Raw genomic sequence first — 144179 nt, 5'->3', positions numbered from 1 at the left:
AAAGAACAGCGTTGAAAACAGCGCTGTGTTCATCTCTGTCGAGCAAATGTACTCTTTAGCGATCAATCTACATCAATAAACGAACAATGATCGGTCATCCGGTTACCAGCAGATGAGCCAAATCTGATCGTCGCTGAAAGAAAGAGGCGAAACTTACGATTTTTGACATGTGAGTGAACTGATCTACATTCAAACAAGACGCAGCTAACATCATCATTGTAAATATATGTTCAATTAACTCGCATGGTGATGTTAGTACCTCATATTATATGTCTCTAGGTTATATTTTGACCATTTTAAGGGTTCTGGGATTGAGTTTGAATGTGAAATCAAGCTATTTTTGTTGTGTTTTGTTCAGGGGTGTTGCCCTGTGTGTAGGCCTCAGTCTGAGCTGATCAGAAATCTCATCTTTGAACATCTTTAAAAGCCAAATAAATGTAATTTTAAAACTGTATATAGTTAGGTAATGTGCTTAAATATTGGCTACATGTAAACAGAACACTTTGCTGGCTCTTGTTTGTGTTGTTAAGAGATTTGGGCCTGAATTGGTACTTAAAAACACAAACATCCACATTAAATCAGCATTTAATCTAACTTAGACTTTATGAGAAATAGATATATTTATATTCAAACAAATATCTAAATATAAACTTATATTGTATTTAAATATAATAATATTTAACAATTACATTGTCTTAAATTATTAGTCATATTACTTCTGTTAACTCATTCTGATTGGGAATTATATACACTGGCGGCCAAAAGTTTGGAATAATGTACAGATTTTGCTGTTTCGGAAGGAAATTGGTACTTTAATTCTCCAAAGTGGCATTCAACTGATCACAAAGTATAGTCAGGACATTACTGATGTAAAAAACAGCACCATCACTATTTGAAAAAAGTCCTTTTTGATCAAATCTAGACAGGCCCCATTTCCAGCAGCCATCACTCCAACGCCTTATCCTTGAGTAATCGTGCTAAATTGATCATTTAGTTCTAGAAAATCACTTGCCATTATATTAAACACAGATGAAAGCTATTTGGTTCATTAAATGAGGCTTAACATTGTCTTTGTGTTTGTTTTTGAGTTGCCACAGTATGCAATAGACTGGCATGTCTTAAGGTCAATATCAGGTCAGAAATGGCAAAAAAGAAACAGCTTTCTCTAGAAACTCATCAGTCAATCATTGTTTTGAGGAATGAAGGCTATACAATGCTTGAAATTGCCAAAAACTGAAGATTTCATACAAAGGTGTACACTACAGTCTTCAAAGACAAAGGACAACTGGCTCTAACAAGGACAGAAAGAGATGTGGAAGGCCAGATGTACAACTAAACAAGAGGATAAGTACATCAGAGTCTCTAGTTTGAGAAATAGATGCCTCACATGTCCTCAGCTGACAGCTTCATTGAATTCTACCCGCTCAACACCAGTTTCATGTACAACAGTAAAGAGAAGACTCAGGGGTGCAGATCTTACGGGAAGAACTGCAAAGAAAAAGCCACTTTTGAAACAGAAAACCAAAAAGAAAAGGTTAGAGTGGGCAAAGAAACACAGACATAGGACAACAGATAATTGGAAAAGAGTGTTATGGCTCTTAACCCCATTGAGCTTTTGTGGGATCAGCTAGACTGTAAGGTGCGTGAGAAGTGCCCGACAAGACAGCCACATCTATGGCAAGTGCTACAGGAAGTGTGGGGTGAAATGTCACCTGAGTATCTGGACAAACTGACAGCTAGAATGCCAAGGATCTGCAAAGCTGTCATTGCTGCATTTGATGAGAACTCTATGAAGTAGTTTAAGAAGTTCTGAACATATGGGGGGGGGGGCCTGGGTAGCTCAGTGAGTATTGATGCTAACTATCACCCCTGGAGTCACGTGTTCAAATCCAGGGTGTGCTGAGTGACTCCAGCCAGGTCTCCTAAGCAACCAAACTGGCCCAGTTGCAGGGAGGGTATAGTCACATGGGTAACTTCCTCGTGGTCGCAATAATGTGTGGTGGTTCTCTCATCAACAAGGCATTTCTGTCCACAGAAAGGCCCAGGGCTGGCCCGTGGGTTTGTGGGGCCCTAGGTGAAATCATGAAAATGGGCCCACCGAATGTGCAAATGTGATGAGCAGATTTTTTTAATAGAAAGCACTAAAAAAGAAACACTATACTGTATAGCTCGGTAGATGACAAATAACGTGTCCAATAGCTTTTGTTAGGTTAACATGCATGCATAAAGGAATATGTGTATTTTAGGTGCCATGACAAGTCACCATTTTATCGTCTTATTTTGATGGCCTTCCAACTTTTTTCTAGAAGTACAAATAAACCAGTGTCTCAATTAATATGAGGTCATGGAAACTGCAAGTATGATAATTACTGGGTAACATTGTACAATAAGGTTTGCATTAGGTATTATTTACAGTGTATAATACAGTTTTCCAGCATTTATTAATCTTGGCTAATGTCAGTTTATAAAAATACAATTGTTTATTGTTTGTTCATACTGTATTAACTAATGTTAACTTTTACAAATGTTAGTGTTACCCATTAAAGTTACACAAAATAAGAAAATGCAGTTTTAAATAGTTTTAATTGTATAGGATACTGCTGACAATGCTTGAAATTCCATTTCAACCCACATAACTATGCGTAAACGTTTATTTAGAGCAACAAAATCAATGAAAACTAAGTTGGCCAGAATGTGTGCAAAACTGAATAAAAGTTGAAACAATTATATATTTTAAATGGGGCCTATAAACACAACATTTCGAAATATATATTTGTAAACAAATGTAAAGAATAAACACATACCTTAGAGCAGAGATCTTTGCAGATAGGATGGTTTTGTTATTTTCCAGATTAATTGCTCATATGTTTATTCTGTTATTTTTTTTTTTTGCGTGTTTATATCCATAGTGTCTGAATTTCTTCCCCAGTAGATTATTCTTGAGAAAATGTGAAAAGCCCTAATGATTCATCAAGCGCTGTTTCTGTTATCCTTTACACAAAATTAGCTTCAAAGACTCAAATAGCCACAAAGCAATATTTTTCATAACTTATTTTCTGTGTTTCTGTGAGACTTGAGCATTATTCAACAAGGTGCAATCTGTGTCTAATAATACTTTGATGAGAAGCCGCGCTCCAGTTCCCAGCAATGCTTTGCGTTATGAATAAATTATGCATTTTAGTGTGAACTGCTTGGCTTTACTTGCCGATTTTAACTTTGTCATTTTATACTTTGTTGTTTTTAGTTTTCACCGTCATTGTGAATTGTATGTTAAATGATCAGGTCCTCGTGTTGGTCGCGCCTCAGTGTGTGCGCTTTAGAAGCAATTGAACTGCGGAGAATTTCAAAATAAAAGTCATTAATGTTCCCGAATTTTATGACTTGTTCATTTACTTTGCTTATGTTCGTGGGGCCCCCCAGGTACGTTGGGCCCCTAGGCGGCTGCCTGTATCGCCTGATACAGGCCAGACCTGGAACTGCCCCTCACGGGATGTTTTTTGTTTTTGGCACCGTTCTGAGTAAATTCTAGAGACTGCTGTGTGTGAAAATCCCAGGAGATCAGCAGTTACAGAAATACTCAAACCAGCCCATCTGACACCAACAATCATGCCATGATCGAAATCACTGTGATCTAATTTTTTCCCCATTCTGATGGTTGATGTGAACATTAACTGAAGCTCCTGACCCGTATCTGTATGATTTTATGCACTGCACTGCTGCCACACGATTGGCTGATTAGATAATCGCATGGATGATTGTTGGTGCCAGACGGGCTGGATTGAGTATTTCTGTAACTGCTGATCTCCTGGGATTTTCACGCACAGCAGTCTCTAGAATTTACTCCGAATGGTGCCAAAAACAAAAAACATCCAGTGAGTGGCAGTTCTGTGGATGAAAATGCCTTGTTGATGAGAGAGGTCAACAGAGAATGGCCAGACTGGTTTGAACTGGTACCGAAGTCTACGGTAACTCGGGGTACGTTTGCACGACAAGGATGTACTAAAAACGGAAACGTTTTTCCTTTGCCTTTTTGAAAAGTTTTGCGTACAGATGACAACGTTGTCAAAATGATGCCCGTTCACACGGATCTGCGAAAATGACTAAAAATGCTGTATTATGCATGCCAGGCCAGTAGTTGGCGATGTCACTTTGTAAAGAAGCAATACGCGCCTGGACACACAAGCATTCTTCCACAGAGCGGTGAATACAAACAATGAAGATGGCGAAAGCATCAAGCAATTTTGTCTGGACGGACGATGAGGTTGCTTTATTACTACGTTTACTTTGCTGCAGAAGCGTCAATAAACTCAAAATCTTGAGCAGCACAAACACAGTCCTGTAGTCCGCCATTGTAGTTTTGAATGTCTCGCGTGTTGTTTTGAAGTACTCGCGTGCATGCTTATAGACTGAACTCTCTAGATTATTCAATAAACTCTGCTCATTTTTACCATCACTTTATCTCCTGCCTTCTTCTGTATTCCCCCTGCTGACTCTTGGGCTGGTAGGAGAGTAAGTTAACATAAGCTGTTGATATTAACTGGTTTTGGATATCAGACAGAACTCTGATATATGGATATCTTCTGACGGAGAGAGAGGTCTTGTGTACATTGGATCTAACATGCATTTTCACTGCCTCATGTTTTCATATTCTAAGCATATCATTTAACACTGTACATGGCATCACATATCTGTCTATAGGCTATATACATAAGTGGTGGGTGAATGAATTGCAGGGTAAAGGTACATCAAATAAAATTAAGTAAATAAATACATTTTTCCCATCTGAATCCATACATTAATTTCAAGATTTTCAAATTGCAGGTTCTGCCTACTGTACAATGTTCACACTCTATACAAAACACTCCAAATAAATAAATAGTTAATTATTGTTATTTGCACAGACACCAGTATTCATTGATAATTATACATCTCAAATTGATGCCTATCAATCCACCATTCTTTATATAACACGTAATACGCGTGCGCATGACGTCATCGTTTTCACAAATTCGCGTTTTTGTATGCTTACACAGAGACGATAACGGCATCGTTTTCAAAAACGTGCACTTTGAAACCCGTTTTCAAAAGTTCGCGTTTTCAGGCCCCAAAACACCATTGTCGTGTAAATGAACAGCCAAAATGCATAACAAGTTTTCCATTTTTAGTTGAAAATGTTGTCGTGTAAACGGCCGCTCAGATAACCGCTCTGTACAATTGTGGTGAGAAGAATATCATCTCAGAATGCTGTTCTGAGATGCGGGTTGGCGCTGTTTTGGCGGCACGAGGGGGTCATACACAATATTAGGCAGGTAGGTTTAATGTTGTGGCTGATCTGTGTATATATAGAACTTATCAGTGGTCATGATATATTTAGCTTGTAATTTCTGCCTCTGATTTGAGCTGGTTGCTATTATGAGCATGTTATAAGGGCTGTCCTGTAAAACAAGTAGGTTTTTATTGCCTAGTTTCTATATGTATATGTGTTTTTATACTTTATGATAGTTTTTGTATGATTTTTATAGGTACACAAAGAATTTAGTGTAAAAAAATGAAATCAACATGAAAAAAGCCTATACAGTGTTGTCGTTGTTCTACCTCGCATCTGATTTCACTTTGTCGTGTGCTTTGAAATGTTAACAGTAAATAAATTACAAGCCTCTATTTTCAATATTTCACAAATAGCACTCTTTCTTGTAAAAGTGGATTCATTCTTATCTGATGAGAGACCAGAAATGTAAGAGCTTTAATCAGAACAACAGTGAACAAAGATCTCACGCAACTGCTGTTTACTCGTGACTTTTTTTCGACTTGGGCAACATGGTTTGGTAAACAGTGTCCCATTTGTTATATCTGCATATTTACAACTGACTTAAAGGGATAGTTCACCCAAAAATGACAATTCTGTCATCATTTAGGCTACTCAACGTGCTGTTGTTCCACCCAAACCCAGACTTTTTTTTTTTTTTACATGGCTAGGGCTGCTCGATCATGGCAAAAATCATAATCATGATTATTTTGGTCAATATTGAGATCACGATTATTTAACACGATTACACATTGACTTTGGAAACATCTTGCGTTTGCTATTGTCTATTGATAATTATTTTATGTTACGTATGGTAGTCAAATAAAGGAAAGCCGCCATCATTTACAGCAGGGGTTCTCACACTTCTATGGAATGAGATCTACTTTTTCTTCATGTTATTGCAGCAAGATCTACCATGTGCAATAAAGTTTATACATTATCACAATATCAAAATTTCAGTGGTCTGTAGTGAAATTTGACTATTCTCAATACCAGCTTCAAAACCGCAACAAATAATAACACTAACTAATATTAATTATGAAAGAATGGTTTCAAGTTCTTATTCAAGACTAGTAAACGGTCAGTAATAAAATGACAAATAAAAACAGCAATGAATAGAAATAGATAAAAAATAATAGAAGAAAAAAATACAACTTAAGAAAAAAAATTTTTTTAACAGCTTTAAAAGGTTTTAACAGCATTTGGCTGTCAAGTATTCATGTAAACATTCAGAATAAAATGCAACATAAAAATACTACTGGTCTTCACTGTATGATTATAATACATTAATACTTTTTAAAGCTACTAAAGTTACCCAATCAAGAGCAGTGAGTGTTTTCTTGTTATGGTTGTTTGATTATTAAAATGACACACTACACTAGAAGGCAGCAGGTCTATAAGCTTATATTTACACTTACAAGTCCATCATTTTAATACAAATCCGCTTTTTCTCCACTGTTTACGTTCACTTTAGACATCACTCTCTGTGTTTACATGAATACCTCACCAAGACGGGCATTTTGGCGGAATTTTGAAACGTATTTGACCGTTCAGATGCGCATTAGCATGAGCATTCTCGGAACACGAGCATTTTCTGCACACACACATACGCCGCATGTCAATCAAATGGTGCAGCTGTTACTAGATTGCTAGCGAATTATACAAAATTATAAGAATATTTGATTAATCGCCCAGCCCTACTCAAGGCCCAAATATACTTCCGGAGAAGTTCCTCGTCGTTCAGGGTTAAAAAGAAGTTCTAAACAGCTGAGCAACGATATACTGTTTGCAAACATTTAGACACCAGTCACACTGCTGTGGGAGGTGTTAAGAGCAGCATTTAAATATGAGGACGTTACATGTAAAACCTTAAAAATGTATTATCAATGACTTTATGCCTCATTCTATGAGTAGAATTCACATGAGGTCAGTAAAAGATGCTGTTTTAACCACTCGATGATGATTTAAAATAATATATGCGGTTGAAAATTTTTAATTTGTCATTTTTACTTTCTGAATTCATACCGCTAATGCGCCAACACACTATACATTGCCATAATATGCTCCAGTTATACTCTGTTATTGTAATGACACTGATACTAATGCAAAGATGGATGTATAGAAGAGTGTTAATGTTCAGAATACATACAGTATTTGAGTAGATTTGATTCCTTTTGTAGACTAATAAAACAAAACAAAAATCACATGACATGGTTTTGGAAAATGTCTTAAAGGAATAGTTCTCCCAAAAATCAAAATTCTCATTATTCACTTACCCTGATGCCATCCCAGATGTGTATGACCGCCTTTCTTCAGCAGAACATAAATGAAGATTTTTAGAAGAAGATAGAGCTCTTATCCAGACATTCATTGATCGACTGGAGTCTTGAATTACTTTTAAGCTGCCTAAATGTGACTTTTGGACCATCAAAGTGCTGGCACCCATGTACTTTTATTATAAGGACCTGACAGAGCTCTATCTTCTAAAAATCTTCATTTATGTTCTGCTGAAGAAAGGCGGTCATACACATCTGGGATGGCATCAGGGTAAGTGAATAATGAGAATTTTCATTTTTGGTGAACTATTCCTTTAATTTGCATCAGCTTGTTAATAATCCTTCACCTCAGTGTGTTCACATTGACTGATTTTGACTCACTTAACAACATAATCAGATTTCAGCCTCAAGGAAGGTGGAGCTTTAGGTCCCACCTACCTATGACATGGACCAATGGCAGTAAGGAGTTTAGAAACCGGTAAGAATTTTTCCTAAAAGTTTGCCCCAGCGAACTGTTACGAACCACCGAAATGAATGCAAAAACACCTACTTTTTGCCCAGATTTTGTTCTAAATGACGTTACACCCATTCGTTCTTCAATTTCATAGGAAGTATATCGGGATCTCTTTATGTTTTCTCTCCATGTTTTCTCCATGTAAAGTCATTGTATTTTTGTTTTCTTCACAGCATGGCTAGCTGCAGTGAGGTAAATGTTTCCGTGGACACCCTGACTTCAGGCAAGAAGGTGAGTGCGGATTCTGTGACGGATGGAAGTCCTTCGCCTTCGTCTCCTTCGCTGCCTGTTCCAGAATGTGCTATCTGCCTGCAGAGCTGCGTTCACCCAGTACGCCTGCCGTGCCACCATATTTTCTGCTTCCTCTGCGTCAAGGGAGCTTCCTGGCACAGCAAACGCTGCGCCCTCTGTAGACAGGAAGTACCCGAGGATTTCCTGGAAAGGCCCACTTTGCTTTCGCCCGAAGAACTGAAGGCTTCGGCAACAGGTGGACGTGGTGCAGGGGCGGGCGGCCATGCATGGTACTATGAAGGACGTAATGGCTGGTGGCAATATGACGAGCGGACTAGCCGAGAACTGGAGGATGCATTTAACAAGGGCAAGAAGAGTGCGGAGATGCTCATCGCCGGGTTCCTCTACGTTGCCGACCTGGAGAACATGGTGCAGTACAGGAGGAATGAGCATGGACGTAGGCGAAGGATGAAGAGAGATGTGGTGGACATTCCTAAGAAAGGTGTGGCAGGACTTAGACTCGATCCAGATCCCAGCCCAGGGGTAGGGTCGGGATCGGTAACAGTAACTGTCGGAGTTGCTGCAGTTGCAGATTTAAGTGCAAGTGTGGACGGAGCAGCTGTTGAACGAGAAAGCTCGGCGGATGGAGCGGATACTAGCACCAACGGTGGGCGTCCTCAAGGCGTCTTTGCGCCTCCTCCCATTAGACCGTCAACTGTTTTGGGGGGTCACCTGACCGGCCCTGCAGGGTCCTCTAGCGGCATTCAGCTTGTTCAGGCACTCGCACAACTGAATATCAACCCCGTTGAACCTGGACTAGATGAGGAAGACGTCGATGACGAAGATGACTCTGTCGTTCCGGATGCCTCGGGTTATGAGTCCGAATCCGGCACAAGCGAGGATGAAGATGAATCCACTGGTGACGAAGGTGCACTCGAGGGAGCTGAAAGCTCCCGGGGAAGGCATAGACTGCAGCAGTTGGACAGACCGCCCCCTGGTGGTGGCCCTGCACATAGCAGTGATCGTTCTGGGTGCCCCGATGGTCAGTGCACCGTTACGAAGGTCTGACCACCACAAGGTTGGGTAGGAGTCCAGTCTAACCACTGGACTCCTTCCCAACAACTGCTGGGTATTTCAAAACCAATCTCTGAAATGCAAAAAATTAATTCACAGACTTGGATAGGGCAGATACTTGGTACAGAGGGTTTTAGTGTAAAAATAGTGCTTGTATTTCTCAGTCTTAGAAGACTGTACCAGGGCTGTGCTCTTTGAGTGGAAATAACAGGCAAAACTACAATAAAACTTGCTTTTTATCATATTAATCCCGATAATTAGTCCAGACAGTCCATTTTCAAAGTTTGCTTCAAAAACTAAGTAAATATTGGCAATAAAAGCTGGTAGTTTGATAGCACTGCCTGATGGTAAAACATGTACTCGATTGTCATCACAATGTACACCAACCAGTGTGCTATGCACTTTATAACAATGAGTGCGCCAAACATTAATGAAGACAAACGTATTTGAATTTCATGAAAACGTGTACAGTTCACATTTCACCCCAAAATCAAGATAATATATGTTGCCTTTTTTTTTTTTTAGGATCATTTTAAATAAAGCCTAGTTTTACAGTCATTAAGATATTTTGTTTTGACATTATTTTCGTGACAATTAAACACATTACCGTAATGCACCCGTTTTTATGTAATTCACATTCTTATTGTTGTTCTTAAGATTCACACTATGTTACTGTAATACTGTAATACTTAATTTACAATTCTTTATGTAAAAATTATGTATTGGGTTACAACAAATTAAGGTAATACAATGATTTTTTTTAAAATCAAGCAAACATTCAAGGCCATTATGTAAGTGTATTACCCCAATGTATCAATGCTTAATTTGAATAATATATCATTATTATTATATTGCAATACAGTAACAAGAATTTGACAATTCATTTTGTCATGAAAATAATATCATAATGCAAAACATTATAATGATACAAAACATTTCAGGATCATGTACCATTTTAATAGTCCTAAAATATAAGTTATTTTATTCCTTTTGATTTTGGGGTGAAATATGACCCAGGTGTGTTCTTGACAGGTTTCATGAAATTCATGAGATTTTTTTAAAAATATATTTATATTAGATTTCATTATGTCTAGCATGATTCAACACCATCATTCATGTGGTCATAGAGTAAAAACAAATAAATTTTTTTTTTACAGTGGCGTACTGAACTTAAAATCCCTTCATAAAATATTCCATATTAGTTTTTACCATGAGGATTCTGCCATGGCATCAGAAAATAATAAGCCACTTTCACTAGTATGATAAAATGAAACTGTGTTGTACACATTGAATTTGGTTTCAAAATACTCAACTTTATATTTTAGTTCTTTGCGATTCACAATTTTAATTTGGTTGTAAAATTAAATTTCTATGTCTAGAATTGGTGAGATCTTAAGTCCTTAAGAACCAAGGATTTATTGTAGTTTTGCCAAAGATTCCTCTTTAACCCATTCTTGTCATCAGAAAACGACCCTTCATTTACTACTAGTGTTTCATGATGTGAGGTTTAAAAACAAACCACTTAACGATGTGTGCATTTGCGTTTATTTTAAGCAATTTGTCTTCATTCTATCTGTTTCATCTTGGAGTGCTTTTCTGCTTCATGATTTCGCATGTGTTGCTGTGAGCAATGGAAGGAGCCCTGGACTATGACAAACTCTGGGAAGGGGCGAGTTTTTTCTGATGTTGTAATTGTGGTGTAGTCCTCGGACTGCTGCAAATGGAGTGCGAGAGTAGTTTTCAAGCAGAATGTATGATTTGAATTTTTTATTTTTTCATTTTGTTAATTTCATCCATGCTAATTGTCATCTTCATTTGTTCAGGTTCTTTGTTGTTAATAAAACAAATTGAAAACTAAAATAGAGAAATAACTTCTTTTGGTGTATTTTTGTTTTAATGTGTTGTTTTGTTACCAGGTTAATCTGAAAAATAAAGTGTTGTCTGTTACCTGTCTCAGATGAAACTGTCCTTGTGCATATTTGAATTTCAGAAGATTCAATTGAAGTCAAAATGAAATCAAAATTGAACCCATTTACTTTCTATAAGCGATTAACCTGTGCATGTTTTCCCAAAGAATAAACATGTTTATCTTTGTCCCCTCCAAAAACCATGTCATATTTAGACCACTTTTCTCAATCCAGTCAAGTCCTGATGAATAAAATCGAATTCTGCCCTACATTAATTTTTTCGTACTAAATAATTTGGTTCACTCAGAAATATGTCACATTATGGAAATAAAATGGGTTGTGAACGCCATTTCATGTTGACTTTAAAGAATGTTGTTTATCAGTATTTTGCACCCACCGATATTTCAACCCAAGTCGTAATAATAGTACAAGATGGCGAAATTTTATGAGTTGGCTCAAATACAAAATGTATGAAAATAAATGAACAATATGAACTTTATCACAATTTTTCCTAAGTTTAACCCCTAAACCTAACCATAAAGCTTAACCCTTACCCAAACCCTTTACCTAACCATGATTTTAACAGGAAATTAACTTTTGTTTACCATGGAAGAAAGAAAACAGACAAGACAAGGAAAACGTATTACAGTTTATTGACAACCAAATTTGTGTTTGGATAGGAGGCTGGCTAAAATTTTATTCCTGTATAGTATTGATTTGACATTCTGTTTGTTAATTGGTTGGTGTCTGAATCGAAGTAGTACCTTTTTTTTTATATGAGCCAAGTCATTTGATATTTTACGATTTCGTCATCTTGTATGATATTTTGTGTAATTGACATGTAAGTCATGAGTGAATGTGATAGACTAGACAATTATTGCAGTTGTGTTTCTTAGAAGAATATTCTGGGTTAAATACAACTTCTGCTGAATTGACTGCATTAGATGACTAACCATAGAAAATAATTTCAACATATCTCTCAGTTTTTAATGCACTTGCTGTTAGGGCTGGGTATTGATAACGATTTTTCAAGTTGATTCCGATTCGCAAGCTCTCGATTCAGTTCCGATTTTGATTCAATATCTATTCATATGGGTACATTTCTGTTACAGTGCCCAATTTGCTTGCATATAAAAGACATTCTCTCTCAGCTAATGCTCTTAATTATAAAGGAACCTTCTAGGCAACCCTACTAGGTACAGTTCGAAAATATAAATATGTATGTGCAATTTCAAGACATTCATTGATGGAATAGACTGAATTTGAAAATTTTTAAAAAGATAAAATGTGATGAATCTGATGAAAAACAAATTATAAAATATAATTTGTAACATTTATATTTTCGAATTGTACCTAGTTCATGTGTGTGTGTATATATATATACACACACACACACTCACAGTTGTGCTCAAAAGTTTGCATACCCTTGGAGAATTGGTAATATATGTACCATTTTTAAAGAAAATATGAGTGAGCAGGCAAAACATTTCTTTTATTTCTTATGGGTTTCATATTCAACTGTAGGTTATAAAAGAATGGCACAATCATAAAACAAAACATGGAAACAAAGAAAAAAAAGAAATGACCCCTGTTCAAAAGTCTGCATACCCTTAGTTCTTAATACTGTGTATTGCCCCCTTTAGCATCAATGACAGTGTGCAGTCTTTTGTGATAGTTGTCTATGAGGCCCAAAATTCTTGCGGGTGGTATAGCTGCCCATTCGTCTTGGCAAAATGCCTCCAGGTCATGCAGTCTTTGGTCGTCTTGCATGAACCACACGTTTGAGATCTCCCCAGAGTGGCTTGATGATATTAAGGTCAGGAGACTGTGATGGCCACTCCAGAACCTTCACCTTTTTCTGCTGTAACCACTGGAGGGTCAACTTGACCTTGTGCTTAGGGTCATTGTCATGCTGGAAAGTCCAAGAGCGTCCCATGCGCAGCTTTAATGCAGAAGAATGCAAATTGTCTGCAAGTATTTTCTGATAACATGCTGCATTCATCTTGCTATACACTTTCATGAGATTCCCCATGACTTTAGAGCTCAAACACCCCCAAAACATCAGTGAGCCACCACCATGCTTCACAGTGGGGATGGTATTCTTTTCACTATAGGCCTTGTTGACCCCTCTACGTAGCGCTTATGGTTGTGACCATAAAGCTCTATTTTGGTCTCATCACTCCAAATTACAGTGTGCCAGAAGCTGTGATGTGTGTCAAGGTGTTGTCGGGCATATTGTAACCAGGCTTTTTTGTGGCATTGGCGCAGTAAAGGCTTCTTTCTGGCAACTTGACCATGCAGCTCATTTTTGTTCAAGTATTGTCATATTGTGCTCCTTGAAACAATCACACTGTCTTTTTCCAGAGCAGCCTGTATTTCTCCTGAGGTTACCTGTGGGTTTTTCTTTGTATCCTGAACAATTCTTCTGGCAGTTGTGGCTGAAATCTTTCTTGGTCTAACTGACCTTGGCTTGATATCAAGAGATCCCGAATTTTCCACTTCTTAATAAGTGATGGAACAGTACTGACTGGCATTTTCAAGGCTTTGGATATCTTTTTATATCCTTTTCCATCTTTATAAAGTTCCATTACCTTGTTATGCAGGTCTTTTGACAGTTCTTTTCTGCTCCCCATGGCTCAGTATCTAGCCTGCTCAGTGCATCCACGTGAGAGCTAACAAACTCATAGACTATTTATACACAGACACTAATTGCAATTTAAAAAGCCACAGGTGTGGGAAATTAAACTTTAATTTCCATTTAAACCTGTGTGTGTCACCTTGTGTGTCTGTAACAAGGCCCAACATTCAAGGGTATGCAAACTTTTGATCAGGGCCATTTGGGTGATTTCTGTTATCATTATGATTTAAAAAGGAGACAAACAACTATGTGATAATAAATGGCTTCATATGATCACTATCCTTAAATAAAAGATCCCAAAATTTCACAGTTTCTGCCAGGGTATGCAAACTTTTGAGCACAACTGTATATATGTTACATTTTATTGTTTACCAGCATAATTTGTACTATTTACAAGAATTTTCATTGATATGAACAGTAGAACATGTGCTTAATTGGTACTGTCTCTTTAAGACTAGCAGCATCAGCCAATAAGCACATATTAATGAGAGAAGATATGCCTAATTTTTTTGTATTGTTTTTAATCAACAACTGTCTATAAAAAACAGAAAGGGTATTAAAAGAGACATTGTTCAATGACATGGATCCATGGATATCATCTTTGGACACATAAAATTAATTTTTACTGCCATCACGGAGTGAAAGGATCTCTGTGCTAATAACTTCTCAACTATACTACTCAATCACACATTTTAAGTCACTTACCGTGAGATTTGGTTGCACATGTGAGCAATTTACTTGCATTATAGAGGGTTCCCACATAAAGTGAAAGATCGATCCTGGGATTTAAGAATCGATATTGAGATCATTCAAACGAAGATTGCGATGCATTGGAAAATCTATATTTTTACCCAGCAGTGTTAACCCAGAATATTTCCACAACCCAGAAGAAGTTACATGGCTTGCATTTAATCGTTAAGCCCAGTAATGTAATGTCCGTAATTATTATTTATATGAAGCCACAGGAATGCTGATGTCTCCAAGGTGATTATTTTCTGAGTTTAAATACTTTCTCCAGTCCCAGCTTAATATGTATAAAATAGTAGGTAAACAGTTCATAGGTTAATTTCCCGAAAAAGTGTGATCACTGTGGCTCTCTTTGCAAGATTCTTAAGACTGTTTGGGCATCTCAACCAGTCCAACATATTGACATTATGTGTGTTTACATGCACGGCAATACGCTGATAACTTCCAAAAATTGGAATATTCAAAAAAATTACAAAGCAAGAAAAGCACATTTACATGAGACTTGAAATCTTCAGGTTATTCTCTGATTTTGGCATCAAAACATGAACTAGTATGCGTACAACACTTGCGCACATTGGATAAGACGGTAAGAATGCCAGGAAAGGTGTTTACTTGCAACGTGAAATCAGGGTAATGGGCAAAAATCTACCTGTGTTGATCGGTTTCTGCCTGAACTGTTTATGACATTACCCAGTTAAAGAAAAGCCATTTATGGCATTTGCTTGACTTTACACATGGTTTGCTTAATAAGCATTATTGGTGTAAGATCATGCATGTAAACGTGCATGCTGCCTCAGCCAGTGGTGTGAGTTTGTGGCAGGAATGGATCTGACTGTCGGGTCAATGATGGACAGGGTGAGTATTTGGGAAACATGTTCGAAGACATTATTTCATTTATCAACATTTTAGCATTCCGTTTGGTGACGCAAGTGGCACAGACATTAGACACATCAGCCTGAAGTAAACCAGTCCAAATTTGAATGTTCAGTGCAATAAGAATTCACATTCGCTGTGCATGTCTGTCCATACAGTGTGAAAGAGAAAGACTGTGACAAATATAGTGACATTGAATATAGCAGAGACTATTGGGGGTTACACAACCTCGGTTGTGGGTGTATTATGGCAAGGTTTTCATGCTAGATTACAGACAGCAAGGAGTCTGAGTTCATGACCCGGGCATCTACCCTTGGCACTCCAGTAAACACGTTAAATTAAATTCCCCCTTGACTCAAATGTCATACCCTTCCTCTCTTTTACCATATAGATATCACCACATCTCTATCCCTCCACTACAGGGGTGCATAGATTTGGGGATCTACGATAGCATCTAACTCTTGGAAATGCTTTGGGAATGTTTGTATAGCTGCTGTCCACCTTCCTAGCCTCAGCCAAATTTGTCGTCCTGATATTTCAGAACATATTTTGCACCTATATGGTCCTACTGTGAAGATCGAATATGTATTTACTGTGTATGTGTATTTCAGGACAATGACAGGTCTCGGGCTGATGCGGTTTGACAAACATGCTATCGCTGCGGCCAAGATGACCTCATTCTGTGACACTTTGTATTAATGTCCGTGTAATCATTAATAACTTTCATATGACACCTCACTCCACCGATGACATCTCAGCTCATTTTCTGCTGTGCTCTAGTCAAGGCGCCGGCTAGTATGCATGGGTCATTCCCCAGGATCAAATCACAGTCTGGTTTTTATCCAGTCAACGTTTTGAAAGGCATGATTCACAGAGACATCTGTTTCATTGCTTGCGTTTACATGCATGATCTTACAATGATTGTTCTTAAGCTGACAACGTGTAATGTAGATGGCTTAAACTGTGTTCTCTTATTGTTTGAAAGGTCATGGACAGTTTAAAGGTTATATAATTGTTTTGCCATTAAAACTTTCTCCTGTCCCAGCATAATATGCAGTGACAGCTATAAATAAGCTATTCGTAGGTTGAACAATTCTCTTAGCATCCCAATGACCAGGACCGGCATTGCCCCCCCCCATCCTTCATAGTTTTAATTAATTTAATGTATATCGAAAATGATTCAAATAAACTTAAGTATTGAAAAATTAATGTAATTTAACTAAATAAAATGAAAAATACTAAGTTGGTCTGCATTCAAAATTATCTAAATCACACTAAATCAAGCTTGTGTGATTGGTTGCTTGTGGAAAATCAGCTGCCTTTATGGGGGAAATTAGATGCTTTTGACGACATGGCGGAGGGAGGCAGATGCCTTTTCCTTTCTTTGCTGAACTATACAATCAAAAAGGATCCCTGGTTGGCCGATGCAGTGAAAAGAATCCCTTGAAATGCCACTTATACCTGTCACGATATTCAAAATGAGCTCATAAGTGTATTAAGCCGTGTGGTGACAGAGGCTATAGTGGAAGAAGTGGGGAACTCATATTACACATTAAAGGCAGACGGAACCCGTGACCCTACAGGCTGCGAAAATATATCAATTGTCATTTGATTTGTGAACGAATCCTACAGAGCGCCTGTTAACCGTAGCCACTACTGAAATGGGAGATGCCCGGACACTGACAGATACCATTTTAGCAGAGCTAAACAAAGCTGGTATTGACCCATCAAAGATCCTTAGCAAAGTATATGATGGTGCATCTCTGATGTCAGGAAAGCATGGTGGTGTCCAGAAACTGTTACAGGAAAAACTTAATAAGGAGATTCCTTATGTTCACTGTCTTAATCATTAGTTACATTTAGTCATAGTCCACGCTATGTCAGCTGAGGCATCTGTGATGGATTTTTTAGTGTGTGTAATGCCTTGTACAAATATTGTAAGAAGCCCACAATATCTGTGCACCACAAAGGTGAGCGCCTCAAACGCCTTCTTGAACAAAGATGGACAGGCCATTTAGCTACCGTGTCTGTCATTCTGAAATATTTTAATGGCATTACATCTCTTCTGACTGAAATCGATTCTGTAAGAGCCCATGGTCCAGAGCTGCAAATGGAGGCTGTTGGCCTGCTGAGAGAGGTTACCCACCTAACTTCTTGTTCATTGCAAATGTTGTGCACGAAGTGCTTGTATTGTTGGATCGACCAAATAAGCTTCTGCAGAGAGAGGACACTGACCTTTGGACAGGTTTGGGTATTGTGGCTTGTGCAAAAGTGTGTGTGCAGAAACTTCGTTGTGATGAGGATTTTACCAGAATGTGGGAGAAAGCCACAGCTGCTGGTGCATTGCCGAGAAACGTGATACCAAAGCGAAGATGCACAGCAAACAAGAATATGGATGATTACTTGGTGGAAGAAACTATAGGTCAAAGAGAGGATGACATAGAAACAGAACTCAAGAGACTGTATTACAGCACTTTGGATTCACTGGTTGGAGAAATGGATCAGAGATTTGGCAAACGTAACTCAAATCAATGGCTGCACTTGATCTGGAGAGTGATTCATTTCTGGATACTAAGACTGTGAAGCATATCATGGACCTGACACAATCGCCTATTGTTGATGCAGAGTTTGACATTGCAAAACACTTTTTGAGGTTGCAAAAGCAATCAGGTACCGATGGGGAAAACTGGACCAAAAGTTGCATCCTCTCCAAGTACCCCAAAGTACTCCAAACAATGCCTAGTGTACTGATTGCGTTCAAACATGCTCTGACTTAAGGCGCTTCTATGGCAACCTGTGAGAATTCTTTCTCTTCTCTATGCAATGTTTTTACGGACCATAGATGCTCAATGCTTCACAAATGGAAGGCCCAGTTAGTTCAGCTGGCTTTTCAGATCTTACTCGAAAATGTACCACCAAATGGAAGGACACCGTTTTAAGGAGATTCAATGTTTGCATGCACCACCTTCAACTTTTTAAAGCTAAGTTATGTGGTTTAATTAATTTATGCAAGCCTAAAGGTTAATAAAATATGGCTCCGCAGATGGCTGCTTCTGTGTGGAGCTCTCTAGCATTTTTGTTACTTTTGTTTGTTTGTCATGTTTTTTTATCACTCTTTCCCAATCAGTTTCACCAGGGATGAAGTGCTGAATATTCGGCAGAGCATACCTGATATTTTTTTGCCGGTGTTTGATTATTCAAATGTTTTATTAGACATCTTAGTTGGAGGCACAGTGGTGCTCTACAAGCAATCCAAAAGATGCATGCGAGGGAAGCGATCCGGCACGCTTGTGAAGCTTCATCAATGCGGCTTTAGGACTCCGCTGCTGAGTATTCATCTGGCGAATGTCCGCTCCCTCGCCAACAAAACAGATGAACTGCTTCTGCTCACTTAAACAAATAAGGATTTTTCTAACTCCACTGCTCTGTGTTTCATGGAAACCTGGCTAAGTGAAGCCATCCCGGACAGCACATTACATCTGCCGGGCTTTCAGCTGTTCAGAGCGGATCGCATTGCGGGGTTATTGGGTAAAACAAGAGGCGGTGGAACATGCTTTTACATCAACGTTGGTGTGCAGATGTAACAGTGTGGAAGAAGATGTGCTGTCGCAGCGGGACTTTTCCTTTTTTATTCTGATGAGTGTTTATATCCTGCCACAAGCATGCATGAATGCAGCATTGCAACAGCTGGCTGATGACATAACAGACACGGAGCAACAAAACCCGGACTCTCTTATCATTATTCTGGGAGATTCTAATAAAGCTAACCTCACCTGTGAACTGCCAAAATACAAACAACACATCACATGCCTCACCAGAGAAAGAAATATATTGGACCACTGCTACACTGTAAAGGATGCATATCGCTCTGTCTCACATGCAGCTTTAGGACTCTCTGATCGCTGTCTGGTTCATCTTCTCCCAACCTACAAGCAGAATCTAAAATCAGCTAAGCCTGTAGTAAGGACTGTAATGAGATGGACCAATGAAACAGAACTGGAACTACAAACCTGCTTTGACTGCACTGATTGGAGTGTTTTTGAGGCTGCAGCCACCAACCTGGACGAGCTCACAGATACTGTGGCATCATATACAGTATCAGTTTCTGTGAGGATATGTGCATCCCTATTAGGACACTTTTATCATTCAATAATGATAAACCATGGTTTACAGGAAAACTCAGACAGCTTTGTCATGCCAAAGATGATGCTTACTGAAGTGGGGATAAAACATTGTACAACCAGGCCAGGTACACACTTACCAAGGAAATCAGAGTGGCTAAAAGAAGCTACTCTGAAAAGCTGAAAAATAGTTTTCAGCCAATGATCCTGCATCTGTGTGGAAAGGCCTAAAAAGCATCACCAAGTACAAGATACCTCCCCCTCGCTCTGTAGAGAGTTAAATAATGGCTGATGAACTGAATGTGTTTTACTGCAGGTTTGAAAAGCCCAGTCTCACACCCCTCCCCACTCTGATCTTCAATTCACACACACACCAACACCCCCTGGAACCCCCCTCCTGTAACTCAATCTGCACCTATGATCTGTGAGGAGGATGTGTGCCGGGTCTTTCGGAAACAAAAGACTATGAAAGCTTCAGGCACAGACAGTGTTTCACCTGCCTGTCTGAAGGTCTGCGCTGACCAACTGGCCCCCATCTTCACACAAATCTTCAGTAGATCACTGGAGCGGTGTGAATTTCCCTGCTGCTTCAAATGCTCCACCATCATTCTGGTCCCCCCCCCCCCCTCAAAAAAAATCTCAGGACTTAATGATGAAAGACCAGTCGCTCTCACGTCTGTGTTCATGAAGTAGTTTGAGAGACTGGTTTTGGCCTACCTGAAGGACATCACTGGACCCCTGCTGGACCCCCTTCAGTTTGCTTACCGAGCAAACAGGTCTGTGGATGATGCTGTCAATATGGGACTGCATTATATCCTGCCACACCTCGACAGACCTGGGACTTTTGCAAGGATCCTATTTGTGGACTTCAGTTCAATGTTCAATACCATCATGCCTGATCTTCTCTCAACCAAACTGACCCAGCTCTCCGTGCCCACCCCAATCTGTCGATGGATCACCAGCTTTCTGACAGATAGGCAGCAGCTAGTTAGACTGGGGAAACTCACATCCGGGACCCTCACTATTAGCACTGGTGCTCCTCAGGGATGCGTTCTCTCTCCACTGCTCTTCTCCCTGTACACGAATGACTGCACTACAAAGACCCCACTATCAAGCTCCTGAAGTTTACAGATGACACCACAGTCATCGTCTTCAGTGCGACAGTGACGAGTCTGCATACAGACGGTAGGTTGATCAGCTGCCTGTCTGGTGTGGTCACAACAACCGTGAGCTGAACACACTCAAAACAGTGGAGATGATAGTGGACTTCAGGAGAAATACTCCCGCACTCCCCCACTCCCCATCCTGAACAGCCTGTGGTAGCAGTGGAGTCATTCGGGTTACTGGGTCTACCATCTCTCAGGACATGAAGTGGAACACCCACATAGACTACATTGTGAAGAAGGCTCAGCAGAGGTTGTACTTCCTTCGCCAGCTGAGGAAGTTCAACCTGCCACAGGAGCTGCTGACACAGTTCTACTCAGCCATAATTGAGTCTGTCCTGTGTACATCTATAACTGTCTGGTTTGGTTCAGCCACCAAATCAGAAAGAAGGAAACTACAATGGACAGTCAGGACCGCTGAGAGGATTATTGGTGCCCCCTGAACACCCTCCAAGACCTCTACGTCTCCAGGGTGAAGAAACGTGCGGGTAGAGTCACTCTAGACCCCACACACCCTGCCCACTCCCTCTTTGAGCTGTTGCCCTCTGGCCGGCGCTACAGAGCACTGAGCACCAGGACATCCAGACACAAGAACAGTTTTTACCCTCAGGCCATTTTCCTCTTGAACAATTAAACTGCCTCAGGACTCCCCCATAGTACAATAATGTAAATACGTATCTCATGTACATATGTAAATTCACATATTTAATTCAGTAACTGTAACCTTGCACATACATTACCATTTGCACATGTACATATGCCATTCTGTTATATGTCCTATTATTTGTATGTTTATTTATAGCCTTACCTTGTATTATATTCTGTGTCTCACTGTAATGTGTAATGTGCACTTGTTTCTACTATCACCAAAAAAAAAATTCCTTGTGTATGTGAGAACACTTGGCAATAAAGCTCATTCTGATTCTGATTCTAAATGCCAACTTTACTCTTGGTTATTGGTAAGGTATTACATTAATTTATATTGGGTCTTTAAACATATCTTGGCAGCCTGTTGTTGTGACTGTGGTAATATTGGTTATTTTTGGAAATAATTGCACTGTACTAGTCTGTTAAACTCAAACTTGTACGGAAAATTATGGCAACCAGTGTGTAAGAGAGTGCTTGCACTGATGTGTTGTGAGAAGGGGTCTTTAAACCTTGTTTTCGCAAGTTACATTGCTGATTGTGTGTCGTAATCAGACGAGGCTTTTAAAGTGAATATTAGATGGAGGTTTTAATGAGTTAAACAATAGTGTCATAAATCAAATGAGAGGTAAACAAAACAGATATCCTTACCCAAAACCAACACCTAAACCTAACCGATATTGTGGAAAAAGCAAACGCAACACGAAAAGCACATTTTCTAAAGCAACCACATCATTTCGTGTTACTTCTATGACACTTTCGTCTCAAGTGTCAGCTTGCCTGTTTGGCTAGACTCGAGCCTCGGTCCTCGAGTCCAAAGTCCAACACTCTATCAGATGAGCTACATTGAAATACATGTGTAAATGTATTTTGGTCTGTAATACAAGTGTTAAAATGTATCGTTTTTCAAATTGTGCATTATAGTAAAAGTGTTTCGATATCATAACATAGCAGTGTGCGAGTAATAGTGTGAAAAATAAATGTTTATAATCAGCTGTTATAGCCATGATTTATGTGAAAGTGAATAAAACACAGTTGTTGTAGCGCCTCTAGTGTTTATTTCACCAGGAGACTGCAGCAAAACGTGGGATGTGGCACATAAATAAATCAGTCTGCAAAAATGTAGTTATATTAATGTTCATTCTATGAGTCTAGGTTGAATAATAACTTGTGTAAACTAACTTACCTTAGTAGCAACTTGATTCAAAAATGCGAAACACTTAAGGACGTCTTGTAGTTTATGCATAAGAATGTATTTTTTTATTTCCCCATATAAAACTTCAGTTCCAAAATGTGAATGTACTTCTGAGTGTGCAGCATTAAGTCAGTTTGCTACTGTAAGGAAGTTGTGCTAATCATTGGTGCTGATATTACGCTGGTCTCAGGGACAGTGTGGAGATCAGGTGATAATCTGCTGTTTGACAGCAGCTGTTGGTGGAGTTCATGTTCTTCAGTCTCAGACTGACTGTTCTTGCGATTTTCTCATGTGAGCGCCTCTGTTCTTCACTGTCTCTTTACACACATGCCGGCTGCTTGCTTAGGCGGCTGGCAGAAAGACCATGACTGCAGTTATACTCAATAGAGATTTAGTCTTTTAAAGGAATGTTCCGGGTTCAATATAAACTAAACTTAATCGACAGAATTTGAGGCATAATGTTGATTACCACAAAAATAATAATTGTGACTTATCCCTCTTTAATTAAAAATAAATAAATAAATAAATAAAATCATGGTTACAGTAAAACACTTACAGTGGAAGTGAATGGGGCCAGTCCATAAACATTAAATTACTATACACACTGTTTCAAATGATAACATTATATATGATTTTAGTGTGATAAAATTGCTTACTAAACATATCTGTAAAATTACAGTAAAATTATATCAATATTACAAATTCATGGTCACAATGAGTCAACGGAACGCTGGTAAACACTGTAAAACTGTAAATCTCCCATTTTTTCACACTAAAATCATGTAAACGCATATAATGTTCTTTTCTTATGGTTATACTTTTGAAACATCGTGTATTTTAACATTTATGGACTGGCCCTAATTCACTACCATTGTTACTGTAACCTTGATTTTTGCCTTTTTGTTTGTTTCAAATAATTGCTATACTTCCATTTGTATTACTTCATAGTTTTGATGACTTGTGTGTATATTGGCTATTTTACAGCAGCTTTGAATATGGTTTATCCAATCAGATTTTAGATCTGTTTTATAGTTTAGGATATGCAATATGTAGAATAAGAGAATTTGTTAAGGGTCTGAATTCGTTTTTTTTTTTTTTTTTTTTGTAGCACAGCATGACATAAACATTATGTTGCCATTATTTATTATGTGATTTCTCTCACAGTGTTCTGAGATTAGTTAAAATCTCATTTTAGACATTTAAAAATTAAAAAATAACTCTCTTAATATTTCACAACTATAAAAATAAAACAAACAAAGCTCTAAAGTTTCCTAGCATCCTCCTCCAAAATCCATTGCATTCAAAAGATGTGTCCAAATGAAGTGAGACATGCTTAATCTGAATCACCATAGCAACAGACGATATTCTAAATCAGAGGCTGTCATTTCAGTAATGCAGTTGTCAACACATTCGACCAGCAGGAGTGTGTCAGATTGGTATTCTACACATAACCGAGCTATATCTGTTGTGAGGACAGTTTTCTTGATATAACCGCACCATAAGCAACCTCTTTTAACCTGTCTGTGGTGAAGCACTAAATGAAAGTGCCTAGAGCGTCTGTCTAAAGAGATAGAGAGGGTGTTTTTTAACTGCCAGCTGTGTTTCTCAATGCTCAAGGTCGAGCCGTGTTATTTATTTTATTTATTTTTTTGGTATGTGCAATGTTACCCTTAAAACTGACATCACATGCTTTGTATGGTCAACATAGTCTGCAATGCTTGTTTAAAACCCCTATTCCTTCCCAATGTTTTCTTTCTTCCGTAATATACAAAAGTGATTTTCCTATTAAAATCATGGTTAGGTTTAGGTTTGGGTCAGGGGTTAAACTTAAATCGTAATAACATTGTTTGTTGGTTCTTTAATTTTTCTCTATTGGAATAACAGTTGTGTGTTTTTGTACGAGCAAACTACTTCTTATGCTTTTACCATCTCGTGCTAATTATTGTCATAAGACCAGGTTGGTATGGCCATTTTTGTTGTTTAAGAAATATTCTGGGTTTAATTCAAGTAAGTTCTATCGAAAACGTCTGTGGCATGTTGTTCTGTTACAACAGAAACATAATTTATGGGAATCCCTCAGTTTGTAAAGTCAAATTTGTATTTGTATAGCGCTTTTCACAATGCAGTAGTTTCTGTAATGTCTTAAATGGATTTCATTGAGCAGTTTCATTGAAAAATGTTATCAAATCATGCCTTACATTTTTTTGTCTTTAGACCTCCTTTGAGCAAGTCAAAGGCGACTGTGGCAAGAAACAAAAAACTCAATAAGATGTAAGATGTTAAATGTTAGTTAGTGGAGAGAAAGAAAAAAAAAAACCTTGGGAGATAGGATTTTTTAGGGGAGCCAATTCTCCTCTGGCTATACAGCATGAATATAATGCCAATATTAGTTAGCTATGTGTACTTCAAGCCATGTATTTATTGAGTAAATCATAATATAGTAAAATAACTAAGTGTCAGTTCCATAAAGAGGATGATGAGGTCAAAGAGTAAAAGAGATGACAGGATGAAGTGGGGGAGTCCAAAACATGGAATTACCATGGTCCATGTCTAAACACATTGAAATACCATGGTGGTTTTTGTGAGAAAAATGAAAGCAATGTCACAAGAACAATAGTGCTGTTATGGCGGTATACCAGCACGGCGCGTGTGTGTGCCGCGGTTAATCACAGCCTTGCTGATATATGGATGATACAGCACCATTGTGAGTGTGGTATTGCTTATAAACAACAGTTCAATGGACAAGTAAATAAATAAGGGAAAAACTAAGAAGCGCTCCAAAAACCTTCTTGTATGTGGAACTACTTTCTTACACCACGGATTCTAGATCCAATGTTGATGGTTCGAAAGATGCCCAAGCCTCTGTTACTAATTTGAAAGCATCACTTTAGAACTAGTAATGAAGGCTTGGGCAGTTTCTTACAGGTTATTTGATTAATAAGTACGTGTGTGATTGTGTGAGAGAGAGAGAGAGCAAAAGTGAGCAACTGAGAGAGCGATTGAGCGTGTTTGATTACCTGTGTCTGTTACAGTAATGAACAGTAACACTGAAGCTGTTAGTTTAACTCTATTCCTTAGCTGTAGTGTGGTAGTAATCTGCTCCGAGCTATCGTGGAGTGATGCTGCCATCAGAATTATCCTACTTCCCAATTCTGAAGCTGCAATTACGAGTATGTTACATTCATGTTGAACATTTATGTCTCCTCCCAACTCGCAAACTCAAGTGTCTAAACTATCTCTGCATTTTCCAGTTGTACATTATTACTTAAAGGGGCATTTATTTGTACAGCATCTTCCAAGTAAACATGTATGATAATTTCGATAGCATTTAAAGGCAGTATGATAGACAACTCCAATGTTCTAATTGAGTACAAAGTCCCTTTCAAGGCAAGTCAGTCTACTCGGCGACCATCTTTGGAACGCTCCAGGGCAGCTATTTTCTATGGATATAAGTGGCATTAAAGTACAGCTTCTACTTGAATGGGAAAATATTATTTTTTACTATTTTTCCGACTGGTCCAACTAATGCACATGCACGTTCTTGAGTTGACTGACAGGTGTCTGTATTTAGAAGGTGATTGACTCTTTCACTTGTAAGACAGGACTTCCTTTTCTACATCCGCCACATTGGGCATTTCAGTTTCTTCCATTCATTTAATACCAGTGCTCCATCTCGGGCTAAATAGTCTCTACTAAAATTATCCGCTCATCTAATCAAGAAAACATTGGGAAGGAATTGGGGTTTTGAACTAGCATTACGTTTTTTCCTAACACAAAAAACGATCATTGGTCGGCATCTCTTTCACAAGGATGAATCAAAATCTCTCTCATTTCTCTGGTTTAGAATGTCACAAACTCAAGCTGAGTTATACAAACAGTAAATCATCCCTTAGCTGTTATGACTCCTTTTTTAGCACTCTTGAACGCCTCTCGTCCAATCAGATTCAAGGACTGGAACTAACTGTTGTATAAAACAGAATAGGTTATGGGATGAAGGAAATAATGTAAATATTTTGATATTGATTTAATAAAAGAAAAATGCTTAATCCTAAAACAAGCAATGTGCATCAACAGATATATACTCTTTAGTTTCTCATACGGGGTATGAGAAAGAGTTTCTCACCCAGTCTTGTTATCATTTATAATAGTTGGGTCTGTTTTGAGTTTGTGGGTCACATGACTTGGTTAAAATGTTCTGTGATCATTAAGTCAGCCTGACCTAAAACCAACATGGCCGCACATGGTGCAGGACATGCTGACTTTGTGATAATTAATTATATAATAATCTTACTTTTCTTCCATTAAATAAAACAATACAACTTCGAATATTAGTTGAGAACATTGTCTTAAGATGCGGCAGAAGAAAATTAAGTCATATGTTGTTCATGCTTTTATTTAGCACATTTTGAAGTGTGCGTATCCCCTGAGATACGTTGCCAGATTCAGGGAATTAAGAGGGTTAATCCACAACGTTACACATACACATTTATTACACTTACACGTCATACATGCAACCTTAAAGCTAAACTTTTCTCAGTTTTGTTACACACAGTGCTGGGTAGTAACGGATTACATGTAATCTGGATTCTGTAATCAGATTAAAAAAATCAAGTACTTGTAATTGGATTAAATACATTTTTTTAATATTTGTAATCAGACTACAGTTATTTTTTATGGATTACACGATTATATATTAAGAAGGCAATGGCAGTAAATTGTTAATCATTTTAACAAATGATTAACCCCCCCCCCCCCCCCCCAAAAAAACAGTTTGCAAATACTGATTGCATTTTTTTTTTTTTTTTTTTTTTCATGGAATTTGTATTCAGTATGAGATTACAATTCACAAGTAATCTGCCCAGCACTGGTTATACACACACACACACACACACACACTCTCTCTCTCTCTCTCTCTCTCTCTCACACACACACTTACACACACTCTCTCTCACATACACTAACACACACACTCTGTCTCACACGCACACACACTCTCTCTCTCACACACACTCTCACACACACAGACACACACACAAACACACACACATGTTGGTGCGGCTAGCCTTATGAGGACTCTCCATAGACATAATGATTTTTATACTGTATGAACTATAGATTCTATCCCCTAACCCTAACCCTACCCCTACCCCTAAACCTAACTCTCACAAAAACTTTCTGCATTTTTACATTTTCAAAAAACATCATTTAAAATTATGGGGGACACTAGAAATGTCCTCATAAACCACATTTATAGCATAATACCCTTGTAATTACCAGTTCGTAACCTAAAACAATTTCCTCGTAAACCACCAAAACCTGCCCACACACACACACACACACACACAAACACTCAAACACACACAAACACTCTCTCTCACACACACAGACTCTCTCTCGCAAACACACACACACGTATGATATGTTTTCGAATAAGAGGGGAAGTCAGAAATTCATTATTTTTTGCACCAAATAAAACAGAAATATTGATGACTTTGACTTTTTTGCCTGATTTAGGGTTAAATAATCTAAAAGCAAAAATATTAGTTATGCATGTTCTACTCATTAAAAAATTTAATATGTATCAGTGCCTTTTTTTTATCCTGCCGCCCCTGCCTCTGCTGAGGTCTGTACACGCCACTGCCTCATAGCCTCGTTGCCATTGTCCCATTACTAATTAAAGATGGCACTACTGTGAAAAGGTTCCATAGACATCCATTGTAAGTTCATTACTGTCAGTGTGATTTTAGCTCTTTTTATGAAACCGAAGGACAAAATTATTGTCCATGGTAATCAAGAGCATTGAAAAATGCATTATAATAAAATTATGCATTATTCTGCATGAAGGTAAAAGAGTAAATGATGACAGAATATCCCATTAACTCACTCAAGCATGCATGTGAAAATGTACGGATACCATTTTGTCATCATGATTTAATTGTAAGTTTGGATCTTGTTTAGTTTGGCTCTTGGTGTGCAAGGCATAGATTAATTTAAAGTCAAAGTCCGAATTGCGCCAAGTTATGTGAAATTGGTCCAGCAAACTGTCTCTATCTCATTAATCATCTACATCGCTCCCATTTCGATCTGTCATCCCCTTGTGTCCTGAAAACATCATGTGGCAGTCTCAACACTGACCATCTATCACAGCTGTCAGTTAAACACAAACTAATTCTATTAGATACCAGGACAGCAAGCCATTTTTTGTGTGATGTACTTTGTCTTGATGTATTCTTAGAACTTACATGTTGCATGGCATCAGTGTTTCCTAACCTATTTTTGTGTTATGGACCCCCACAGGCTCAAGTACCCCCTCAATGACACCAAACTAGTATTGTGTTCTTTTGTACCCAAAATATACTGGATATAAATTAGCATTATCATTATATTATTGATGTGTATTTTATTATGATTATTCCTTTTTAAACTAAAAACAATAAATACTGATTGTTTTACTTTCTTTTTTAATTTGAAATGAAATCCAGTTGAGACATAAACAAAAGTAAAGTCATTTGTGGTCTTTATGTGGTGGAATTTAAATGCCATAGAAGCTCAACATGTTTGAAATCCCACCCACAAGCAAAACACACTCTGATTTGTACAAATTTTAATGAGAAGTTATGTCTTAGGCTTATAACAGGTAACAAAGATTTACAGGTGTTACAAAGCAAAAGCAAAATCTTTCCAAGTGCCCCAGCATTACACATAACCCAGGAAAGTTTTTTGACCTTTCTCTATTTCAGAAAACAGGGCAGAAATTCAAACATGATCCCTCAGGACCTGGTATCTCACTCACAAACACTCATCTATATCAACACCTTCCCCTAACTGAGTGTGTGGAGGTCACAGAGGTTGATGTGTCCATGCTGCTTCCTTCAAGTTAGTCATCTCAAGTTGTTTTGCTACGTATGCAGAGCAGAAGGTGCTCCACACACAACTTCCCCTTAAAACATTAAAACCACTTGCCTAATATTATGTAAGTCCCCTTGATGCTGCCAAAACAGCACCAACCCGCATCTCAGAATAGCTTTCTGGGATGCTATTCTTCTCACCACAATTTTACAAAGTGGTTATCTGAGTTACCGTAGACTTTGTCAGTTTGAGCCAGTCTGGCCATTCTCTGTTGACCTCTCTCATCAACAAGGCGTTTCCATCCGCAGAACTGCCGCTCACTGGATGTTTTTTGTTTTTGGCACCATTCTGAGTAAATTCTAGAGACTGTTGTGTGTGAAAATCCCAGGAGATCAGCAGTTACAGAAATACTCTAACCAGCCCATCTGGCACCAACAATCATCCATGTGATTATCTAATCAGCCAATCGTGTGGCAGCAGTGCATAAAATAATGCAGATACGGGTCAGGAGCTTCAGTTAATGCTCACATGAACCATCAGAATGGGGGAAAAAACTGATCTCAGTGATTTGGACCGTGGCATGATTGTTGGTGCCAGACAGGCTGGTTTGAGTATTTCTGTAACTGCTGATCTCCTGGGATTTTCACGCACAACAGTCTCTAGAATTTACTCTGAATGGTGCCAAAAACAAAAAAACATCCAGTGAGCAGCAGTTCTGTGGATGGAAATGCCTTGTTGATGAGAGAGATCAACAGAGAATGGCCAGACTGATTCAAACTGACAAAGTCTACGGTAACTCAAATAACCGCTCTGTACAATTGTGGTGAGAAGAATGGTTGGTGCTGTTTAGGCGGCACGAGGGGGACCTACGCAATATTAGGCAGGTGGTTTTAATGTTGTGGCTGATCGGTGTATATCAACTGGAATAATGGTCAACGTGATTACACAGAAAATCGACACATAGCCTCCGAAGGTTAATGTACACTGAAATCAATCCCATTCAGCCTAATTACTGACAAGCAACATCCATTACTCAGACATTTTTGCATCAGTTCAAATGTGAATACATTTCCTTCTAATGCTACTGATAGTTTGTTGCACGAGCAACCTATGAGTCCCGTGGGGACCAGGAAGGAATCATGATTCGGAAGATGCATTTTTGCTCTTAAATTATATTTTTACTCCACTGATGGTTAGGTTTAGGGTTGGAGTTTGGGTTAGGGGTAGAGTTAATTAAATATGCATTCCTGTTGACTGTATTACATCATTTACAACTAAAAATACAATTTGCTTTTGGCACCGCTCTGTGGATATTTCACTTGGATACTGGAGCTCACACCTGTCCATACATTCAACCCTTCCAGCTTTGGCCTCTGGGGGCAGCGATTTGAATTTCGGTAAGCACAGACCAATTTCAGCAGCAAAACTTTCGACCTACTGTTGCTGAATTTACAGAGTGATGATCAGTCTGTAATGCTACCTTCTTTTGGTGTATAGGAATAATAGTATTTATTCTATGTCCTACCTGTGCTTTTGTAGTTTAGTTTCAGTACAATACTTGTTTTTTTTTACTAAGGAAGTTTTGAGTTCTCAAAGTTAGAGTATGTTTTTATAGTACATCAAACGTTATTTTAAAAAATCAAGGTAAATTAGATTAGGGCTCGACAAGATACGAACCCTTTTAAGTCAACATGAAAAAGTGTCTGCAGTTTTTGTACTTCTGTTATGTATTTCAGAGTGAAAGTGGATGTTTAACAAGAAAAGAACATGTAGTGTGAGACATGATTTTATCCATAAGGAATTTAATGGAACATGAAAAGTGGTCCCTATTCTTTATTTATTTATCACACACTCTCTCTTTTACTCTTTGTTGTGTCTCTCTGTTTTATTAGATATCTATTTCTGTCTTGAGGAGTGATACATGCTGTGTGTGTGTGAGCATATGTGTGTGACTGTAAATCTCAGGTCAGAAGGGGACATGGAAACAACGTGAGGTACACACGTGTTTGCAACCAACTGCCCATATCAGGATCATGCTATGCCCAGCATGCACAAGCTATTCATTTTATTCTGTTGTTTAGATCACACCCATAAAGCTCTTGACATGTTATTATCAACTATAATGGCAATTAATGACTCTCTGGAGCCTTGTGCCTCTAATTAGCATTTTCCAACTGTCACTATCCTTCTGGGATGTACAACAAGGAGTACAGATCTCAGATCAGTTTCTCCAATTATTTCAGAGCAGGATTCCTATGTTTAGATATTGCATGTGGAATAATGATCAAAGGGTTTATGCAAACTAGATTTGACTCTGAGTTCAGTACACTTGATTGCTGTTCTGGCTGGGTGTGTATTTACTTTGGCCCCAAAAGCATTTCGAGTGGCATCTGCAAACTAGGGCTTTTCTCGGAACTAACTTAACTGTTCTGAGCCATTTTTGCAATTATATACAAGCGACTGGTGTCTAAGTGATTTTTAGTCGACGTATGAAGTCAGTTTCCCTCAAGTTGGCACAGGCGTCAGGGTTCCCATGTGTCCTGGAAAACCTGGAATTTTTCGATTTCCAGTCATGGAAAAAGTCATGGAAAATTAGAAAAATACCTAAATTTCCTGGAAAATAATTATTCGTGCTGGAAAATATTTCAGTATAAAAGAACTGTTTGACTGTGTTGCTAACAAGGTTTTTGTTACATTTACAAAACATGGCAACGATCGGGACTCGGAATAGGAATCAAATACACAATTATTATAATTCACTGCCGGCGACTGCGCATTGTGAAACAACGTCAACGATTAACAGTCATGAACGAATCCCTGTCACATACTTTCTCTGCTCATCTGCTGTCATCTCTTCTTTGCTCCAATGAAATAGTTTAAGGATTAATATACTATAGTGCAAAATAAGATTTTTCCGTTTCAACATTGGTATTGTGTCAACAACAAAACCATTTGAGTTATAAACTTTAGACAACAATGACGGTCGAACGACTGAATTTTTTTGGACCACATGGGTGTCTGTTACTATAGATTGTACTTTACTGTTACTGTAGACTGCTTAATCCGCGTATAGAGAGCGGCAGAACTGCAACTCTGTAAATATCGTAAATATTCCTACAATTCTGTGACATTCCAAATTTGAAACATTTGAAAAATAAAACATACTTTTAGAAGTTTCTTCATGTTTCATCATTACAGGGACAAATTAAAGATTGCATTAGTCATACTGGTCAAGCAAAATTACTAAAAAATTCAGATGTCCATCCAGTTAAATGGGCAACATCAGGGTGGACAATAACAGGGTGGACATTCAGTGGATAAATTAGCCACTACATGGTCCGTGATTGATGTCTAGGAAACATATTTGTAAATTAATATTTATGATTTTATTTCTATTAACATAAATACTGCATTTTTTTTTTTTTTTTTGGATTTTCTCCCCTTTTCTCCCCAATTTGGCATGCCCAATTCCCAATGCGCTCTAAGTCTTTGTGGTGGCTTATTGACTCGCCTCAGTCCGGGTGGTGGAGGACGAATCTCAGTTGCCTCCACGTCTGAGACCGTCAATCCATGCATCTTATCACTTGGCTTGTTGAGCACGTTACCGCGGAGACCTAGCGCGTGTGGAGGCTCATGCTATTCTCCGCGGCATCCATGCACAATTCACCACATGCCCCACCGAGAGCGAGAAACACATTTTAACGACCACGAGGAGGTTAACCCAACGTGACTCTACCCTCCAACTGGTTGCTTAGGAAGCCTGACTGGAGTCACTCAGCACACCCTGGATTCGAACTTGTGACTCCAGGTGTGGTAGTCAGCGTCTTTACTTGCTGAGCTACCCAGGCCCCCCTGTGCTATCTTTCTTTACTAAAAATATATTTGATTGATTTTTGGTTATTTAATGCAAGGACATTCATATACTGTAAGTGTTGCTTAAGTATCCAAAAACATTTTGGGTCCACTGTATATAAAATTTAAAAAAACTAATCTGTATTCTAACTACACTAACCTAAAAAAATTATATAATAATAATCAGGGCCGCTTCTAGGCATAGGCGAACTAGGTCAGAAACAGCCCTGATAATAATGATTGTTCTCTCCCAAATATTTTCCCGTTAGTGGTGCAGATATTTTTATTTCACATAGCAGAGAGTTTTTTCTTTTAAGCGGAACTGATCAAAGTTTCCTGGTGGAATTGCTGCAGTAAAAGTGTCAAGTCAGTAATTTGAGGCATGAAAGTGAAAATGATTAAGGGTTTTTGGTACCGTCACTAATTTAGGGGGTTTCGTTATGTTATAGAGGTCTTTCATGGAAACATATAGTATTTAATTGAAATATATTTTTGATTATGTGGGCAAATCAAAATACAATTTCAGTGTAACATTTATTAAATAGCTTGTTTTTCACGTTTTTTTAAAGTACTGAAATACTGTTTCAGGTTTAGTACTTTTAGTGTTTAGTACTGTTAATGTTTATTTATTTTTATTTATTTATTTATTTATTGGTTTAAATACTAAACCGACAATCTTGATTCTAATGACTTTTAAATATGTGAGAAATAATCCAGGGGTGCTTATTCATGGTCAGGATGATACTTGACTCAGGAATGTACACACAAACGTCTCTAACTGCACTAGTTTGATTTCACAGATTGTTGCATAAATCATAACGAAACATATGTGTTGCATACTCAGGCATTAGCATGTACTGTCTTCTACATCAGTTTTCTCTTTCAGGTCGACTACTGTCATGGCGGAGCAACAATCAGAGAATCTTGCTGAGCAAGTTAAATTTTGTATAACTGGCAAAATATTTATAGCTATCTTCCTGAATAATTTCACATCCAGTGGAATAGCACAGGCATTTGAAGGTAACTCTATCACCCCCTACAGTGCTGAGGTTTTTACCACCAGTATAGCACAAGAAATAATGGTTAGTATACTGTATACAACAGGACCGCGCCCTTGCAATGCAGTGACCAAGCGTACTTGTAGGCTGAGATTATGCAACGCCATTTTCCGAACTCAGTAAATGGTTTACTAATGTCTTTCAGCTCCATGACACATGGCTGAATCATGTTGGCCCTCAAGCAAAGTCTTAAGAGTATGTACAGTTTTGGTATCTGTCAGCAGCTTTTCATGTGGTAGGAGTTGTTTCAACCACTTTAAGGCAAGAAAACATTCTACACAAGTATGCAAAGGCAGACAGAAATAACTGGCCAACACATTTCAAGAGTGCAGTCCCGTTTGTGTAACTGTGGTGGTTTAACCTCAATACTCAAAGGGGCAATGGAGTAACCTTTAAATTTCTGTGGAAACCTGTTTAAAAACAGTGATTACATTTGAAATTACATTTGGTTATGCTAGTGCTGTAGAAATTATGCCATTCCCCTCTAACAAAATTTTATGTAGTATAATTTACTAAAAGCAGCAGGGGACACATGCCAAGACATCTGGAGGGCTCTGACTGTCTTTCTTCATCACAGCGTGTTACTGGGCAACTCTTACACATTCAGTTCCCAACTAACTCCTGCAAGAGCAGGTGACACTGGTTGGGCTGATCTGAGATCAGCGTTAACAAGGAGAGTTTTTTTAATAGCAAAGTTGTGGGGATTCTCCTCTCTAGGATTAGATGCCCGTAATTCACCAATCCCACTTTGTAACGTCATGGAGACTACCCAGCTGCTTGTTTAAAACTTCACAGTTTCTTTTTAGTGGTGCTTATTAAGGCAAACATCACTTTTATTGCTTATACATATGGGTAAAGATTATATCAAACCAAGCCCTAAGTGTTAAACTTTGGTGTGACATATCTGGCAACGTTTCTGCTATGGACTCGAATGAAACCTCAAATCTTTTTGAAGAGAGGTGTGCTATTACTTGTCTAAGCAATCTTAGACTTGCAATTTTTGCCTGGTTGATGATAAAATGGGTGAAACAATCACACAGACTTACATGGTAGTATGGAACCAAGCCATATCTTTGTACCAGAATTATATAGAGACTTAGGGGTTGTATTCTTTTAGCAACCGCCTAGCAATGCACTAGTTCCATTCAAGTCAGAATTTCCAACTAGGAAAAGTGAAATGGAACACCATTCGAAGTTGGACTTCCAACTTGAAAACTTGTGCGGAAATCTAAAACTCAGATTTTGCTGAGATGCAGGTGCATGACGTCACGCAAACATTTCGGCACCCAGGAAGATTTAAGCAGTTGATGATGAACATTCTCATTTATCCAAATAAAATGCATCAATAGCCGATTTTCCACTGGGCCAGTTCGAGCCAGGGCTATCAGTAGCCTCGGACCTCGAGCCGCAAGACCAAAATCGATCTGTGTTCCCACCATTGTGCTAATAATTCTGCAGTGTTGCCCAAAAATCAACCCTTAATACGCTGCTGCGGTGCCCACGTCACACACCCCTCCCATTTCACAAGCAAGAGGGAAGCTCAAGCTGAGGTAACATGTTATCTAGAATATCGAGTTTATATCAAATGTAAACAGCAAGATAAGTTAACTTTGACAACTGCCATGGTGTCCCGAGTGATTTCTCCACTAACAGCAGGACGATTTCCCAGCACACCATCTATCAAAGTTTACAGAACTATGGAAAGTAATTTCTTTGGGCACTACTTTGTCAATTGGCCGTTTTAACGAATTTGTACTGTTGTACTGGAAACGCAACTGACCCTGGCATGCACTAGCAAGGCCTAATTTGGACACTTGTCTAATGAGTCCAAACTCCTACCGTTGATTATCATACAACTTTTTTAGCAAACATTTGTAGAGACAGATATGTGAAATACGATACATTATACTCTCTTTTGATGATCGTACATTTGTAGAACAAATGCTAGCAATGCATAGAATCATTTATTCTCCACAATTTGGTTGAAAGTGATGTTTCTGTACACCTGCTAAGCTAACGTTAGCATCAGGCAGTGGAAAGCGTTTATGGTCGAAATTCGAAATATCAGTTAGGAATATTGCACATCTGAGTTTGAATGGAACAAGGCATAAAGTCACTCAGAACATAGCAATGACCCACAACACCCAAGCATCGTGGCAGTGAGATTTGTACAGGAAAGCACCACTCAGACAAACCTCATTTTTTTGAGGAACCTAAGGATCAAGTCTGGTGTGGTATAGTGGTTAAGGCTCAGGGCTAATAACCAGAGGATGCTGGTTCATTTGTACACTGTCGAGATGGACTTCATTTAAATACTACTTTGTGTGTAATGAGAAGTGTCACTGTATGAGGGAGCCTTTATTTCTCATTTACAGATTGAGACATAGGGGAACATGACACGCCCCCCTTGGCTCTGCATTCATGTCCTCCACAGTCATGTCTAAGATTTCTGGCACCAAAACAACGTCACGCTTCCTATTTCAGGCACAGGTGCAACATTTCAGCTGTGGGTCGAGTGACCGAGAGAGCTGGACTGAGAGAGAAAGGGATGCTGGGTAAGAGTGGGTTACATTAGGACTCTTTGGATGGGGAATATGATGCTTCCTGGTAGCTTTTAGCAACATGGGGTGAAGGCAATGTTAATGCTGTTAATACTGCTAACAAGGCGCTAATTAAAGAGAGGACTCTTTACTATGTTGGCATGAAGCTTCAAACACAGTAGGTATGCTTTCAATTTTGTACGGAAGTGAAAATATAGGAAGAGTTGCAAATTTTTAGCCCCTTTTCAGGCAAACTGAGAAAAAGTAAACTCTTGACATTATGAAAATGTGTGTGGTGCTTGCCCATGCAAAACTTGCTACCACGATGCTAGATTGTGATGTTTTTCAGAGTGTTTGTTAGTGTGTTGCTATGTGGTTGCTAGGGTGTTCTGAGTTGTTTCTTATGGGCCCAAGTCAAAACAGCCTATCTCCAATTCCTATGGCTCAGGTCCATCCTTCATCTAAAGTCTTTGGCATTTTTTCCCCTCCAATTTTATTGTCCGAAGGGCTGCAGACTGTAAGTCCAATTGCTTAAAAAATTAATAGAAAAGTAAACCTCTCATCAACAATGATTTGAGGTATATTGTTATAAAAACACAGGTTGCACAGGTTACAAGTTATGTTCTGAAGTTTTGGGCATAAGAAGTATGAGCAATAATATTAGTGATGTTTGACTTTGCAAGCGACACTAAATACAGAAACACTGAAGCATACAGAATCCAGAGTTTCACTGACTCTTCAAAGCACTTGCGTTTATTATTCAGAAAAAGAAAAACACAAAAAGCATCACATTATTGTAAGGGTCATATCACAACATTAACTAAACATTCCAAAAGCATTTCTTCATTATAATACAATCAAAAGATATAATTTTCACAGATTACTTGAACTTAAAAGATTCACTTTGTTTATTTGGCAATTTTACAAGGCCATAAAATGCAGACCTGTTTCCTCAAAAAAGGTGCCATGCACCGCATAGTCACAGCCCACATCAGGCACCATCAAATAAGGCTTGTAAAACACATTATGAGCCAATTATGACTTCAACATGTCAATATTATGAAGCACTAATGCAGTACTGAAATGGACTTTATGGCGATTTGACATCAAAACATTTGCACACACGTTTACAGATTATGCATAATATATTAGGTTACCTTGTTTGTTTAAAAACATGTTATGTATGTTGCATACATGCTTACATGATTAAAAAATTCCCTACATGGCATTGTAAGATATGCACTGTATACAAAGCACTCAGTAAAATAATAATAAAAAATAAAACTAAAAAAAAAAAAAAAAAAAAAAACCTATAGAAAAATGTGAATGAGAATGACAGAAAAAGAGAGAAAGGAAATGATGGGTATATAGGCACAGAAGTTTACTAGGTCACAGAATGTCCACTAGGGTTACTTTCCAGAATACTTCAAAAAGCACTCATGAGACAACTGTATCCTTCTGAGGTTACAGACTGCAATAAGGTACTTTTGAAGGGGTGATGACCGTTACATACAAAAGAAAGCAGTTTATGTTCTGCAAAAAGTTCAAAGTTGAAAGGTTTGTTCATTGGGAAAATATCCAAGATTCAAGATGTCTGTTCAGAGATAAAAGTGTCCTTTCGAGGTTGTTCAATCCTGGTCACATAATGACAGTTTCTGTGTGCAGGGAGTTTAAAAATGGTCTGGCTTTCAGACTGGGGCTTGGTGGGCAGGACGTAGGGGGGATTTTGCTTGCGGGAGTATGCTTTGCCCATCTGGATGGACGACGTTGATTGGCTGGCCGAGAAGGACGAGAAAAATTGCTTTTGATGGGGTCAGGAGACGATTCGCGGATGACCTAAAGGGAAAAAGTTTTAATGTAAGTATCTGTATGTGTAAATGAACTATTTTTGTGTAAATATACTTGTTTTTACAAATAAATATGTGGGCATATTGTCTTTATTTGACAGGACAGAGGAAGCAGAAAGAATGGCGGTGAAAAGGAGAAAAAGGGTGATGGGATCTGGCCCAACTAGTAGGCCAGACTGAAATTTGGATCCCTGTAGGAGCAACTCATATCCTTCTTGTCAAGTAGTGCCATGGCTCCAATAAGTGTAAAAAAAAACTGCATTATAGCCAGTTTACATGTAGTGTGTGTGCAGAACACATTTATATATCCTCCTCACCTGCTTGGTGTCCAGTTGTTGGGTGACAGTGGTTATCTGACTTCTACTGTTCTCTATCTCCATCATTTCCAGAAGCTGGTCCAGGTTGAGACCTGTGTGTACCTTGCCATAATGTTGAGACCCTGCTCCCAGAATCCTCTCCACCATCCAGTAGTCAGAGAATAGGTCCTCATACTGGAAGCCCGCTTTGTGAGTTTTAGGTCCAGGAGCCTTTTTGTGGTACCCTGCTTTTAGGTGAGACTGCGAAGGGCTTAGGTTGAAGGCCAAGCCATTTTGCTCAGGAGCAGAGCCAACCATCTCGCTGTCTCTGTTCTGGAGCAAATGTTGAGGGGGAACAGCTGCCCTAGGTTCCTGGCCGGGCTCCAGTTCCACCTTAGGTACATCACAGTCTGAAATGCATTTCTGGATGGGCACATGTGTGGACGTCCACCTGGGGTCGAACTTGCTCTGGCAGACGGGAGTGTTGGCGTGCCTTGGTGGTTCAGTAGAGATCACAGTGGTCATGAGACCATCCTCAATCAGGGTTTTCCCCTCATTCTCCTGCAACATAGCGCCAAACTTACGCAACACTGATGGACTACCACACTTCCTGTCGACCAAGAGACACTTCCTGTCAGGTTGTTGTGATGACTCGTGGTAGGTGGAACGAGAGGGTACGGGTGATGCATTTCTCTGTTTAATTGGCTGTTTAGAAGCTGAATATTTAGGGGGAAGGTTTTTTGATGAAATCGGGTCTTTCCAGCTAACATGACGAGCCTGAGACTCATCCAGACTTGATTTCTTGTTCTTATTCTCAACCTCCTCAAACTCTTCCACAACTATGCCTGAGGCAGTCCTGAGGCAGAGGGACAGGTACATCAAGTAATCACAAAAGGGAATTGGTCCAACACTATACATTAGTCAATAATCATCAACCAGATGGCATTAGTTTTCCTTCACATGGAAGTCATTAGGTAACAGAGATAAACAATTCCTATTATGAACATACATTATGACAATGTGAGTTAAAAATGAGTCTGATCAGTCTAGATAGGAAAGGCTTTACCTGTTTGTCCCAGGGTTTGTCTTCATACTGTCCTGATAACTGTGTGAAACTGGATATACCTTGGTGTTCTGAGTCCCAAAAAAGAGGGGGAGGAAGAAAGATGAAAGAATAATGTGAATGAATTTCTCTAGCAGAAGTGAAAAGATAAATCTTTGGTTCAGCTGGTTGGCAAGCTGACGAGCTGACAATAGCCCACTTCCCAATAAAACCAGGCTGGGAGACCAGAAAACCATCTTAGACTAGTTTAAGCTGTTTTTATTGTTTTCAGCAGGGCTGGATGAAGGAAAGATTGAACAATAGTGAAAGAGATACTCACTGTATTTGGAGCTCCAAGATTCCTTTGTTTATTTCCCAATTGTGTCCCCTGCTGGAGGTATCGGTTGAGGATATCTAGTGTGGTGTCCTGGTTGTCAATATTATGACAACTGTTAGGGTTATGGCTGCCATTGCTTAGTGGATTAAGCATGTAATTGTTGGAGCCATTACAGTAATTGCTGGGATGGTGAAACCCAAAGCTTCTCATAACTGAAGGATCACCTCGAACTCCATTGGACTGACGAACTGGGAGGTTGTTGTCGGGGCGACCAGATGGATAACCACTGGCTTGGTTGACAGGAAGCAAGGTAATGTCAAGGCTTTTGTTGTTGGTGAGATTGTTTGTGTTGGTCTCGTTGGCCTCTCTTCGTGCTTTGACCTCATTATACAACTGAAATATAATCACAATACACAAAGAGACATAACATTGAGAGGAAAAGAAAACTGTATTGCTCTTTCATAGCTCAGGAGACATGGAGCTCAGGAGTCAACTTGTCTCAGATGTTTCTGAACAAATGAGGCAAATGTTGACATACAATAAGAGTATAAAGCAATAAAAATGAATGTGGATAGCATCACTAAGATAATTTGTTCTTGGAAGAATTTGATGATATATTGAAATCTGACTTTTGATTGCAGACTTTAGTATCTTGGCAATCTGAGGTCCCTTTGAGACATTATAAGGATTTCTTCCAAAGGGAGAAAACTGTATTCTTGTATAACCAATAGATAAACAAGCCAAACCAAAAAAATACACAAGCCATGGACTAGTGGACTAGTTATGCAGCCTAAGCATAAAGACACTGCATGAGGTTTCTCTATTAGAAAGGGGTCAGTGAGAGGGAGAGGGTTTTTTTTTTAGGTTACAAACTGGTAATTACAAGGGTATTATGCTATAAATGTGGTTTATGAGGACATTTCTGGTGTCCCCATAATTTAAATCACTTAAAAAACATACTAAACAATGTTTTATTGAAAATGTAAAAATGCAGAAAGTTTTTTGTGAGGGTTAGGTTTAGGGGATAGAATCTATAGTTCGTACAATCTAAAAATCATTATGTCTATGGAGAGTCCTCATAATGATAGCTGCACCAACATGTGTGTGTGTGTGTGTGTGTGTGCTTGGCCTGTTTCAGCAGAAATGCATAATTTGTAATTAACTTGCGTAGTCTGTGTTTTGGCGTGAAAGACAGAGAGACTGCGTGTGAATGTTTGGGTAGTCTGCAACCCCTCTCCCTTTGGGTTTAATAAGCTTGTTGACATCTGTCAAAGTCATGGTTCCAGACGAGAGAGAAGCACCTATTATTATAGCCAAGAAATGCAGCCAACTTAGACAACAGGCGGTCAAGATCTTTTCAGCCAATCACATCCCTCTAACAACAACAACAAATGTTACTTCATGGACATTGGTGCATGCAGACTCAAAGTGTTGCCACACATTCTGGTATGTTTGAAAGGCAAAAAGCATAATTTATTTTTTTATGTATACAATGATATAATCAAAGGATCTGCATTTTGAGTTAATGGGATAGACAAGCTTTGTATTTTAGTGATATACAGTGATATTTATTTTAGTGATATATACATATGTATATTTGCCTTTTTTAAATAAAATAATACAAATAAATAAAATAATTACAATTTATATATTCAGCATTACAATTTTAGTGAAACATTGATTTACAAAAAATTTACATGAATTTCTTAGTTTTTGTTATGTCCCCTTTTGCTTTAATGACAGCATACACTTGAGCTGGCATGGACTTCACAAGTCTGTTCAAAAGTTCATGATCCATGTTATCCCAGAATGATCTGAGAATGTTTCAAAGCAAGGTAATTTGACTTTTTGTACAAAGGAGTTAACAATGTCACAAATTTGCTAACATTTAATTAGTGACCTAAAAATAGTGTAGAATCTTTAATATTTCTTCCCTGTTAGCTTTGTTTTAAATTGTTTAAAATACACTTTTTTCAGATTTAAAGGGAAAACAATCCCACAATTTCAATGTGGTCTCAGACTTTTGGATGCCCCTGTATGTACAGTATAGACTCATTATGTCAATTTGATTGATAACATTGCAGTTAAATATTTCTCTCACCTCTTCAATCTTCCTCTGCATTTCCTGAAGCTGATCTTCCCATTCTTGCATCTCAGAGTCAAAACTGTCCAGCAGGTCAACTCTCTCTCCACCCCACCCACAACCCCCAGGATCCGGCCCACAGTGCAATTCCAGTGCGGCCATTCCTTTATGTGCTCAGAAACTTCTGCTGCTATTCCAACTGAAATGTTACTGAAGTGACCACACAGTCCACCAATATCTTTATGAAGACAAAAAAACAAAAAACAAAAGAACATTCATTATTAATTGCATTCTTTGTAAATGATGAGTAAATGACAATTTTCATGCTTGGGTGAACAATCCCTTTCCGTAGCCATAACAGTTCAGTAAACTATACAGAAACTTATGAATACTGATTGCAAGGAATTAAGTGACCATGGAAAAAAATTTACTGGATTGCTTTTCGGTGCTACAGCATGAGGTTATGTAATGAATCTTAACTTCTTCTGAATGTCTTCCTGAGTTTATCATTACCAAATTTCCTAACATCCTTTGAAATATCTAATGGTGTATGGCAGGAAACAAAAATCTGATTTTTATTTGCTCTGGCCACCTGCCTTGACCTAACCCTATATGCATTCCCCATCCTTCAAACCTGTTGAAATTGTCAGCATGTTCTTCAGACTCCAGCTTCTTTAGACTTGCTCTAATTACCTAAAGGCACTTTTTCTGTACAAGATTATGATGGAAAAAAGTTATTTGGAAGATTCCCTAATGCAAAGTGACTTACAGTAGACTTATAATATGGATAGTCTCCCTGGAACAACCTCAGGTGTCTTGATCAAGACAGCATGGTGAAAAGTTGGGTAACCCTTTCAAGGTTTGAGCCTACAACCTTTAAATCACCAGCCTTGATCTTTAACCACTAGGCTATACCACCCACCAGCACTTCTTTTGCATTAAAGACAAGGTCAAAGTTCCCTGCAAGTGCAGAAACTTTTACCTGTTTGGATGAGCTCAGAATAGCTACGTCCTTTCCATGGTCACGTCACTGAGATTTTCTGTAACGCAACTTTGATTTACGACAGGAATTAAGGATGGAGTTGTCGGCCATCACGGAACATGACACCCGGTTGAACTCTCACGAAATTGCCAGAATGTACCACCATGTGACGTAAGTTAAGATGGATATATATAAACTCTGTAACTATGTATCGTAAAGTAAAAAGAATAGCTAGATGATAGAGTATCAGTTTACATTACAATGTGTTTGTAACGTACTACATGAAAATTAAGCACAGCAGTCATAATAAAGTAATACATGTATTTAAAGACAGCTCCTCAAAAGTTTTACATACATGTTGTGTTAGTATTGCTCTTTTGAAGTCTATTTTTTTAGATTACTTTTGAAAAAATTAAAGAATAAATTAAAATTAAAGTATTTAAGTGTATAAATATTACAAATGTTATTATTTCACTATTTTATCATTTTAATTACATTTTATCATATTACTCGATACACAGTAAAAAATGAACAAAGTAGTGTAAAGTGTGACCAGTGAGGATTTATCAACCACAATCTTAATGTTATCTAATCTATCCAACATTGTCAGTCCAAGTTATATGATTCAGAAGAAAAGTTAACAAGCTTCATAAGAGTCTGTTGGCAAATTTATGTCAACATCCGTAAAATACTCACATCTCTCCTCTGTATGTAATCACCACAAACTTTCTTCTTTAGACAATTCTACTTCAGCAAACAAACCAAACCATTGCAGTTTAAGTTTCTCCCCATTACTGGTTTAAAAGACAAAGTTTCTGTTTTGTTCTTGTCTACAAACTTTCTAGGCTCTTACCAGTTAAATCCTACTAATGTTTCCTCCAGTAAATCCCTCTTATGAACTAAAACTCCAGTTCGAATGCTCCAGAATACGAGTATGTTTCAGTTCCACCACCCCTTTGACAGCACCTCCACTCTAGCGGCACGTAACACCCCAAAGACGCCCAGAGACTCGCGCCCCCTGTTGTGACGTAAAGTCCTGCGTATTGGATCTTATAATTTTTCCTCTATCCAGCGCTACAGTCCTGTCCAGTCTCAGGGTAAACAACTCCTAGTCCTGAGGGGCCCCTGGGCTTTATAGTGATTCTCAAGTATTCAACCCTGCCACGTCAGACCCGGCGGGTGTCCGGTGTCATAATGTCAGATTTATTCCAGCATTCGTGGTCTTCATGCAAGAGACTGTCGTCACCCACATTCCCGGTTAAAATTACAAAGACAGAGGGAGAGTGTTTACATGTTGTTTACATGGCTATTTTGAAATGCCCACTTCTTCTACCCCACCTCTGTGAAGCTGTTGCTAGTCTGCTTTTAGGACTTGGCAGATTGCGGTCTTGTGACTTTCATTCCAGTTGTTTCACCTTCTATTAACGCCAATGGCAAAAAACTATTTGTGACCCTCAAAACACTCTGTTCATTTTATTTTTAAGATGCCATCGGATAGAATTAGAGCATACTAAGTGTGCTGCCCGCGGTACTTAATGGGCGCCTCACGCTCATTTTGGCATGTATATATTTGACACATGTGGTTGTTTCGCAGTAAACATACAGGTGTCAGTTCTGCCCTACTATTGCCCGCAGACTCAAATAGTTTCTGGGCACATTAGCATATGCGAACAAAAAACAACAATGTTGCAAAAGGAGGAGAGAGGTGTAAAAAGGCATAGTTTATCTAAAATTGAAAATCTTTTTTTCACCCTCATTTCATTCCAAATGCACATGGTTTTCTTTCTTCTGTGGAATACAAAATTAAAAGTTAGGTAGAATGTTCAGTCTCAGTCACCATTTACTTTCATTTTATGGAAAAAAAAAAATGCAATGAAAGTCAATGGTGCCTGAGGCTAACATTCTGCCTAACATCTTTTGTGTTCCACAGAAGAAAGTCAAATGGTGGAACAAAATGAGGGGGAGTAAATGCTAACCGAATTTTCATTTTTGGGTAAACTATCCCTTTAACATGTTATACATTGGCAATAAAAAGGATGTGAACACTTTGGAATTACCTGCATTTATAAATTTGTCTTAATCTGGTTACAATATTACAAAATTACAATAATGAACAAACATAATCTGTCTTAACTAATAACACACAAATTATTGTATTGTTCTTGTATATATTGAATTCATAATTCAAACATTCACAGTGTAGGTTGGAAAAAGTATGTGAACCCCTAGGCTAATGACGTCAGCAAAAGATAGAGTCAGGAGTTGGCAAATCTGGTATCCAATTAATGAAACAAGATTGGAGGTGTGGGTTAGAGCTGCTTTGACTTACCACTCAAACATTTTGAGTTTGCTATTCACAAGAAGCAAGAAGCATCTGCTGATATGGACTATGCCTCGCAAAAAAGAGATCTCAGAAGACCTACAGTCAAGAACTGTTGCTTTGCTTGAAGCTGGAAAGCGTTACAGAGTTACCTAGAAGAGCTTAGATATTCATCTGTCCACAGTTAGACAAATTGTCTATAAATGGAGACGATTTAGCACTGTGGCTGCTCTCCCAAGAAGTGGCCGCTCTACCAAGATAACTCAAAGGGCACACTCTCAGAATGCTCAATGAGGTAAAAAGAATGAAATTAAACATCGAAGTAAATCCACTACAGAATGGCTTTAAAAAAAGAAAATCCACCTTTTGGAGTGGCCCAGTCAGAGCCAGACCTTTACCCAATAGAGATGCTGTGGAATGACGTCAGTAGAGCCGTTCACACCAGACATTCTAAGAATATGGCTGAGCTGAAGCAGTTCTGTAAGGAAGAATGGTCCAAAATTCCTTCTGAATGTTGTGCATGTCTAATCCGTAACTACAGGAAACGATTGGTTGAGGTTATTGCTGCCAAAGGAGGATCGACCAGTTTTTAAATCCAAAGGTTCACTTACTTTTCCCACAGCACAGTGAATGTTTAATGGGATGTGTTCAATGAAGATTTTAAATGATTATAATTGTTTGTGTGATATTAGCTTAGGCACATTTTGTTTGTCTATACTTGTGACTTTGATGAAGATGAGATCACATTTTATGACCAATTAAAGGGTTCACATACATTTTCTTGCCACTGTATGTATATCCTTTCTGACCAAACATTTGTATGCCATTAGGTGGAATTCTCACCTTGGGATGTAATTGTCAGACAATGGTTTTCAGTTGATTGGGTAATGTGTTAATGTGCCTCTTAGTGGTAAATCGCAGTTGCATATTTTGTTTCAAGTCTTTGGTGGCAAATACACAGCAATCGTCTATATGTGGTCTGATAGCCGTAGTCCTTAATGAAAGAAATGTCTTCTGGGTATTGTAGTTTCCAATGGCACCAGGGAATGTAGAGTACTGATGTCTTCAGAGAAATGCGCATAATATTTCCTGGTGTGTCTAATAGTAGTTCTTAGTGGCAAATAAAAACTGTAGATCCATCGGCAGCCATATATATGTGATTTAGGTGATACAGTCCTCAGGTTTTTGGTAATTTAGGTTTTACAGACTTCTGTGCTTAAACATGCAGCATGTGCTTGGAAAGTGACCATCCTGTGATTCTGCAACCATGGTGACATACAGAACATCGACAAACAAACGAAAACAAAAGGGCAAAACTATGCTAGGAGTGGATGGATGGTAATCACAGGACAAAAAAGAGGGTAAAAAGAAATACGAGTTTAAAAATGGTGGCATACGAGAGAGAGGAGAACAACACTAGAATGAGGATGAATAAAATGATGGGCTGAAACATCTGGGTGATTAACCAACAGTATTAACAAACATCCATTAAAAACAGGGGTGAGTGGGAAGACAGGATCAGAGAGAAAGAGAGAACGGTTAAGATATTATGGCCATCAACATTTTTAATTTTGCATAGTTTATATAATCTTAGCATTCCACAAATTTATGCTTGCTAGTTTGCTAAATGTTAAAAGCACTCAGGAGGGTTCACCCAAAAAAGTTTAATTCTCTCATCATTTACTCACTCTTATGTCATCCAAAATTTGTCTTATGGATGGTTTATTGATTGGCCCCATTCACTTTCATTGTAAGTACCTTACTCTAACCCAATTTTTTTCCTTTTTTTAAAAGAAAATGAGGGTTGAGACCAAACTGTTGTTGAGACCAAACTGTTTTTGTGGTAATCAATATTATGCCACAAATGCTGTCCATTGAGCTTAACTTGTATTGAACCCGGAATATTCCTTTAATAACAAATTCATTCTCGGTCTGTTAAGTGTATCACACAAATCTATCCTATGACTTTAGCAGACCTCAAATATAACACAAGATTCATAGGGACTTCTTTTATGGTGCATTATTTGTCCTTCTAGGAGCTTGACAGCCACTGGTTACTGTCTACTTTTGTTGTATGGAAAACAGCAGCTCCTTTTGTGTTCCAATTAAGACAGAACATTATACAGGTTTGAAGCAGCATTAGGGTGAGTAAATGACATTTACTCATAGTTTTTGGGTGAACTTTCTTTTTCTACATCATACAATCAAACATACTATTACTCTTGTTTCACATAGACGCACAGACTCTTGTCAGACTCACAGACAACGGTTCTTCTGAATTTCTTTCTTCAGGTCTTGAAACTTCAAGTCGGTCTATAAACCCCTGTAGCTCCTTCCTGAAGGCCTTCATCTGAGCATTAATGCGGTAGAGTAGCTCATGCTCCCTTATCCGGCCACCATCCTCATCATCTTCCATATGACCAAAAAGATCCCCATTAGCTACAAACACCCGTGCCTCCGCTATGATTGTACTAGTGTCGGCTATGAGCCGGTCAATGGTTCGTCCCAGTCGCTCTGCTTCGGCACGGATGTCAATCATCTGCTGCCTGTCCCGTATAGAGCGAGAAAGGAGGCGTGCTGAGTCAGGTGAATACAGAGGGCGAGTTGGCGTGAGGCAACGAGCATTGCAGACTTCCTCCGAGTCACTTTCTCCACCGACAGGACCCTCGCGTTTACGATGGGGAGGGAGGCGAGAGGAAGACGAGTCCTCATCGCTTCCTCTACGCCCTCCAATTCCAGGACCACTGTCACTCTCTGCGTCACTGTCCCGTTGTGTGACGGCAAGGTGCGATGCTAGGTCATATCGCTGCACGTTGGAAAGCAACACTCGGTTCTCGTATTGAAGCTGCATCACCTTCCCGCTCAGGTCGTTGATCTGTTTTCTAGCTGCCTTGAGCTCCTCCTGCAATGCCTCGGCTTTGGAGCCATCTCCCGCTCCACTGGTGCCGCCCAATGAATTGCCACCTGAGGTATGCCTTGTGCCCTCTTTAAAGCGCAGTTTGTTGAACTCACATGTCACTCTCTTATTCTGCTCCTCTACATCCGCCAGGTTCCTCCTTAGAAGTTCTGCCTCATCCTCCACGAGCTGTAGTTGCTGCCTAAGCTCTGACATCTCTGATCCCTGTTCACGCCCCATTCCTCCTTCAGCTCCAGATAGACCCCCATTGGATGTCTCGTCCCCTCGAAGGTCATCCAGCTCTGCTCTCAGGCCACGGTTCTCCACCTCCAACTCAACAATTTTACGCCCCAGGATGTTGGCCTCCTCTTCCACCAGTCGCAAGCGGAGTTTCAGCTCTGATTCTCGGGTCGTGGGAGGGCCACCAGCTTCACCCTTTGGATGGGGACTGTCCAGATCCCCATAGAAGGAGTGATACTTCTGTAATTCTTGTTCTAAGCGGTCCTTTTCCTTCTCAATCTTTGCCATTTTCTTCCTCATTAATGTCGCTTCCTCTTTAATGAATGCCACCTGGCATTTCAAGTCCTCATTATCTTCCTGAGGACAGAAGGGTTGCGTCACATTTTTGGGCTTAACAGAACCAATACTGCAAAGTTCTACACCAAACACAAGAGTATCAAAGCAGATCCCAAATACGTGCAACTGAAAAAAAAAATTGATTATAAGGACCAATTGAAATACGGGGACGAGGCTAGTTGTCTCACAGGGAAGTTGTCACAAGGGCTATATCTTAGTAACGATACGATTTGGAGTCTAAAGTTAAATTGTGCAAATGTGTATTTTCTCTAGCAGAGGTTTTGTGTATTGGCTTAAAATGCCTACTTCTAAAACTTGTTAAACTAGAATATTTTTTGTGAATTCTGCTCACCAAAGTAAATTTTTACTATCATCATGTTTTTGTAATAGTTCTTTGGTAAGCAAGTGAACATAATCAAACCATATTGGCATACTTTCAGATATATTTATACATACATATAAATTAATGACCACTCAAATTAAATGAATCTTATAAAAGCTGTTTTATTCTACATGGAAAGGGTCCCCTCATGGGGGCCGCCATGTTAGGACCACATGACCATGCAAATACTACTCAATCATAGTAACCGTCCTGTTATTGGACACTTTAACTCATGGATTCAGTTAATCGTAGTTAACTGTGAATAGTGAATTTCTACATTGCCATTGGTAACTAGGGATGCACCGATACCACTTGTTCTCTTCCGATCTGATTCCGATATCGGAAATCTCAGTATCGGCTGATACCGATCCCAAGCCGATACCAGTGTTGTTTTTTTGCATAATCAGTTTAGAATATCTTTGAATTATTGTGTGGAACTAATTGGGAGTACTCTTTCATATGTAAAGAAACACAAACCTCTAACTACACATTATTTCAATATAAATGTATAGCTTATTAAGAAACACTTTATTATTCACTAGTATAGTGGATAATGTAGCAGCAAAATTAACAGTAATTCCAGTCTTCAAGTTTTCAGTAGAAAAGAAACCAGTGTTTTATTTGTGCTTTTTTTTTTTTTTTTTTTTTTTTTTTCAGAAATGTTTCAACTTGCATCTGGACTTTAAAGGATTCAGATTTATTTTTTGTTCAATTTAGTTGTAAGACATCAGTCCACTTTTCATTCACACAGTTATTTTTTGGAACCCATTCAACTTAAATACTGTTATAAATTGTAAACAAATACTAATGATGACAATAATAATAATAATAATAATAATAATAAATTGTTATTAATATTATTATTACTGACTTTTAATTTTAAATACAACAGTAATATATTTAAATCGTGCACTTTTTAAACCCTCATGCTTTTCTAAACTCTCCAGGAAGTCCTGTATGTGTCTTTTTGTAGGCAAGTTCACACTAGTTTAATTCGCTTCTTATTCAAATTCTGGTCAAATGCACCTCCGGTGCTGTTCTAAATGCATATTATAAATGAACCGAACTGTTGAGCATCTACATCTGAGATGCTGTTCTTGAGTAGCGCTCAAATATTGCGCACCGCTGTGAAGGCTAAAAATAGCCGCGAGTGCATCACGAGCCTGTGTTTGAGTTTGTGTCAACAGAGCAGCAGCATTCACTAACGCGCTGGTGCTGCTCATACTATATATTTACTTATTAAACACAGCCTTTTGTGATTCACAGAGCTATTGCACGTCTTCAAGTGGCTTTGAATAAAATGCACAAGTCATATGAACTGCTTTAACTGTGTTTTTATGGTTCTTTTATGTCATTTTTGGAGCTTGACAGTAATGAACATGATTAACACACCGTATCGGATTTGGATCGGGCTCGTCAGACCGATACCCGATCTGTCTAAAAGCTTCAGTATCAGAGCCAATACCGATCCAGATATCGGATCGGTGCATCCCTATTGGCAACTGAAAACTGCTGTGTTTGAATGATGCTGCATCCAGGCCTCTAGGTGTCAGTGTAAGTCCAAGATGACAAATTAAAAATAATTACTGAGTGCACCTTTAAATGTGATACATTTATACAATTTATCCATAACAGTATATGTTGGCCAAAACAATGTTTTGATATTTTTGTATGTTAACTTTTCCATTTTTGTTGTTTCATGAATCTATTTGTGCCTCATTATTGTTTTTCTTATTTTTTGTTTACTATTTTAGGCTTTTTCATTGAAAAGCCTAAAATAGGCTGTTTAAGGCAGGTGTAGATTTAAAGAGAGGCGTCGATTTTGTGGTTGTGATGGTGGGGACACGTTCCCCCATCAATCCCCCAATGTTCACATGAAACCTACAGTACGCCACTGGTTTAATGGCAGGTTGCATTGCGAAAACGTACCCCATATAGTGTGACAACATGCCCTGCTCTTGGGGAAAGTTGTCACAAAAGGTCAATGCGTTCAATTAACTGTTTTTTTATTTTTTTAAAAAACTTTTATGTAGCCAAGACTTGAAGGTGTGTGGCCATGCAGAAATTGGCTTTCAAAAATAAACTTACCCTGAGAAATATTCACCTGAGTAAATAGTGTGACAACTAGCCCTGGTCTCCCGTATAGGTTAATTGAAATACAGACACATAATTGTTTTGTTGTTTTTCTTTGTCTGTTTGCTTAGCTTTCGTTTCAACCCTCAAGGACACATTACTGGTTTCAGAGAAGAACAATGTTTCGAGCTCACCTCTGTAGGAGTCTGAGTCTTCCTTTCAGGCTTTTGTGCATCCTTGCTTCCTCTTCGTTTTTGAGACTAGACAAAAAGAACTTGCATGAATGCTTGAAATCAAGTGTGCCTGAATATGAGTATAAATTATTAGGTCTCAGTGTTTGTGGGCCTACTGTACCTCTTTGGCTTTGTCCAGTTCATTTTGCAGAGCCTGTTTGGTGATTTCCACCTCAATCAGTTTCTGTCTCAGTCGCTCATTCTCTTCTTCTGTCTTTGTTCGTTTTTCCTCTACATTCTCCAGCTCATGGTGAAGTCTCACAGACACATCCTTGGCAACCTTTCAAAAAAATGTCAAGGTGAGACTTTGTTAAAAGATCTGATCTGTTGATTCATGAGCTATCAATTAAGCAAAACGCTTAAAGGGATAATTCACCCAGTTATTTAAATTCTCTCATTTACTCACCCTCATGCCATCCCAGATGTGTATGACTTTCTTTCCCCTGCAGAACACAAGCAAAGATTTTTAGAAGAATATCTCAGCTCTGTAGGTCCATACAATGCAAGTGAATGGTGACCAGAACTTTGAAGCTCAAAAAGCACATAAAGGCTGCATAAAAGTAAACCATCAGACTCCAGTGGTTTAATCAATGTCTTCCGATGCGATCCAATCATTTTTGGGTGAGAACAGACCAGCTTAAAAGTTTTTGTAACTGTTCACTTGCATTGTATGGACCTGAGATATTCTTCTAGAAATCTTCAGCATTTCTAAAAAGAAAGTCAAACACATCTGGAATGGCTGGAATTATCTCTTGTTACAAGAGCACATTAAGTTGCTTTTGAGAGAAGCATCACCTAACTGACAAGTTAATAATATATTTTTTAAAAGCATTATAAAAATAGGTCTATGAGTGTGGGGAAAAAACATCGCAGACATTCACACTTTCTCATGGCATGTATTTTAAGATAAGAACATCTGTTATTGCCTTCAAATCTTGCTCTAAGCTCCTCAGGAGGTCCTCGTCAATTTCTCCTGTTTGTGCGTAGCGTAGGCGTTTGCGTTCGGCCTTGCGGAGCCTGTACTGAAGGATGCGGCAGTTCTTGTTTGCGCGCTCCAGCTCACGCCTCATGTCTTGCAACTGACAGGTGTCCTCCTCGTAAAAGGTGTCGCGCATCTCTTCCATCTCCGTCCGCATCTCCTCGATCTCATTCTAAGACAACCAGAGTGTGCTCATTAAGAAAATCTTAATTATAGAGAAAAGCCCTTTTGTCAGACTTTCTATTCTGTCATTACTGCAGACCAATGCAAAATAGGTCTCTGTATTTACATATTGTATTTTGATAAATCATGCACACTTAACATTTCCAGCTGACCTTCTGATCACAAATGATACATGTCAAATTAGTCCATGTCAACCTATAGCTTGAATTTGATTTTAGGTACATTTCTGTCTGTTTATCATATCTATCTATCAGTCTAACTTTCTCTCTGATCTATCTATCTGTCCATCTCTCTCTGTCTTATCTATTTATGAATGAACGTTACATTTATATAGCACTTTTCTGACACTACACTCAAAGTGCTTTACACAGTGAACAGGGGACTCTCCTCAACCACCACCAGTGTGCAGCATCCACCTGGATGATGCAACGGCAGCCATAGTGCGCCAGTACACTCACCACACACCAGCTATTGGTGGCAAGGAGAGAGTAAAGTGATAGAGCCAATTAATGGATGGGGATTATTAGGACGCCATGATTGATAAGGGCCAATATTTGGCCAGAACACCAGTGGTTACACCCCTACTCTTTTCAAGAAGTATCCTGGGATTTTTAATGACCACAGAGAGTCAGGACCTTGGTTTAACATCTCATCCAAATGACAGTGCCTATTTTCAGTATAGTGTCCCCATCACTATACTGGGGCATTAGGACCTAAACAGTCCACAGCATGAGCACACCCTGCTGGACTCCCTAATACCTCTTCCAGCAGCAACCTTAGTTTCCCAAGGAGGTCTCCCATCCAGGTATTGACCAGGCTCAGCTCTGCTTAGCTTCAGTGGGCAACCAGTCTTGAGCTACAGGGTGATATGACTGCTGGTATCTATCTATTTGTGTCTGATCTATCTATCTAGATATCTATCTATCTCTCTGTCTTATCTATATATCTGTCTGTCCAACTCTCCCTCTGTCTTATCTATCTATCTATCTGTCCAACTCTCCCTTTGTCTTATCTATCTATCTATCTATCAGTCCAACTCTCCCTCTGTCTTATCTATCTATCTATCTCTCTGTCTTATCTATCTATCTATCTATCTTTCAGTCCAACTCTCCCTCTGTCTTATCTATCTATCTATCTATCTATCTATCTATCTATCTATCTATCTATCTATCTATCTATCTTTCAGTCTAACTCTCTCTCTGCCTTATCTATCTGTATATTTATCTATCTGTCTCTCTGTCTTTCTGTCTAACTCTCTGTCTTATCTATCTATCTATCTGATCTACCTGTCTGTCTGTCTATCTTTAGGCCAGACATTTTCTCAAGAATCGCAAACAAACCTTAAGATCCTCGTTTTCTTCTTCTAATCTGTCGATCTCGTCCTGTAGGGCTTCATTCTGCTGTGTCACGGGCTCGGCGGCAACGCTCGTGGCCTGTGCCGCGGCCGGTATGGGTTGCGTGTCTCCTGATGCTTTGCGCTGCATCCTGCCGCTTTTCTTCAAGCGCTTGTTGATGTGATACTGGATGATCTCCGACTGCAAACAGCCCCCGCCCCAGAAGGCCGGCCTACAGCCCACGTCCTCTCCTCCTGCAGCGGCCTCTGTCCCCCTCACAACACCGTTGGACAGCTCCGCAGACGAATCTCTCTTGATGCACGTTAACCGCAGCGAACGACGCGTGTCCGGTGGTGGAGGGCGATCAATCCTCTCCTCAGTTCCCCAAACCGCATCTGTTTCAGCACCACGAACAGCTGCCGCGCCTCTCACTCTCACCACACGTCCCTCTTGGACCGCCTGCTCTCCCTCAGGTCCTTTGCCGGCTTTACCTCCGAGCTTTGGCGCAGTGGATGGTGTGGTGCGGCTGTCGCTGGGTTTGGAGGCCGGTTTAGAGTGTGTTTGTGCGGTTGATGGAGAGCGCGATCGCCTCCTCCCCTCGCTTCTGTCCGCGGATGGTGGAAAATCCGCAGCGCCACTTGCGGCGAAGCTCTTCATGTCATATAAAGGACCTCCAACAGCACTTTAAGTGGCTTATTTCATTTATGAGAGGGGGAAAATGTAATTAGGACCATTAATAGAATTGTATATAATTATAATCCAGTATGCATTGAAAACCACATTCAAGGCAATTATAGAACAGCATTTTTTTAGGGGAAGAACGATCAACAAAAAATGTTAATTGCTGTCAATATCCTCCATGACTCTTAAAACGTTTTGTTCGTCGTTTAAAGGAGAATCCACTGCACGTAAAAAGTATGAACGAGTAAGATTAAAGAAAGTTATTACATCCAGCACAGTAAGCTACATTGGATTAAAAATGTGATGAGCCTTGTAGTTGAGAATTTGCGGATTAAGATACTTCACTGGACGCTGTTAATCTTAAAAGCATGCGCAAATAAAATAAAGATATATTAGAATGGTTGCATCTTTGTTGCAATTTTAATTTGAGTTATTCTTCAAGAATAGTAGATACTTTCTTACCTGCATAAGAACCTGTACTTGTTTTTATTTCCTGTGTGAGTACTGTAGGACATTTGGCAGCTCGAGGGTACCAGGCACTGCTTAGGCACGCGAGGCAGAGGCGTTGAATATTCATGAGCTGACGTAACCAATGATATACTGCAGGAAGTGTGAGAACCCTGTTTCTCATTTTTCACTCTGAAGTCGTTTCTGTCAATTTTATTTTAAAGTTTATAATTTTATTTGATAAACTGTATAGATAGACAGATAGATCAGACAGATAGATCAGACAGACAGACAGATAGATAGATAGATATATCAGACAGACAGATAGATAGATAGATAGATAGATAGATAGATAGATAGATCGATAGATCGATAGATAGATCGATAGACTAGGATGACAGACAGACAGATAGATAGATAGATAGATCAGACAGATAGATCAGACAGATAGATCAGACAGACAGATAGATCAGACAAACAGATAGATCAGACAGACAGATAGATTAGACAGACAGACAGAAAGACAGACAGATAGATCAGACAGACAGATAGATCAGACAGACAGATAGATAGATCAGATCAGATAGATAGATAGATAGATCGATAGACTAGGATGACAGACAGACAGATAGATAGATAGATAGATAGATAGATAGATAGATAGATAGATAGATCAGACAGATAGATCAGACAGACAGATAGATCAGACAAACAGATAGATCAGACAGACAGACAGATAGATTAGACAGACAGACAGAAAGACAGACAGATAGATAGATAGATCAGACAGACAGATAGATCAGACAGACAAACAGATAGATCAGACAGATAGATAGATAGATAGATAGATAGATAGATAGATAGATAGATAGATCAGACAGATAGATAGATAGACTAGGATGACAGACAGACAGATAGATAGATAGATAGATCAGACAGACAGACAGACAGATAGACAGACAGATAGATAGATAGATCAGACAGACAGATAGATCAGACAGACAAACAGATAGATCAGACAGACAGATAGATAGATAGATAGATAGATAGATAGATAGATAGATAGATAGATAGATAGATCAGACAGACAGATAGATAGATAGACTAGGATGACAGACAGACAGATAGATAGATAGATAGATCAGACAGACAGACAGATAGATAGATCAGACAGACAGATAGATAGACTAGGATGACAGACAGACAGACAGACAGACAGATAGATAGATAGATAGATAGATAGATAGATAGATAGATCAGACAGATAGATCAGACAAACAGATAGATTAGACAGACAGACAGATAGATTAGACAGACAGACAGAAAGACAGACAGACAGACAGATAGATAGATAGACAGACAGACAGATAGATCAGACAGACAGATCAGACAGACAGACAGACAGACAGATAGATAGATAGATAGATAGATAGATAGATAGATAGATAGGTAGATAGATCGATCATTCCCCCTACACAGTTATGCATGAACAGGCCAATAGTGTGACTACAGCAACAAATCCAAGAACAATATTCCTATTTACTATTTTTTTTTTTTTTTGCTTTTCTTCTGGTCAAAAAGTGAATAAAGATTAAAAAAAAAAAAAAAAAAAAAAACCTAAATACTTTCCTATCACTTACTGAACAGTTGTTAAAAAACTTTTGATTTAATCACCTTGATCAAAACAGAAAATGACAAATAAGCTTTAGCCCGTTGTATTCTGCCATTATGGATAAAAAAAAGTTACTTTTTGGATTTTTACTGCTGATTCTGTAATTTAACATTATACTTTTAAGCACAAGACAAATATATAGATAATGTTTTGTTTTAAACTTTTTTTTTTTTTTTTTTTTTGGCAGTTTCTTGGGTCTCAATAGTCTTGTTCAACTAGCTGTCACTGGAGAAGATTTTCAGTGAATAACTGTTTTATGGACCTCCACTTTATATGGAAAAGAGTGTCCAGGTACATTCTTCCAAAGTTAATTTTCCACAAGTCATGTGGGTTTAAAAACGACATGAGTAAATGATGACATAATTTTCATTTTTGGGTGAACTATTAAATCGAGCTTTCCCATCTAATGCCTCACTTAGATCAAATGATTTGAATCGCACTGAATTGAAAATGCTATCTGTGTAAATGTCACTGAGAGTCATTAGGTGAATCCCAATATTATTCTGTTATACCACCTATGACCAAAAGAGAGCGCCATCTGCCTGACTCTGTACGTGCTAAAAAAGCTGCAGGCCGGAGATCTCAAAATGTGAGCGGAATCTCCAAAAGTGGGCGGGGTTACTCCAAAAGGGGGTTGGGTGGCGTCAGGTCCACACACAGGGTTAGGGAAAGGGTTAGGTTAGGCATCTTTGCTGGCATTTTTGAGCTCTACCTGCAGCTATATCCTTCTCATCCGTGAGCTAGAAATAGTTTACCTTATTTCTGTTCAACAAGTAGAATGAAGCTAACTATTGCATCAAAGTATTTTGTTCGAGTAGCTCTGCTCAACTGGTTGAGCAGTGCATCAGCAAAGCCAAGGTTGTGGGTTAAATGACCAGAAATGCACAATGCATTCAAGGTATACAATGTAAGTCACTTTGTATAAAAGCATCTGGCAAATGCAGATTAGAGGTCTGAGACAAGGTTTTACATTTAGAGGTGAACTATCAGTCCAATAGCCATCTATCTGCTGGCCTACTGTAATACTCAGTGTATTGTCCTCCTACTTCTCGCCAACTGCACCACAGGCACAGAATTTTTACTAGGGACACTATAGCGTATTAGTAAGAAGATACATCACACTGACACTACTAAAAAATATATAAAAGCAATGCATTTACATTAGAAAGTGTATATGCATAGTCCATGATAGAAGGCTGTTTGTGAAGACAAAGAGCTAATTATCTCAGCGAGTGTTTGTAGCATATATTATCAGTGGAACAGGTTAAGTGAAAGGTGAAACCGCTTTCTGTTAATAGGCACAGTGGAAATCTCTGGCCGATCTACAATCCTCTTACTGACAAATATCCTTGATCAGACAGAGTGAGAGAGAAAGAGAAAGTTTGGAGAGGTTTGAAGAATAAGAATTTAAAGGTGGTATTATGACTGAAATTATTTTGAACAAACTTCTTCAACTTGCAGACTCAATGCATGCAATGTATTCTCATTTGGCATTCTAGATATGGAGCATTTCTATCATTGAGATTTTCAGCTGTGTATTTTAGTGTGTGAAATGCCTGAGTGTTGCATCCAACAGTGGGGTTCAACAACCATGAGGCCACGAGTGAAAGTATTTCTATTTTACATTCGTCATATTTTTTTTATAACATATTATATTACCAGCATAAATTTCTTGTTTAAGAATTATATTGTAATTGGTACGTCCCCCTTGGACAGCATGTACTCAAACTGGCATGGACGTTTGTGCAAAACCTGACGATCCATGTTATCCAGCATGATTTAATAATGCATAATCTGTAATATTTCTTATTCATTTTAAATCAGAGTATTTATTTGTTTACTTCATTTTTTTTAATTTTTATAAATCCTAAAACTATGTTTATTTTCCAGATATATTATTATCAATGTGGACATTTGAACCGACCTGTATTTTTTATTGTATTTTTTATGGCATGCAACACATAGAACATTTCTAGCTTTAAGGTATGTTTGTGCATGAAATGCCAGTATTATTGAGTATTTTATCTTTGTATATGTGTCTATAAGTTTATTTTGTGTGTGTGTGAGTGTGTGTGTGTGTTTGAGACCCACTTAGTGTGCTTCTCCCACTGTGACCTGGATAACACTACATACTCTGACGTGGATATAAGCTCTTTTACAGCGAAAGCCAATTTACTGGCTGATTAGACCAGATCTGTCTGCCCAACCCCTCAAAGCCCTGGCCTGGACAGCTCCATCATCGCCCTGAGGACGCTCAATTGGACGAGCAGGAAGGAGAGACGGGCGATAGAGGGTCTGATAATAACCAGGAAAAAGATGATGGGGCTAAACGAGGGCTTTGGTCTTCTGCTTAGCTTAAAGGAAAAGTTCACCCAAACAATGCAAATTAATGGAGGCCAGAACTTTGAAGTTACAAAAAGCACATAAAGGCAGCATACAAGTAATCCATACGACTCCTGTGGTTAAATCGACGTCTTCAGAAGCGATATGATAGGTGCGGTTGAGAAATAGATCAATATTTAAGTCCTTTTTTCTATAAATTCTCATTCCTGCCCAGTAGGTGGCGATATGCACAAAGAATGCGCATCGCCAAAAACAAATGAATGTGAAAGTCATAGTAGAGATTTACAGTAAAAAAAAGGACTTAAATATTGATGTTTTTCACCCACACCTATCATATCACTTCTGAAGACATGGATTAAACCACTGGAGTCTTATGGATTACTTTTATGCTGCCTTAATGTCATTTTTGGACCTACAAAGTTCTAATCACCCTTCAATTGCATTATATGGACCTACAGAGCTGATATATTCTTCTAAAAATCTTTGTTTGTGTTCTGCTGAAGAAAGTCATACACATCTGGGATGGCATGAGGGTGTTAATTTTTGGGTGAACTATTCCTTTTAATATCTTCGATGAGCTTAAAGCACTCCTTGATTCTAGAATTGACCATCCAAACTGAACTACAGATGTGGAAAAATACCTAATAGTGCTCAGTCAACAACATCAAGTGATTAAAACTAGATTTTTACATTTTTTGAAGAAAATGTAAAACCCCTTGCATTTTCCCTCTCCGTCCTTCCAACCCTATTGCAATCAATGCATTCGCAGCATTCTCAGACACAGCATTAACTCAAGTGTCTAGGCGCTCTGACTCTTTAAGTGTGAGCAGTTTAAAAGTGATACTTGCCTAGTCTAACACACAGATGAAAGAGACCGACAGAAAGAGAAAGAGAGGTTGACCCTGTTTATTTAATTCAGATCTGTAGCAGCTGGTTTAATGATTTAATATTAGAGGAAGCTGTTGTAGCATACAGGATGATTAGCAAAACAGAAATACATCCACTGAGCATTAGAACCTGCTTAAATTTATGAGTATTCATACAGAAATATACAGCATACTGCAACAGTTTACGGTTGAGAAAATAGAGTTTAGATATTGTAACATGTTTTAGGCGACTCGTTCTGATTTCTACCTTCTAGTTTTTCAAATTTGGGGTTGTGGTCAGACAGGCAACAGAGAAAAGTGAATTTCTTAAAAATGAATATGCATTGAATGCAATATGACCACCTAGACACTCTCATAAAAACTAAATGTATAAAGCAATAAAGAGAAATACACAAACATGTGAATGGATATGAGTGTGGGCATGTGGTAACTTTAAATGTGGGATACAAATCTGTTAAACTACCTGAGTATAAAGCCATGACACCATCATTACCGTATGCTGTCTCAGGACGTTGTTTGGTGAAGTGAAAATAATGATTTAAATTGTTTTGTTCACCAAATGTACAGTTAAATTTTCTTTAGTAACATGCTGCAACATGTTTTACATTTTACTGCCACTTTACCTATTGGTAAAAACACCACTGTTTAACTACAAAGCAATATTAAAAAAGACAACCGTAATAGCTGTAAATTTCTATGAAAGCTAGTTTGTGGGATTATACTGATGGAACTGATTCCTTGATTTACCTAATTGAGTGAAAAATCTGTTCAAGAGCATCAAGAAAATTGGCAGCCATTGAAACCAGTGGAGGGGAATTTGAAGATACCAGTCCAAAGCCATTGGCATTTCTGTGCCATCAGCTACTCACACTAAATAAGACCATTAAGAGAATAAACTAGGTTTCTGTGGATGTGAAAAAGCATATTCAACAGTAACTAAACAGTGGTTAAAAACAAGTGCAAAACAGAGTATCCTCCATTGTAGCCCCCCAGATGATAACCAAACATCTCAAAGTAGCTTGCTTTTATGATACAGTTTACCATAAGGATGTGATTCTCAGTTTAGTTCTGAAACCCCAACAAACCCTATTCAATCGATCTCAGTCAGTACAAAAGTTTGAATTCTGTCTGACTAAAACAATAATTTGTCCTTTAATCCCAAATCAATATGAAAAAAATAAATAAATAATAATAATAATCATATTTTGCATAAAGACAATGAAGCCTACATTTAGGACCATGCCATTTTTTTTTTTGCATTGTGACATTTTTATTTGCACACTTAAAAAAAAAAATTGCCCCCCAATTCTCATTACCAGACATTTTAATTTGACTATTCCCATTGTTTTCAATGGGAATTGTCATTACCGTAACACAGTCATGTTTTTACAGAGCAAAAATGAAAGTCAGTACCAAGGGAAAACTACTACAATGTATAGATACTTTATGATTTAAAAAAAGATATATTTTTTTACCATGTTGCAGTAATGACAATATGATAAGGACTATCTTTTTGCGATTTGCGGTAATGAGAATTGGGGGCTAAAATGTGCGTAACTGTCATGAAAATAATGTCACAATGTAAAAAATCTTAATGGCCCTAAAAACAGGCTTCATTTCTTTAACCTCCTGAATTCCGAGCGTGACTGCTTTGTGCATTTTCCTTTTCCCTTTTTGATTTGTAACTAGTAGCATCTAATAAACATGCCTAAAAATCAAAGAAATTCTAGAGCCAATAGTTTTCTAAAAATTGATGTCAACATATGTGAACAATGAAACTAAGTTGTGAAATTTTAAATAATATCAAGCTATAGAAAGTCAGAATGACTTAACCTCCAGTATCCTGTCTGTCTGCACTGGTCTCAGAACAGTTCGAAATGCACTGTATTTTCATCCTAACTCCATATAAACCCTCCGAAAGCAATATATTTTTTTCTCAATGTTAAATTGCACTGTAAAAATAGGATTTCTAATGAAAAACTAGTGCTTTTGTCCACTATAGTGGTCATTGTGTTTAACAGTGTGCAGTTTCGCAATAAACCGCTAAAATTTTAAAAATGTCATATCGGATGAAACTAGAGACTCTAATCTTTTGATTCATAAAGGTTTCAATGTAAAAACTGAATTAAGTTTCTTACCAGTTGTAGTTTTGTTGGTGTTTCTCCCAAAGACAAACTCGCTGTGATCGGTGCCATGATGTTATGTAACATGACTCCATACGTCGAAAGTTTAACTCTTTACTGACAGCCCAGTGTCTTCTGAACTGAGATCAGTCAGTTTAAATTAATTTAAATTATGCTTTGCATATAGCATAGCCAAAACACAATGTCCGCACAGAAGGACGTGGGGTCGCACAAGGATATGCAAAATTATTTCTCATTTGTTTCTGTAGATTTTGGAATAAAATAGGACAAGGGCATTTTCTTGACAGGTTTTGTGAGAATCACCCAGCTCGATTATAACTGCGCGTGTAAACGTACTGAATGGTGAGATCGGATTACATGCGTTCATGTGCAAAAACAATCAGGTCTGGCCACGTGTATCTTGGGAGTTTGAACAGTCGTCTAAAAAAATGGATTTCAGAAAAAATCGTATTTCCCCTGCAGTGTTAACAAAGCCTTGGAGGCTCCTTTAATAAGCTGAGAGTGAATAAGGTGTGTTAAATAATGAAGACATCCAAAATGTGCAGTACTGTGGGTCGTTGAGTACCAGGATTGAGAACAACTGACATTTGGGACATTTTAGAGTGATGTCACACTGGAAGCCAAGGAATCTTACATTGAATCCAACTGGAATGCTTGGCGGTGTTGGAATCGTCTAAACTGCGGCTCCAAGTTAGCAATTATCTTTCCTAAGATTCTTAGAAATGTCCCTAGTTTGAAATATCTCAATCTTAACATGCTCACTACCATACAATCAACTTAACAAAAAAGGACTCAGCCAATTACCAAACAGTCTGTAGAGGTCGTGATTACATGGATCAGTCCCCTTTTTGAATCCCACAGTAACCAGTGTTTAATCTCTTTAACACATCCTTCCATATCCATCCTACTTTTCATTCGTGCTTTGCCCTTCCTTTCTTTTGCTTCTTTCCATTTTCCGTCACCTCCGGTGCCTTTCTGGTGCCATTGGTTGCCACGTAGTGGCCGTTGGCGGCAGATTTGGCTGGTTTGAGGCGTGGCTGGCGGCGGTAGGTTTGATAGTAGAAATTTCCGAAGAGAATGATGAAGGTGACCGCGTAGCCGATCAGAGCCCACTGCATCCAGGCTGGGAATGGGCAGCCCGTGTAGAGGGAATGGGCTGCGTGGCCAATAGTGACATGAAACTGAATCTAAAAACAAAGAAAACAGACATCTGGAAATTCTGCAACTTTTCACAAACTTTTGAGTGAATGAATATGAAGCCTCCATTGATTCTCACTGTATCTTGTGCTTTGAACATAATTATATAGTATTAAAATAAGCCGACCAAATCAGTAGGTTCAACACGACTACTTTCCATACATTATTTCACTTCCAATCAATTTTATGTTCTTCGATATTCTGATTTAATGATGTAAGTGGTACATTGTGTAATGAATGTGTTTTTCTACCATCTGAATAATGGTGAGGTATTTCTTCCACCACAAGTACTTCTGGGTCTTTGGACCAAACGCTGCCATGCCGTAGTAACCGTACATCAGCACATGAATGCCTGAGTTAATCGTGGCGCCAAAGAACGCTGCAAAGAAGAAAGGAGGTTTAGTTACATATAAAATAATACTTAAAAAAAAAAAAAAACTTAAATATGGTGGACCAACAACATATTGATCTAATTACTGGAGTTCTGGGATTATGTGTTTAATGTAGACTTGTTAATCATGGAATATGAGTGAATTTGCATATGCATAAGTTAATAAAATTAAAATATTGTGCTGAATATGAAATGTTGTGAAACTATCTGTGATAAAACATTTCTATTGTGTAACATTGACACTGTAATGTAAAGTGTTAATCAGTTTGTTGACACGACTAAAACATCTATTAATTTAAAAGCAGACCTCTGCCCTTTTCAAAGCATTATCCTTTGTTCAACCTTCTATTAACCTTCCGGCCATCTGTACCCTTCCAAAACCTTTGACTACTTCCACATCCCCCTAATCTCTTCTAACCTTCCTCCCCTCTCCTCAAATCCCCACACCATTCCTCTGTTTCCCTCTCTACTTCCTTGGCCAATCCACAATATGCAAGGCACTACTAACAAAGTTCTTCAAAAGACGAAAATGTTTCGCATGCGAATCATTTGAAAGGATCAACTCGATTCAGTAAGTTACATTCTGCTGGTCTACAACTTACTTTTCCCGGGAAAATAGAGTGGCATTAAGTATTTTAAATGCTCAGTGCTTCTGGTGAGGCATACAGTATATGAAGAGGTAGTGTACATATATGCCTCTTTAAATGTGTATGAATGATTTCATGGAGTGCTTGTTTGAAAATTAAGTGCTCTGTGCACATGTGAATAAGTGTCTATGTGTATTTCTAATGTAACCATTCTTAGGGTCCAGAATTGCTGAAATATGTCTCTTTGGTTTAGGGTTAAGCTTAGGTTTAGAGTTAGGGGTTGGGTTAGTCTATAGTAATTAGCTTAATTTAAGAACAATAGAGGTCATATAGACAGGGGCGCATTAACACACAGGCTTATACGGGCTGAAGCCCAGGGGCCTACAACTCCCATGGGGCCCAGCTCGTGACCATGGGGACCCATTTTCCCCTATCCATGTTTGCGGGAGGAGCAAACCCATTTAAACGCTTTCAGTGGGAGATGCAGTTGTTGACATGGTGACAGTGTGCAACCGTTAAATGCCTCCGTGTAGTGCTTGTTCAATGCACAGCAGTTATATAAAAACAATAAAAGGCAATGTTGCGTGTATGTGTGTACTCACATTGCCCTCCAGGAACCCATTTGATGCCGATCCACCACAGGATGAACATTGTACAGTGGTGATAGACGTGCAGGAAGCTGACCTGATTGAACTTCTTCCTCATGATGAAGAACACTGTGTCGAGAAACTCCACCCCTTTAGAGATGTAGTACCACCACAGAGCCGACGCTATCTGCAGGAACAGAGTGAATCTTAATGATATTACAATATCTGTCTGTCTATCTGTGTGTTTCTTCAACTTCGGGCACTTTTAGCACTGTGGACGCCTAAAAAGTAAAGTCTCTTTAACCTCCTGAGACCCAGGGGGCCTGGGTAGCTCAGCAAGTAAAGACGCTGACCACCACCCCTGGGGTCACGAGTTCAAATCCAGGGCATGCTGAGTGACTCCAGCCAGGTCTCCTAAGCAACCAAATTGGCCCAGTTGCTAGGGAGGGTAGGTCACATGGGGTAACCTCCTTGTGGTTGCTATAATGTGGTTCTCACTTTCGGTGGGGTGCGTGGTGAGTTGTGCGTGGATGCCGCAGGGAATAACGTGAAGCCTCCACACGCGCTATGTCTCCGCGGTAACACGTTCAACAAGCCACGTGATAAGATGCGCAGATTGATGGTTTCAGACGCGGAGGCAACTGAGATTCATCCTCTGCCACCCGGATTGAGGCGAGTCATTACGCCACCATGAGGACTTAGGGTGCATTGGGAATTGGGCATTCCAAATTGGGGAGAAAAAGGGAAGAAAAAAAAAGAGAGACCGAAGAGTGACTGCTGTGTGCATTTTCCATTTCTCTTTTTATTTGTAAGTAGTAGCACCTAATAAGCATGCAAAAAAAGAAAAGAAATGTATGTTCACATATGTGGACAGCGGGTCTAAGTTGTGACATTTTAAATAATACCAAGCCATAGAACATCAGATTTTTTATTTAATTTTTTTTTTTTTGTATCAAATTGTTAATTATGTTTCCAAGAGTGTTGGTTATTCATGTTTTTGAGACACTGATTTTTTACTTTGGCAACAACATCTCAATGTTCTCTCTTTGCACTGTCAAACAAACAAGTTATAGCCAGTGCTGAAGCATTTTACCAATCAGCAATTTGCATAATTTATTCTGATACAAGTAATGGCCAGCATCATCCAATCACAGCCAACCATGTTACAGTTTTTCTCAATCGCTTTGGCTCAATTCTTGAATGATAATTTTTTTTTTGTTTTGTTTTTTTCAAAACATTAAGTTCAAATCTCTGAACAATTAGTTTCTTGTTCACACCAGATTTGAATTTCTTATTCATTTAAGCAAATTGTACATGTTTTGGCACATGTGTGCAAAAGAGTAAGTACAACTGTCTACAGTTTGCACGATAACTAAATGCACATGGCTTGCTGATCAAAACTGATGAGTTGATTCTCAGTGAAATGGTCATACTCTTCACAACTTCTAAACTTTCTTTGATCGTGTGAGCCATCACATGCAAAATGATCCATTATCAAAATCTGTCAGACACACATGTATATTCCATAAATATCTATGACATGTAATGTGTGTGATGTCCGCTAAATCTCTGGCCAGACCAACAAGAGTGACAGGATGTCCATCAAGAAGATGGGAACTTGTAGTGTTACGCACTAACGTCCTACAGTATTGTACAGTATTGACTTTCCCCAGTAAACGTTTACCTACTGTTGAAATCGGTATCTAAAATCTCAGTGTGATACACAATAGCATTCAGCTAGACAAAACTGACATTCTTGTATAGTACAGTAAGCAGTCAGTGTCAACAAAAATGTAGAACAAAAATGAAATTTGTATATAACAAACATTTCCAGGGTTGACTGCCATGGTGAAAAAACATCTAAACATTTTGACCAGTACGGCTCACATGATGACAATTATATATATCATTTTGGTGGCATTGGCCAATTTACTAACACAATAATTTGGTTTTGAAGCATGAATTAAAAGTTTTGGGTGAGATCCTACATTTTGCAGACATGCAATAGAGTTGTGATGTCCCATAAAATATTGTGACAACTGCACTTACAGTTTAGAGAATGTTAAGACTGTTTCAAAAAATGAGCCAAAGCGATTGAGAAAAAATAAAATAAAATTATACATTATAAATTCTGAATCTAAGGACTGATTACCATTGTCCCATGTCTGCCAAACATTTTGAGTGGTCCAAACATCATACGCAGCCTGAAACTGAACTTTCTGGATCAAATGCACTTGGCTTCATAGGAAAGTTATAGGATGCTCCCTTGCTCCCTATTTAGTGAATGACTTAACCTCCAGTGTACTATCTGTCTGCACTGGTCTCAGAACAGTTTGAAATGCACCGTATTTTCATCCTAACTCCATATAAAGCCTCTGAAAGCAAAAAAATTTCTCAATGTGAAAATGCACAGTAAATATACAATTTTTAATGAAAACCTAGTGCTATTGTACACATTATTTTACATTGTGTTTAGCAACGTGACGTTTTGTGATAAATTGCTCAAATTTTAAAAATGGCATTATCAGATGAAACTAGAGACTTGAATCTTTTGACCCAAACAGGTTTCAATGTAAATCTTAATGAGGCTTCTTTCCGGATGTAGTTTTGTTGGCGTTTCTCCCAAAGACAAACTCTGAGCTGAGATCGGCATCATGTAATTTTCTCACATGACTCCGTACATCAAAAGTTTAACCCTTAACTGACAGGACAAGTCTCCTGAACTGAGATCAGTCGGTTTAAATGAAATTAAATTATGCGTTGCGTATAGCGAAGCCAAAATACAACGTCCACCTGTGTGAATGCTGGGTCGCACGTGGTTAAAATATTTTTCACACTCTCACATATTTTTAGATATTTTGTCTGCTAACAATATACAACAGTGTATGTATGCATCACAGGAGATGTATGTCATTTTCGTCCTTTTTTCTGAAAGTCATGAAAATCCTCACCACAGTGTCATTTCCAGCACTCCTTAAATTCTGTATTGAGAATTTTGTGGTGGAAATGATGCTGATGGAAATGACATTTTTAATGTTTTTGAAATAAAATGGCTGACTCCTTTTTCTTTCTAAAGCTAATTTCATAGCTAACATTTTATGTATCATAAATCCACACAATTAAACTATATTTTCACACTTTTTAAATATTTTGATATTTTATTTTATTTTTTTACATTTTTTATTTACCTTGAATTTTCTTTTTTTTTTTTTTTTTTTATTCAAACATCACTTGTCTCATATTTTATCTCAAGCGTGTTCTTCACTGACACTTTTGTCCACTTGGTTAACAAGTACACTAACTTTTGAAAAAACGTTATTACGGGCAAAATTATTTGTTGTGTTGGAAATGATGCCACAACTGTGGGACAGTCTACATTTTTAGAAAATTTATAAAAATAATTTTTTCACACAATAATTATTGAAACACTTTATGTTGTTTCACTCTGTTTAGATTATCATAGTTTTAAATGTAATAATTTTGTATTTTATAATATATGTTCATAGTACAATATTGCAAGTCTTGGTCTGGGACAAGGCTAAAACAATAAAATACATTTGAAAGTACCAAAAATAAATGATAAAAAGTTTCCAATTCACAACAATGAGGCGTGTCCAATAGGTTGCAAGAGTGCTGACCCTATCTCTGTCCTCACATCACCAGGGGAACACAGCTTGCTAATGAGGGCGATGAAACATGCCAAGCCGACAGCATGAGGAAATTCTAACCGACGTCAGTGAAAGCGGTATCCAGTGATACTCACTCTCACAGAACTCTTCTCAACTTTCCCCTCATACCTTAAAATATGAAATACTCTTTTCAACAGAGCTTTGAGAGTCTATAAGATCATGGTTCCAATTTGTTTCTATTTGTGTGTGTATATACTCTACTGTATATGTGTTGTCACTGGAGACAAAATTGTACTCAGAAGTTCTCTAAATCAAACAAAACCTCCTTTTGGGAATATCTGGGGACATGCTTAAAGGCAAAAATGCAGCTTAATCACATTAAATTATGTAACCTTCGCAACATTTTTGCAAAACAAAATTACGTGCTTCATGGCACGTTTCACTGCAGTTTCCTGATGAAATGTCCAGCGGGGGGCGCCAAAAGTGAGTGAAATTGTGTTGTAATCAGATGGAGGTTTTAATTAGTCAAACGTACCTCCCTAACCTGAAACTTTAACCTACAGAAAACTTAACCAATAGTGTTCTAAAAGCAAATGAGAGGTGAACAAAACAGACTTACCCTTAACCAACACCTAAACTGATAGTGTCTTAAAAGCAAATGCGACATGAAAAGAACATTTTCTGAAGTAACTACGTCATTTTGTGACGCTTCTGTGAAGCATGCTTGCTTGTCTGGGCTTGAGCCTTAGTCGTCCGAGTCCAAGTCCAATACTCTATCAGGTGAACTACTGTGCAAGCTAATCAATCACATTGGAATAAGTGTGTAAATGTACTGTAGGTAGGTCTGTAATACAAGCGTTAATATGTATCCTTTTTCAAATGATGCATTAGAGTAAAAGTGTTTTGATATCATAGCATGGCTTTGTATAAGTAACAGAGTGAAAAATAAGTGTTTATAAAAGTAAATTGCAAACTACTGTACTTGTGAATTGTGTGAAAGTGAATAAAACAGTTGTTGTAGCACCACTAGTGTTTATTTCACCAGGAAACTGTGGCGAAACAGAACGTGGCACTTAAAAATCAGTTTGCAAAAATGTTGTTATAGAAATGTTTATTCTATGAGACTAGTAAATAAAACATATATTTCATTTATTATTATTATTATTCTAAAAATGCAAAAAGCTTTTCTTAGCAAACTTTGTGGACAAAATTGCGAAATTGGACTAAACCTCCCTTTGGGGACACCTTCATAGGTAAAAATTAGTTTATTTAATAATAAAAATGCCAAACTTTGTGTGTGTGTGTGTGGGGGGTTAGGGCCATTCACACAGGATGCATTCTTGCATTCATCTGTTCTGGTTTTTAATAGTTTTTCTATGTAAATATATGCTTGACAGATGTCTTTGTGACACTTCTCACTGTTTTTCAGCATCTTGCGCCAGGAGTGCTACATTTTTAGGATGCCGTGTAAAGTTAAAAAACAGTTAAACTTTTCTCAACACACCTGCATTTTGTTCAGTTCTGCTGTGCTGTGTCTCACACAGGAAAACACGTCCTGTGTCAACGGCCTCTTAATAAGCTTTATATGAAAATAAGAGAAGTTTATATATGTCCTCATGTGGGTGTGTGTACAGAAAAGACATATTTCTTACCCTGACTTCATTCACATCATTAGAGTAGTTCACAGGTTGGCAGAGGTAACTGTAACCAGCCGCTCTGGAGCCCAGGAGCAGCTAGAGAGAGAGAAAAATACAGTAAAATTGACATTCTAATAGAATCACATTATTCGTTTGTGCTCTGAGAGAGGTTAAAGGTCAAAACTGTCTGTAATGGACTACTATAATAGACAAATGGAATAGATTGGATACAATTTATAACTTATGCTTTTGGAAAATAACCTGCACATCTTTGTGTCTCTTTATAGCCTTTAAAAGTTCAGCTTGTGAAACAAGCAACAAAGCTAACTGTCTGTGTAAAAAGTCAAATCTGTCACAACATTTAGTTGAACCAGAGATCCTAGTGCCAAACATCTGCGACCTGTCTGTGGCCTGTCTGTGGGACTGAACTCTCACATATTGGGCTAAAACCCTTGCATTCCTTTGTTCCACTAAGTCAATCCCAGCAAGCCACCTTGCACAGCGTGCAATTATAACTGAAGATATTGAAGATATAATATTTTCCATAGGGATTTAATAAAAATCCTTCATGAAAGTGTTCTAAGCCATAAACATCTTTAATAAGGGAAAGAACTACAATCCCATAAAGCATTGCAAATGACGTGATCAAATTGAAAATGATGGAAAATATATAAAGTTGTTCATTATATGCAAATAATTAACATATCTTTTGTTTATTGCAAAATCAGATATAAACAAAATAGTATATTCGGATACATTTTAGAAAATCAATGAAAGAATGAAACGGGACACATGGTTTGATAGGATGTAGAGTTGATCAGACCTCTTTGAAGATGTAGAAGTTAAGCAGCACCATGCTGAAATTGTACACAATGAGGGTTGTTCTGAACTGAAAGGGCTCTCGGTTCTGCATGTAACGGGGACCGGCCCACAGGAAGAGCAGGTACAGAACGCTGATCCCCAAGGTGGGGAGCGGAGATGACATCATCGGCCATTTCTCCACACGCTTATCTGAGACACAAACACATATGCTCACAGTCATATATGTGGGTCATTGACAAATAAGTTTGTCTGAGATGATAAAAATTAGAATTTTTAACCCTATTTTAAAGACAAGTTGTTTCACTGCTTATTTCTTTATGAAATAATCATTAAAATAATTATATAAATAAGATTATTCCAAACTGCTTATGCCAACAATTTTCTGAAAACATGTTAATATTTGTAGAGATGTATTCAAGTCATTGTTTTGTGTGAACTACATTTTTAATGCAATTTTGAAAAACTAAAATTGTGTAACACTACAAAAAGGTTCCATTTGTTAACATCAGTTAATGCATGAGGTATCATGAACAAACAGTTAACAATATATTATTTACAGTATTAATTAATCTTTGTTAATGTTAGTTAATAAAAAAACAATTGTTCATTGTTAGTTCATTGTTAATTCATTGTTAGTTCATTGTGCATAAAATTATGTGAACAAATACAACTTTTAATTAAAAAAATAAATATAACTTTTGATTTATTATATTTTAATTTTTATAATTATTATATGTTGAAATTAACATTAACTAAGATTAATAAATGCAGTAAAAGTATTGTTCATGTTAACTAATGTTGTTAACTAATGTTAACACATGGAACCTTATTGTAAAGTGTTACCAACTTAATAGATCCAGACAAAAAAAAAATCATTCTTAGCTACAAAAACTGCAATATTTAAACATATACTGTATATACACACACACATATATATATATATATATATATATATATATATATATATATATATATATATATATATATATATATATATATATATATATATATATATATATGTATGTATGTATGTATGTATGTATATATATATATATATATATATATATATATATATAAATTAGTAAATGGAGAGAAACACATATTCTCACCTGCTATGGTAAGGCTCCATTTATAAAACTCTACAGAGTCATTCATAACATGAATGACTGCATCCATGGTTCTAGTTCTAAGACGATTATCCTGCAAAGGAACAAAAATAATGATTTTAGGCTACTTGTCTTGACTTTTGTTTATGAATTGTATTCATCTTAGACAATGAATTTGAAAATAAAAAAGTATAATTGGGCAAAAACAATTTTGATTTAGATAGCCCGATCATCATCCTTGCTGGCAAACCCTACAAAAAAAAGAACCCAACCACATAGTGACAGACGTGTACGTGTATTACAGGGAACTGGGTAACTGATGGTGTGACTACAGTAGTTTCACAAGGCAAGACAGCCCGTCTTTAACTCAGCAAGTAACAACCAACCCCAGTTTCACACCTGTATGCCAAGTAAGTAGAATTAATAGGAGTTACAGTCCTCCAACCTAATTACATAATCAGCCCGCCTTCTTCAGCAGCCCAGCTGATGCCTGTGCATTATTTAGCAGCCCTAACGTTTTGCACATAAATAAACTGAAGGAAAACTGGACATGCAACACACACACACACACACACACACACACACAGAAGGGTAAAAGTGCCAGGAAAGCAGGGTAGAATAAGCTACATGTGTAAGATCAGTTTAAACTTGGTTGACAACCTTTGGAGCTTTGTTATAGACATCAAATACACAAGCAAAAGCAACGATGCATATAGACTACATGCATGTTTGTGTGCACATACTGTATACAGTAACCCCAAAAGTATTTGGACATGTTGGTCACACAAAAAAATGTATGAATGTGATTGCATGAGATAGCAAAATATCTAGAGTTATGCTAGAGTTCTTTTAAGGTTGTCACACTAAAACCTCCCATCCAAATTCTGTAAATAGGATGAATGTTAGAATGTTAGGAGAATGTTCTGTGTATGCTGGGGCGCTTTTCTCAGAAATTCTTTCCCTTTTCTGAGCCTGTTTTTGCAATGAACTTTAAGCAGCTGGTTTCAAGGTGATTTTTAGTGGATGTATGAAGCCAGTTCCCCTCAAGTTCAGCATATTAACTATGGACATTTTCCACTAACATATGACAACCAGATGGAGTTCAAATATGTCGTTTTGACTTTAATATATCTATTGTTTTTATCATTTTTGTTTCGGTTGAAAACTGTGCGTGCTACATTAGCCAATCTCTTTAAAAAAAAAATGCCTCTTGCTTTGATATTTGTTCTCTAATGCAATTAAATTTATACAGTTTTAAGTGTGGCTCAAGTGTTAATACTTTTTGGAGCCACTGTATGTGCATATTTTATTCTCAAACCCGAATAATCAAAAACATGTAACTAAATAAATGAGCATTAATATTATTGCCGTTGTTGTTTTTAAGATGCAAGCAGCGAGATGTGCTCTATATGAAACTGAAAAGCAAGCACTGTTAAAACAAACATGTCCTGGCTGAAGACAAAAGCCTCCGCGCGCATGTGTCAGCAGGTTTCACGAGCATTTGTCAGTCAGGCTTTAATTCCTTTTGATCTACGAGCTTACAGTTTAAGTACAAATGCCTATCGACCCGCATCTGAGGCCACACCACTCAAAGGGATGATCATTGTGAAGGTTACCATCACCAGATGCTCAAACTACAGTCTTTTCCAAAAAAAGAAACACATCAACTAAGTTGCATTATCAGTGTAGCTGTCCATCAAAGCCTGAGCATCATCCAGATCATTTTAATTGATATGAGCAAAAAAAGTGCTGTTATTGAGCAGGGAATTAAATAACAATCACTCTTTAGTGAAGTTTTTCAATGGTTCTTTACAGAACCTGGGTTTACCTGGAAAAAAAAAAAAAAAAAAAAAATGTGTTGTCAAATAACCTAAAAAGTAATTCACGTGGTAACATCGAAATGAATTGCTTATATTCAAGACAAATCTAGCATTTAATATGACTGAATCAACCTGAATACATTAGGTTACACAAATTAAAGTTATTTTCAAGAGAATTTCTGATAAGGTAATGCAACTACTCACTTTTTTGTTTACAGTGCAGCAAAAAAAAAAAAAAAAAAACAAAAGTCTCATTATTTATTTATTTATTTATTTATTGCTGTATAGTGTTCTTGGGTTGATTATATGGTTTAAAAAAAAGTTTTTTCAGTGTTTTCAGATATGCATATTGGATTTTTGTTTTTTTTAAAGCATCATACATGGTTTTTTCTATTCTATTTCTTTATAAAGAACTAGAGAACAAAACGTTTCAAAGGTTCTCCTATAGATTCAATCAGTTTATTTATTTATTTGTTATTTATGTTTTTGGTTCTAGCTTGAATTTTTCTTTTTAAGAGTGAAGAGACACTTAAAGGCGTTTAAATAAGTGGCACAACGAGTACAATAGGGGACATGACTAATCTCAATTAAAGGTATTTAATTAGTTCTGGCATTTTGCACAAAGCTGTCATTTGCATTTAATTGCATGCAAACTTGCGAAACAAGTATGAACAAAAGTCTAATTCGAAAGCAGAAAAAATGCACTTGTACACACACTTACCTTGTAAACGCGTGCCTATGCCGACATCAGGTGCGGTGCAGCCCAGTTGGAGTATGAGAGTGAATAAATATGTGGATTTAAATCTACAATGTACGTTTAAGCACATCAACCCCTCAGATTTGGCAATAATAATAATAACGCGAAGGCAAACGGAATGCAACTAAAATAGTTCGTGCATATGAGGAAAACGCATCATCCCCTGGGCACCTGATCTGTCTCTGTGTGCCGGACACTCACTGGACACGCGTCTGTCCCGCACATGCGCAGTCGCGCCATGTGGGCTCGTGCTGGTGCACTCCCTTGTTTAGGCATTAAACTGCAATCACTCATAATAGGTCTGACATGGGGGTGTCAATAGATTCATGAGAAACACTTTATAATAACTTCTATAAAGTCATTAATAAACATTATCTACCTGATATTTGTAGCCTACATCATTATAATGTTTAGAAAAAAATAAAATAAATAAACAGCATAAGAAAAATACTGAAAATATAACCATTTTATACACATTTTATTCATATTTAACCATTATAATATATATATATAATATAATATAAAATAATATAATATAATATACGTTGTATGCCTACTATATTTAGTAATATTAGCTAGATTGTTATCATACACTGGTGATAATAACACAGCCTTAATAGGTTTTATTACTATTTTTATTACTAAATTATTACTATTACTAGGCTGCTACTACTACACTACTACTAGTGTTATTATTATTATTATTATTATTATTATTATTATTATTATTATTATTGTTGTTGTTGTTGTTGTTGTTGTTGTTGTTAATAAATACTTTGCAATCATACATATTTATTTTGTCAAATGAATATGATATTCTTATCACAAAATGTATAATATATATGTCATGTATTCGTCATTATGATTATGATATGACACTGGCCATTCCCCAGCAATAACGGATTTGTATTTTACCATGAATATTCAATCATATTCTTATCACAATCCATCATTATTATGTTATGCATTTGTCATTTTATGATTATGTTAAGACACTTGCCATTCCTTAGCAAGGTTTGACACTTGATTTATTATTATTATTATTATTATTATTATTATTAATAATATTATTTACTTTTGTTTTCTGCATAATAAACAATTTTAAGAAGTAAATACTTTACAATCATATATATGATTATTTTGTCATATATGACCATGTTCTTATCACAATCTATAATTAAGTCATGCATTCATCATATTATGATATTACATTTTTATAGACTTACATTTTCTGAAGAAAACGTGAGTGGTAGGCTACTTGACACCCTGCAAAGTGGATTCAGGGTGGTTGCCAGGGCGTTGCTAGGGTGTCCTGGATGGTTACATTTGTAGTTTTAATAAATCAATAAATAATAAACTAATAATACATGCAATAATATTTGTGTATGTTTATGAACGAAATCCTAAATCGTCAATTAACAAAACTTCTCTCTGAGGAGCAACCTGTTGCTCAGTTTGATCCATATTCTGTAATGATATAACTGAGCCACAAGGTGGCTGTAAACCATTACAAAAAAAAAAAAAAAAAAGTAATGAGGTCATCAGGTTCTGCTTGGATCAGTAGTCTATTTATATATTACTATTTATATAGTACTGGTTATGTTTGAAATGCAAAACATATACTTTAAATAGTATATGAAACTGTATGCTACATTGTAACATGACCTCTTTGAGTTAAATTTATTTAGCTTTTATGAGCTCTACAAATCTGTCACTGGTAAATCATCTACTAAAATCAAATGAAATATATGCAATTATATGTTGCTTACAAAAGAGAGCAATATTTGAATATTTGAATTGCTTTCGATGGAGAAAAGTACTTTTGCTTCCAGAATGGTGTAGTTACAGTATCTACTAGCAGGGGCGTAAAAACTAGCCAAACTTTGACTGATAAAACTGCTTGAATGTAGTCTTCAGCATATTCCATGCATAGAGAAAAACAAAGACATAGGCCTACTATGCACAGTACTGTGAGAGCTGTATTGTATTCCAAACGTGTTTTAAACACAAGCTGATTTCAGAGAGATGTTGATGGTTAGCAGCTGATCACAGTGAACTCCTCTGGCCATCAATGACACTTTTCTATATCCAAGAACTCTGAGTTCCAGAAGGGCTCCCATCCTGAGTCTCCTCTCCAAAGTTCACTTCAGCCACATTAGACAAGGTGGGGAATTTTATGTAATGCAAGTTGTGTGTGTGTGTGTGTGTGTGTCCAGGTATTCCCTACGTTGTGGGGACCAAATGTCCCCACAAGGATAGAAAAACCTGAAATTTGTGATGTTGTGGGGACATTCAGTCGGTCCCCATGAGAAAAACAGCGTATAAATCATACTAAATTATGTTTTTTGAAAATGTAAAAATGCAGAAAGTTTTCTGTGAGGGTTAGGTTTAGGGGTAGGGTTAGGGTTAGGGGATAGAATATAAAGTTTGTACAGTATAAAAACCATTATATCTATGGAGAATCCTCATAAATCATGAAAACCCAACATGTGTGTGTGTGTGTGTGTGTGTGTGTGTGTGTGTTGCTGTTAATCTGAATTATAGTCTAAATGATATGTGTGTGTTTAGATAAAGGGACAGCAGGGTGAGGGATAATTATATGACAGTTCACCTCTGTTATTTCTTTCTGGTTTTGTGCAACACACAGGTGTTCTGTTAACAGCGGGACATCTGTGATCCGCAATGCACCGTCCCGCTGTGAGTGAAGCAGCTGTGCAGTGTTTGGCTGAAGCGGGGAGCGCAGGCGATTAAATCTGTCAGCAGGAGGTGATGGCAGACGATGCAGAGTGATGAAGGCCCTGAGGGTGGCCGAAACATCATGTATTTTTAATCAAATAAAAATGTAGAACTATTTTTGCTTAAAGATTGAGTGTTGCACCTCCTTCTTTTGAAAGTATTGCATTTTGATTTTTAGTTGCACCTTCTCTTTAGTTGGTTGAGCACCTTTTGATGATGCAGACTTCAAACTCACCCACAACATCACAACATTGCATCTCACCTGTGTGACACACTGGCAACTGATTACAGTTCTGCATCTGAATAATAGAGATACACAATCAAATACAACATGTAATCTTCCTTCCTTGCTACTCTCTAGATAATTACAATTTACTTCCTTTATTTCTTGTACATTAAAATGACTTCCTTCCTAGCTTCCTCCCCCTCCTTCCTTCCTTCCTTCCTTTCCTTCTCTCTTGTAAATTAAAATGTTCTTCCTTGTACATTAAAATTCCTTCCTTCCTACAGTCCTTCTCTCTTGATAATTACAATTTCCTTCCTTTATTTCTTGTGCATCAAAATGACTTCCTTCCTAGCTTCCTTCCTTCCTTCCTGCCTGCCTGCCCTCCTTCCTTCCTTTCTTCCTTCCTTCCTGCCTCCCTGCCTGCCCTTCTTCCTTCCTTCCTGCCTCCCTGCCTGCCCTTCTTCCTTCCTTCCTTCCTGCCTGCCTGCCTGCCTGCCTGCCCTTCTTTCTTCCTTCCTTCCTTCCTTCCTTCCTGCCTGCCTGCCCTTCTTCCTTCCTTCCTTCCTGCCTGCCTGCCCTTCTTCCTTCCTTCCTTCCTCCCTGCCTGCCCTTCTTAATTCCTTCCTTCCTGCCTGCCTGCCCTTCTTCCTTCCTTCCTTCCTTCCTGCCTCCCTGCCTGCCCTTCTTAATTCCTTCCTTCCTGCCTGCCTGCCCTTCTTCCTTCCTTCCTTCCTGCCTCCCTGCCTGCCCTTCTTCCTTCCTTCCTTCCTGCCTGCCTGCCCTTCTTCCTTCCTTCCTTCCTGCCTCCCTGCCTACCCTTCTTCCTTCCTGCCCTTCTTCCTTCCTTCCTTACTTCCTTCCTTCCCGCCCTTCTTTCTTCCTTCCTTCCTTCCTCCCTGCCTGCCCTTCTTCCTTCCTTCCTCTTGCTTGTACATTAAAATTTCTTCCTTCCTTCCTTCCAGTAAGGATTCAGAGAAAAATCGGCAGCTGATGGTAGTCAATGGCAGCTGGAGGTACCTGTCAAAATAATCAGAAGTGGGAGGGGCTGTCATTAGCAGCAGCCAATCACTTGATGCTTGAAGGGAAGAAGTTTTTTTCCTCCTTCATAATAAAAGCACCAATGTTATATTTTCTGAAAGCACTAGCAAAAAGGTAAAACTGAACATGTTTTAAAATAAAACCAAGCTTCTTGAATGTAGTCTTTGGTTTACTTCATTTCTTTATTTTTATTAAATCACTGGGGATTGTCATATTCTGATGTAACAGCTTTAATTGAGGACTATAGTTTAACGCTACCAATTCAGCTTATGGAAAGTGTTGACAACATTGTAGGGCTTTACTGGTTGTTTAGATCAGTGTTACTATCAGAAATAATTAATAATTATTTCTTTAGTTATTAATGAATTTTTAAATTAATTAATTGAATCTAACTCATTAAAACCTCATATGGGGCTCCAGTAAATGTAGTGTGCTACGTTTAGGAGCAAGTTTGGTTATTAGCAATAATTAATAATTATCAAAGATAATTATTAATTATTAAAATCAATAGAACATTGATGAGAATCAATGTTAGCTTTTTGTAATCCTTTAAAATCAACAATTATCAAAGATAATCGTTAATTGTTAACATCGATGAAACATGAATTAAAATTAACACTAGCTTACTGATCATTCAAATTCAACAATCATCAAAGATAATTATCAATTATCAAAAATCAATAGAATATTAATAAGGATTAACATTGACGGGGCACCACCCTGGAATTAGGGACTAATAACCAGATAGTAAAACAGTCTCAATATTAGATTGTTTTCTTAGGAAAATCGACATCCGAAGAATATCGATTTTCGGGAAAAAAACAATGAATGAAGGTTTGAATCTGAGCACTGACATCCCGTCAGCATGACACAGGCGTATGCAAAACAAACCAAAACACTTCTCTTTGTAATATAAACAAAGTTTTTTTATGCAGTAATATCAATTAATAATTAATACAATGCAGTCAATAAACTTCCGACTTACAACTACAAACTAAACAGTGATATGATTAGATACGGAAATAAAATAATCCTATAACACATAGGGTGTGTGTGTGTGTGTGTGTGTAAGGAAGGACGCACACAAAATGGCGGACGTGACTCTCATGGAGAGTATGTCACGTGAGACTTCCGGCCAGGGAATATGACTGTGAATGGGGCGGAGAGAAACCAGTCAATGGCGTCTACCAGTTACCGCGTGTATCCGCTTGTACGATAGCTTAGGGACAAAGCTGGGCTTTAGCATTTAAGCTATCTACGAGCCAAAAATGTGTGCCAGAATGTTTGCGAGGGTTCGCGTGTTTGTATGTGTGCGTGTGTGGTTAGTACGAGAGAGAGAAGTGACGGCCCTAAAGCCGATTTCGCAATCGTGGGAGAGAAAGCAGCCGTTTAGTTCATCGCTCAGAGATGCGGTGGACGGCTCGTAAACAGTCCTGCATTATTTGACTCTTTAATGGATGAACTCAGTTGCTGTCTCACCCGCGATGGCGAAATTGCACAACAATCCAATTTGGTTGGACCACAATACAGCAAAACAAATTTGTGATAATTAATACCCTGAGTATTAATAATGAGCGGACATGGCGGTCCGTAAACTGTACAAGCAAAAACCTTGGAACACAAGAAAAACACACTATAATATTCTATCTCTGCCTAGACGTAAACCTCTTACTTGTATCGCATGAGGACACAGGTAGAATGTGTTTTCCTCCGTCCTTTAACTCTGACCCGGTTCCTTGAGGCTCGGGTGATGACGGGAGGCCGTTTCCTCGCTCTGTCGGCGGGCGGTACAGCTGTTGATTCTCGGCGGGCTGGCGGAGAACTCAGAAATGTTGACTTGATTGAAGATGGAAGAGAAATCTTTAATCTCTTCACTTCTGTAGGCAAACGGATGAAGATGCGAATTGCTCGGCAGTCTCCTTCGGATCCGTTAGAGTGTTCGGTGGAACACAGAGTAATTTCAACTCGTCCAGCGAGATGGAGATTGTATGGCCACAGTTTCAAGTCGGACGTTACTTCCTTGTGCCACGAGGTTGCACCTGAAAGCAGCGAAGAGCTGCGTCCACACGCTGCAAACAAAGTTACTGGAAGCAAATCCCAAAAGCACTTCAGAGGTATTTCTACTCCTGATGATGTCATGTTTGAGGGACGTTCTGTTGTGTGCCTCATCCAATAGGAGTTGAGAGTTCGATCCTTTAGTGAGCAAGGCTTCATGGGATTTGTAGACTCCCTTTGTTTGATTTTGGCGTGATTTTTATCAGTATAATTTACGACTTGGAATGTGGGGGCTTGAGTTAGGTTTTTTAGGACTGTGTTAGGCCTGCCTTTGTCTTCTATCTGAACACATGAGGCCCAACAACATGTCTAAATGTCTTTCGAATTAATGGTTATTTTTTGCCCATCACATTGTTGACAGTGCTTATACTAGCTATTAAACTTATAAATTAATTGTTTCATTGTGTATGGGTAGTTTATTAAGCAGACCTTGGTTGAGTTTAATGTCATGCAATATCATGATATTATCAATTATCAATATTATGTAATATCAAGGACCACAATGGAAATACGTTTTTAACTTTGTGTTATCCTTGACAATTTGAATTGTGATTCATTTAACTTTTTATTGTCAAATAAATCAAATCAAATCAAATATCAAATGCACGCCATTAACAGCCCAGTTTTGGTGAATAATGTGACTACCAAAGTTGTTGAATCTGCTGTAGTGTACTGTTTCAATCTTAATTGTGGTGTAATATGCATAGTATGCATAGTTCATGATGTTGAAAAATATTATATGTGGATGTCACTCATCTGTGTAGTTTTCAATACAACTCAAATTCATAAATGTGTTTTACAGTAATACTAGACCAACAACAGAATCAAAATTAACATTAAACATACCAATCATTTACCAGACTGCCCTACAAAGACAAATGATACACCAACACTTAAGTATTTACACTGGATTATAAAAACTATAACTATATAAAACTATATAGTCTTCATTTTCTGAGCATAGCTGAGCCAACAGCGTATTTAACAAGACAGAGACCCACTTTATTTGGTAATAACTTAAAATTGACAAAGTACTACTGCTTTTTGCCTTTTGGGGGCAGTAAAATTAAGCATAAGTATACAGTGAATTAAACCTAAATCAAAAACAAAAGCAGTGTTTTCAATTATCAAAAATCTGCACCATTGCATGTCTTTCTGGGCCCATAACATATATTTATATTGGGCAGAAATGCTTTGTAATGCTTGTCATTTATATCATACAAATAGGAATAGCCTACTATACCTACTGTCTAAATAAAGGATGACAGCATTTTGTTGTCCATAGACATTAATTTAACCTTAAAATATTTTATTGCTTAATGAACATTTCAAGTTCAGTTTCACATTGTGTAGTTTATTTTGCATTGTAATTTCAAATGATCTTGTTCAGAATACAAGACATGTAATAAAACCGACAATGCTAACTATGTTTAGTCGAATCTTTATACATACAATTAAAGACATATATTATAATTATTTTATAAAACGAACTCAACTGCTAACACTGAAAAATCATCTGTTTGCTGCTGGCGTTCGTAACTCTGTAAGTTTAGCGATTGGCTGCTGTCGCTGTTTGGACGCTAATGATTGGTGGCTGTCAGCAGCAGGTTCCTCCTTCTCTTTCGACAGACATTGCAGGCACTTCCTGCTGCCAGCTGCCGTTTTTTTCGCTGAACCCCATCTCCTTCCTTCCTTCCTTCCTTCCTTCCTTCACTTCACTCTTTATAATTATAATTCCCTTCCTTTATTTCTTGTACATTAAAATTCCCTCCTTTCCACCTCCCTTCCTCCTGCCTTTCTTGCTTCCTTTTTTCCTTCCCTTCTCTCTTAATAATTACAATTCTCCAATGATTACTCACTTCATTTCTTGTACATTAAAATTCATTCCTTTACACCTCCCTTCCTCCTCCACTTCCTCCCTTTCTTTCTTGCTTCTTTCTTTCTTTCCTTCATTCCTTCCTTCTTTCCATCCTTCTTTCTTTCCTTCCTTCCATCCTTGCCCTCTCTCTCGATAATTACAATTTACTTCCTTCATTTCTTGTACATTAAAATGACTTTCTTCCTACCTTCCTCCACTTCCTTCCTTTCTTTCCTTCTATCTTGTAAATTACAATTTTCTTCCTTTATTTATTGTATAGTAAAATGTCTTTCTATCTTCCTTCCTTCATTTCCTTCCCTTTTGTAAATTAAAATTTTCTTCCTTGTACATTAAAATTCCTTCCTTCTCTCTTGATAATTACAATTTCCTTCCTTTCTCATGTTTTTCTTTCTTTCTTTCTATTTCTCTACCTTTCTTCCTTTCTTCCTTTCTTTCTTTCCATGACTTATTATCTTGTAATGGAAGTAAAGGTCAATGAATCAGAATGAGCTTTATTGCCAAGTATGCATACACATACAAGGAATTTGTCTTAATGATAGAAGCTTCCAGTGCACAAACAATACAACAAGACAGAGATAATAAAAACTAGAGACTTCCGGTTTAGGGTGATGTAGGCAACGGACGGTGTGTGCGAGTCTCCTGTCAACTTCAATTTAAATTACTTTAATCTGCAGGAACTGCCATAGCAGCGGGTCCGATATCCTTCGAGATCGCAATTTTAATAATTTTCCTGCAATTAAGATAAAATGCCACACTCCAAAAGAAAAACAGCCTCGGGCACTAACATGGAATTTTCCCTGAGTCTGTTAACTGAGGAGCTGGATAAAAACATGTGTGTCTCAAGGAAGATATGAGTGCATTAATTAAGTCATCCCTTGCTCCTATACAGTTGTCTATACAGAAACAGTGGATGCGTTTGGGCAGCGCATTACCTCTTTGTAATCTACGGCTGGTGAAAATGTCACTGCTCTCCACAAATCAGAGGTGGACATAGCTGAGCTAAAAGCGACAAACGCAGCACTGCTTGACCATCTTGACAATCTTGAAAACCGCTAGCGTAGAGCAAATCTTTGGATTATAAATGTTCCAGAAGACAGCAAAAATGGAATAGACATGGTCAAGTTTACTTCAGGCTTGCTGAAGGACATCTTGGGTAACCAGGTGTTTGAGAATCCACCTGAGCTTGAAAGAGCACACCGTGCATTGGCACCTAAACCCAGAGATGGTCAGCCTTCGAGGCCCATTATTTCCACCGCTACCAGGAGAAAGAACGGGCTTTGTGCTGGGCCAGACAATATGAACTGCAGTACTGAGGAAAGTTGCTGAGATCTTACCTAATCCTAAGTGCGAGTCTCTCCAAAAAGCGTGCTGTCTTCAGAAACATCAAAGCAACACTCTTTCAGAAAGGGATCCACTTCAGGTTTCTCTGTCCTGCCCATCTATGACTGACATACAAGGGGGAAACTGTCACCTTTGAGACCGCATCTGAAGCCGAAGCCTTCTATGAACGTCGGATCAACAGAAACGCTGTTGTGGAAAAGTAGACTTGACTTATCTGTATGGAACGAACTGGTATGTTCATGTCAGCTGCGCCACCTCTCACATTTTTATTGCATCTCCTTTGACTGTAAGCCCAGTAATACATGTGTGTAAGGTCTAGGACCCCCATTCTTTTTTTTTTTTTTTTTTTTTTTTTTGGGCATTTCATTACTGTTCTTATTTATAAACAACTGTGGTATTTAATATGATAACCTTTTCATTGTTGGGAGCTCAATAGTAGAGTTTAAGTAATGATAGGTTACTGGAAATGGAGTAGCATTAATGGAGTCCTGCAGTTTGCCTCAGTTGGGGAGGCAAACATAGGAAAAAGTGTTCTAATGTTGGGTTGGGTTACTGCATCTCTCTCTTTCTTTTTATCTTCTTTTGTATCCGTTCTTGTAAGGGTTATTTAATCTGTTTTAAAAAAGTTCTCGGTTGTTATCAGGGATGTCGTGAAATTTAGTCTGGTATTCATTTTGATGGATATTGAGTCACAGGTGCAATATATATTTTTTATTACAGTAAATAATGACTAGTGTATCATGTGGAGGAAGAATGACCGGAATGTCATCAATTAGATTTACATCCTGGAATGTTACAGGTTTAAATGGTCCTGTTAAGCGGTCTAAGATTTTTTCTCATCTTAAATGTCTTAAAACTGATATAGCCTTTCTTCAAGAAACACATTTACTTAATTCGGATCACCTAAGATTAAAGAAACCATGGGTGGGACAAATTTTCCATTCTAAGTTTAACGCAAAGGCAAGAGGAACAGCTATAATAATACATTAAAAAAATCCAGTTTTCTGTCTCTAACATCATCGCTGCCCCTCAGTGTCTTTATAGTATCCTTTCAGTACAACTGGTTCATACTCCTGTCTTGCTAGTTAATGTTTATGGCCCTAACTGGGACGATGGGGGATTTGTGAATAAACTTGTATTGCCGCTGCCAAATTGAAATTCCCATTATTTGATTTTGGGTGGAGATCTTAATTGTGCAATGGACCCAATTTTAGACCGCTCCAACCCTAAACCCCACGCTCTCTCTAAAATGGCAATCGATTTGTCAGCCTTCATGAATCAGACTGGATGTTTAGACCCCTGACATTTTCTTAACCCCCACAGCAAGTTATTTTCCTTCTTTTCACATGTACACCATTGCTTTTCAAGAATCTATTATTTATTCATAGATATAAATCTTCTTTCTTCTTTAAAAGGGGTAGAATATTCAGCCATTGTAGAATCTGATCATGCTCCCTTATTACTAATATTTCTTTCTCCCTAAACTACACTGGCAGTTTAACTCTGCATTGCTGACATATAAAACATTTTGCCAATTTGTGTCTAACTCTATTGACAGTTTTCTAGATTCTAACTCATCTGAGCTGGTTTGTCCCTCCCTCCTCTGGGAGACACTTAAAGTTGTGCTCATAGGGGACATCATATCATATTCTGCTTACATTAATAAAGAGAGGAAAAGAAAACAGCAATGGCTAATGGATGCAATATTCGAAAATGATCATCAGTATTCTACATTTCCTACACCTGAACTTTATAAAGAACAGATTTCACTTCAGTCCCAATTTAACTTACTCTCAACATCTCACACAGATCGGCTAATCCTTCAGTCGCAAGGCGTTTTCTATGAGCATGGGGAAAAGGCGGGCCGACTCCTGGCTCACCAACTTAGATCTAGAGTGGCAGCGCAACATATTTCCCAAACTGAAGATGAAACTGGTGAATTGTCTGTTAATCCCCTCACAATCAATAACACTTTTAAAGATTTTTATGCTAACCTTTATAAATCAGAGGCACCTGGTGATCAGTCACTGCTGACAGAGTTTTTTGATAAAATATAGGTTCCCACAATTTCAGTTGAACAAAAAGAAGATTTAGATTTACCTCTTCAACTTGAGGATATTTCTAATGCTATCTCAGCGATGCAGAGTAGCAAGGCCCCCGGGCCTGATGGATTCCCCATTAAATTTTATAAGAAGTTTTCTGCCAAATTATCTCCGATTCTACTCAATATGTTTGAACATTCTTTATCCCAAGGTACCCTGCCAAAGTCTCTTACTGAAGCACTGATTACACTTTTAATGAAACCTGGTAAGGAGGCAGCTGGGTGTTGTTTGTATCACCCAATTTCTTTGTTAAATGCCGACATCAAAATTCTAGCAAAACTACTAGCTATTCGATTAGAGTCCCCCTTGGCTAATATTATTTCAACCGACCAGACTGGTTTCATAAAAGTTCGGTGTAAGGAAGTTCTATGACTGTCTGAAGGAAGCAGGAGCCGTGCAAACATCCAAAACATTCAACACCGCTGCTTTTCAGCAGCAGGAACACACATCAACGGGGTGCTTTTCAGCTCCCCAGACACACACAGCTTCGTTGTAGCTCTCTCTCTCAGTGGGTCTCTCCCCGACTGCAGCTCTCGTCGTGGCTTTATCTCTCGCCTGTTAACGCTGTAATCACCCACAGCTGGGCGAGATAATCCACTGCAGGTGTCCATCCCGACCTCGCTCCGCACAGTCGCCGCTCGGCCCACCCCGCTCTCCACATACCCCTACCGACCTCTCTGGCCAGAGCTTTACTCCCCCCATTTCTGGAGAGGAGCCGCTGCCCTTTCGGCCGACCCAGCGGCAGATGGTTTTCCCCACCTCTGTGAACCCGGAAAAGCTTTAGGTAAAGAGAGGGAGGAGTGAGAGAGAAAGAGAGCGAGAGAGAGGGGGAGAGAGAGAGAGAGCGAGAGATAGAGAGAAAGAGAGAGAGAGGAAAAAAAAAACTTGTTGGCTGCCGGACACGCCGCCCACTCGGTCCTCAGACAGCTGGTCCACCTCCGTCCGTGATGCAAGGTGGTGGCACTGGTCTCGCTCAGCTGTCCCTTTCAGTAGCCTGCTGATGAACCCGTTGCGTCTCACCAGATCGTGTGTCCTTGGCACCGCATTCTTGAGCCAGCAGAGAGGACTCCAGGACAGCTTGATCTTCCTCCAATTTTCCCGGATTTCGGCACCAGTGTAAGGAAGTGGACTCACTGAAGGAGGTGGGAGCCAGTCAAACATCCAACATAAGTGCTTTTCAGCTCCACATAAACACACATTAACGAGGTGCTTTTCAGCTCCACATAGACACACAGCTTCATTGCATCTCTCTCTCTCCCGCAGTCTCTCTCGACTGCAGCTCTCGTTGTGGCTTTATTCCCCGCCCGCCAACACTGCAATCAGCAACAGCTGGGTGGGATAATTCTCTCCAGGTGTACATCCCAGCCTCGCTCCGCACAATCGTCGCTCGGCCCACCCTGCTCTCCACAGTCGGCATTTGTTTTCTAATGTCCGTCGTCTTTATACGGCTTCAGTAGTTACAAATAAGTTGCTATCAGAAAATTTCCCCCTGTCAAGGGGTACACGTCAGGGGTGCCCATTAAGCCCCCTTTTGTTCACTACTGCAATAGAACCATTATCCCTGATGCTTAAGGCTTCACCTTCTATTTATGGTATTCGAAGATGGGGTGAGGAGCAAAAGCTCTCCTTATATGCAGATGACTTGCTTCTCTACATTTCAAATCCCATATCATGTGTCACTGACATTATTTATGTCTTAAACACTTTTGGTATTTTTTCAGGGTACAAGTTTAATATCTCCCAAATGAGTGTATGCCTGTTAATACATTGGCTAGGATTATACCTGATACTGCTCTTCCTTTTCACATAGTGAGGTCTGGGTTTAAATATTTGGGCATTAACATTACATGCAACTTCAAGGGTCTTTATGAAAAGAATGTTACTCTACTTTTAACCAAACTTAAATCTGACTTTCAAAAATTGAGAATTCTTCAATTGTCTTTAGTGGGCAGGGTGAATTGTGTAAAAATGACTGTCCTTCCTAGATTTCTACATTTATTTTAGTGTCTCCCCCTTTTTTATTTTTTATTTTTTATCTAAAAGCATTTTTAGCACGGTAGATAAATTAATTTCTAGATTTATATGGGATGGAAAATTTCCTAGCATCCGGAAGGAGTTTCTTCAGAAGCAGAAGAATGATGGGGGTTTAGCTCTTCCTAATTTTCTATATACTACTACTGGGTGGCTCATGAACAAAAGATAGTTTATTGGATGCACTCACCAGACACCGACTCGTGTGTGGCAGAATCTAAATCTTACATAAATTCTTTACCAGCCCTAGTCACATAGGGCTCCCAGCTTACCTATTAAAACTGTACAATATACATCTAATCCTGTTGTCTACTCTACTCTTAAGATATGGACTCAGCTACGTCAACATTTCCAGTTAAGACAAACAATTCTGTTTCAAAGCCCAATATGTTATAATCACACTTTTTTGCCTTCCAAACTAGATTCCGCTTTTATACAATATAGATTTATATAGATGGCATTTTTGCTTACTTTAACGATGTGTGTTCCAATTGTAATTATAATCAGACAGATCTTTTTTGTTATTTTCAAGTCATTTTGTTAACGCTAACACTCCATTATTCCCGAATATTCCATTGAGGTCCCTTGCAGATTCTCTCCTTGAAGCATCCCTGCTTTTGCAAGGTTCAATATCACATGTATATACAATGCTCATGTCTATAAATAATATTGGAACGGATAAGATCAAGAGTAACTTTGAAAATGAGCTGGAAATAGAACTTTCAGAAGAAATTTGGAGTAGCGCATTGCAAAGAGTGAATGGCAGTACTACTTGTGCACGTTTTAACTTAATACAGTTCAAGGTTCTGCACCATTTACACCTGAGCCAGGCCCGAATATCTTCCTTTAATCCGAATTTCGATAACACCTGTTTAAGATGTCAGACCAGTGCTGCGGATTTAACACATGTTTTGGTCTTGCCCTAAACTGATTTTGTTTTGGTCCACTGTATTCAAAATACTCTCAAAAATGTGTGATGTTTTGCTGGAGCCATGTGCTGAAATTGGTATTTTCAGGGTTCCTTATGGGGAAGTGATCTTGAATTATAGACAACTGAATGTCATTTCATTTGCATCCTTATTGGCTCGCAGGCAAATCCTGCTGCATTGGAAGTCTGCAAATCCGCCTAAAGCAGCACACTGGCTTCAGGACTTGATGCTGTACTTGGATTTAGAAAAGATTACATTTTCAATTAGAGGTCCACTTCATTTCTCTTATGTCTGGCAACCCTTGCTTTTATATTTTGCTACCATACAATCTCTTCCAGAGAGTTAAGGGGATTTAATGATGTTAATTGTGACATCTCCGGTACACCTTGTTACATGGTTGTTTGTTTATTTAATTGGAATTTTATTTCAACTATTTCTTTAATTCATACACACTTATGTATAAGGCTCGTGATGTTTAGCTGTATTGCGACATTTCTGATTTCTGACGTCCCTAAATGAAAAGTAATCTCTTTCTTTGTGCAAAAAGAATTACATTTGCTCTTGCAATAAATATATATAAAAAAAGAATAAAAATAAAAATAAAATGCAAATAGAAAATATAAGTATATATAGAAATACACAATAAGACAAAAGATATATATATATATATATATATATATATACACACATACGTATGTACAAATACAAATCTGCTATATACAGATAGTGCAAGGGAATGTAATGGCAGAAGAGGTTGGATGTGTTGGATAAATATAAATACACTATATTGCCAAAAGTATTCGCTCACCCATCCAAATAATTGAATTCAGGTGTTCCAATCACTTCCATGGCCACAGGTGTATAAAATGAAGCACCTAGGCATGCAGACTGCTTCTACAAACATTTGTGAAAGAATGGGCCGCTCTCAGGAGCTCAGTGAATTCCAGCTTGGTACTGTGATAGGATGCCACCTGTGCAACAAGTCCAGTCGTGAAATTTCCTCGCTACTAAATATTCCACAGTCAACTGTCAGTGGTATTATAACAAAGTGGAAGCGATTGGGAATGACAGTAACTCAGCCACGAAGTGGTAGGCCACGTAAAATGACAGAGCGGGGTCAGCGGATGCTGAGGCGCAGAGTGCGCAGAGGTCGCCAACTTTCTGCAGAGTCAATCGCTACAGACCTCCAAAGTTCATGTAGCCTTCAGATTAGCTCAAGAACAGTACGTAGAGAGCTTCATGGAATGGGTTTCCATGGCCGAGCAGCTGCATCCAAGCCATACATCACCAAGTGCAATGCAAAGCGTCGGATGCAGTGGTGTAAAGCATGCCGCCACTGGACTCTAGAGCAGTGGAGACGTGTTCTCTGGAGTGATGAATCACGCTTCTCCATCTGGCAATCTGATGGACGAGTCTGGGTTTGGCGGTTGCCAGGAGAACAGTACTTGTCTGACTGCATTGTGCCAACTGTGAAGTTTGGTGGAGGGGGGATTATGGTGTGGGGTTGTTTTTCAGCAGCTGGGCTTGGCCCCTTAGTTCCATTGAAAGGAACTCTGAATGCTTCAGCATACCAAGAGATTTTGGACAATTCCATGCTCCCAACTTTGTGGGAACAGTTTGGGGATGGCCCCTTCCTGTTCCAACATGACTGCGCACCAGTGCACAAAGCAAGGTCCATAAAGACATGGATAAGCGAGTTTGGTGTGGAAGAACTTGACTGGCCTGCACAGAGTCCTGACCTCAACCCGATAGAGCACCTTTGGGATGAATTAGAGCGAAGACTGCGAGCCAGGCCTTCTTGTCCAACATCAGTGTCTGACCTCACAAATGCGCTTCTGGAAGAATGGTCAAAAATTCCCATAAACACACTCCTAAACCTTGTGGAAAGCCTTCCCAGAAGAGTTGAAGCTGTTATAGCTGCAAAGGGTAGGCCGACGTCATATTAAACCCTATGGATTAAGAATGGGATGTCACTTAAGTTCATATGCGTCTAAAGGCAGATGAGCGAATACTTTTGGCAATATAGTGTAGATTAAGCTGTGTATTGCCCATAAATTTTGCTCAATGGGGGCAGTTATTAACTGTTAATGAGATGGATAGCCTGAGGGAAAAAACTGTTCCTGTGCCTGACGGTTCTGGTGCTGAGTGCTCTGTAGCGCCGGCCAGAAGGCAACAAAAGGTAGTGGGCTGGGTGAGTGATGTCCATGTTTTTTGTTTTTTTTCAGCCCTTTTCCTCACTCTGGAAGTGCATAGTTCTTGAACGGAGGGCAGGGAGCATCCAATAATACGCTCAGCAGTCCGAACTGTCCTTTTTAGTCTTCTGATGTTAGATGGAAATCGTTAGTGTTCGTGTGATTGCGGCTAGCATCGTGTGAGAGGAATTATGAGCGGAGCCGAGCGGCTAACGAGCAGCTCACGACCTCCCGATAATTTTTAAAACTGTATGAAAAATTTGGCCACTGTCGGCTTGAATTTGTGAGGTGTGTGCGGTTGAACGAGCCGATTTGGCAGTCTGCCTGAAGTTGACCAAACAGGAGAAGGTATTACAACTCACACGATCAATGAAAACTGAGTGTTCATGAAGCTTTTACACATTTGGAGAAAATGGTTGTGTTAAAACTGTTTTTTCCCCATATTATTCATGACCACATCACTGGAAAGGATTCTACAGAAATGCCATGCTGTTCTCTGCTCTTCAAACAAATAATTTGCTAGGGATGGCTGGATCGATCCTAAAGTATCGATACTTTCGATACTGATGTTGTATCAAAAATATCAATCCTCACACAAAAATATAGATTAAAAAATAATGACAATTTAACTAGGGAAATTATTATTTGGTTACCATGAACATGAACAATAATCATGAGCTTCAAAGTGAAATAAAAAGGATTAGGCCATATTAGCAAATACTTGTGCAGGATGGGAACTATTTCTTCTTCCGCTCATCTTAACATGCATGCTGAAAGCCACAAGCAGACAAGTGCTTGCGACGTCACAAGGCTCGTTCAAACAAGAGGGATCAGTGCCATGTAGAGGTAATGAGAGAAAATCAGAGAAACAGCTTCTGGAGTAAATTCACACTAAAATAAGAACATATTTAAAGGTGACATTTCTTATGAGTTTATGTGTAATGGAGTAATGGTTTTACTAAAGTAATATTTTAGTAATAACCATGGTTTACTGTGTGGTAACTATGGTTTAACTAAATACCATGGTTAAACTATAGTTACTGTAGTGAAACCAAGATTAATTTTTGTAAAGGTAAACAAAACAGAAGTCTAATAATTTTCTCTTTAGGCTCACAAATGTAAAAAAAAAAAAAAAAAAAAAATATATATATATATATATATATATATATATATATATATATATATTTTTTTTTTTTTTTCAACTCCCCAAGCGCGAGTCTGGTGAAACCAAGGATTTCTAGGTTGAAAGTTCTACCTGTCAATCAACCGCAGAACTAAAACAAGATTTTTTTTATTTATTTTTTATATTAACATTGTATTGATAAAATAAAATAATAAAAAAACAGTACTGAAGGAACATAACATACACATGCAGAATCAAGTTATATAAAATTATATATATATATATATATATATATATATATATATATATTATTGCATCACTAGATACAGACTTGATGTTCTTCAGAATCCTAGCCCACACTCCCTCCTCCAATACCAAGTTTAAATCTTTCTTCCATAATCTCTTGAGAGAAGTTGAAGCTCCATCTCCCAGACAATTAGCAGGGAGTAATACACTGATGCCTCATGACCTTTTCCAAAAGCAGTAATCACCACTTCCAGAGTATCTGCTGCTTTAGGGGGGTGTATGCTACTCTCAAAAATAGTACAGAGCAGATGGTGCCACTGTAAATGCCTAAAGAACTGAGATCTGGGAATCCTGAAATGTTGAAGCAAATTTTCAAAGGATCTCAACACTCCACTCTCATATAGGTCACCGAGCGTATTAACCTCCCTCACAATCCACTCTGACCAGCAGAAAGGGGACTCATTAATACATAATTTTGGGTTCAGCCATATGCTCGAAGCAGCATTTAAATAAATGTCTGAATTAAACACTCTTAAACTAAAGCTGAATAATAGGCTACAGGTAGCCTACTCCACTAAAATAACTCTGAATTCTGCACTAAACGTCATGTTTGCACTAAGATTAAATCCAAGTATAACCAACAGAAACGGTGCGTTAATTTTGCGCACTTTCTTTTTAATCTTGTTTATTTTGTGCAGTGACTTGCAGCAACACACTGTCGTGATGATTGATGTATGCAATTATGAAATCACACACACACACACACACACACACACACACACACACACACACACACACATGTTGGTGCAGCTATCATTATGAGGACTCTCCATAGACATAATGATTTTTATACTGTACGAACTATAGATTCTATCCCCTAACCCTAACCATACCCTTAAACCTAAACCTCACAAAAAACTTGCTGCATTTTTACATTTTCTTTTTACAAATTTTTATTTTTCACCCAATTTGGAATGCCCAATTCCCAGTGAGTTTTTTAAGTCCTCGTGGTCGCGTAGTGATTTGCCTCAATCCGGGTGGCGAAGGACGAATTCCAGTTGCCTCCGCGTCTGAGACCATCAACCCATGCATCTTATCACGTGGCTTGTTGAGCGCGTTGCCACGGAGACATGGCGCGTGTGGGGGCTTCATGCCATCCACCGCGGCATCTGCGTTCAACTCACCACGCGCCCCACCGAGAACAACCTACATTATAGTGACCACGAGGAGGTTACCCCATGTGACTCTACCCTCCCTAGCAACCGGGCCAATTTGGTTGCTTAGAAGACCTGGCTGGAGTCACTCAGCATGCCCTGGGATTCGAACTAGCGAACTCCAGGGGTGGTAGCCAGCATCTTTTACCACTGAGCTACCCAGGCCCCCCCTGCATTTTTACATTTTCAAAAAAAAAAAAACATTGTTTAGTGTGTTTTTTAAGTGATTTGAATTATGGGGACACTAGAAATGTCCTCATAAACCACATTTATAGCATAATACCCTTGTAATTACCAGTTTGTAACCTAAAAAAATGTCCTCGTAAACCACCAAACCCGCCCACACACACAAACACACACACACACACACACACACACACACAGAGATGTGCTCAAATTTGTTGGTACGCTTACAGCTCATTGAAATAATGCTTCATTCCTCCTGAAAAGTGATGAACTTAAAAGCTATTTTTTCATGTATACTTGCATGCCTTTGGTATGTCATAGAATAAAGCAAAGAGGCTGTGTAAAGAGATGAATTATTGCATATTCTACAAAGATATTCTAAAATGGCCTGGACACATTTGTTGGTACCCATTAGAAAAGATAATAAATAATTGGCTTATAGTGATATTTCTAACTAATTAGAGTATCACGCATATCTCCAATCTTGTAGTCAGTCATTCAGCCTATTTAAATGGAGAAAAGTAGTCACTGTGCTGTTTGGTATCATTGTGTGCACCACACTGAACATGGACCAGAGAAACAAAGGAGAGAGTTGTCTGAGGAGATCAGAAAGAAAATAATAGACAAGCATGGTAAAGGTAAAGGCTACAAGATCATCTCCAAGCAGCTTGATGTTCCTGTGACAACAGTTGCAAATATTATTAAGAAGTTTAAGGTCCATGGAACTGTAGCCAACCTCCCTGGGTGCGGCCGCAAGAGGAAAATTGACCCCAGATTGAACAGAAGGATAGTGCAAATGATAGAAAAAGAACCAAGGATAACTGCCAAAGAGATACAAGCTGAACTCCAAGGTGAAGGTACGTCAGTTTCTGATCACACCATCCGTCGCTTTTTGAGCGAAAGTGGGCTCCATGGAAGAAGACCCAGGAGGACTCCACTTTTGAAAGAAAAACATAAAAAAGCCAGACTGGAATTTGCTAAAATGCATATTGACAAGCCACAATCCTTCTGGGAGAATGTCCTTTGGACAGATGAGTCAAAACTGGAGCTTTTTGGCAAGTCACACCAGCTCTATGTTCACGGACGAAAAAATGAAGCTTACAAAGAAAAGAACACCATACCTACAGTGAATCATGGAGGAGGCTTGGTTATGTTTTGGGGCTGCTTTGCTGCGCCTGGCACAGGGTGCCTTGAAACTGTGCAGGGCACAATAAAATCTCAAGACTATCAAGGCATTCTGGAGCGAAAGTACTGCCCAGTGTCAGAAAGCTCTGTCTCAGTCGCAGGTCATGGGTCCTCCAAAAGGATAATGACCCAAAACACACAGCTAAAAGCACCCAAAAATGGATAAGAACAAAATACTGGACTATTCTTAAGTGGCCTTCTATGAGTCCTGATCTGAATCCTATGGAACATCTATGGAAAGAGCTGAAACTTGCAGTCTGGAGAAGGCACCCATCAAACCTGAGACAGCTAGAGCAGTTTGCTCAGGAAAAGTGGGCCAAACTACCTTTTAAGAGGTGCAGAAGTCTCATTGAGAGCCACAGAAAACGTTTGATTGCAGTGATTGCCTCTAAAGGTTGTGCAACAAAATATTAGGTTAGCGGTCCCATAATTTTTATCCATGCCATTTTCATTTGTTTTATTATTTACAATATTATGTTGAATAAAAAATCAAAAGCAAAGTCTGATTTCTATTAAATATGGAATAAACAATGGTGGATGCCAATTACTTTTGTCAGTTTCAAGTTATTTCAGAGAAAATTGTGCATTCTTTGTTTTTTGTGGAGGGGGTACCAACAAATTTGAGCATGTCTGGATATATATATATATATATATATAAATCGGCAGATGAGTTTTCAACTAATGCAGCCCCTGGCCATGCCAGTCTTCTTTTTTATTTCTAAATCGCAAGCTACAAGGAATGAAAGCAATGTCCTCCTCTGGCGTTATGTCCTATAATGATAAATAGCGCAAACATTTGTGTGATTGCTTTGGAATTCGCCAGGTCGTTAAGTAGTGTCGTGTACCACTGCATCTGTATGATTATCAGATAAACTTACTCGTAACGTGCAGGAGCTCACGACCTCTCGAGTGTCAGAACTTGCACCATTTACACCTGGCTTATCTGAGAGGGTCCTCGTTGCAGACTGTAGCATGATGACGTAGTGGATCTAATCCTCTGCTTAGTGGATTTTGGTGATGCAGTGGATGTTTGGTTTTTATGCGTAACACTGTGTACATTGTCACTTAGTATTAAAGTATTACACTGAGTAATTTGTTTAATATAGCTTAGCTTTTAAAAATGGTCATAACCATGGATTTCATAAATTACTTTTCCTTGTTTTTCCTCTTCACCTACAGAAAACAAATACAGTATACTAATTAAGCAATATACTCCTCACTATAATGTGCTCCTCATTTGACCATCTCCTCTGCTGTACATAAATGCCATTATTTTTATTAACATGTAGTGGTCAAACATATTTGGAAGTGTGCAAAAGTGAAATTAAAGTGAATCTGGAGCGCTTTAAAAATTACGCGCTCAGCAGACAGACTGAATGGAGCACATCTGTTGACCTGAATGACTCCACTGCTGCCACAGTGCTGTTCAGGATGGTGAGGATGGTGATAGTGGACTTTCTCCTCTACCATCTCCACTGTTTTGAGCGTGTTCAGCTCCAGGTTGTTTTGACTGCACCAGACAGCCATTTGATCAACCTCCCTTCTGTATGCAGACACATCGTCATCCTGGATGAGGCCGATGACAGTAGTGTCATTTGCAAACTTCAGGAGGTTGACAGAGGGGTCCTTGGCAGTGCAGTGAAGCTGTAATGCTTTATGTTTAGAGCTTTATATCTCTGTTGAGATTTGTTTGAGCACTTCCGGAGTATAATTTCAGGGTCTGTGCTTTCTGTGACAGAAATTCTGGAGCCGTCTGCAACTGCTGCTCACTTACCTTGGAAAAGAATGCATTTGGAGTCATCCATTTGTGAATACAAGCTGCACACATGAATGTGTGGATATATAGAAATGTAAGGACATGCATAAGTTGAACGTTACAAGGAGGTCAGTGCAAAATAAGCTAATACCAGCTTTATTTGGTAACTTCAGTATCCTGTAAATTGTATCAGTAGTAAGTCATGGGCATGGGCTAGCATATTAAAGGAATAGTTCATACAAAATGGAAAATTATCTGATCATTTACTCACCCTCATGCCAACCCAGATGTATGACTTTCTTTTTTTTTTTTTATAGAACACAAATGAAGATTTTTAGAATAATATCTCAGCTCTGTAGGTCCATACAATGCAACTGAATGGTGACCAGAACTTTTGATGTCCAAAAAGCATATAAAGGCAGCTTAAAAGTAATCCAAACAACTCCAGTGGCTCAGAAGTGATATGATAGGTGTGTGTGAGAAACAGATACATATTTAAGTCCTTTTTTACTATGGATTACTTTTATGCTGCCTTTAAGTGATTTTCGACATTCTCAGCTTTGTTTCACACATTTTAGAATGTTTTAATCCATTCAACAGAATGTTGGCCTGCTCATGATGACACATTATACACAAATATCCTGAGAATCAGTGGCGTGTCTTTGTTTGAGGCAGATCGTTTTAAGAAAAACAAGATATCCCCATGTGTTTAAAAACATACTTATGATACACACATCGATGTTACACACACCCCAAAACATGAAGTAGTCAGACATTTCATATCTGAATGAATGAAGGGTTCTTGGCCAGAATAAGCTGATTAAATATGTAGAAGTTTACAGCATTACAATTTTTGTCTAGTTGGAATAGAAGAGAGTACTGGCTTGTTCACTTCCAGCACCGGTGATGGGACAAAGAGGTGCATTCCCGCAAAGCTCCCACAGGCTGTTTCTTGCTGTGCGTGATTACATTTCCGAGTTGAAGGCAGGAGCTGATAGTGATTCCATGAGATGTGGACGCAATCTTTTTTGATTAATCAATGAATGCAAGAAAAAAACAAAAAAACAATAACTGTTATTTTTTACGAGGTAAAATAAATGTGCACACAGCACATGCATCAGATTAGGTAGTCAACGGGGCTTTAGAAGAATGCAAAGCATGGGCACACTGTGTCATCTAAGGATGTGTAACTCACACAAGAAAATGGTCTGTTTAGTGTTAAGAAACCAACCTTAGGCAAGTCAGATGAGCATAATGTCACGAAACATCTGATAATTTCAATAACAGAAAAATAAAATGTTTTGTGTATACTTGTTGTCTATTTGTATGGCTTTCTCCCTATGTGGAAAACAAATGCGGGGTTGAGGTTACGGGAGCGGTTGTGAAAAGAGGGTGAACATGGAGTAAAATTCAGAGGAAGAGTTCGGGTGCGGGATAGAAATTTGCTGCAGCGGGATGGATAAAACAGTCCTGTGCAGACCTCTAATGGGACGGATGGTCATAGTGATTTTTGTAACATTATACAGTGTTTGCAGTGAATGTAACCATTGTTAATAATGAAATGGTACCTCATCTGATTTCCTCAAGCCCTCTTCACTTTAGGGATGGGAGATATGACAAAAAATAAATCTCGACTTTTATCAAACTTATGGATGACTCACGATTCGATTTTTTTCAGCTTTTAAATGTACTCCAACATGATTCAAATGATATGTTCTTTATAAGAATACAAGGCAACCTGGTTAGAGAAATCCAAGTTCTTTTCATTATTGTAATGATGAGTCAACAGAGCTGAGATCCAAGTGCAGCTTTTAATAACAATAAACGTAGTAATTCAGACAGGCAGGGGTAAATCACCAGCAGCAGAAATATCAAAGGCAGTCCAGAGGGGTATTCAATAAACAGGCAAGAGATCGGGGCAGGCGGCAGACAATCTCAGGTTATATCCAGATAAAACAAGGCAGTAATAGTAGGCAGGCAGCAACGGATCAAAGACAGGGTAAACAGTCCAGGATAATACACAGGTAATTCAACAAACTAAGAAAACACTCAGAAATGTCAGCCTGGGCAAAACAAGACTTCACAATGACATGGAGTGAGAGTGAGACTTAAAGAGCTGAATTAATAGGCAACAGGTGAGAAGGTAATCAGAGCCAGGTATGGGGATTATGGGAGATGGAGTCCAGAGAGTCAAAGTCAATCCCCAGGTGATGGAACCCTCTGGTGGTGAGTGGGAGGAACAACAAAGGCGAGATTCATTACAATTATAGGAAACAAATATGTGCAAGAAAAATGTACAAATGCAGCACAGAGTGTAAATATAAAACCAATTAAAATCTAATAAACCCCAGATGTTCAGAAATAATAGAATAAGAAAACTGTAAAATCATTCTTAGCCAGTGTAGGTATTCATTTTATCTAAACCAAGTCTATCTAGAAAGTTATCTAGAAATCAATTGCCACTTTGGTGAATAAAAGTACCAATTTCGTTCCATAAGAGCAAAATCTGTACATTATTCCAAACTTTTGGCCACCAGTGTATAATGAGTACTTTCTAGATAAATTCAACTGATCACAATGTATAGTCAGGACATTAATAACGTGAAAAATTACTATTACAAAAAAACAAAAAAACATTTACTACTGGGGTTAAGATCCATAACACTCTTTTCCAATTATCTGTTGTCCAGTGTCTGTGCTTGTCCACTCTAACCTTTTCTTTTTGTTTTTCTGTTTCAAAAGTGGCTTTTTCTTTGCAATTCTTCCCATAAGGTCTGCACCCCTGAGTCTTCTCTTTACTGTTGTACATGAAACTGGTGTTGAGCGGGTAGAATTCAATGAAGCTGTCAGCGGTGGACATGTGAGGCATCTATTTCTCAAACTAGAGACTCTGATGTACTTATCCTCTTGTTTAGTTGTACATCTGGCCTTCCACATCTCTTTCTGTCCTTGTTAGAGCCAGTTGTCCTTTGTCTTTGAAGACTGTAGTGTACACCTTTGTATGAAATCTTCATTTTTTTTTTTTTTTTGGCAATTTCAAGCATTGTATAGCCTTCATTCCTCAAAACAATGATTGACTGATGAGTTTCTAGAGAAAGCTGTTTCTTTTTTTGCCATTTATGACCTAATATTGATCTTAAGACATGCCAGTCTATTTCATACTGTGGCAACTCAAAAACAAACACAAAGACAATGTTAAGCTTCTTTTAACGAACCAAATAGCTTTCAACTGTGTTTTATATAATGACAAGTGATTTTCTAGTACCAAATTAGCAATTTAGCATGATTACTCAAGCATAAGGTGTTGGAGTGATGGCTGCTGGAAATGGGGCCTGTCTAGGTTTGATCATAAATGACTTTTTTCAAATAGTGATGGTGCTGTTTTTTACATCAGTAATGTCCTGACTATACTTTGTGATCAGTTGAATGACACTTTGGTGAATTAAAGTACCAATTTCCTTTCGAAACAGCTAAATCTGTACATTATTCCAAACTTTAGGCTGCCAGTGTATATCAAACAATTTGTGTGTATATTCATAAACCCCTGCAGATACAGACGCACCCGCTAACGGTTCACGCTGAGCAGCGCAGCAGTATGAATTAATTTATTGTTACAATTCAACTAGCAAAGTTTGTCAAAATGATCGTTTGCCAAATGTTGGCTATAGATGCAGTACACTTGAAACACGTCACAGAACAAAGCAATAAGTAGCGATCTATCTGAATCATCATGGCAAAAGGAGCAGCAGATGTTTGATTGTCCCATATACAGCCTATCCATGATTTGAAATGAAGCACCCATAACTGTCACGTAACTAGCACTTTTTTATGGGTAAAAAGAAAGGAGACCGCTCATCAACATGCTCACACCAAGGCCAGTTATGGTCTTAAGCCGATGTATACCTGCATGATGGATGAAGCTAAGCTACAATCACACTGTTTACAACTGGGAATATTACCGCTGTCAGTCTCCGTGTTGTTAACCTGTTACGTTCATTTGGAGTGTGCACACACGTGCAGCTGATCAGATCGGGAGTGGCATTAAGACAAGCACTGTGAATTCTTTTTCTGTTCCTTATTCACCCTTTGGTGGATTGACAACATATCTAACTTTAGCGTTTGCAATATTTTTTGCGAAATCGCGATTTCTCGATTTAAAAAATAAATAAAAATCGTGTCAAAACGCAAATTCGAATTAATCGGAAATGTTGGAAAAACCGCCCAACCCTACTTCACGGGTACACTTTAGTCGTGTGGCGGTCTCAAGGATCATGTGACATGCAGCGAGATCTGCGGTGCATGTTCAAGCCATATTTCATTTCGGATGACTGTACGCAATGTTTCAACCGTGTCTACTCGAATACCTATCATTTCCTGACACTGCTCTCCGCTCCGATTTAAACCAACAAGGTGTAGCAACTAGGTTGAATTAAACAAATTTGCTCTCTTTCACTGATGTTTGTGATTGTCTTCCTTTTATTTATTTCATATATATTGACTCCACAACACACTGTTTGAGCTAAAACAAGCAAATAAAATAGTATGGGTATTTGCACGGGGGAAAATGATTTAAACAAACCAATGAGACAACACAATTGGCTATTTTACACCAAAATCATAAACATAACACAACATCTAAACATAAACATCATTAAACTGACCATAAACCTAACTGACATGAAGATATACAAAATATAAACACATAAATTAAGCATTACCCTAGTTTAAAAAACAGGTCCACCCCTTGCCCCCCATCTGGACACGCCCCTGCTGAGAATAGCCCGACCTCACACAACATACTGTACACCGGCAGGGATCAGATTATCTTTGAGTGATACTTATGTTAGAAAAGCTCCAATTCTGTAACTGTATCCTGAACAGAATTTTTCCTTTTTCTGTCTGTACATGTGTGTGCATGTATAGACAGAAAGAGGATAAATTCTGTTCTTTTTTTGTCTGCTTTTTGTTTCTCATTCAGACACTGATTTAATTTAGCGTTGCTAAGGGCTTTTCATTCTCCATTTAATAAAGCTTAGCCAAGATCATTCAAACAAACCAAAGGATTCTTTCATTTCAGCTGTACGTCTGTTGTGTTTAATCGAGATGAGAAAAGAACGTGTGACACAGACAAAAGGATGGTTTTGATTTTAGAGAACAGTGGTGGCAAGTTTCATGAAAGTGATGCTTGATTTAGTATGTGCACTCTGTTAAATAGAGGAAAGTCTGTTTGTATCCTGGTCCAACTTTAAATCCAAATGCTGAGGGGCTTTCAGTCACATGTGAAACAAAGAAATAGAATCGGTCTGTGGTTACTGAAATCTGAAACGCTGCCCCCAAGTGGCCAAAGCTGGAAGTGTTACTGAATGTATGGGCACGTGTAAGCTCCAGTCTCCGTGTGAAATGTCCACAGAGTAGCACCTAAAGTGAGTTGGATTATGTAATTCAGTCAACAGAAATGCATATTTTATTAACTCTACCCCCTAACCCAAACCCCAACCCTAAACCTTACGGTCAGTGGAGTAAAAATGTAATCTTAAGTCTTTTTTAGTTTTTTGTTTATGTGAATGCAATTACTTCTTGGTTCCGGTCTCAAAGTGATGCATTACAAATAGTGAAGCGTCCCAGTGCTGTTATACTAAAATGTCAGTGCTCTTATAATGCTTGTCCAATCAATCATATTAAAGGACCGTAACTGCTGTACAATATGATTCATGCTACAGTTTTTATAGAGCATTATGTATTTCTTCACATGCTTCTGTATTAGACAATAAGTGAGTATGTGCAAGTTAATATTTGTGCAAAAGCATGGATTCACATGTGTTTATGTCCCGAGCAGAGTTCTGAGAGGATAATAACACTGTGCCTTGGAGCATGTTGTTATTTCAGCCTGCAAGATGGCTCTTTTTTTCCCTCCCCCCCTTTTTGTTTTTTTGTTTGTTTTGAGGGTTTTTATCGGCTATTAAAGCACATTAGTGTGTGTAGAGAGTGAATGCTCTGAAGACAGGTCAGAAAAAGGGAACTGGTGTTGCACACATGCAGCAAACTGCTCTGCGTCCTCAATTGAACTGAGACTAGGATACACCCTCAGGACAGACACAGGCCAAAACACACTCTGATGAGGAGACACTGTATTCATCCAATTTCTCTCTCTCTTTGTCAACGTTCAAGATTCAGCTTTATTTGCATGGTAAAAGAAAAGCTTTACATTGCCAAAGCATATTAACATTAAATATGCATACATACACATTTACACACATATACATGCAGTTAAAGAAAACGATGTACATTACAATAAAATAAAGGAATAGTAAAAAGTGTAAATAAAAGCGGTTTGTTATGCTATGCGCTCTCTCTCTCTCTCTCTACCTCCTTCCTTTCCCCACTGTCTTTCTCTCTCTAAACTCACTTTCAGTTTATTGTACTCTATTCGCACAACAACACAATAGCTCTGTACAATAAGAACTGGTATGATATAAAATAAAACTGGAAATGGAGCAACACATAATATTAACAAATGACATAAAATAATACATAATAAAATTACAATGTAAACTAAAGGCCAAGACATAGTTAAATTGTTCACGTGCCATTCTGTTCTGCGCACAGTCGTGTGCTTAGCCTTTTTTTGAGCGTGAACGAACCCATGCGGATGGCGCGTTTGACACATGCTAACTATGACTGTTAATACTAGCAAATGAAAGGGTTCGACTCAATTTAAGCTCAACCGACAGCATCTGTGGCATAATGTTACCACAAAAAAGTAAAAAGCGAAAAAGGTTACAAATCGAGGTTACAGTGAGGCACTTACAGTACAATGTGAAATGTGAAGCTAATAATTTATAAAAGTACTTACATTAATTGTTCTGTTAAAATTTGTGCATTATTTGAGCTGAAAATTTATTGAAATAGTTGATTACAGGATTACAGCGTTTACAGCGTTACGTCATTAATGGCAGCAAAGTTGTAAAATTGGATATCACTTTACAGTTTAAGGTTAGTAAGTGATTTTATCACACTAAAATCATATTAACATGCATATTGATTACATCTTGTGGCTATACTTTTGAAACAGTGTGTATTTTTAACATTTACGGATTGGCCCCATTGACTTCTATTGTAAGTGCCTCACTCTAACCAAGATTTTTGCTTTGTTTTTAAAGAGCACCTATTATGGCTTTTTAATGTGCCTAGTTTTGTTTTAAAGGTCTCATACGATAGATTTACATGCATCCAAGATCAAAAAAACACTTTAATTTGCTCATAATTTAAATTGCAGCATTACCTTTTTTTTTCCAGTGTCAAAAACGACTCGTTCAATGATCCGTTCTAAAGGATTCTTTCTAAACTCCTCCTTTCAGAGAGCGTACTCTGCTCTGATTGGTCAGATGTCCCAGTCTGTTGTGATTGGTCTACCGCTTAGTATAGTGTTTGAGGGCGGGTCAAAGCTGTTCTCGAGCAGCCAATGAAGACCAGAGGCGGGTTTTTTGTTACCAAATTACGTAGGTTAGTACAGGAAGTAAGTCTGGAATTACTAACTACTCGTTTCAGGTGTTCAGAATCGGTTCTTTCTTTTGGGAGTCAATAACTCCATATTTCGTGCACTTTGATTTTTGAAACTTTGCAGACTTTTTTACATTAACAATCAGCTATATAACGCACTACATGAAAGCTAATATTTGAAAAACCATAATAGGTGCTCTTTAAGAAATGGAGGGACAAGTCGAAAAAAAAATTGTGGTTATCGACATTATGCCACAGATGCTGTCGACTGAGCTTAACTTGTATAAATAAAAAATACTAAATAAAAATAACAACAGTGGAGAGTACACTTAGAAAGTAGCAATCAATTAATTTAAGATGAAGACATAAATAAGTGTAATTAAGAGACTCTCTTATTCTCTCCATGTCATCATGTTTATGATACATTTTTCTTCCCGGTTGCAGTGAATGCATAAAAAGTAATGTATCCAGTCTGTGATGGTCACATGTTGTCTGGTTCCTGCTCTCAGTGGTGTGGTGGGCAGACAGTGAAACTTTGCCCTCATCTGCATATAGCGAATTTTCACAAAGTAATTATTCTATTCATGAAAATAAGACCTGGCTGTAAAGGTCGTTGCTGTGTCAACAGTTGAGGCTGCATAATCTACAGGAGGCGTGTTGACCTTTTTGTTGACCTTTTGTGTAAAGTGATCCAGCATGGAATAAGCATCCAGCACGTACTGGATTATCTAGTCATTCGATCACGGCCCAGTTTATCAAACGTCTCCTGTGCGGGCCAGTTAATCATTCTAATGCATCCTGAGGGAGTCCGTCTCATATTGTTGTGGAATAAACTTATGTGACCCATCTGCTCGACACTGTATGCAGATTCACTGTATAAAAAAAATAAAAAAAACATACTGCAAACTCTCTTCTGACAAAATAAGCCTTTGCTAGGTGTTCTGTGGGTATAATAAGAGGTTCATCCACCTAGAAAAGTAGTCCCACCTCTAAAGAAAGATTTGGACAACTTTACAGTGCAAATATTAAACATTACATTTAACTAAATAATTTTTGTTTTAACAAAGTGAAATACACTGTTGTGGAGTAGTTAACTAAAAGTAGCAATGCTACTAACGCTAATGTTTTATTACCGTGACGTAGCATAGCTAAATTTGACACAATAGACCTTATTGTCAGCAGCGCCATCTTTGATTTTTATGGGAATGACAACAAGGCTGTGAGGGATAGACTTATAGTCTCTTTAATGGGTTGTACAGTTGTTTAAAGAGTTTTTGGATTCGTTCGGCGTAGTGGGCTAAAGCACATAACTGGTAATCAGAAGGTTGCTGGTTCAATCCCCACAGCCATCACCATTGTGTCCTTGAGCGTCTGCCAAACACATAAATGTAAAATGTAAAACACTGAAAAAAAAAAAACATCTGTCCAAGAACATTCAGTAGACAAAAAAACTCCAGACAACATGAGTTGTGGAAAATCAGATGTGATCTAAGCCATGCATTGCATTGTTTGAAGAGATGGTAAGTCTATCCCTCACAGCCTCGTTGTCTTTCCATTAAAAATCAAAGATGGCGCTACCGTGAATAAGGTGAATAGAGTAGCTTTTCAAGTAACAAGCCATGTTTTCCAAGGAATAGCACCGTAGCGTCACAAAACGCTACGTTTGTGACATTATATTACGAACGCAGCAACGAAGCAGAGGGTGTAATCTAACGCGATCACATAAAATGTCCTCTCTCTCCCATGCAGTGCAAGGAAATCAGAATAATTTAAGTGAATCATTTTTTTCTAAAAGCTCATGTAAACAAACTGGTTAAATTTTTTATTTTATTTTAATTCACTTATACTTAAAGTTTGTAACTCTGAATCATATTACTGAGTTGGTTCGTTCGGATAGTTCATGTAAATGAGCCACTTCATATAAATGATTCACTGATTCACTTGAGCCCCGCGCAGCCTTAAAGGAATATTCCGGGTTCAATACAAGTTAAGCTCAATCGACAGCATTTGTTGCGCAATGTTTATTACCACAGAAAATTATTTTAACCCATCCCTCCTTTTCTTTAAAAAAGGCAAAAATTTAAGTTTCATTTAAACTCATGTATTATTTGAGCTGTAAATTTGTTTAAACCATCCTTTTTACAGTCATTTTAGGGTTTTAGGGTTTGTTGACTTTACATCGTCATGGCAACGAAGTTGTAAAATTAGCTATAACTTTACACAGAAATGGTTAGTAAGCGATTTTATCACACTAAAATCATGTTAACACACATATTGTTTATGTCTTTGGCTATACTTTTAAAACAGTGATTATTTTAACATTTACGGATTGGGCCCATTCACTTCTTTTGTACTTATTTTCTTCTTTAAATAGCTTCAATTTAGTTTGCTACTTTTTGTTAGAAGCTTGTAGTGTAGCTTACTACTTTTTCAAGAGTAACTTGACTGTAATTTAACTACTTTAAGTTATGAGTAGCTTGTAGCTTGGGACGCAACTGTTTCAGTGTAGCTTCCCCAAACCAGGTCCTTCATCAAAAATAAAAGCTTCAAATTTGTGATTTTATACACTATGGTACACTTGCCCAACAGGGTGCTATTACTGTGTGTCTTTCCTTAGTTTTTAACAACTTGAGGGCTGAATCGAAAAGTATTTTCTATGGTAATCAATTTCATATCACAGGTTATCCAGCATATTCCTATAACCTGGACCAATATTCTTTTAACCATAACTTTACACAACATTGAATGAAGTCTTAATTTTTGACCAACTGTACATAAAATCAGCTGTAAAAGTGGCCAGGCTTCGTAAAATCAGAACCATAAAGAGCTTTATATAAGGGTCCCTCATAAACTGGTTTATTGTTGCTTGTAATAAATTTACTGTTTTGGTCTTAAGATGTTGTTGTGCATGTGTTAGACACTCTTGGAGCTTGGTTGAGCCAAATCGAACAGTAAAATTAATTTTGTGATCCCTTTGAAAGTTCTGTAAGAAAACGGCTGCTGGCGGGTTTCCCTCCATGCTAAGATGGTGTGTCTTTTTTCCCATAACAGACTCCAATGGCTAGCTGACTTCCAGAGTGAAACTGGTCTTAAATTAGAGCCAAGCTGACCTGCCAGCATCCTTTGCCCAGAGAGTGATATTTCCTGGGAAGGCTTCCTGGTACTTCAGCCTTTAGGACTCATGAAAGTATCCATCATGGTGTAAGAGTATTTTTTATTAATTTTTTGGTGGAAAGGTCTGAGAGTTTAGCTTTGGTGCATGGTTAAAATTCATCAATAACATTGGTGTGTTGAGCCCAGATGACCAACGTTTACAAAAATTATGTGACTCTGGCAACATTTTTGCGAAATGACACTACGTGGTTCACTATACATATCGCAGCCATTCCAAGGAAAAATGTTCACTATATGCGCAAAAAGCGAGTTACATTTTCTGCCAAACAGATGATGCTTTTAAGGTTAATGCACTATTGAGTTTTAAAAACAAAAGCTACCTCCCTACTCTAAACCTTAAACCTAAACCTAACCAATGGTGTGATAAAAGCAAATGTTAGATGAACAACACAATTGCTGAAGAAACCACATTATTTTGTGGACGCTTTCGGCTCACGCGTCGACTTGCATGCTCTTCAGGACTCGTCCTGGTGTGCGTTTCTCAAAAGCATCTATAGCCAACTATGGTCACAAGTTCTATCGTTACCAACATAGTTCAATGATTTGGTGTTTCCTGAAACCATAGTTCCAACAAACTGAGAACTACATCTCTCAACCTGTGGTTAGATCATAGTTCCTTGTTTGTTTGCTGTTTGGACATCCTTTGACATCTCTGAGGCTTCTATATCTTTTATTCCACATATTTCTTCATTATATCAAGACTTTGACAACTTTTACATGTACTTAAGACAACTGCTTATTCTGGGGTTTTGGAGAAACCCCAGAAAGAAAGGAGTGTTTTGAAATGTCACGTAGACACGAATGCAGCCGTTTAAGGGATTAAAGGCTGTTAAAAGAAAGCGCTTTAACACGCACGGCTTCTGTGGAAGAACACGGCTAATGTGTTCATGTTAACACATAAGTGAAATTGTTATATGCCTTTGAAGAGTGCGCATGTGCGTATGTGCTCAAGTGTGTTGGGGGAATCCTGACATCTGATGTAAAGGGACACTCAACTATTGCATCGTATTTATCTGTTGCATTTACATAGTGCATGCAGCTTTCGTGTCTTCAGCAGCTTTCGTGCAATAAACAGCTTTCAGGAGTAAGTTTAAATTAGCTGTTATAATTTGATAACTGCAGAAGTTATGGTCAGATGATCAGAAACGGCCCTGGCTGCACCAACAATGATAGAACAATGGAGGAGCGACATTGTTACTACGGTTTCAGGAAACAGTCGTCACTAGCTAGTTAATTTCTCCAACGATACATCATACTATGGTGTTTAAGCAGTGAGTTACGTAGTTGTACGGGAAACGCACCCCTGTTTTTTTGGATCACAGGTGCAACACTCTATCAGTAAAGCTACTGCACAATTTGATTACATTCGAACGTGATTGTAAATGTAGTAGGTTATGTAATAGAAATGTTAAAATTGTCTTACAAGTCATGCTCAATAGTAAAAGTGTTTTGATGTGATAAGATATCATTGTGTGAGGGCGAAAAGTAAGTTTTTATAGACTGATAATCTGTCGTTTTACTCGTGATTTGTGTGAAAGTGAATAAAAGTCACTTTTATTGTAGCGCCAGTAGTTTATTTCACTAGGAAACTGTCAATATGAACAACTAGCCACATAAAAGTAATTTAGCAAAAATGTAGATATAGTAACATGATTCTATGAGACAGTTAGGTTTACAACAGGGCTAAAGAACCCCTAAAGAAAAAACATTGTTTGCTACTTTAGGAAGTGAATGTTGCAGCACACCAGCATTTGTTTGAGGGTTTTCAGCAGGGGGACCCTAAACCTAGCCGTCAGTGGAGTAAAAATGTGATTTTAGAGGGAAAATGCAACATTCGAACTGCGCTCATCATTGTTTATGTGAACGCGATTTATTTCATGGTTCTCATGGGACCAGAGCCCATGTCTCCAAGGTTGCTCGTGCAATAGGCTATCAGGGTACATGAAATTGCGGAAGCAACATGTCGATTTCCCATGTGATCATGTTGGACAGGCAGAAAGACAAATAGACTGACAGATAAATAGACTACTTATAGGCTACTTATGTCTCATTAGCATTTCAAATGGGAGGGGTTTGATGCGGTAAGGGGAGGAGTCATTTAGGATGACATAAAGGCTGACGGGCGGGTCAGGTAATCAGCTCGGGTAGTATTCTAGAAGGCTCTAATCTGCTGAGCTCAGTCATTCTACGTTAGAGCTAATCTCTCAGAAAGCCCTGTTCCAGTAACCCTTTGCACTCTCCCATACCTCCCCTCACATCCAGGGTCACTGTCCACGTCACTGTCGATCACATTAACGCTCGCTCATTGCCATAGCGATGCCAACAGGTGCTTCTGATGATGTGGCAGCGTGGGAGGGGTTTTATTGCCATGGTAACAACTGAAGAAAGGAGAAAAAAAAATAACTCAGACTTGGTAGAACGACATGAGATCCACCACAAATCATTTAGAAATGTGTTTATGAACTCTGTTGAAGGGATAGTTCACAGAAAATTAGAAAATAAAGCATGTTGTTGTAAACCTGTATCTTTCTTTAGTGGAACAGAAAAGAAGATGTTTGACAGAATTTTAGCCTCAGTCACCATTCACTTACATTGCATGGAAAAAAATAAGATGCAATGAAAGTGAATGGTGACTGAGGCTAACATTCTGCCTGCTGTAACATCTCCCTTTGTATTCCATGGAAGAAGGAAAGTCATATAGGTTTGGAACAACATGAGGGGGAGTAAATGATGACAGAATCCTCCATTTATGTTGAACTATCCCTTTAAAATGAATTTAGATAAAATAATCGAGAAAGGTTTCAGAAAATTAATTGCCCTCTTTTAAAGGTAGTAAATTGCTCATTAGCTTAAGCCATTCAACTATAGGAACGTATGACCATAAAGTCAACTTACATCTTCATTAAATACATCATAATTAGTCCAATCCTTACACTGATTATAGTTATTAAAGATATATAGCAGCTACTGGAATGAAAGGTTCCTGCCCTTATTCTGATTTGTTGCACATTTTCCACCAAGTTGGTGCCTGTGTAAGCAGTACTTTATCCAAAACAGCTGAACAGAAGGGAAAATACATATTTCTTACAGCCACAGAGTAAAAAGCCATACTAGACTATATCTATGGCTTCAATATTCCAACGCTGAACTGGAGATGAAATAGAAAACTCATTTTGCTAAGACTGTTTTGTCTAAATGCTGAAAATGGACTTGGGAGAGCCAGTCATGCATCGGTTGAATTATAGACACATTTATGGAGGGAATTCTTGTCATAATGTGATCTTATCCAGAGATGTGGAACAGCACACATAAACACATAACTATAGATAAAGTAACTTTATTTTACTAAAGATAAGATTGTTTTTTTTTTTTTTTAATGAGTTTATAATGAGACAGACAGACAGACAGACAGACAGACTATGTCTCATTAGCATTTCAGATGGGAGGGCTTTGGTAAGGGGCGGTGTCACATATTACAACATCTCTTTAAGCAGAAAGTGAGAGTAAATCTGGTGTTGCCCTATCACCTAGTCGGAGTCTGAGGTCCTGAAGGAGATCAGGGGAAAGGGTTAGAGATAATTAGGATAATGTGCAGTACTCTCTCTCTCTCTCTCTCTCTCTCTCTCTCTCACACACACACACACACACACACACACACACACACACACACACACACACACACACACAAACACACACACGCACACACACACCCGTATGTGTCTTAAATTATCAACCATTGCTTCCCTATAAGTGTTCTTTTACTTTTATGGTTGGCAGTAAAGATAGAAATAATCTCCAAGCCACAAACATTCTACTATTTTGTTGCTGAATGCAAAACACCAAACAGATAATTTCCCGGTAATCTACTGTAACCATTACTTTCAGTGACCGTCTGTGGGTCAGTGAAGGTGTCAGGGCGTTGGTGAAGGGCTCTTTCTTTTCTTTTAAGTCTTCAGTTTGGTCTTCAGTAGCTATTCTGACACTGATTTACTAAAGTTTTGTCTAAAAAGTAAAGTAAACCCAAGGTTCCATTAACGGTTCCCGAGCATGCAAGTGTCCGTCAATGCAGACTGAATACTGTACTAAAATACTGTTGACAGTGTTTCCTGCAGAGCTGATCCCCTACTGAATCTACATAATGCGGCCAGTGTAGTCCAATTCCCAAATGAATAATTTTTATGAGCCAGTTCATTTGAATCTACAACGTGAAACAAACAGTGCAATCAGTGTAGTCCGATTCCCGAACGAATGACAATATGAACCGGTTCTATTGAATCAACTGTATGAAACATACAACGCGACCAATGTAGTCCAATTTTTGAACCAATGACTCTTAAGAGCCGGTTCTTTTGAATCAACAGTGCAAAACATACAGTGCGACCAGTGTTGTCCAATTCTCGAACGAATGACTCTTATGAGCTGATTCTTTTAAATCTACAGCACGAAACATACAGCGTGACCAGTGTAGTCCAATTCTCAAACGAATTGCTCTTATGAGACAATTCTTTTGAATCAAAGGCACGAAACATACAGCGTGTAGTCCAATTCTCAAACGAATGACTCTTATGAGCTGCTTATTTTGAATCAACAGCACAAAACAAACAACTTTTAGTCCAAATCTTGAACGAATGACTCTTATGAGCCAGTTCTTTCGAATCAACAGCACGAAACATACAGCACGACCAGTGTAGTCCAGTTCTCGAACATATGACTCTTATGAGCCGGTTCTTTTGAATCAACAGCTCGAAACATAATGTGCAACCAGAGTAGTCCAATTCTGAAACGAATTACTCTTATCAGTCGATTCTTTTGAGCCTACAGCACAAAACATACAGCGTGAAGTCCGATTCATGAAAAATTACTCTTTTTAGCTGGTTCTTTTGAATCAACAGCGTGAATCATACGGCACGATCAGTGTAGTCCAATTTTAGAACGAATGACTATTATGAGCCGGTACTTTTGAATCTACAGCGTGAAACATACAGCGTGTAGTCCGATTCTTGAACGAATTACTCTTATGGGCCATTTCTTTTGAATCTATAACATGACACATACACCGTGTAGTCCAGTTCTCGAACAATTGACTCTTATGAGCCGGTTCTTTTTAGTGAATCAAAAACATACTGTTACCAGTGTAGTGCGGTTGCCGAACAATTGGCTCTTTTTAGTGAATCAAAAACGTTTACACGTTGGTCGGAGCGGTTACTGAATTAATCTTTCGTCATGTCCAACTCGAAATTAAATAAGACCTGTTTCTGTGTTTTGTAACGTTGTACTTGAGTTTCCTGAGTCTTTAATTAGGCAGTATAGTTACTTACTATTTGTTCATATGGCATTGTAGTTAAAGATACATGCGTTTTGCTGTAATTAGTGGAATTTTCTTCCTCAAAAATATTAAAAGAATAGTTAATGGAATCGATAAGGAACAAGAGTTGGAGTCAGAACTGTTATATTCAGATACTGTTTATAGCAGAATACATGGTGGTACCAATACAAGGTAATTAAATTTGCAACCGCAAAGATATTTATCAAGGTTTTTACCAATAGCAAGGTATTAATATAACTCACGTGTGCACCATATGGCCACTGCATTGTGGGAAATTAGAGACTTTGAGAATAGAGAATACTTAGACATACCCAATACTGCTGGATTGCTGACACAAATGAAAGTAATACAAAATTATTTCTAGTGAGCATTTAGTAAGCAATTAAACTGTGATGTCAAAGGCAGCAGACAGGAAAAAAATATAAAAATATATAATTTCATGCATGTACTGTAAGAGCCTTCTAAAGAAGATTGAGCACTGGGAAAACATCTATACCACTATACTAACACAAAACAACTATAATATAATTAAATTATTGCTATTTACAGTATATGTTGCTTGCAAAGAATTTATCAGAGTACACTTTTGAAAGGCCGTCAATGGAGAAACATTATTTTTTGTTTAGGCTCAGATGGTTTAGTTACGGCATCTACAGCAGGGACTAACTGGGCCTTGACCCCTTGAGTATGACTTTGGATTGCAGTGCAGTTGTGTCCCACTTCACAAACAAACACACAAATAAGGTCCAGTCAACTATTCCTTTATCCTCTCCTTGAGAGGAGGAATGTCTTTGATCTGTAAGTCATTCCTTGTGGTTCTTTTGGACAGCGATGAGGTCAGCAGGGATGAGTGTTGGTGTCCGTTTGCTCTCAGCAGTGTTGATTATGGCTTTTGATTTGCAGTGTTTGAGAGATCTTATTGTGTGGTTTGGTCTCCCTGATTTCAGGTTTGCAACTCTGCGGGAGACAAGTCAATTACACATGCAATCAAAGATGGAGAGTTGAGCAAGAAAACACCCAATCTCTGCTGGTATATGACTTCAACCTGTGTTTGGGTGTGTATAGGGTGGATCAAAATCTAACATGTATGAGTCATTTTATGTCCTGATACATTGTGGTATTATTTTGTGTTGAACATAATGATATATGGTATACATAATGTATCTGTATACATGTACAGTTATATAGATATTATGCCCTATATACACTCACTGAGCACTTTATTAGGAACACTATGTCCTAATAAAGTGCCCGACGTGGTCTTCTAGTGTTGTAGTCCATATGCCTCAAGGTTCGACATGTTGTCCATTCTAAGATGCTATTCTGCTCACTACAATTGTACAGAGCAGTTATCTGAGTTACCGTAGCCTTTCTGTGAGCTCGAAACCAGTCTGGCCATTCTCTGTTTTTTCGTTGGGGCAGTGGTGGCTCAGTGGTTAAGGCTCTGGGTTAGTGATCAGAAGGTCAGGGGTTCAAGCCCCAGCACTGCCAAGATACTGCTGTTGGGCCCTTGAGCAAGGTCCTTGACCCTATCTGCTCCAGGGGCACCATATCATGGCTGACCCTGCACTCTGAACTTGGCTTAGCTGGGATATGTGGGAAAAAAAAAAATAAATGTCACTGTATATGTGTGATAAATAAAATGATTAATTATAGTTACAGAAATACTCAAACCAGCCCACCACATGATTGGCTGGTTAGATAATCACATGAATAAGCAGATGTACAGGTGTTCCTAATGAAGTTTTAAATGAGTGTACATATTTTACCAACCTATACATACTAAAGGCAGGTTTGGGGAGTAACGGAATACATGTAATGGGATTACATATTTAAAATACAAAATATAAGTAACTGTATTCCAGTACAGTTACAATTTAAATCATTGGTAATAAGAATACAGTTACATTCAAAACGTATTTTGATTACTGAAGAGATTACTTTGCATTTTATTGTCATTTGTTTCATTTAATATTTAGTCCTTTCAGATGGAAAACATTAATACATATAAATGATGCGATCCAAAGTGCATTTGAACAGCGGTGAAACACTTTCTTATGATGTGTTACATTCATACGAGCAGACAGAGAAGTAAGTTTGAAGTAAGTTTGGAGCAGAAGAAATAGAAATAAACCTTGTGTAAACTGTCAGCTTTGCGCTAAGATAAAATGCTATTTCTAGCCATTTTACATGCACATGTTACCAGGCACATTCATATTTTTTTATCAAGAATATTCACATTGGATCATAATTTCTTTTTTTCTAGTAAGACCTTTGATATTAGGGCAAAAATCATATTCTTGATAATAATTTTTGTATTGTTTTCCTGTAAAAATATCTAAAAATCCTTAAAACAAGATCAGTTTGATTGATCTTGTTTTAGAAACAACACTGCATAAGATATTTAGGTTTTTCAGAGAATGTATTTTTAACATGTGTATTTTGTCTTACTGTACTGGCAGAGTTTTTATAGTCAAAACATGTGAAAAAATCTATCAGTGCTGAAGAAGTAATCCAAAGTATTGAGAATACGTTACTGACCTTGAGTAATCTAACAGAATACTTTACAAATTACATTTTACAGCATGTATTCTGTAACCTGTAGTGGAATACATTTCAAAAGAAACCCTCCCAACCCTGACTATAGGAAACAAAACAAAACACAAAACAAAACAAAAAACACCAAATAAAACAAAACACCAAACAAAACTAAACAAAGCAAAGCAAAGCAAAACACAACACAAAACAACACAACAAAACACAAAGCAACACCAATCAAAACAAAACACCAAACAAAACAAAATGAAAACAAAACAAAAATAAAGCAAAGCAAAAAACAACAAAAACAAACAAACAAAAAACACCAAACAAAACAAAACTTTCTTTCTTACAATACGTAAAACACAAAATTGGCTTTCCAGTTTATAAAAAGGATGCCAAAGCACCATAAAAGTGTCATAAAATTAGTCCATATGACTCATGAACTATTTTCCAAGTATTCTGAAGCAATATGATAGATGGTCTCCCAGCCACCCAGTGCAGGGATGAGGACATTGGGCGGTGTGTGTACATCTCCATAGTTTTAACACATTGCTCACTTACACTGAAGAAATGGTAAGATGGTGCAACCATTGTCAAGATGCCTCGTGGTCCAGATGAAACCAAGCCGGGGTCTGGTCCTGGACTGCAGTCTGCTAATTGGTGACCGCTAGCCTAACCATTTGGCCAGGCTGGGAGACCACCTAACCACCTAACCACTTTAGTTTGGTGATTTACACTGTAATTATTTATTTTCTTTTTTTAAATAATAGTATACTTGAACTAATTTTCCAGTGAATGTTTCCTGAACTCTTTCACTTATAGAGGAGATTGCAGATTCTATTTCACAAATATACTTGAGATTAAAGCAGCAACTCATGCCTCCGGCTGCCACGACAGCATTTTATGTGTGTATGTTTATTTTCATTATTTTTACCTGCCTACCTCAATGAATAATTTAGGCACATAATGTTTGCAGCACAAATGTGTTTGTGTATGTAACAGTAAGAAAAAGCACGAGAGCGTGTCTGTGTGGTTACATTGTAACATTAAGCAATCCCCACGTTCCCACAGATGCTGTCAGTATGTCATTGCCAGAGCCAGGTCGATTATTGCTTTGAAACCACAGTGCATTTCTTGGTCACATTTTTCTTTGTTATTCTACATCTTTCAGAAGCGTAAGTGTATGCGAGCTCTCGCAGGAGCAACTGACTTTAGGCCCAACGAAAGCTTAATGTGTCCGTTTCTAAATTGATTAGGAAACAATCAATACAATGAATTTGATACTGACATTGAACTTCATTTAATTCCATTTGAAATTTTCTTTGAGTTGTTCTGTTACAGTTGTGTGGTTACAAGGATGTCAACACTAATATTTTAAAACAGAGAGATCCAACCCTATTTTGATCAGTTATCACTTGAGGAAACTCATACCCCTGCAAAATAATAATAATAATAAATAAATAAATCAGCTTAAACTAGCCTAAGGTGGTTTGACAAAAAGAGTATGGGCTAACAACAAGCTTGCCTTACTGTAACTGCAATTTTATTTCTTTTTATTCTCTCTCTTTTTTTTTTAATAAATGAGGGATGAGTCTAATTTAGTGTCTGTGATAATCAACATTATGCTTCAAATGCTGTCGACTGAGCTTAATTGTTTTGAACCTGGAACATTCCTTTAATTTCTCTTTTACCTGCCTAACGTTCTGCCTTTTATGTTCCATAGGAAAGAAAGTCATATGGGTGTGGAATGACATCAGGGTGAGTAAACAGAATTTTCATTTTTGGGTGAACTATCCCTTTAAGTTGTCGGTGACTATTTAGTGATTTAGAGGCTTGTTATCCAGACACTAATGGAGTGTAATGATATTTGGGAAGTGGTTTGGACTTCTTATGACTCAGTTTACACTCTTGTGTCCAGAATCATCGAAAGATGTTCCTTGAAAGAAGTTCAGAACCCCTTTTCTTCCAAATGCCATTTGGCTGAAGTAGGAGAGACTGCAACAACCCTGTTGTTGTTTTTAAAAGTTGTCCATATCATTTAAATAAGTAGTATTGAGTCACAGGTCTAGCCATGAGAGTATTTCTCCAGGTTTAATGTTGTTCTGTAGGGTGTTGTTTTGTTTACTCCCAGGGAGTCAAACCCCCTAGTGATCAAATCCTTTTGTGAGTTTCATGACATTGCAGGATGTGGAGCAGTTCAGTATCTGGGAATAATTAATAATTTTCTTTATTCATCACACATATGTGAAATTCTTCTTTTTCACATATCCCAGCTAGGCTGGGGTCAGAGTGCAGGGTCAGCCATGATACAGCACCCCTGGAGCAGATAGGGTCAAGGGCCTTGCTCAAGGGCCCAACAGTGGCATCATGGCAGTGCTGGGGCTTGAACCCCCGACCTTCTGATCAGTAACCCAGAGCCTTAACCACTGAGCTACCACTGTCCCTACCTGAATACCCATGATTGGAGAACTCATGAAAATCACTGGGATGGAGGGCAAAATATTTTTGGAGGAAATGGAGAACAAAGTACAGTTGCTTTTGATTAAACTCAACGAGATGTTTGACGATGACCTGGATGTTGGGAAAAATCCACAGATCAAATGTTTGTTGTTTGAAGAGCAGCTGTACAACGGTGTGGCTTATATTAGTGTAATATTATTGTTTGAGTTTGTGCTTTGGTTAAAATATTAGAAACACAAGTCTTAAAAACTCACAGACAATTAACTATGCCCTTTTATTAATTAAATTTAATCAATTGGTAAATGCAGTAAAAAATAAAAATCATTGTTTATTGTAAGTTCATGACATCTAATGCATTTGGTACATTATTCTATATTATTTTATTAGTATTCCCAACGATTCATTAGTGTATGCTATTCCAAAGAAATTAATTTGTCTTTCTAATCTTTCATCAACTTGCTCCGCCTCTGAAACAACTTTTTTATCGGCTGACATCATCAATCCCTCCTGCTTTTTTAGCCCCTCCTCTCCAACCATGTGATATATAGAACACTTTTCACAATCCAATCATTTAAAGACCTACATTTTTTTCATGTGAAAGATCATCTTGTTTCATGCAGAAAAGCCCAACCTAGTCTTATAGAATCACGTTACTATACCTACATTTTTGCAAGATGATTTTTACGTGGCTTGTTGTACGTATTGCGGCAGTTTCCCGGTGAAATAAACACTAGAGGTGCTACAAAAACAAGGACTTTTATTTACTTTCACACAAATCATGAGTGAAACGACAGATTACTAGTTCAAAACACTTACTTTTCACAATGTTCCTCACACAATTCTATCTTATGACATCTAAACACTTTAAATATAGACCATGACTGAAGGTGCTACATTTTAACAAGGGCTGTAAAACAATATATATATATATATATATATATATATATATATATATATATATATATATATATATATTTATCAAATTAATTACATGATTTATCGCAATTAATCGCATATATAAATATTGACTGAGAAAGGCATTTCAATATATATTGATTAAATAATTATAGTTATATTTGAATAATAATAAATTAAACATGTTATAAAAAATAATAATTTATTTAATTACAATGCATTACATTATTGTGGAGGACGAGTAAATCATTGATAATACAACACAAAAAGCGGCTTTAGAAGGCAATATGTTGTTTATTTCCATATTTATTTTATTAATTTTTTTTCTCCACTTTTCTCCCCAATTTGGAATGCCCAATTCCCAATGCACTCTAGGTCCTCGTGGTGGCGTAGTGACTCGCCTCAATCCAGGTGGCGGAGGACAAATCTCAGTAGCCTCCGCGTCTGAGACCGTCAATCCGCACATCATATCACGTGGAGGTTTCACGCTATTCTCTGCGGCATCCACGCACAACTCACCACGCGCCCCACCGAAAGCGAGAACCACATTATAGTGACCACGAGGAGGTTACACCGTGTGACTCTACCCTCCCTAGCAACCGGGCTGATTTGGTTGCTTAGGAGACCTGGCTGTTGTCACTCAGCATGCCCTGGATTCAAACTTGCAACTCCAGGGGTGGTAGTCAGCGTCAATACTCGCTGAGCTATCCAGGCCCCCAATTTCCATATCATTGAAAATAAGCCTATCATTTGCCTACAGTCCACAGCAATCGAATTTGTCTGAGATTTATTATAAGGGCTTTTCTAAGTACAAGTCAGTGTACACCTGTGTAAGACTGTTGTTTGATGTTTTTGGTGTGTCTCACTTTGGTTGCATGGCGTCTTAAACACAACGTTTATCGGTCATTGTATCAAGTTAAACGTAGTTTAAAACTTCGAAAAATGCATCTTGAGATCCCTGCATTCAGAATCGCGCTCCTTCCAGCTGTATTTGAACGCAAGAACGCAACCTCATCTTGCGCTGTTGCTAGTGTCAAGCAAGTCTGAGTGCAGTTTGTTCTCTGAACAGCTGCGCATTGCTTATACAGCTGGAGTTTCGCTTACTACCCCCTGCTGAAAACAGGTGGTACTTCAAACTTGAATTGCTCCGATGGAAGGAATATTCCTCATTACGGTCCGGGGACATGATTAATTGTGTTAATTTTAAAAACGGAAAAAAAAGAAAAAGGGGGATTATTTTTAGAAACTTAATCACACTGAATTAATGCATTAAATTGTCAGCCCTAATTTTAACGTTTGCATTACATAACCAACTACATTTGCAAGCTTGTTCCTGTGTGATCAAGCTGTGCGGTAGCTCAACTGATAGAGTGTTGCACTTTGGATTCAAAGGACCAGAGTATGTGGTTATTTCAGTAGTTGCGTTTTTCATTTCACATTTTCTTTTAATGACTCTGTTAGTTAGGTTTGGGTTGGGAGGTAGCTTTTGTTAATTTAAAACTCAATAGAGCATTAACCTTAAAAACCTTGTCTGTTAGGGAAAAAAAAATAACTTGCTTTTAACATCATTCAGTGGACATTTAATCTCGGAACTGCTGTGATATGTGAAAAGAACCACGTAAAATACATTTGCACAAATGTTGCTACGATCATGTAATTTTCATGAGATCAGGCTCAAAATATTATAGAAGTAAAGTGGCTTGCAAATGCCATTTTACACCCTGCTGATAAAAACTACCTAAACCTACTTAAGCTGGTCTTAGTTGGTTTCATTTTCTGGTTTTATAGGGGTTTTTAGCACTTGTCAGCTGTTCAGGCTGAGATACCAGATGGCTGACCAGTTAAAAACCAGCTTGGCCAGTTTGGTAGGCCAGCTTAAACCAGAAAATACCAACAAACCATCTTTGGCTGGTTTGAGATGGGGTCTATTTGTATGACAAATTCTCTTTTTTGCCCAAGATTGTAGCAAAACATTTACCTAGAGTCAAAAGTGTATCAATCTTAGCTGGCTGAAATTTCTGTATCTTAAAATCACTAGTCTAGTGTAACATGGTGACTATTAAAATATTTCTCTGCAAAACAGAACTGAGACAAAGACAAAGACCATGATGGCACAGAGACTGCTGGAAGTTTCACTAATGGGCCCCTAAAATATGTTCAAGGACATAAAACTGTCTCCTCTTGCTCAGTGACTCCAACCACTTACAAGGCCCCTGTGCGCTGTCTCGATTGCCATGGCGATGAGTCACTTCTCTCATGTGGTGCATCTGCACTGAACTAGTTTTTAGTTTTACTCTTTGGTGCAAGAGAAGTTTTGTTGATGAGCTGAGACTGGTTTGATCTTTTATAAAGGCGTCTTCTGTGTTTCCGAGGAGCTTTTGCAATGCACTTTTTGATTCCGCTTTGAGATACCACTACAGGATCATTTCAGTGCAACTATTTATGAGCACTTCTGTGTCTCAGCCTTAAACAGACTGTTCAGACTTCCCAACCCCATCCGTGAAGCAGACTCCCACTCTGTCTTTAAAAAACAGCTAAAGACACAACATTTTGTGAGCACTTATCATACAATCAAATTATTGTTAATAATAAATAAATAAAATAAATATTGTTGCATTCAAATCTCTGTCTTGGCTAGTACTTTTCTAATGCAGTTGAAACTTTTTAATGCAGCACTTTTCTTTTTAACATCTCCTTAAGATGAATCGCTTATGTTGTATCCTTTTGAATAAAAGTGTCTGATAAATGAATAAATGTAAATAAATGTCACACAGAAATGGCAAGGATTGCTAAATTGGCAAGTTCTACTCTGATTTGTTGGCTTCTACATAATTTCTGGGGGTTAGTGTACACACCCTGCTGAAAAAAAAAACAAAACAAAAAAAAAACAGCTTAAACCAGCATAAGGTGGTCCAGCTGGTCTAGCTAGTCTTCCAGCCTGGTTAAGATGTTATTTAGTTGGTCTAGGTGGACTCCAAGCCTGATCAAGCTAGTGTTTAGCTGGTTTAGGTTGTCAGCCTGGTGAAGTTGGTGTTTAGCTGGTCTTCCAGCATGGTCAGGCTGGTGTTTAGCTGGTCTACTGTAGCTGGTCTCATTTGTAAGTTGCATTGGATAAAAGTGTCTGCTAAATGACTAAATGTAAATATAATGTAAATGTCTCCCAGCCTGGCTAAGCTGGTCTTTAAAGGGATAGTTCATCCAAAAATGTAAATGATCTCATTTACTCACCCTCATGCCATCCCAGATGTGTATGGTTTTCTTTATCTGCAGAACACAAACAAAGATTTTTAGAAAAATGCCTCAGCTCTGTAGGTCTATACAATGCAAGTAAATGGTGGCCAGAACTTTGAAGCTCCTTCAATCACATAAAGCAGCATAAAAGTAGCCTATACAACTCCAGTGGTTAAATCCATATCTTCAGAAGTGATATGATAGTTGTGGGTGAGAAACAGATCAATATTTAAGTCCTTTTTTATTATAAATCTCCACTTTCCTCTTATTTTGTTTTTGCCAATTCACATTCTTTGTGCATATCGCCACTTAATGGGCAGGGAGGTGAAATCATAGTAAAAAAGGTATTCTTCTAAAGATCTTTGTTTGTGTTCAGAAGACAGAAAATCAAACGCATCTGGCATGGCATGAGTGTTGTAAATTGTGAGTAAATAATGAGATAATTTTCATTTTTGGGTGAACTATCCCATTAAGTGGTCTAGCTGGTCTCCCAGCCAAGTACAGTTGGTGGTTAAGTGGTCTCAAAGCTGGTCTACCAGCCTGGTCAAGCTGGTGTTAAGCTGATTTAGCTGGTCTCCAGGCCCGGCCAAGCTGGTGTTTAGCTGGTCTCCCAGCGTGGCTAAGCCAGTGCTTAAGTGGTCTAGCTGGTCTACCAGCCTGCTCAAGCTGGTGTTAAGCTGATTTAGCTTTTATATAAGCATGGCTAAGCTAGTGTTTAACTGGTTTAGCTGGTCTCCCAGTCTACCAGCTGACAAGTGCCCAAAACCCATCAAAAACCATCAAAACAGACCAGAATTTCTGCTAAGATATTTGGTGCCGGCCAATGTGCCCGGGAAATATAAAGTTTACCAGACAAATAAAAAAAACAACAAAAAAAAAAAAAAACGCGACGTACTATGAATTATATGTAATAAAAATAATTCAAGTCAAATGAACAATAAATGTTTGTTGATTATAGCTGCTTCTTCATTAAAAAAAATAGTAGTCATGGAAGTAGTTTAATTAAAAAATATATATATTCAAAACAAAAACAGAAGGCAAAGCAAAAAGCATAGCACAGAAGCATTTTGCTGCCGACATTAAGTCAAATGTGTGCAGCGTTTCTGTACAACTTGAGATGCACATATGCCTGGGTCCTTGTCTTCCAGAAGACAGCAATGCAATGCTGTTTCATTGCAATTATGAAGTGAGAAGCTTCACATTGGGACGTTTTAACAGTCAAAAACTGATATTTACCAGCTAACAGAAATCCTGAAACAGACACAGCTTTTCCAGGCTGGGAGGCCAACTAAACACCTTTCCAGCAGGGCAGGTTTTATAAGTTTCTCGGTACATAAAGTCATGTTTACAAATTCCCAGGTTTTTGTAATTTCACACTTTTCACAGTTGCAAGAAAGAACTAGTAAATGCTAAATGCTTGCGAATGCATGCAGTGGAACCTTTGAATGACTGAATGATTCAAGCGTTTTGTTTGAGACTGTAACACGGTTCAGATGGGCAAGGAAGAGGCAGGGACCAGCTGAACAGTCAAAGTAATATTTAATGAAACAAAAAAGACACAAAACACAAACACACACACGGCAGCTGCGTGTGACTCGCTCTCTCTTGAACTGCCGCATCCGGCTCAGCCTTATCCTTCTCCATCGCTGATTAGCCCGATTTGGCACCCTCCTCCTCGTCACAGAGACATTTTGTGAAAAGTAAACAAGATGTCCTTTACTGTATATTCCAATTTGTTCTCACATTTACAATTTTAGATTTACCAAAACTGTGGTTGGTTGCTTTACATGTCAATCGAACAGCCCCTACTTGTATAATTAGGCAGGCCTTGGTCAGAAAAGCCACAGTGTGGACCAGACTTTGTGCTGATTGTCAAAAGTCTGGATACACAAAGTTAGTGCTCAAAATAAATCCTGAATTTGAACCCTTTTCAGGATTGACTGGATATAAAACACTGTAAATGACTTCAAAAGTCATTACATTAGGCACTGTTTTGCTTCAGTAGCCATTCAGTCTGTTGATGTGTTAAAACTTAGACTTCCAAAACACCAGTCCAGTCCTGATGGCGCCAAAGAGCAAATTTAGTTACTTTTTACATTAAGAACATTCTTATATGACACTGTGTGAAAGAGCTGTAGTCGATGGGACATTTGGCAAAGAGGTGCATACTTCCATTTGATGCTTCATCATTTAAATGTTAGCATTTCCTGTATTACATTTTTAAGCCAATTTGTGCCAAATCAAAAGCCACTGTCGTGACCATAACCCCACAGTACCCCAGGGGCAGCTCTTTGTAATGCTTGTTCAAAAGTTATCCTGTTCTAACTATTTTGTATTTATTGAAGTTTAGGTGGATGTTATATTATATTCAATAGCCTATTTCATAGATTTGATAAAAAAATACATAAAAAATAAAAATACAAAAAATGACAGTTTCTTTTGACTATTTATAGCTTTGATTATATTAAGTGATAATTTATTTACAAGACACAATTGACATATTTTTACAGTTAGAACTACATAGACCAACAAGCTATATTTTAGCACTTTAATCAACGAATAGAACATCAAAAAAAAAAAAAAAAAAAAAAAAATGTCAATGCAATTAAGAGATCTAATTTTGGGGTTCAAGGGCTTGAGGGCTTAAAGGGGTCATATCATGAGGATTCAAATTGTCCTTGATATTTTGACATTTCAGAAAATTTCAGAACTAAAAACTTAATCCCAAAGTACAATAAAAGCATTTATTGAAACCAAGCTGCAAATGTGCCTCGTTCTCTACTTCTGCGACAACCCCACGTCATTTGGGGTACATTAATTCGTGACTGCCTCTACAGCACAAAAACAGCTACTTAAAATCATCGAACCCTTGGCCCCACTCACTGGTGCTTCAGCTCGTAAACATAGAGAGAAGAACAAACAAAACCTACTGTAGCCTAACTATTTCTGAACACCAAAGGGGACCCATCTGGACTATTTTAAATTAGTTTAGCATTTAAACATGCACAGACAGACGTCTTTGACCACTTAATACATATCTCGGGCCACTTTTAAAAGATGCGGTGTCAAGTTACAACTCTAAAGAGGAGAATCCACTCTCTGTCATTTAGCTGCTGCCTCTTGATGTTTGAGCACAAACGCATCATGGATGCATTCTTTTGCCTAACTGTGCTATTTTTAAAATGTTGGCGTATGAAAACATGCACTGGATGGTCATCTTTGACCATTTAGATGCGTTTCCAGCGATGTGCATTTCAGTGCAGGATGATACTGCAAACTGGATGTGGATGTGTCTTAAGCGTAATTAAGTGTGGATTGCATGTTTTTCCGGCTCATATACAATAGGGATTGCTTGTGAACAGTCATAAAATGAATCAAGCTTCACATAGGAACTGGTATTGAAGGATGGGGCAGTTAAAAACACATGGACCTGATCAAAAATGTAAGTCAAACGTTTCATTCATGAATATTTTAAATGTCATGACTGTTTGATTGTTTATGGTGCTGACACCCTGTCTACACCGGGCGCATTGATACAAACTTTCTAAACCTTTTATTTGTGTTGTTGGCAGTAGTAGCGCCAGTGCGTGCAGCGCAAAATGGAACGGGACATCTGTTTCGTGTCGGCGTGACGTGCCGCAGTGGACACTATCATGGCAGACAGCATCATTGATTGTAATGGATTCTACTGCTTTTGATGTGATGCGACTCTCGCGTTTTTGTTGAAGTTTCAATGAGGCGCTTATGCCAAAACCGAGCGTTTCAGACAGAGGAACAGAGACGGTGGAAAATGATCATATATTTCTAAATTATGATTTAAATAATGTTTTAATGCAAAAAGTTACTAACATTATCAGTGGACCTCAGGGAAGATAATAAAACTGTAAAAAAAAAAAAAGAGCATTTCATGACAACTTCAAATTTGACATGACATTTTTTCTCAGCTTGGCTGAATGCCTAGGATGGTGTTTGCTCTACCTGAATCCGAGGAATTATTTTGGACTAATTTGATCTGACCCTTTGGACTAAGCTTTGCAAAAACACTCTGTATTGTAAAAAGACAATAATGACAGAAGGAAACATGGAACTTGTTTTGTCATAATCTTACACAGATTATGCTTTATAAACTGACTTGTAAGGTCATGTAAACATCTTAAGCCAAAACTGATCAGCACATGTAGATTTTTACTGAAGCAACATGAATTTGGCCCATTACCCCAATTTCACATTGCATGTAAACACCTTTACCGGCATTCTTACCGACTAATCCAATGTGGTGTTGTGTTGCATGACTGTTGCATGACCCGATGATTTCAAATCTCATGTAAATGTGTTTTTCTTGCGTTGTTTGATTTTTGGTAGTCATCAGCATATTGCTGTGCATGTAAACACACTCTGTAATGGTCTGATCACCAGAAAGCCGGTCGTTATGGTTGCATATGGATCTCCTTTTGTCAAACACGACACATCCTGCATCATCTGAGAAACATACGAATTACGGGAAGGGCCATAAAACTACAGCGAGATCAAAGTATCAGATTCTTGTTTCAGACTCTAAAGCATATCCTCGCTACAGATCAAACAGAACCAGATCAAAAGAATGCAAAGTGTTTAAAGGGTTAAAATACCCTTGTTGAGTGTTGCAATACAGGCTGCTTTAGGCTTTATGTTTCATGTATATCTAAGAAGGCATTTTGAAGGCCAAGGTTGCGGTTAGCGCAGAGAATGCGTGGTATGTTCTATGTTGCCATTACCAAATAAGGCACAGCTGTGACTAGCACTTCAATAAATTAATTTGTTTACAGGGATAGTTTACCTAATGTCATCATTTACTCACCATCATCTTGTTCTAAACCCATTTAACTTTCTGTCGTCCACATTGAACACAAAAGGAGACATAAGGCAGAATGTTAGCCTCAGTCACCATTCACTTGCATTGTATGGAAAAAAGATGCAATGAATGTGAATGGTGACTGAGATTAGCATTCTACCTAAAGTCTCCTTTTTGTGTAACCCAGAAGAAAGGACGTCATGCAGGTTTGGAACAATATGAGGGTGAGTAAATGATGACTATTCCTATAGTTGCATGAACTATCCCTTTAAAACTAAAATGGCAAGCCTGTGACTTGTGTGGACAAATCCACAGGTTAGTTGTGAAAGTACTGATTTTCTGAAGGTGTTAAATAGGTTTTATTTGTAGTTTTATTGGAGTTTTGTGTAATAGAGCTAATAACAACCAGGAACAGGAGCATTAGAGCTGTCAGTCAAATTTCAATCAAGACCATATGTCTTATCTGAGAGATATGCTCTGTATCTAGCTGGGTCACATTACAGAAGAAAATTTTATGCTGGCTCAAGTTTGGCTCAACTGTGCTCAGGTTCAGAGATAATGGATTGTGAAAATTAGATAAGACACATCTGGCTGGCCAATCGAAAAAACTTGGATGCCATTTTTCTCAGTTTCAGTTTCAGTGTTGGATAGTTACTGTGTTTTGCCTTTTTTTTTTTTTTTTGGCAGTTTGTAGTATATGTTTCTTATCAAATTTGTAAAAAGAATAAAAGTGGACACAAATGAGATATTTTTTTTAATATGCAGTAGGAGTGTAGAGCTATAAAATTAAAGAAGAGACAAACAGACAGACAGACCCTTTTTCTTTAGGATTCTTATTATGTCTCATTAGCATTTTATTATAGCATTAGCATTTAGCATAGACAGACAGACAGACTGACAAACCCTTTTTCTTTTGTGTTTTTATTATGTCTCAATAGCATTTTAGTATAGCATTAGCATTTAGCACAGACTGATAATAGACATGCTTTTAAAAGATGCAAAAACGTCTTTGTTAGAGACCTGAGATTTACCGAAATCTACCAGTTCCTGCTCCCAAAGCATGCCGGTTTTTCCAGTTTCAAATACAAGAAAAACAAAACTTTATTAGACTGACATGTTTTGCTACCAACTTTTTGTCACCTTGGGAAAAAACAGTGTATTGTGGAAGTCACTACGATTTATTTACTCTTGCTAATCAAGGGAAAAAAGACAAATACTGGTCTTTTTAACTGGTCTTTCCCAATAATAATTTCCCAAACCTGCTGCTAACATCTTTCAGTCCCACAGGCATAAAAACATGGAAGTAGGACATGGCCAGCTTATACAAGGGCCCACATGTAGTCAGTGGAAAGCAGTTGACATTTCCTTAACAGTTTAAAGGTGTTGATTTTCTTATGTTAAAATAATTTCTCCTATTCCAACTTAATATTCAGAGAAAACAATAAGTAAGTCATTGGTAGGTTACCAATGTCCCATCCTGTCCTGTTCCCCGGAATCGTGGCAAACAAAGCATGCCAAAAGAGATTTGCACTTGCATGACCCCTACACTCTTAAAGTGTATATTTGTATATTTCTGAATGTTTTGCAATATGGTTTGAATGTTTCATAATTAACAACTTTAAATCAATAGTTTTATATTTTTACATAATTTTCAAGTCTATTACATCATTCGCAATGCTTTATGGGATTGTAGTTCATTCTCTCATTAAACACGTTAAGTACACAGTCTTGTACCTTTAAGTTTTTGTATGATTTTCAAATACTTTTTTGCTTCAAATTAAAGTTTGTAATGTTGCGATTCACGTCGGAGCTGGTTGATTTGGTTCATGGCTTAGAACTTTTTTATGAAGGATTTTATGAAAACCCTTTGTATAAAAAAAATAAAAATAAAATGAATGGGAAAAATTAGCATTTTTACTATTTTACTAATTTGTTGATTTCAGGCATGGATATTTGAACTAGTAACGATGTTATTTTAATATTTTAAAAAAATTACTAGTAAAAAGTGTACTCGTAATTTTACTTGTAACTGCATTTTGAATGGAAGTGAATGACAGATAATTGTGAAATTCTACTTCTGAAAATGCAATTATGATATCAAGAATGAGTATTTCCAAAAGTAATCAATTCATTTTTTTATTCCAATAATTACAATTTTCACTAGTGCAAATGTCATTACTAATATCAAAATTAGCTCTTTTACTAGTAGTAATTACATTTCTGATATCAAGATTTACCATTTTAACTAGTGAAATTTTAATTTTGAAAGGGCTTGGAAATGAAAAAAACAAACAAACAAAAAAAATCATAGTACTGCACCTGGTTTTCTTAGACTATAATGGCCCTGATCTGTCATACCTTTTAATTACAAACTGTAGCTGTACCTACTGGAATTGAAAAAAACTTGAACATGAAAACTTGAACTTGAAAAAAGAGGGGGTTTCTATTTGCCATAACAGCCATTTTTCTTGGCTTAGAGGCATAGAGACACAAACAAAAACTCAGCAGCGCTGTCCAGCTTTCCCTTAAAATACAAATATCCTCATATAGTGGCCTCTATGACCTTTAATAATTAATGTTTGTATCTAATAGTTTAGTGCCAAAACAATGCAAAACTACAACCCAAGCTATCCATCATTTTGACTTCATTGCGAGGGATGTGCTGCCGTCCTTTTTTGTGGCTTACCCAAGAAAATTCTCTTTGTTGCATTCAAAGACAATTTTAAATTCAGGGCTGGATGAATCCATTTTTTAAATTTTTTTATCCAAACTTACTAAATCAGAACCATGAGTCGGCCTGATTGAAACTTATGACAGCATTTAAAGCCTACTTGATCCCTAAAATTAAAATAGTGTCCTTCAGTAACATCTGGGGAGACAGAAAGAGATGTGGTCCTTTGTGCATAACAAGTCGGGGCCAAATAACAGCTGTCGTGGAACGGTCACCCTTTCCGTTCATTCTACAGGGCACACAAGGACACATTCACAATTGTAGGTCATCTGCGAATTCATTGATATTTTAGCCCATCAAATAAAAACCATAACATATGCTGTCTGCTTTTCCAGTCCTTCATATATCCCCGTTCACATCTGCTCAGCTGGAAATATGTAATCAATTGCTTCGATAAACTCCAGTCACCCTGTACGCCCACCATGCCGACTCAGTATTCACAAACACACACTTTTGTGCAGTAAATTAATTGTGTGTGTTGAGACAGCTGGGTGATGAGGCAATAGTGAGACATTTATTGGTGTTAGAGGTTCTAATATGCCCCACCAGGCACTCAAACTGTTTCAACAGCACAGTTTAACCTCATTTCACCTGGGTATGAACACATTTATATGGATGGCTAAAATGTTGCATACTTGTTTGTCTAATGTTAGTGCCAAAAGCGCGGCTTTAATCAGCATTAGTCACGGCAAGTATGGCATTACTGCAGTCCTACCACAGCAGTATTATATTTGTTACTGCCAAACTGCAGAAATTAAGGTTTAGTTTTTCAGAGCCAAGGTTAATATTGAATAAAATTTCCAGTAGATTCTGTTTTTGCCATTAAATTTCCTGTTTTAGCTTTGCTATAGAGTGTTTGTTGCAGCATCCTTATTGGCAGATGGGAATAATGATGGTTTGTTTTGCATTTTCCGAGTGAAGATTTTTTTATACTTGAGATTACTGTAATTATGATGTAGGAAATGGGGAAATTGAGAGTTTTAAAGATCTTCCCACATGACTCATACATGGCTGAAAAGATCATCTTAAACCAGCATGAGTTGTTTAAGGCTGGTTTATGCTGGTTAGTTCTGGTTTAATGCTGGTCTAGCTGGTGAACAACTTTAGCCATGGTACAGTATTCACCAGCAAAACGTTGAAGAGATGTGTGGTAGCGGCCGGAGGGACACTGGTGAGAACTGTAGGAATGAAGAGACCAGTGTCTTCTGACGGGAAGTGGACAGACTGTAAGGCCATAGGGGCATAGGACAGGCTGGGCAGCGGCCAGAGGGAACAGGATAGGCAGTGTGGCAGCCACTGGCGAAGCGTCAGGCAGGCAGAGGACAGGGATGAGGTCAGAAAGGGCGGCGGGGAAAAACAGGGTCAGAAGTGACAGCGAATGCTGGAAGCTGGACAGGATCATAAGCAATGATGAACGGCCTCTGCTGCCGGGGACGCTGGCAGCATCACGGAAATGGCCTCCATGGCCAGAAATGATGCCAGCGGCAGGGGAACGGCCTCCATGGCTGGGAGCGCTGTCAGCGATTATGCAACAGGAGCCCTTCTCCTGCTCCTCCTCCGGATGTTAGGGAGCACTGCTGCGGGAACGGCCGCCGCCTTCAGGCGGTCGGCAATGGGAAATATTTAGACATTTTGGCTGCACAGGTTCATAAATTCGCTGTAATTTAGAATCTGGAAATAAATGTTAATTTTTCAATGTTGCTTTATGCTTGTGTTTCTTGGATTATCAGTCAAACTAATATTTTTTATGTTATTCGGATGAATCCGTTATTCGTTTTGAGGTCATTATTCGTGCCTTTCAGAATAAGGTATTTGGCTTCGTATACATCCCAGTTGTAAAGTGCTGCAAGTTCACCCATTTGTGCAATTCCAAACCATTGAAGCCTTTTAAAGTTATACAAATCTAAAAATGCTACCCAGTATCACAGAAATAGAGAAGGTGATAGCATTACCAAATTCTGTAAAGAGGAACATGGTAAACTGTCAAATACACACTGACACTGATTTGCAATTTCAGTCTTCTGCCAAAATAAAAGCTCCAAGTAAAGATGAAGTCAATACGAAAGAAATATATGACTATTGTACACAACAAATCTTTAAAATAATAATAATAATATTTCAGTATCATATTATAGTAATAAACTTATATTTTACTGGGTTCCAAAATATAAGTGAGTGAAGCTGTAGTTTTTGCACATCCTGTTTGTTCACAAATTGTTTTTTTGTAGAAATATATGTAGGTAAATATTGCTTTTTTAAAAATTAAATTATAGTTATTTGGGTGGATATATAAGTTATATTTATTATATTATAAATTAAAGACCATTGTTCATTTAGTGGAAAAACTGTGGAAAACATGCCTTCATTGTCTTTTACTAGGTTTTATTTTTAATAAAAATTTTGAATCTGCTAGACTACAATGGCTGTTAGGATGAATTAAAAAATATTATTTAAAATCACATTTATGTAATTTCTAAGCATATAAACAATTATCTAGAAATACAGTATATTGAATATCGTCAACAAGCTGAAAAATACTGACGAAAGTGAGGCGAAAGGGGGCCTCGGTTGGATGGTTGCTTGGGCCCTCGTAAATCGGAACCACGCCCCTGCTTTTATGTATAGACTTTATTGTTTTAGCCTTGTCCCAGACACAGACTTTCAATATTAACTATGGTTTAATTTATATTGTGGATATAAATCTATTATTAAAAGACAAATTTTTGCATGTTTAAGACTGATAATTTAAACAAAGAGTGAAATAAACATAAACCCTTTCAATATTTATTGTGTAAACGTGATTTTCAATACATTTTTCAAAAATTACGGTAGAGAATTCAAGGGACACCTTGAGAAACCGGGACTGTCCCTTGTAAACTGGGACATCTGGTCACCCTACATACCAGTCACCAAACCAAAATATGCTGGTCTTTTCAGCAGCATAATTTAGCTCGAATATACAGTTACTCATATCAGAATTTCTAAAATGACAAACACCAAGCAAAGCTTTGTTTTTCTAGTATTAACTGAACAACGTTTCTTTTCCACAAAAAGTCTGTTGTTTGGAAACAAAAGGCAATAAACTTGTCTGGAATCTCCCTGATGTCCTTAAAGCTCGAACAACATGAGCATGTTTACATCAGCTGCAGGCACTTGTTGATAATGGCCTCTTTCCTTAAGTATTACAATTATAACTAAGCCATTCGATGGTTCGGTTCTTTGGTTCCTGGCTGGTTCATGGTGGTGGCCAATAGCCAATAGCAGCTAGTGAGTCATCATCAGTTAAGAGCAGATTGTGGTTCCCAATGCTGTCCGAGCCAGAGCGAGTGGGGTCTCACATCTGGTTCTGATGTTCCCGTCTACCTTCCCCCTGCAGACAGAACCCAATCTGGCTCAGGGGACAAGGAATGGCCAGAAGAGCTTGTTACGATCCTTGCAGAATGTCTAACTCGTTTTAGACTTCAAAACAGCAGCCTTTGCTTTTTCTCTTTCCCACATCAACTTTTCATCATCAAGCGTTTTCATGGCCACACGATACAGGAACCTGTTATACAGCAAACATGCTCCAGTCCTCACCTCCAATGTTTGTAAAGTTGGCCCAAAACATTTACATTTACATTTATTAATTTGGCAGACGCTTTTATCCAAAGCGACTTACAAAAAAGGAATACATTATAAGCGAATCATCTTAAGGAGACAGTGGTACGAAAAGTGCCATATTACAAAGTTTCACTATCATCAGAATAGTAGTATTCAAGACAGATTAAAGTGCAACAAGAATTGTTTTTTTTTTTTTTTGTGTGTGTGTGTGGTTTTTTAGTAGTAGTGACTGGTTAAGTGCTCATGGAAAATATGTGTTTTTAGCCATTTTTTGAAGACAGAAAGTGAGTCAGCTTCACGGATGGAGTTGGGAAGCTAATTCCACCAACATGGTTTGGTGAAACCGAAAGTCCGGGAAAGTGTTTTGGTGCCTCTTTGTGTTGGTACAATAAGGCGCCATTCCTTAGCTGACCGCAGGCTTCTAGTGGGAACGTTGCTCTGCAAAAATGATTTTAGGTATGTTTATCAACAGGCAGCCAATGAAGAGAGCGCTCCCTTTGGTTCATTAAAGACCAGATGTGCTGCTGCATTCTGGATCATTTGCAGGGGCCTAATTATGCATGCAGGGAGGCCCGCAATGAGAGCATTACAGTAGTCCAGTCTATTTATGACAAGTAACTGAACAAGAAGATGTATGGCATGTTCAGAGAGGAAGGGTCTTATCTTCTTGATATTGTAGAGTGTAAATCTACATGATCGTTCTGTCTTTGTGATGTGGTCTGTGAAATTTAGTTGGTTATCGATGGTTACCCCTAGATTTCTGATCGTTTTGGAAGTCATTACTGTAGTTGAACCCAGCTGCACGGTGATGTTGTATTCAAGAGCAGGGTTGGCTGGAAAGTGAAGGAGTTCAGTCTTGGCTGGGTTAAGTTGTAGGTGGTGTTCCTTCATCCAGGCCGAGATGTCTGCCAAACAGGCAGAGATTCGAGCAGTCACAGTATTCTCGTTTGGCTGGAAAAACAAGTAGAGCTGTGTGTCATCGGCGTAGCAGTGATAAGAGAAACCATGTGCTTGAATGATGGGTCCCAGTGATGTTGTGTATATAGAGAGGAGAAGTGGCCCAAGCACTGAGCCCTGAGGTACCCCAGTAAGTAGCTGATGTGACTTGGACACCTCACCTCTCCAGGCTAACTTGAAGGACCTACCTGAGAGATAGGAATTAAACCAGTCAAGCACAGTTCCTGTGATGCCCAGAGTAGAGAGGGTGGAGAGTAGGATCTGATGAAACTTGGTCCAATGCTTCATAATTTGCTAGTTTTCTTATTTTCTTATCTTTTGTTCATTTTTCTTTTTTCCTTATCTTTACTGTCAATTCCACTTTCTCCAGAAGTAAGTAGTAATGTTAGCCAACACTTTCATGCCAAGCGTCTATCAGTAAATGTCTGTAGAGTAACTGGTAGAGCATGGCACTAGCAATGCCAACGTCAAGAGCTCAGTTCCCAGGACCTGCACAGGTTGATACTGTAAATGCATGAATGCACTGTTAGTCCCTTTGGATAAAAGTGCTTGCCAAGTGCGTAATTTTAAGTGTACATTTATTACAGGTTCAATCTTTCTTTAGTAACCTGTGGTTGAAGTCAACATGAAATCAAAATTGAACCTGTTTTCTTCATATAAACTACAGATTTTAGGATTTGGTTGTTGTTAGGCTTACGGCTATTCAAAGTAGTGCCTTCCAATACCAATTAAAGGGTTAGTTAATAAAATAAATAAATAAATAAAATTAAAAAAAAATACTCACCCTTATGCCTTCTGAAACCTGCATGACTTATTTATAGCAGAATATCCAAGCTGCTCTTTTCCATACAATGAAAGTGAATGGTGACCAGAGCTGACAAACAAGATTTTCAGTAAATGACAAAAATATTTTGGTCTTTTCCTCACATAAACTATTGTATAACTTAAGAAGACTTCTGTAGTGCTAAAGTCATATGGACTACTTTAATGATACATTTATTGTGCTTTTTTTCTCCTTATAGGAGCTTGACAGCCCCTGGTTCCCATCCACTTTCATTGTGCGGAATAGAGCAGCTCAGAAACTGAGTTTAACGTCTCCCTTGGTGTTCCAGAGAAGAAAAAAGGTCAGGTTTGGAACGACATGAGGATCTGTAAAAGATCATCCATTTTTTGGTTGAATGCAAATCGCTGGTCCTTTGACATCCATTAATACCCTTCAGACCAATGGTCTGGATTGGAATACTACTCTGAGGCTACAGTAATTAGATTAAACCAGATTGAACCCTAATGAATCATAATTATGTAACCTATTGGGAAAGTAAATCACAAAAACAAAGTGAAATGCAATGATATCTGGCAGATTATTGGTACATTTAGACAGACAAGAAACTGTGAACTACCTTGATGAAATACAGACACATTAGAAACAGAAAGACATTGAATATATAATTGACCACTTTATTAGGTACACCTGTACACTAACTTATTCATGTTATTATCTAATCATCCAGTCATGTAGCAGCAGTGCAATGCATAAAATCATTCAGATTTGGGTCAGGAGCTTCAGTTAATGTTCACATCAACCAAAAAAATTGGGAAAAATGTGATCTCAGTGATTTTGACCGTGGCATGACTGTTGGTGCCAGACGGGCTGGTTTGAGTATTTCTGTAACTGCTGATCTCCTGGGATTTTCACGCACAACAGTCTCTAGAATTTACTCAGAATGGTGCCAAAAAAACAAAACAAAAAAAACCCAAAAAACATCCAGTGAGACTTGATCAAGATGCTGTATAACATAATTTTATATTCAATTTGGACGGCAATTTCTTCCAGTAGTAATTGGGTTAATCCCACACTGAAATTGGTTTAATGTATATGTAGGCCAATAGGTTTGACATTCTATTAACATCAAATCAATGTGTGATTTTAGACGTCAAATTGATGTCATATAGACATCACATTGACATCAATGATTAATATGTTTAATTAGGATTGATGTAAATTTATGGTGTAATATATATGTATTAACAAATTTACCATACATTATTAAATTTTTATTCATACTCTTCAAGGAAAACACCATTTGAGAAATAAATGAAATACAACAGCCTACAAATAAATGTAATTACACGCATTTATTTTCTTTCTTTTAAAACAAATCGTCTTTCCCTATAGTTGATATGTTAACACGTTGAAACAATTGCTATTGGTTGTCTCATCGTGTTGCTTTGAGAATGATTGGTTAATCTGACTGTCATTCAGGAAACTAGCCAATGAGAACTGTTCGTGCCTCTCACCGGTTATGTTTGAAAATACGTCTGTTTGAGTGGGTGTGCTGATCGGCACTGCTACTCGCCACGGTCCACTAGTAATGGCTAGTACCTGGATTATTTTACATCTTCCTGCTAAATTCTTATTTTGAGCGAATTTGAGTTGTTGGATGTCAACCAAGAACAAAAAAATGGAATATGGTCACAGAGGAAGACGGGAGCTGTTTAATAACGTAAGTTAAGTGAACTTATATCTTGCAAAAATATGTCGATATCATGTAAGAAAATATTTTTACATTATTATTTTTTTCACATCAGTCTACACTTCATACCCCATTATGAATAACAAAAAATAGATTTGTAGTAACTTTATTAAAAAGAAAAAACTGAAACATCACATCGACAAGTATTCAGGCCCTTTGCTATAACACTTGAAATTTAGCTCAGGTGCATCCCATTTCTCTGGATCATCTTTGAGATGTTTCTACACTTTGACTGGAGTCCACATGTGGCAAATTGAATTAATTGGACATTATTTGAAAAGGCACACACCTGTCTATATAAGGTCTTACAGCTGAAAATGCATATCAGAGCAAAAACCAAGCCATGAGGTTAAAGGAACTGTCTGCAGAGCTCAGAGACAGGACTGTGTCAAGGCACAGATCTGGGGAAGGCTACAAAAAATTCTGCTTCATTGAATGTTCCCAAGAGATCAGTGGCCTCCATAATTCTTTTTTTATTTTATTTTCTCCACTTTTGCACAGTGCCCAATGCACTCTAAGTCCTCGTGGTGGCATAGTGACGTGCCTCAATCTGGGTGGCGGAGGACGAATCTCAGTTGCCTCCACATCTGAGACCGTCAATCTGTGCATCTAATCACGTGGCTTGTTGAGCGCATTACCGCGGAGACATAGCGCGTGTGGAGGCTTCACGCTATTCTCCGCGGTATCAACGCACAACTCACCACACGCCCCACCAAGAGCGAGAACCACATTATAACGGCCACGAGGAGGTTACCCCATGTGACTGTACCCTCCCTAGCAACCGGGCCAATTTGGTTGCTTAGGAGACCTGGCTGGAGTCACTCAGCATGCCCTGGATTCGAACTCGCGACTCCAGGGGTGGTAGTCAGTTTCAGTACTCGCTGAGCTACCCAGGCCCCCCTTTTTTTTGTTTTGTTTTGGGTTTTTTTTGTTTTTTTTTATAATACATTTGCAAAGTTATCACAAATCTGTTTTTTTGATTTGTCATTATGGCGTATGGAGGCTGGTCATTCCCACAAAATTACCCAGGAAGTAGCTCTGCAATCCGATGGCCACTGTAATATGCATTCTGGGTAAAAACCTTTAACTTGGGACTCTTTTAAACTTCAAAATATGCACATTTGATAGCTGAATTAAAATAGACTTGATAATTGGTTGATATTGTAAATTTACATCTGAATACATAAAAAAAAAAGTGTTTTAGAATCAATAGTGGTGTGTACTTTGTTTGTAATTAAGTTTCCAACTACACTTTAATTGTAGATGTATCAGTTTATTTTGTATTTCTTCAGTATGTTTTCAGTTGCGGATATTTCACAGTAATCTTAAAGCTTATATTTTATGAGAATTTGAAGATACCTTTCTACTGTTAATCAGTACAGTAAATTAAATATTAAATGCTGTATTCATAAATGTTGTATTTCATTTAAGGTTTGTACAATTAAATATTGTATTTAGATTTTACTTGTACAGGTTTTAATCTAAACACAAACTGCCAGTCTGTTAAAAAACTGCCTGTTAATCTGTTTTATACAGTATTTTTAGAGACTTTTTATTTTGTCTTCCAAAATAAAACTGGTATTTTACAATCTTTAGCATGTGTTAACTCTTAATTGAAGGTGTTTGATCATAATAATTCAGGAAATGCCTGTACAATAACGGTGCTTCTCTGTAAAACATTTAATGAAAATTTCTGTAAATGTATTGTTTTTGCACTTTATTTGAATAAGGATATTTTACTTTAATTTTACGGTTTACGCTGCTGCCAGTCATTTGACCGTGTAGTCCCTTCAAGGTATACAAAATCCAGTTTACATTTGTATTTTTGAATTGAAGCTTGATGAATACAATTTTCTTACAATTTATTACTTTTGTGTCGTTATTTTGGTGGTCGAGAATAGGACATCAGTGTGTGGATGTCAAATGGACATCAAGTTTTTAATGTCAGTTTGATTTGCATATTTGACCTGCTTTTTTGACGTCAATTTGATGTCTTTTCAACATCAATTGCCCACTGGGAGAGGTCAACAGAGAATGGCCAGACTGGTTGTCGCTGATAGAAAGGCTACAGTAACTCAGATAACCACTCTGTACAATTGTAGTGAGCAGAACAGCATCTCAGAATGCACAACACGCCGAACCTTGAGGTGGATGTGCTACAACAGCAGAAGACCACATTGTGCACTTTATTAGGATCATAGTGTTCCTAATAAAGTGCTCAGTGAGTATGTATGTATGTATATATTTATATGATATCTGAAATATATATAAGAAATTATTTTATTATTTTTTAAATAAAATATATTTAATTGAAATTTGACTTTTATATAAAACACATAAAAAAAAAACAATTAAAATCTGTATTTATATGGTGACCATACAGTTACTGTATGTGAGAAATCTGAGCAGTTATGGAATTTAATATCTCTGCTGTTTGTATGACTGTGTGAGAGACTCAATTTACTGCATCTTCTTCTGGAAAAGAATACATTGATTTATGTATGCGTCTTTCTTCCCCAACAGCTGCTTTAAAAGAAGAGATTTACACAGAAAGAAATGGAAAGGAAAGGAGTAATGAGAGAGTCAGTGAATGAAAAAAAAAAAACAGTTTAAAAAAGGTGAGTAATCTCTCTCTTAGTCTTCCTGCTAATGTGTCCCATTCTTTCTCTGAGATCCCTCTGTCATCAAGAGCATTTTCAGTACAGACATAAAGGAATCATGTGGTTTGTTGAGGAGAGGGAAATCAATCTTCATAGCTTATTATAGTCATCTCAGGTTATTAGGTTGGGATAGGAGAAAAATGTTAACATTGAAAAAAAATGACATCACTTTTGAAAACTGATTAATAGATAAATTCATATTTGGGAGTTCGGGTTAAGTTAGGGTGGGTTAGGGTTAGGTTAGGGTGGGTTAGGGTTAGGGTTAGGCACTTTTGAAACAGAAGTGAAATAAACATGAACCATTTCAGTATTTATTATGTAAAAATAATTGTATGTATTTTTCAAAAATTACGATTGTCCCACAGTTGTGCCTTCTTTTCCACCACACTAAAAAAACATTTCCCAATAAAGCTCTTGCTGACCAAGTTGACAAAAGTGTCAGTGAAGAGCAGACATGAGATGAATTATTCAAGGAAAATATCACTTGTAAACAGAATATTTTTATTGGCTGTCACCTTCCGATCAAGCTGTAATTTTGCCAAATTATGCAAAAAGTGTGAAAATATTATTTAATTGTTTGTATTTAGGATACAAAAAAATGTAGCTATGAAATTAGCCTTAGCAAAACAAAGGAGTCTGCAATGTAATTTTTTGTAAAAATGTAAAATTACCATCAGCATCAATACAGAATTTGATATGTGCAATTTTCATGACTTTCAGAACACATGACAAAAAATAACACGTTTTCTGTCATGCATGTACAGACTTCACAAATTCACAGGGCTATAAGTGCCCGAAGTTGAAGAAACATCCATTTATAGAATTTGAATGAACATGAATTATACTAATCATTACTAATCTGTTTAAAATTATACAATGTTTGTTAATGACTCACACTAATAATTAAAGTTAAAATGAATTGTTAGCGATCCTATCTGAGTAGAGTTATTACATCACCTATCTGACACTAAACATCAGGGTCACTAAAATTTTCAAAGGCCGGATACATTTTTCATTTTATCTTATAGTTTAAAGCTATACTTACTTCAGAACAGGGTGTGTATGGCTAGCAGGTGTTTGCACGTTATTTTGTGGGTGTGATAAAGACTATGATTTGTGGCGTCTAGCCTCAGGACAACTAAAATGGGTGAAACATTTTAAAAGAGAGAGCAAGACAAAATTGAAGGAGAATCTGTTCACACTTCGGAGTTTTCGGAGGCATTTATATGTATTATTACAACTGTACAGTATTTATTGGTGTGTGAGAGAGAGAGAGAAAAAGAAAAGAATTATTACAGGCGTTTTAAACCACCATATGTGAAAGGAGTGACAAAACAGAAAGATCGGTTCATTTTGCAGACACCCACTTCAGCAGAACTTGTACTCTCTGACCTAGCATTTGATTTGATAAAGTAACTATTTATGAGCAAAATTCTGCCATTTCAGCAGCGGTTTGCGGAAAAGTTTGAATAAAATATGGTAAATGCCTCCATTTTACAAGATGTTCTCAGATAGAACAGCTCACGCCAATGCTTTTGGTGATTACTCACTACATTTAAAAGGTTTTGACTTTGAATATCTGTCACAATATTACAATATTTACGGCTTGTGTTAAAATTTTGACCTCTTATGGCACCATTTTTTTTCTCCAACTTTACAATGGCTGTTCGGAATAACGTATACTTGTACTATTTCTGCGGTATATGGTATGCATACTGAGTGCAGCAATATCAGAAATTCACTTTTACATTAAGAGGCAATATTTGTCACCTGGATTTGATTTTCAGGGGTGTTTTTTAATCGCAGGGTTCCTTTTTGCCAAAAAATTTCTATGACTTCTTCCAGTCATTTCTGATTACTCGAAATGGAATTAAAATAATAATAATAATAAAAAAAATCTATTAATTGAGCGATTGGCTAATGAATCATTTCAAACAATTCAAATAAAATTTAGACTCAAAAGAACAATTTGCTCACAAATCAGACATCACTATGGCTTGGACTATAATAGAATATTAAGAACTATATCATTTATCTGATGGACAGAAGCATTCATTACAAGTAGGGATGTGCCCGAAGCCGAAAAACCTTATTCGGAAACGGATTCATCCAAATAATATAAAAAAATATTTGTATGAATGATTATCCAAGAGGCACAAGGCTAAAGCGATATTTTAAATAAACATATTCAAAATTGCGGCTGGGGGTTGTGGGTGGTTGGAAATGAGATGGCTGGTGGAGTTCAGGGCGCCCACTTGTCTCCCCGCAAGAAGCTGCCCCGGGAGGCTGCCCATGTCACTCATGCCTAAATCTGCCCCTGTTTATAGCCTAAACCTGAGCACGATGTTAAGTGGTGATTTAACTTCAGAGTCCGTCTATCTGTCTTTTAAAGTTGACCACATTTATATCCACATCAGTGATCAAGGAAATTATATGGTTAAGACTTTATTCCAAAAAAAGAAAAAAGTTAAAATGCTCCATAGAGTATTCATCTATTAGGAATATTCCTCCTGTAAAATGAAGAAACTGAAGCATGTCTTTTTTTTTTCTTCTTCTTCTTTAAACTGTGTAACCTCTGGTAAGGCGCTATATAAATGTAACATTATTATTATTATTATTATTATTTTTATTATTATTAAACTAAATAATGGTGTCTTTTCATAAAATTCCTGATAGACTTATGGGAATTTCACCTGTTTGTAGGCTATATTGATTTTACTTTCATTTCTTTTAATGTTTGAATTTGTATTTATTATTCACTGCAAAATGTGTGCTTGATATTTCACATTTTGCTTGACACCTCTTGCCTTCAGAATATTGTTGTTATACATGAACAGATGAACAAAAATTCTGTTCCATGCAGATATTAATATCTGAAATACCAGGAGAAACCACAGTTAACAACATATTCCAGTTAATGTGCCCTACTAATTCAGTTTCATCTAGTAAGAAAAAAAGAATAAAATAATATATTTTTTAAATAATAGTTGTATAATAATAATAAAAATAACAATAATAATAATAATAATAATTATTATTATTATTATCATTATTATTAGGTTAATTTTATGAAAAGGCATATAAAAGGCTTATTTTATTTATTGAAACTATAAATGTAAGAGTAACATTTAAAAATGGGCATTTCATTTAGTTTTGACACACTTCCGGTTTAAGCCCCGCCCACATCCGGTTCTATCTGAATACAGAGACAGATATAATTTTGTCATATGAACAGATACAGATACAAATACAGATAATGGCTTTGCTGCACACCCCTAATTACAAAGTCATTTTTTAAATGATTATTATTATTATTTTTTGTCTCCTTATTTTGAATTTCAGGGTCATTTTTGTCATTTTGTCATGTTTTCCCCAGGCAAATGGGCAAATGCAAATCACCAAAACAAAAGAAGAACAATGTAAATTTCAAAGTGGAGATTGATTGTAAAAAAAGGACTTAAATATTGACCTGTTTCTCACCCACACCTATCATATTGCTTCTGAAGACATGGATTTAACCACTGGAGTCTTATATATTACTTCTATGCTGCCTTTGTGTCCTTTTGGAGCTTCAATATTTTGGTACCCATTTATTTTCATTGTGAGGACATACAGAGCTGAAATATTCCTCTAAAAAAATTTGTTTGTGTTCAGCAGAAGAAAGAAAGTCATACAAATCTTTCTTAAGTGAGTAAATGATGACAAAATTTTCATTTTGGGGTCAACTATCCCTTTAAAGGGGGTCGCATACCAGACGAGTCTGGTGGACAACATGGCGCATTCTAAAATTAAACTATTTTATATGAAGGTATGCACACTGCCACCGCTCAGTGTGTGTCGGCGGCACCCAACTACAACTCCAGGGGCTTCTCAAAATTCTGCAGCACCACGGAGCATAACACACATAGTGTTCAATTAAATTTGACCCAAATCATTATCAAATGACATCGATTATTTACTCTAGTCATCACTGAATGATATATTGTGTATATTACGTATCTTTCATATAGCCGACACAATGTATTTTCAGTAATAAGTATGTCTTTTTGTGGTTTGACAGCTTGAATGAAACCTATTCAAGGCTACATATAGAGAAATTGCATAATAAACATCGCCATTTTTAATAGTTCAGTTTGCGCAGTTACACCAGTTTCATACTAGGGCTGGGCGATATGGCAAACAAATTATAACTCGATATTTTTCAGCCTATTGGTGTTATTTG

General features: G+C 37.9%; 4 protein-coding genes across 5 annotated transcripts in view; 1 reads left to right on the top strand and 3 right to left on the bottom strand.

Annotated features, from left to right (window-relative positions):
- LOC127420551 (E3 ubiquitin-protein ligase rnf146-like) overlaps nt 1-10032 on the top strand; it is a 10079-nt gene extending 47 nt beyond the window's left edge. The window contains exons 1-2 of the mRNA XM_051662925.1: nt 1-169; nt 8269-10032. The exon at nt 1-169 is cut by the window's left edge and continues 47 nt beyond it. Coding sequence (XP_051518885.1) covers nt 8270-9394 — 1125 coding nt within the window. The 5' untranslated portion in view covers nt 1-169; nt 8269 and the 3' untranslated portion in view covers nt 9395-10032. The remainder of the gene's footprint in view (nt 170-8268) is intronic.
- A 27691-nt stretch (nt 10033-37723) lies between these two features.
- On the bottom strand, nt 37724-47196 carry LOC127420541 (uncharacterized). Of its 2 annotated transcripts, none has more exons than XM_051662906.1 (6): nt 46739-47196; nt 42612-42831; nt 40514-40903; nt 40198-40265; nt 39153-39987; nt 37724-38824 (listed from the first exon to the last, which is right to left on the bottom strand). In XM_051662906.1, the coding sequence occupies exons 2-6, from the start codon at nt 42753-42755 to the stop codon at nt 38627-38629; spliced, it is 1635 nt and encodes a 544-aa protein (XP_051518866.1). In that variant the 5' UTR covers nt 42756-42831; nt 46739-47196; the 3' UTR covers nt 37724-38626. The 2 variants fall into 2 exon arrangements, with proteins under 2 accessions (XP_051518866.1, XP_051518867.1); XM_051662907.1 differs by lacking the exon at nt 46739-47196 and adding an exon at nt 44429-44915.
- Nucleotides 47197-47204: 8 nt separating this feature from the next.
- Nucleotides 47205-55444, bottom strand: LOC127420537 (protein SOGA3-like). The gene is made up of 6 exons (XM_051662901.1): nt 54558-55444; nt 52982-53206; nt 52177-52335; nt 52017-52082; nt 48156-49388; nt 47205-47348 (listed from the first exon to the last, which is right to left on the bottom strand). The coding sequence occupies exons 1-6, from the start codon at nt 55206-55208 to the stop codon at nt 47238-47240; spliced, it is 2445 nt and encodes an 814-aa protein (XP_051518861.1). The 5' UTR covers nt 55209-55444; the 3' UTR covers nt 47205-47237.
- A 5147-nt stretch (nt 55445-60591) lies between these two features.
- On the bottom strand, nt 60592-75463 carry LOC127420552 (elongation of very long chain fatty acids protein 4-like). Its single transcript, XM_051662926.1, has 7 exons — nt 75223-75463; nt 72685-72775; nt 71577-71764; nt 70769-70849; nt 65503-65674; nt 64174-64301; nt 60592-63912 (listed from the first exon to the last, which is right to left on the bottom strand). The coding sequence occupies exons 2-7, from the start codon at nt 72749-72751 to the stop codon at nt 63637-63639; spliced, it is 912 nt and encodes a 303-aa protein (XP_051518886.1). The 5' UTR covers nt 72752-72775; nt 75223-75463; the 3' UTR covers nt 60592-63636.
- Between the last annotated feature and the right edge of the window lie 68716 nt (nt 75464-144179).

Source organism: Myxocyprinus asiaticus, chromosome 29 (assembly GCF_019703515.2).
Source record: "Myxocyprinus asiaticus isolate MX2 ecotype Aquarium Trade chromosome 29, UBuf_Myxa_2, whole genome shotgun sequence".
In the NCBI taxonomy this organism is placed as follows: domain Eukaryota; kingdom Metazoa; phylum Chordata; class Actinopteri; order Cypriniformes; family Catostomidae; genus Myxocyprinus; species Myxocyprinus asiaticus.
The sequence above is the reverse complement of the archived record's forward strand: the minus strand, read 5'-3'. Positions and strand labels throughout refer to the sequence as shown.

Coding starts and splice junctions, on each gene's coding strand:
- LOC127420552 (XM_051662926.1), bottom strand. CDS start 72,751: ATGGATGCAGTCATTCATGTTATGAATGACTCTGTAGAGTTTTATAAA. Junction 71,765..72,684: donor ATGGAGCCTTACCATAGCAG/GTGAGAATATGT, acceptor TTTGTGTCTCAG/ATAAGCGTGTGGAGAAATGG. Junction 63,913..64,173: donor ACCTCACCATTATTCAGATG/GTAGAAAAACAC, acceptor CTTTGTTTTTAG/ATTCAGTTTCATGTCACTAT.
- LOC127420541 (XM_051662906.1), bottom strand. CDS start 42,755: ATGGCCGCACTGGAATTGCACTGTGGGCCGGATCCTGGGGGTTGTGGG. Junction 40,904..42,611: donor TGCAGAGGAAGATTGAAGAG/GTGAGAGAAATA, acceptor ATTATATTTCAG/TTGTATAATGAGGTCAAAGC. Junction 40,266..40,513: donor ATCTTGGAGCTCCAAATACA/GTGAGTATCTCT, acceptor TTTGGGACTCAG/AACACCAAGGTATATCCAGT.
- LOC127420537 (XM_051662901.1), bottom strand. CDS start 55,208: ATGAAGAGCTTCGCCGCAAGTGGCGCTGCGGATTTTCCACCATCCGCG. Junction 52,336..52,981: donor GCTTAGAGCAAGATTTGAAG/GCAATAACAGAT, acceptor TTTTTTTGAAAG/GTTGCCAAGGATGTGTCTGT. Junction 47,349..48,155: donor ATTCAGAAGAACCGTTGTCT/GTGAGTCTGACA, acceptor TTAATCACCCAG/ATGTTTCAGCCCATCATTTT.